Below are 144,179 nucleotides of genomic sequence, written 5' to 3'. Positions count from 1 at the left end.
GAAGAAGAAAGCACCTTTGAGAACATATAGTAGAAGAGATACAAATTCCCATGAGGAGATGGCAGCAGCAGTCGATGTGTGAGCTGTGCCTCTCCCTCGTTGAGCTCAGTGTTTGTTGCTGGATTCAAGAACGTCAGAATTTTTCCTTTTTCACCAACTATCTGGACCCATCTGGGTGCATTTCAAATAGCTGGAGTCTAGGAGCCCGTCTTTGTTAGCTCTGCTTAAAGAACAAATTGCTTTTGAGTAGGCTTATGTTGAAAATGGGCTACAAGCTTAACTTGATCGTGAGGATCAATGTGCTATTGCACCTTAACCTTGGTCCTCCCAGCAAGCCTGACCCATGGCAGCTCTGTGTTTGTCATACCTGGTCAAGACCCAGCTGCTTTGAGAAGAAATAAACAACTTCTGCAGTGATCCCTGTTGAAGAGGGATTTTCAGCATTAATGATGGGAGGAGCGGTCCGAAGGAGGAAATAGGAGACTGGTTCTGTCCTGTTCTTTTTCTGTGCATATATATAAATTGGAAAATACTCGATGAACTCACTGAATTGCCCATTGCATTCCAGTGCCCAAGCAATGTCCAGCTGAGATGTAGGCCATTGTTCAGGCTTTCTTTTAGCATCCTTTTTCAGGGGGTGTTTAGGCTGGATATTAGGAAAAGGTTCAACCAGAGGGTGGTTGGGCACTGGAACAGGCTCCCCAGGGAAGTGGTCATAGCACCAAGCTCGACCAGTTCAAGAAGTATTTGGACAACATTCTCAGACACATGGTGTGGTTCTTGGGGCTGTCCTGAGCAGGACCAGGAGGTGGACTTGGATGATCCTTGTGGGTTCCTTCCACCTCAGGAGATTCTATGATTCCTTCATTTTGAAGCCACTGCTGGGCACAGTCTCTTCTGGATCTGGGATGATTCATCTGTAAGTAGCAAACTACTCGGGCAGCTGGGGTGGCAGGCCTGGGCAGAAGACACATGCCTCAAAATTGCTTTTCACTTTCTGTGTGCAACGTGTAATTTTTATGGGGTTTATGTTTTCCATGCTTTGCTTTCACTGGGGAGATACTTAATGCAGGAGGTGGGTAGGTGCCATTTGCCTGTTCAAACAGTATTGGAGCCCTTGGCATCTCATTTGTGCTAGATGGGCTTCCCCAAAAGAAAGGAGCAAGTTCCTCTGTATTTCTTTGCTGAGGGTCAGCAGCAACCCTAGTCCCAAGCATCTTGTCAGCTACTGTGTCCATGGCAGCAGTGCACAGAGCTTTCTCAGCAGCATGGAGCAACATATTTCTGACACTGATCGTTAGAATGTTACCATTTCTGATCATTAGGATGTTATTGTATGGGAAGTGGTGTCAACTCGCCAATTGAAACCAGTGGAGTGTGAGCAAAGCATGCAAGAGTTGGCCATGTCATGTGAAATGGCCTTAAGTTTGGTCAAAAAGGATCTTGGAATCTGTTTCTGTTGTTTTCACCTTGTTGTAGGTCTCTTGCCCATTCAGACCCCAGCAGAGGTGGCAGTTAGTGAGATCAAGGGTTGGAGTCAGTGGCAAGTGAAGGTTTTAGAAGAAATTACTTACGTCCATCAGCTTCTTCCTGAAATTGCTCTTCAAACAATAAGCTGCTCCTGCGGTACCTCCTTCAAACCCATCCTGCCTTCACTAGAAGGCAAGCCATGATCTGCCTTTCATATGTGGTGGCTGTTGATGATTCTCTGGGCGTGGTTAGGCAGTTTGGCTGCCACCAAGTGGGGTAATGAAGCCTGCAGGATCTCATAGTACTTACTGTTTATGAGGAAGGAAAGAAATAGATTATTTCTTGGAGCCCATGGTGAAGTTGCAGACCTGCCATTTTGGAGTAAATATTGTTGCTGTTGTTAAGATGATTCTCATTTCTGCAGAAGGAATGAGTAATGTGGTGCTCCCTACACCCTGTTTTAGTTCCTCCTCTGAACAGAGCAGCCTTTTTTTGTTGGGTAGTGCAGCTGTCTCGGCATCCTTCTGTAAGCTGAGTGGTGACAGTGCTTCAGGCTGCCAGTTCTGAGACAGTTTAATAGCCAGCGTCCCTTGAGATCAAGGTAGATGAGCTTAATTTGGTGTAATTTGCTTGTCACAGCTATGGATAAAGAACACTGTGAAATAATTTGTCAGACATCTGAGTGATGGGATGTACAAACTGTGCTACAGTAGTAGGAGAGATTGAGAAAAAGGTGCTTACCCTTTGAAAGCAAAACAGAAACAAAGCTGCTGCTGCTTCCATCAGGGCTCTTGTGATAAGTTACCCTCCTCGAGGATTTCAAGCAGCTTTTGTGTTGGTGCCTGGCTTCAGTGATGGCAGGAGCCGTCTCCAGTGGACTGTACTTACAGGGATCCTGTGCTGTAGGGCTGGGCACGAGCACTGACATTAATGAAGCCATTGCTCTGGGGTGATGCATACCAGTTCCAGCCCACGATGGGAATCTGGACAAGTTCCATCACTCCTCTGAAAGCTCCCATGTCACAAAATTTTGAAAGACACTTTTCAGCCTACCAGGATTAGGGTGTCTTTCCTTGGCTCTCACACTGAGTTTAACTATTCCTTTGCTTTTCTGGTCCTACTTAGGTGGACTGGGTATGCCAGCTGAGCCAAGGGGAGATGGTTAAAGGGCTAGTGCAGGAATGCTTACTATTTAAACCACCCAGCACATCTTGGCACGTAACCCTGTGCCCACAGAAACACCAAGGAATAGCCTTTACAGCATGTGCTTTTGGGAAATGTTCACGTTTGCTCAGCCTGGGATGTGGGAAAGCTGCCACATCCTTGGAGCAAACCTTCGTTTAATATTTGTGGAAGCTTAGCATTTGTACAATGCTTTGCCAACAGTGTTTGAAGAGCAGCAGCTTCTCTGTCACCCCACTAGCTACATCAGAAATGTAGCTGGCTGACAGGGAGGGAGGGAGATAGATGAAGTAGGGATTTATATAAGGACAGTGCTTACAGGAGTGCTGAGACAGAGCTGAAAAGTACTTGAGCTTTTGGAGGGCTTGCATTTATGCCTGTTTCAAAGGCACTCTATGAGAAGGCAAACAGGTATTGTCTTGCCCTGAGGTATAAATATCGCTCCAGTCTTTCATGTTCCTTCTCTGACCCACTGTGCCAAAATCTGACCATGTCATACATTTGTGTTTCCAGCTTATGCAGAGTTGCCTTTAGTATCCACTGGCTGGTCTTCCCATGAGATGCTGGCCAGGTGTGCATAGACCTGCTCTTATTGATCAACTTTTTAAATTGAAATTCTGTTTCTGTTTATAGTGTTTCTCACTATATACATAGGACCTGTGAAGCTTTCTACACCAGCTCTACTTTAGCGAGTTCTTCCTATTAACTGGGTAGGGAAGACAAGGGAATAAATAGTTCAGCATTCTTCACACCTGCTTGAGCCATGTGTTCCTGTAGATCAGAATAGGGACATACCCAGCGAGCTGTGGAGAAGGATTCTTTGGGGATAAATCCTTGTTTGGATGCCAGGAATGATCACTGTGGTGGGTGTGTGCTTTGAGGTGTGCTCACCTCAGTGCAGACAGCCCATACACAGCTCGGGCACTCCTGATGTCCTCTATGCGCAGGCTTCAAGCTTTGCCCTGGCTTTCTGCTCCACCTTACTTTCAGAAGATCAGGAAAAGTGGAAAGGAGTATGACGTCCCAACTCAGGAACTTGAAAATCCCTGTATTAATCCCTGTATCCTAATATATGTTCCACTACTTCCAGCCATGCAGGTATTTAAGATAGCCACGCAATTTACTCGCACACCAGACAAAACCAGCTGGTTTGAAAATCCCCTCAGTTTCCTTGGAGGCCCTGCTGGGAGAGCCCCACGGGGACTTGTGACGCAGAGCAGGATGTGCCTCCTGAGTGATGGGCAGTTGGTGCCTGGGGCTGATGAGCAGCTGCTTGATGAGATCTCATCCAGCCCTTGCTCAGTGGGTGAAGAGGTGAAGCTGTCATTTGCAATCACACACTTCTCTGGCTCCCCAGGAGGCACAGGCATTGCTGGTTGGGTCTGAGAGGAGGAGGAAAGGTGGTGTCTGCAGGCAGCAAGGTGCTAGTCAGTCGTGCTGGCTGATCTGCACCTCGAGGCTCAGCAGGATGGTGATGGCTCGAGGTGCTGTGGGGACCTGCTGTCAGAAGGGGCAGTCTGCTGGAAAACCACCTTTTCTCCAACTGAAAAGTTGCAGAGTGTGTGGCTGCTCCAAGGCAGATCTAATGGCCCGAAGTGGGACTGGAGGAGAAGACCAGCTGATGGCCTCCAGCTGCCTCACACAGCACCTGGTTCCTCATGGTGCTGAACTTTAAGTGTTTGCTGAGAGCTGCAATCCTGTTCTCAGCAGGATTTATTGTGCGCCCTCACCTGCCAAATTCTGCTGAATGCAGCACCCCAAATGTGTGTACAGTGAGGTGAAGTATGGGAGGAAGCTGGTGACACAGGTGCTAAACTGCTGCTCTGATAAACCATGTGCTGCGTTGTGTTTATAGATGGATCATTTTGGTGAAGATGCTATAGAGTGGCAAATGGCTCAGAGAGTGATTTTAGCTTCCACCAGGAAAGAAGAGAGAGAAAATGGATCACCATAAAATGTTACCGTGAAAGCTTGTCTGTCATGTTTGTCTGTTTGGGTTCTTTTTAGCAGAAAATAAAAAGTGTGACATCCAATTCACTGGCAATGAGAAGAAACAGTATCGCGGAGTTTTATGTCTTAATGGAGGGAGTAACCTATGCTGCACCATGCAGTGACTGTAAACCAGGGACGTGCACATACCTTGAAAGAATGGGGAAAATCCAAGCTGGAATCTGGGTTTGGAAGACGAAGGGGGTATAATGTGTCACAAACCTGCAGTTTGAATAAAAGGTCATAAAAGGGGAGTTCCCCCCCAGTTTGATTTCACCACATTGTACACCCACACCCATAGGCAGTGGCCGAGGGTGTTGTGCATGGCCGAGGGGTGCTGCAGCCAGAAGTGCTGCTCGTGGGGTCCCATGTTTTTGAGAGGGGTCCTGAAGAGTGCAGGGCCACAGGCAGGAAAAGGGGTGGTGCATCTTTTGTTTCCACCACAGTGGAAACAGAAAATTGCAAAATGGGGAAGGAAAGCCCCTTCCACAGACAGAAGACTCTAGAATGTGTAGATGTCATCCCTGTTACTGAATTTGCAGTTTATTCCTTAATTAAAGGTATTTCCAGAGAAAAGAGTTAAACATCTACACTGAAAATTAGGTTTAACTGTCTGGAAACCTAATTAATTCATTGTAAAACTTATTTTCCTTGAATACTACACCTTAAATAGCAGTACCTAAGCAGGATAGTTTATACTTCTTGAGGTTACAAATACACCTGTGTCGATCCTTAGCAATCCTTGTGTAATCCTTAACAATGCCAGGATTTAAAATATTGATTATGCTAATTATTTATAAAATGTTAATTAATATCCAAGAGTTATTCAGAAAAAAATCCTGTGCATAAGGAGCAAGGATCCAGCAACGCTCCAGGGCATGTGCGTGTCCTAAGTGGTTACTGATCATGGTGATGTATCAGGAAGATTATTGTAGGTATGTATATATCTTTTTTTCTTCTTGATATTTCAGTGAATCTTTTTATCTGAAAATTCTTATGGCATCAGTGACTTGGAGCAGATACAGTTTGGGATCTGGATCCTGCAAATAAGCCATCACCAAAGCCTTTGAGGCTTCCAAGTGAGATAGGGTGATGCAAGAGGGGAAAAAATCCACCAAAAATCTGAGACCTGTCAAACTACAAGGCAGGGATGGAAATATGTGGATATGACACTGGCTGTAAAAATACCAAAGGTGAGACCATGGTGAGAGAAGTTAAAAGGAGTGTCAGAATGAAAACTACCTAGAGAAAAAGGCAAACCAGTGGTCTGGAGATATTTTGGAGGGGTGTGAATTCGAGTGTGCTGCAGGACATGCAAGGAGGTGGTGTGGTTTGGTACTGGGCAGTACAGGACCCACTGCTCCCCCCATGCCAGGGGCTGAGCACCCCAAAATGGCATGAACATTTCCTATTGCTGCCTCTGCCCAAATCAAGCTCAACTATCTCTCAAAGACAAAACATCTCTCTCAAACTGGTGATTTGTGGGGGCAAAGCTGGTGCCTGGCATGGGCACATTGGTGAGTGACCTCAGGAAGGGCACTGTCCCTCCTGTGCCAGAGACTGGGCAGAGGCAGATGTCAGGGATGGGTGGTGGTGCACCACATGGAAGAGAAACTGATATGAGCAAATGTAGCTCAGACTCCATCTCGAGCTCTTACCCTTCAAGCCTCACACAGAAGGTGTTATTTCTAATAAATATTTTAGGCAGTAAAGCTTCCTTCAGAGAGGGCTGCTGCATTCCTGTTGTGTGCCTTCTTGCTGGGAGAAGCCTGCCTTAACTGCTTCAAATATTCAAACGCTTGATATATGGTATCTGTTTTATGGAAAAATGCCTCGGGGTGAGATGTGTTTAATAGAGAGAGGCTAATATGTGAGTGATTTATCTCATTTTGTTAAGTTCATGCCTGTAATTCAATAACCCCATGAGCTACACTTAACTGTATTCAATAAAGATGATCTAGAGGAGATGTTTGTGCAGGTGAAGGATTCAAGAACTGAAGGAAAGGGTGTTATAAATAAGTGGGTTTGAAGTAAACAGGGAGCTCAGGCAGAACTCTTCCCCAAGATAAATGTCTCGAGCATCATTAAACCAGTACAAATGGCTCTGTGATCTGTGGAGATTTCTTCCTCTGAAAGGAAAAAGCTGTGAGAGAGACTTTCATTAGGGAGAAAATGCCACCTTACGCTCCGGCCGTGACCCAAATCCCGCAGCAATCCTTCGCGAGCTGTCATCTTGGGGAGCGTCCCCAGCAGAGCGTGCAGGATCATCTGGCAATAAGGTGGTGTCACAAAGGGCACAGGAAGGTGGTTTTACAAGCAGATAGAGGAAAGAGGTGTGACAGCCCAGGGCTTTATTCTCCACCTGCTTTAGAAAACCTTCAGACATGTACCTGGATGCACAAAGTGCTTTACAGACAATGCTGCGTGCAAACTCTGACAACATGACAAGGAAATATGGTCTCTAAATAGCTGCTCAGGGCTGTAATTGCCCAGTTTGAATGTAAAACTAAAGTAAATAACACTGGCAGCTGAGTCACCCAATTGCAGACCTGAAGCACTTCTAAGTTAGGTCTAAAAATATCTTGTGTGCTTCTAAATTACTAGCTGTGTGAAAAAGAAAAGGACACTGAAAAAATAAAGACATCGCAGCATTGACAGTGACTGTAGAAAGGGCGCCAAGTGGGGCGCCTGCCCCATACAACCAGAAAGCTTTTCTAGTTGAAGTTGTCGAGCAGTTGCAGTATCAGGAAAAGGTAGTGTTCTTCAATTGAAGAGGTGATAGAAGAGGCCTGGGGACAGCAAATAGGCCATGACTGTTCATTGCCTTTTCCCAACCAACACCTTGAAGGCATGGAGCAAAAGCAGGAGGCAGCAGCTTTAAAATGGAGAGGTGGTTTCACACCACGTGTTGTTACACAGTGGGGCTCTGCCATGGCTCTACCATGTCAAGTGCCAGTCACAGCTTCAAAACATGGCAGGAAAAATCATGAAAAGAAAATAATTTAAAGTCTATTGCCTACAGAGAGGCCTCTGGCCCAGGAGGTCCCTTGGATCCCCAGGGGTGAGGAGGAGAGGTTAGGAAGGTGCTGCAATGGGTTCACTGTGTCCTCACCCTCCTCCCATGGCATCTGCTCCTGTAGGGACAAGCTGTGGGGTCAGATGGGCATTTGGTTTGACCAAGGGTGACTGCTCTTCTACAACATGCTGTCTCACATAGTGTGAGGCAGCTGTCCCTGGGCCACCATGTGCAGGTCACTGTGGCTGCAGCCTGGCAAACATGCTGCACTCGTCCCCCTCAGTCCAGCTGTGTGGCAGCTCGCCCAGCATAGCTGGAGCCTTTTGCTGTGAAATCATGTGCCCGTTCATTGCCCTGATGGTCAAAGCCCAAGATCTTCAAAAATTAAAAATCAGCACTGGGGTAAAGTGAGAGGAGATACTGGGCTGGCAGCATCAGAAGAGGGGATAAGAGAGGCAGTGGTGCCAGAACTCCTGGGGCACTCGCTGCTGGTACCACCAAGAGCTTGGGTGTCACTGGAGGGAGTGGGAAGGGGCTGGGGAGCTGTAGCATAACTGGCAGAGACAGAAAGGAGAGCAGATGGAGAAGAGGACAAACAGGAACAGTGGGAGCACCCCAATCTGTGCAACCCACTGTGGTACACATGCTATTACCTCCTGGGTTTGACTTCTCTTCCCAGTAATTATTTCACTGGAATAAACAAAACAGCTCTTAGTCCCTGCGGAGGCTCTGGTGTTTCTGTGCCCACAGCCCTCTGAAAGACCCAGCAGCCAGTGCAAGAAGGGAGCTATATAGATCTGGTTTCTATCCTGATGCATGATCACCACAGATGGGGCTGGCATCAGCAGCCTGGGCTGAGGCACAGCCAGCTGCTTAGCTTGCGTGGGATGGAACTTGTGATGACTAGAGCACTGGAAGGGATTTTCCAAATCATGGGGCACAAAGCTGACAGTTTTTAGTTTTCCTGCTACTTTCAGAGGGGACTTTCCTTGGCATGAACTCATCTGTTTGTAAGATTTGGCAGGGGCAGCCAAATCACTCACCCTTTGTGGGCTGTACACAGCCTCACAGCATCTCTCCAGGGCTGAAGGAGGAGATGCCTGGCTCTGGCATCCCACACCTCCCATTCCAGCTAGTCCAATGGGCCAAGCAGCTCAGCAAGAAGCCCAAATATACTGAAGTCAGTGGGGTAAGAGTTTGGAAGGACGCATTAAAGCACTGCAGTTAAATCTGAGGGAAGAACAAATCTGTCTGAGCTCTGAGTCCAGGACAACCTCCAAGAGGTTTCTTTAGGTCATTTTTGTGTTTTTCCAAATGTTTTGGAAAGGTCATTTTTTCCAGCTGATTCAAACACAGACTAGTGTTGATGTTTTTCCAAAAGCTCTCCAAATAGGTTTTTGAGCAAGGCTGTACAAGCCAGGAGGGAGAATAACAGGGGTGTGCAAAGGCCCTCAAGGGCAGAAAAACTTCTCTTCTGGGTTGCATTTGTTCCCCAGTATTTCCATAAAGTAGCTCATTGAGCTTTCCCTTTTCTCCTTCAATTGTCATTCTTTTCTGTTGTTGAAATGTTTATAGCTGCCATTTATGTAAAACACTCTGATAAAATTTGTCCCAGCAGCCTTTTCACTGAAAATCCATGGAAATATTATGTATTATGTTAGACACTGATCTAACACCTCTGTGAACTCTCTCCTTCACACACTTCACAGCTCTCTCTATAGCATCTCTGGTTGCTACGTTGCTTGCACATGCTGTGACTATTTTGCATCCCATCTGCCCTCAGCAGTGGTACCTCAGTCACCTGCACCCTGCATCCATGTAGGGAAAAACCTGGGGTAATCTGAAAGTAAAACCAGCAAATCTCCCTGTTCCACTCTCTCTCTCTCTCTCTCTGGATCTGAATAAACCAATCCTTATAAATATGCAGAGTAATAAAACCCTTAATGCAGTGTGATTAAAAAGTTATGGTTCCCCCAGCAACCTGAACCCGGCTGCATCGCGCGTGCTGAGGGTCTGAGATGGCTGACTTTGCTGTGAAATTAATGCCTTCATCTGCCTCGGTGAGATGCAGCTGGGTTAGGGTTGCCATGGGAATGAGAAGTCAGGCTCTGCCTGGTGTGAAGGTGGAGAAACTAGCCAGTTCCCTGCCCTCTGGGTGCTCTCTGGTGCCTTGCTGGCTGGCAGCTCCTCCTTAGCCTGCCTGCTCCCAGCACGGTGGCTGAGAGCAGCTTCCTGGACTTCAGTTCAGCCCCACACCTGGCACAGCTGTCCCCCCACCTATAGGTGTCACCTATTGGCACCTCTATTTCAAACCTCTTTTCCTTATCTTTCATGCAACACTCATGCTTCCCAAAATGTGCCTTTTTTTTCTTTTTTTTTGTCTTTTTGTCCTCAGTCCCCAGTGAGGCTTGTCACACTGTCATCAGTCTTCTCCTTAGCATCTCTGGGTCAGTCTTCTCACTCATTTCACCCTCTCCTTCTTGTTTTTCCCTGTGCACCCTTAGTGGGGGCACAAGTGCCCCCTGACATGTTTTAGATGAGAGCTAAGTGAATCATTTGTATGAAATACATTTGATAAAGGTCCTGAATATTTTGGTATTTCCAAAACCTGTGGTTAATTCTATGCCCCTACTTGTTTGCTCAGGGTAATTTGTGAATCTAGTTCATAAACATTGGTCCTCGGGGCTGTCAAACACCAGTGGGTACAACAAAATGCGCAGTTTGGTTTTTGGAGGGGAGCTTTGAGAATAATGCCGGTAAGGAACCCTGCGGGGAGGAGCAAACCCAAACTGAGAATAAGGTATGAATTCTGTGAGAGTAATTAGCCTTTAGAAGATCTCAGGATTTATGCGCTCTCTGTCACATCAGGATTTTAATGAAGACAGAGTGTCTTTCTCACAGATTCACTCCTGCTCAGGCATAAATTGCTGGGCTGGATGCAGGAGTTCCCAGCTGCCATTTTATGGCCAGTGTTAAACAGGAGGTTGAGCGGCTGACGGCAGTGGCCCCCCGGCCTTCCCATTTATGACTCTGTGAATTCCAAACTGTTCATTTACTTCTAGTATTCGTAATTTATACTGAATGAAATGTCAGCCAGTCAGTGGCCAGAAGCAATGCCATGTGGCTGCTGCCACAGCCCAGAGCAGCCGGTGCTGGGAGACACAGTTTGCCACTTACAGCCCCCAGTGTGCTGCACGCAGCTGCCATCACTGCACCCCATTAAGAGCCCGCTTTGGAGGGGGCTTATAATAACCTTAATATAATCCAGGTGGGACAGAGACCTCCTGTACATCTGTGGACTGGGAGCATGGAGAGGACATTGAGTGTGAACAAAATACTTGGTGATTTTCACAAATCTTTTTACAGGTGTTTTTCTTCCCTCTCCATCACCACCTCCCCCAGCAGTAGGTATCCTTCTTGCTCTTCTGTTAAGCCTTTTTTCTCTGTACTTTCCATGTTAAATTACAACTTCAGTAGAACATGTCTACCTCTGCTTGCTGTACCACCACTATCCATTCAATTCCATAATCTCTGTTTTATTTTCAACCATTTTTATTGGTAGGTAGCATCACTCAGGGGCTCTTACTTCAGAACTGAGAATAAAATCTCAGATTTTTTTTCCCATTTTCCCTATAATTTGAGTGTAATTAGAGAGGTACCTTGTTAAACCAAATAGATGAGAGACTAAGTGAGAGTCCCTGTTTAAACCCAACATGAAGGGCATGCAGGGAATGGTAGGCAGCAAGGGGTCTTTCTCCTATGGGGGACATGCTGTGGTGAATGCTGGTGTTTTACTGAACAGGAGTGGGAGTCTGGAGTAATCCTTGAAAATGAGAAGCCAGGATTTAGAGACACCTATCTCCTGCTTTCTGCCTTGGTTTTGTGGGGATTAACAAGTCTCTAGATCTGGGAATTTCACCTAGAGATCAGCACAGCTGGTGCAGCAGCATGTGCAGTGTCTCCTGGCAGGTCTAGAAGGAAGATATCTGAGCAGTCTGGAAGACAGTTATTCCTGACCCACTCTCTCTGTTAGTGGAAAGTTGGAAACTAGGCTACTATTCCTAGCTTGTAAATTCACACATGAAAACTGTGCCTTTCATTTTTGCAAAGAGGGAAATATTTAGGGGAAACCTGTAAATAGAAGACCTCATGTGCATTGGGATATCTTTTGGAACTCATTAACTTTATTGCTGATTTGTTGAGCAAGGTCAGGAGCCTTCTCACTGTTAAGGATGTAACCCAACAAAATGAGTAGCACTGGAACACTGGGCCACTCTTCAGGTTGGGATTCTGAAGGGATGAGCAAAGCCAAAGTATAAACCAAGCTTCAACTGTATTTGGTTTTTCCCTTTAACTCCTGCTGTAGTGCATAAAATTATTTAATCCAGGGGCAGACACAGACAAGGACTGGGCACTGACCGTGAAGTCCAGTCCCAGCCAGCAGCACTGCTTGGAAGAAGAAGCAACCCCTGGATACCTCCCATATCCATCTCAAAGGATAAACACCTGGCTATTAGAGTGTTTAATTAGTGTCACATTAGTGTCTGAGCTGCCAGAGATGTAGTTAGGAGGTGCAAAGAGGAGAGGAGCTCTGTGGAGGGGCAGTGCCTCTGCCATGAGCTGTGATGGGGATGCACCCCACGTGTGTGAGGCCCTGGCACCTGCACGTGGCACTTGCCCCCAGACTGCTGCTGAGCACTGCACTTGCACCACATTTTTGAGTGCTACTTGTGTCCAATGGACACAAATAGTCTGGCCTAAAAGTAATCAGTCAGGCCCTGGAGAGGTCTATAAAAATCACAGAGTGTGAAGAGCAAACAGGAGACAGTCTGGTTGTTTAAATTAATGTCACCAATTTCACTACGAATTCTTGTTAATCCAGGTTGGCTTTTCTCTTTGAATATTCATCATGAAGTGAGGCCTCCTCAGTTGCCCTGAACTCTGCAGGACAGTCACCTCAACACAGGAAAGCTCCTGCATTCTTCTTTGAAGACTGATGAACGGACATAGCAGAAATTACTCCATGAAGGTTTCCCATGTATCAGATTAATGATGAAAACCATCTGCACCTCTGCACGAGACTGGTATGGGACTGTCGTGCTGGAGGCTCTGGGCACGCACCATCAGAACACACAGGCAGCCCTTTTGGGCAAGGGGCCCTAAGCAGAGCCTGGGCACACACCAGCTTCCCTCCAGGTGCTGCAGAAGGACAGCTGCTTTCCCGGAGGAAAGCAGCCAGGAGGGAGCTGCCATGCTTCCTGGACAGGCAATTGTGTCTCCCTGGGGCAACATGGGCATTGCACCAACAGGCCACCGCTGACCCAGCCTTCCCTACATTCCCTGCAGCTAAAAGGATTGTTTTGGCAAGCTTAGTCAACTTCTTCCCTGAGCAGACATCAGGTGGAGATCTACAAGGTCTGCCTTAGTGATCATGACTGGGTAGAGCAGGGCTGCAAGCTGGGACAGTGGGCACAGCAGCCTGCCTGGCCCTTGCCCTCCCTGGTCCCAGCTGCAGCCCCCCTTGCCAGGCAGAGCCTTGCAAGTTCTGTCAGACAGAGCAACTTTGCCGAGAAGAGGTATATAGAATTTGTGAGAGTTTAGACTAAGTGGTGATGGCAACACCTCCAGCCTTAGCACTGAGTCCTGCCAGGTTAGTGCTCACCTGTCTGGTGGGCAAACAGGCCTGTGCCACTCACCCTTACCCGTGAGGAGGGATCACATGCCCCAGCACAGCGACAGCCAGCACGGCTTCAGGGTGAAGGAATATATTTAGATTTGGTGTGGAAAAGATGGTCTAGGAGCTCTGCTTTGCTGGTTCCAGTCCTCAGCAGCTACAGGCGATTGCCTCCTCCCATTTCAGTCATAAACCGAACAACCTCATCATCACCTTCCTGCCCTCATTTTCCTCTGCTCTTTCAGCTTCCAGCCCATCCCCATGTTAGATCATCTTGCTATGGTTTTGTTGCCATGTCTCTTGCCCACCCCCCCCTCGCTCCAGCAAACACTGGGGAGCTGGGAGAGGAGCACCCAAGTGTAGTACGGGATCACACCATAAGAGGGAGATAATTCCCCGTGGATTTTCTGGGGGACCTATAGCCTGTCCTGAGTAGTGGGTGTCGGTTGAAAAGGTGGGCCATGGTGGACACAGAGCTCTGACAGAGAGAACAAGAAGGGAACATCTCAGTATCTTGGAGAGTGTGATGTTCTTTCCATGGGTTTATCCTAGGATGTTTTCAGTAGATCTTGGAAAGGCTGCTACACCCTAAGAAGAATTTCAGGTATTCCAGTGTGTTGCAATACAAAAAGGGCTGCAATCTCTTCTACGCAAACTATTTTAAATAATATTCTCTGTAAAGTCAGTTCCTAATAGACACACAGAAGAAAAAATTAATTTTGTCACAAAAACAGCCTTCCTCCTCCAGGGAAAGGAACATTTTCCCAAAGGTCTGAAGTGCAAAAGGTCTAAGTATGACCTTTTGAACCGTGCTTCTTGAACTTTGATGAAAGAAGGGAAAAAACAGATTAACCAAAAAAAATGTACCAGTGCGTGTATCTTGCATTATCACCTCGTCTGTCTTGAACAACAACACCATGCCCCTTGGTGTTCATTTCTGGAGATTTGAATTCAGAGACTAGGTGTGAGACATTTTGAAAAGTGTTCATTAGAGTGCTGAACTATTTCCCACTTCCTCCTCCTCTTCCCCTCACACCTTTTTTTTTTAACTTCCTTCTCTGTAAGCCTTGTCATAGGAGGTTAAGGAGCAGAATTACATTAACTACCTTTTTCTTCCAGTCCACATCACTCTCCCAAGGGCAGACATTGTTTTTGCCAAGACTGAAGCAGGAAAGGGCCTGAACTTTGCCAAGTTCAGAAGTTTCTGTGACGGCCTGAGAACAGACTGAAGTGTCCAACAGAAGTCCTGGAGCTTCCAGCAAATACTTTCATCCAAAAAAAGTCTTGCTTGAGGTTGCTGTTGGCTGCTTGGCTTTGCAGAGTGTGTGTGGCTTCCCAAGGCATTAGGGAGAAGGCAGAGGGAAGAAGAGCAGCCTGTTATGAGAGGCTACAGTGGAATCCCCTCAGAATCTTTGCTGATGGGGACAAGCCGAGGGTTTGGGGCTGCCAGGCCTTTGCAGGGAGGCAGAAAGGCAACAGGGACTCAAGAGGTGCCAGAGAAAGTCAATGGGCAGGCACCAAGCAAGAAAGTCTCTTGCCAGGGTAAGGTGTGTGGGCTGGTCTCCAGCAAGAGAGATGGGAGCAGGAAAGCACTGGAGGGTGAGACTGTGAAGAGAGAGTGGAGCAGGTCTCTGGTAAGCTTGGTTTCCCCCACATTCCTGTCCCAAGTGTTAATAGCACGAGCAGTAACCTGGACAGAGAGGGATGAGGCAGTGATAATGTTGCAGCCCTCCAGTTTAACATAGAGCATTGGCAGGAGAGGGAAGGATCCCCTCACTCCCAGATCTCAGAGGGCATCATGTTGAAGCACCAAGTGGAGATTGCTGCACCACAACTGGTAGCAAATTTGCTCGGGGATGAAAACAAACTCATAGATTTCTTTCAGGGGTTTCATGCAACCCTGCAGGTCCTACATGATGTAGTGGAAGTGGCAGCAGTCCAGAGACACCAGGACATCACCCACAGCATTCCACAGCTCAGCTGTTACACCTTAAAAAAGAACAATGAAGGAAAGCAGCAAACGAGGCTGACTGGAGCAGCTGGACAGATGGAAATAACCATCAGTGACAGTGTGGCCCCAACTTTCTCCTTCCCTGAGGTAAGAGTGAGAGCTATCAGCTACAAGTATTCCCTAAGCTCTTTGGCTGTCAGACATGGTGACCCCTGTCAGAAGTGGGAAGAGTCAGTAGTTCAGTTCTCTTGTCAGTCAAGAGAGATGTTTACACCAGTTCCCCAGTGCTTCTCCTTCTCCCTTGCTTCTGCAAGATCAGGAACAGAATAGTTCCAGGATGGGCCCAGGAACAACTGCTCTCCAGGCAGTACATCAGATGGGATATCTGAAACAGCAGGAGAGAGACTGGCAGTTTCCCCTGGCTCTATCTCCGAGCAGGACAAGGGAACAGGAACATTAGCTTTATTTTGCCAAAAAGTGGGATTCTAGGGGGGATCTTTCATAGACTCTCAAAGAGAAGAAGCTCACCAGAACACTCTCATGTCCTTCGCACAACGTTCTGTTAATCACTTCCATTCCTCAAATTGCTCTCCAAACGGTTTTCATCTCCCTGCAGAAGTCTCACTAGGCCATAAGTTCCTACATCATCATGCTGGGAAAAAAACAAGAAAGAAAAGGCCTGGACTTTACTTCCCTTTATGGCCAGGAAGTCAGAGTTCACCCTGTTCCTCTAGTGAGAACCTACCTAGGTCAGATCTCCTTTATGTTACACACTTTACCAGAGCACAATTCTGTTTCCCAAAGCAAGCCGCCCTAAACTTCATTGTGTTAAATGCCATTTGATATCATTTGAATGCCATGATATCATTTGATATCATTTGATATCAAATGAAGAGTTGCTCCCTTTTGCTTAGGTGCTTGTAGTCAGTGTATGTGAAAGCAATGACACACGGATGTGTTTGAGGGCCTCACTGAAAAGCCAGGAGAATGTGGACCATGGCTAGAGCTGTCTGGGAGCTGTCAGCAATGTCACATCTCTCTCCCAGAAACCCATGGTTTTCCAAGGCACGTGGCAAAGATAGAATTCCTAATCCAAACCCCAGAAAGGATGAGCCCAGAGCAGCACACTTCAGTGAGAGGCAGTAGAGCCTGCTTTGAGCAAGCCCTGCTTTGCCTTTTTGCAGAAAGTTGAATCATATTGATGGAGGACAAGAGAGTGATCGATCCTTTGGTGCAGATAGGTGGAGCACTCACACAGAGTTCCAGCACCACCTCCCTCTGCCAAAGAAGAAGGGGGATTTGCCTGGAGCCCACACAGATTTTAAAAAAATTCTAAAATTCAGCGTTCATTACCTTTTGACATTGAAGTTATTATTCAGTGTAGATTAATTTCCAGTGATGTTTTGAGCCCAAAGAAATTTTCTTTTTATGAAAATATTTTCCTTTTTACTTCCAGAGGATTATCTGTTGAAATACCTCTTTTCCAACAAAAAAAATAAGGCTGGGTGACAAATGTCTACCCAGAAATAAAAGGGAATGAGAAATCAATACTTCCTCACCAGTCTGTAGTGTCCAAATCGAATTCTCCTTCCCAGCTCTGCCCTTGGCCCAGTTAAGGAATGATGGGAGCTGCTCAATAGTCTGTCAGCTGAACTGGGGCTTTGGTGACCCTGGGCTTTATCACATCTCCAGAGTCAGCTCTGCACCTGCTCAAAAGCCATGAAGTGCACAAGGGCCTAAATCCATCCTCACCTCACCTGCCACTGCCACCCTGATTCAGATTCTCCTTTATTATCATGGTCAGACTTCATCAGTTAGGCTTCAGGGCTGTTCCTCAGGAAGAATACAGTGTATTACCTTCTGGGAGGCAAACAGCTGCTTTGTCAAGCTTTGAAATTTGACAATTGTTTAATTGCTTGAAACTCCCCCTAAAATACAGAGAAGGATGCTGGGAGGAATGTTTAGGGTGTTCTCAGGATCCATGGAAAGCTCCATGTAGCCAATCAGGAGAATCACTTTTTCTAAAGCTCACCTGTGGTCCAAACCAGAGAATTAGTGTAGACACATCCTTTGCAACTGCCAAGCATCCAACGTAGCTAAGGTAATGTCTAATTTAAGAGATGTATAATCATCCTCAAAAGCCAGGGATTGCCTTGACTATAGAATCAGAGCAGGCACCTCGCTTCCAGGTGGATCCTTGCAGGGCAACACCCAGATGCCATGCTCCTCCACCATTCTGTGCACCCCCCCACACTCTATGTTCCTGCACACACCTGGGCCCAGATGTGCTTTCAGCTCCTTCTTTTGTGCACCCACAGCTTTCACAGAAAATACACCAAAGCTGTGTGCCTGGAGGGATGCAAGATTAGAACCAAACACACTCTTCAACCCTCTGAAGACACCACACTGTGCCTGTGCAAGGCCACTGGAGTCCTTCCCGATGAGCTGAGCTCTCCAGGATGGTTTTTCTCTCTTCCATTCTCCTCATTTCTCATGGCAGAGGACATGATTTTAAACAAAGCTGTTTGAACCTTTCACAGTCCCAAAGTGTAGCTGTGATCAGACAATAGCTAGGTCCTTATCTCCCATGGACTGTGTCAGCTTCTCTTGATGTCTCTTTGGAGAGATTCAGAAAGATACAAATGGTCTGTGTCCCCAGAGAAACATCATGAGGTGCTGCTCACGCTCTATGATGGCCACATAGCCCAGTGAGCAGGGTAGCCCCACGTTGTGGAGCAGGTCACAGGCTTTTGTAGGAACTGAACAATGGCTGTGTCTGGAGGAGCCATAATCTGCCTGGAGCTTGTGTTTGCCTCTTTAGCTGTAGCATAAGCTGTCTAACAACCAAGTGAGCATTACCATCATTGTCTGAGCTTTAGCTTTGCTTTGTGCAGATGTGTGCAACACCTAGTGCTGTCTGACATGTGATACACTGCCATGGATAACAAACAGGAACAATGAGTAGATCTGTGCTGAAAGAATTCCCTATGACCCTACTTTTCTCTCCGGCTATTTTATTCTGTGTATGTGCTGGGTGTTCATCTCCATAGCAAATGCAATGCAGAATTGGTCTCTAAAAGAGAGTCCAGGCCAGAGATAGAAAAGTTTTTATTTAAATCTGCTTGTAGACAAAGACAAATGAAGGAGACTCTCTGGAGTCCATTAATTAACAGCATTATGTCATCTAAAGACTGCAGTAGATAAGTACTGTCCAAGTGTTCTCAGCATTTCAGTCTCAGCGCTGTAGTTTTGCTTTGGTTAAGAGAAAGCCTCTTTCCAGGGCTGCTGTCTGTTAACAAGGCTTCTGCTACTGCACAAATTTGGGCAATCTAATTATGCATGCCTTTTGTTTGAAAGTTTATGTAACTAGCAAGTCAGAGCTTCTTTTCAGAGTGTTTGAATGGTATCTCTTGAAGAGGTCAAGGGAGGAAATGTGAGATAATAGAACAAAAACCAAATCAGAATTAGCTGCTTTCAAGTGCATCCAGGGGTTACAGTGGTTTGAGCCTGATTTGGGAACCAAGGAATTTCTCAGTAGCCTGAAACTGATGTAGTAAAAGAGACAAAGATACGGGAGGGAGCTTTTGAATAGAAACAATAGGTGCTGCAGTGGCTGCTGATAGTATCTTTGCAGAATTAGGACTTTATTCTTCCTGATACTCAAAGCTGCTTTTTGGCTGGAGAAGCTATTCTACGTATTTATTCACTTAAGGTTACAGCCTTGCCAATGTAGTGAACTTTCTGGTATCCCTCTAGCATCATCAAGGTGTAAAACATACCATACAGCCCATGTAGCCTCTTTTTTTCACTAACATGGAGCTAAACATCTGAGTGCTGTTAAATTGTGGATACAGTGCTCAAACTAAGAGCTGGGAGGGAATTTCACAGCCATTAGCCAGCCTACTGAAACCAAAGCAATAAAACTTACCCAGGCACTCACAGCCTGTAATTCTCGGAGTGGCACATCCGAGGGAATTTATACACGTTTACTAGGGAGGTGTCAGTCAGGAAATTTATTGTGTCTTTTAAAACCAGCCTTTTCAAAACACAATTATTCCTCTCTGCCAATGTGCAGAGAACTGGGGCGCAGTCGCATGGTGCTGCAGTAACTCGTTGCTGCAACGACACTCTGCTCCCTTTCTGCCTCCTCTCTGTCCTCCCCGAGGATGGACTGTCTCTATCCTTCCTTCCTTGGGCTCCATCACTCTCCCGTTCCCTCCCAGAGCCCATTAACCCCAGTGGATCAGCAGGAAAACATTCCCTGCTTGTTTTGCCTGTGAAGACTAACTGAGCCTGGCAAATGGGGAGCCAAGGCCTGGGTGTCTAACCCATTTCATACCCGTCATTTTCAGCCAAAGTGACCTAGAGATTTCACCCTGAGGCGATAGCCAAAGCTGACCCATGTTTATTCAGCTGGGTTAATTTTCCTCCCCAGTAAATCTTTCTGGCCTCAGCCCATTGATATTATTTGGGTTGCTTCATGTTATCAGGAAGGAAAACAAGTCCTTCAGCCGCTCTGCTGCGCTGACTGTGACATTTGCTGGTGGTAGAAGGACAGAAATAAGGCAATATTTAAATGGGCATCTGGGCTGCAAGTAGGTAGAGTTTATGAGTTTCATATTTATTTTTTTTTCTGTGATCAACTACAGGAAAAGTATATCACAACAATGTATTACATTATCTTGTCCAGAGACCAAGGAAAATACTGTCTGTAGATATTTAAGGGGTCCTAATTTCCAGTCTGACTCCTAAATACTTTCCTCAGCATTTGCTTTTTTATCTCTGAACTCCAGTCCTAAGGTCTATAAACCAGCTCCACAATGGGGAAGAGGTCTCTGTTTCTGGACTGCAGAGGTTGACACCATGATGGTGGGATGGTGCCTTCATCCCTTTCTTCTGAGAGCAGAGATATATGTCTTAGGTAAGAGAGCTTAAGCAAACAGACATATTGTGTTGCAGGGCTGAGATTAAAACTGTATTAATGCTTTGCTGGCAATTTAGTTTGCAATGTTCTAACAGAAACCTGAACTTATCTCTTGGTGAGTAAATGGGGCTTTGTCTTAAAAGCAATGTCTGTGTTTACTTTTGAAGTGGGCTCAGAGGAGCCTGGTAACATGAGGGTGAGATGGCAATGTGCACGTATCACAAACACTGAACTAAGAGAGGAGAGATTTGAGTGAGCCTTCACCCTGAGATGCAATCAGGTCCCTAAGGACTCACAAAATATCTGAAAAAGGCGATGCTATCTCTTAATGCTGAGTTCTAGTGGTAGTCTGTCCTCAGCAAGCAACCTCTTCTCTAGGGACTAGTAGCTGAAATGTCTCCCATTGTTAACAGCAAACCTGAAGTATCACCCCGTCTAATCATGTCACTGACTCCACATTCTCAGTCGTGTTCCCACAAGCCAGCAGCCCTACGAAGCAAGGTCTTCCAAAAACTCTCCTACATGCAGCCCAATTTCAGAAATGTGCCCAGTGCCATTCTGGGGGCAGTCTGTGTTCCACTGAGTGCTCGTGTCTCATGTTAGAGCTGCAATCTGAATTCACATGGGAAATGGAAGTCATGGCTTGCTGGTCAGACTGCATGTGGCCAATCACGCGAAGATGAAAGTAAAGACAGTAATTATTCTGCAACTGGTGTTTAATGTATTGTTCACAGGAGTTCCATGATGTCTTCTGGGGCTCCCTGCTGCTGTGGAGCTCTTTGCTAACTGAGGAAAGCTGGGCAGTACCTAGAATATAAGGGCTGCCAAAACAGACCTTGCTGCCCAAAGATGCCTCATACCTACACGGCTGCATGTGCCACAAATCCCTAAAAATCACAGATACCATTTCCTGAAGAAATCAAAGTAAAAATTCTATTTTAAATATTCTAGAGGTACAATAAAGTACATTATTCTTAAGAAATCACTTTAGTTTGTAAATACTAATACTAGAAAAGGAAAAAAAATCACACAGAGGACCACTTCTTACTTCTGTTACATTGCAATGAGATAGGGCCTGGGTAAGACCTCTGCTACATTTACTCCTGACAAATCACACAAAAATTACCAATTGCAAAATATTTTGAAAAAAAAAATCATCCAAAGAATTGCTCTGAAATTATGACTTTTTTCAACCAATCTTACTTGTATTTTTATTTAAAATCATATATGATGATCAATCTACCAAAGCATTTGGAGAATTTTATAGTATTGATTAACTATGAACTACCTTCTAATTATATCACCTTTCTATTTAACACCATGAGGGTCACATTAGCTTTACAAAACTTTGCAAAAATTGCTCTTGAAAAATATATCCAAACTCACAAATACCATATCAGCTTGACTCCCCAAGTTCATTCCACTTTAAACAAATTATCAGATCACCAGCCTTTATTGACCTGGTGTTCAATTAAATATAGTTAATGATTGGTATGAAGATGATGGATCATTCATATTCCTGTTTCTGTTTTCTTTTGATATATATTACCGGAGTTAGAAAAACTTTTCTCAGCTGAAGAGAGGTCATGTTTTGGGTAAGTTCTTCATGAAGTAGATGAGGATCTAGCCTGCAAGGCTCCCTCTATCTCATCATACTAAGATGAGAAGAAAGACATGGGATATAAGGTTTGGGCTATAGTATAAAGAGCATTTATAAACTGCACAGAGACTCTTCAAAAGGCACTCCACCCAGCTGGAGAAAAGAAACAATCGTACTGGAACACAGAAGAGGAAAAGCTTAACCACTTAACTGTAGCACTAAAGAGGATGCACTGGGTACTGATAAAATGCAGAAATGCAAGAACAATCTGTGAGCCAAGTGCAGTGCCACAGATCCTGCGCAATTGCATGTGGTCTGTGAATAAAAGCTCTGCTGCAGAGTTGAGCGCTCCCCCTTCCTCAGAAGGCCCTTGGTGACACTAACTAATGTTTCTGGAGGGAGTCACTGATGGGAAAACTCAACAAGACCAATATCACAAATCAAAGTAAATTTGGGTTTCACAAATCTAAATCCTCTGTGGATTTGACCACTATCATAATTAAAAGCAGGTCTCAACCTTTACACTAAAGAAACTGCAAATCTGTTTGCTTTGAATCCTGCCTGCATGATTCTGCACAGTGACTCTCAGTGCACCCCCTCATCTCCCTCCTTAGAGGTAAGAGATGATGTGTATCTTGCCTGGCAAAGCAGTAAAGTGCAAATTCTTTACCAGAGAAATGACCAATGGACTTGGGCAAGTGTGCACCTCCCAAGTCCATTCAGGGCTAACACAGATTATACACTCCTAGCTGAGCCTCAGACTGCTTTGGGTAAAGCCCATCCATTTAATCCAAATCATCTTCAGTTTTATCAGGAAAAAGATCAGATATGTGGAATGAAAAAGTGCATTTTGAAGCAATAAATTGCAGGTCTCTTTTTTGCTTGCTCAAGCTATTTATATTGTTTCTTGAAAGATGGCATACAACAGGTTTGAGTCATTGCTGAACAGCTGAATTATAAAAATTACTAATCTGAGGGCTAATTGCACTGGTGGTTTATTATGTCAAGTGGTATTAGACATGTGGGGTTTATTTGTTGCCTGATGCAAACAAGAATGATTTTTCCTAGCACCACCCACTCATACCTTGTACTTACTGCTACTAGGGACTTAAAACAAAAGCTGCAGTAAGAAAATTTTAAATATTCTTACTGTAATCTATTGCTTGAGGGGCTAATGCTGCTGAACACAGAAAGCTTTGTAAAGCACTGTGTGTAATGAAGGATGAGCTACAAGAACAAAACTGAAGGAACAATACCATTATCACAAATTGCAAACTTCTTCAGAGTGATGCTTGGCAGTAGATTACAGGCTGTCTGTGACTTCCTTTCTGCAGCTGTGAGACGTTTGCCATCAGAATATGCAACCTTAAATTAAAGGGCAGAAAGAAAGTTGAGAAACACAAGGAAATGTATATCATAAAGGCATGTACACTGTGCATAGGAGATTGGTTTCCTGTCCCCAGTGTTGTACTTTCCCCACTCAAATTCCTCTTTAATTCACTTCTTCTGCAAAGGATTTAGGTGCTAATCTGTCAATGAAAACTTTTTTTTAATATATTCATAAATAACTTTTTTTTTTTTCAAAAGCAACATAAAAATCTATGCAGCAGTCAGATAGGATGGCCTTTTCTCCAGGGAATACCACATCTCTCAGAGAGTTATTCTTCCATTTCTTTCACCAATACCCTCTCCTGTTTGTCTGTAGCCTGAGGTTTTGGTCTTTGTTGGACTTTCAGAGGTGTTGAATTCCCACTAGAGCTGCTGATACTGAGTGAGATTTTCAGGAAGGAGCTTTGAAAGTTCAGTGGATTATCTCAGTGATAATAGAAGGAAATGCTGGCATTTCATCTCCTAAATTCATCGATTTCAGCAGAGATCTGGAAATTTCTGAGCAAATGTTGGAAGTGCTGAAATAACCAGGGGAAAAACTGCTCCAAGTATTCAGTAGTAGAGGAAAGAGTATCCCAAAGAGTGTGGGGTAGTTTCAGCCAGGCTGTACTTCTATCTAGATGCTCAAATCCCTTTGACACTCCAGGTCACTGGCCTCATTTCTCCATGATGCTGCACCTGCTTTAAATTGCTCTCCTCAGGCAAAATGATCATAAAACCAGAATAGTTAAGAGCTGACTCTGCCTCTGTGGGCGAGAAACAGGCATAATGGATCCTACATGTCCCATATCAGCTGGGGCTTTCTTCTGCTCTGTGATGCTTGGCTAAAGACCATCTTAATACAGTGCTACAGCCTCTTTTCTACAGTGCAAAAATAAAGGTGCTGGGGATGACCTCACGGTTTCCGGGACCTCATTCTGTCCTACTCAGAAAAGCACATTAAAACACATAGCACAGAGCTGCTAGGAGTTGGTGGGAATTATCTGCATGCACTGCAGAGTCATGGGAAAAAGCAAGGTTTCTTACAGGAATGAGAAATCCTTTATACTAGGGTGGTTATGGAGGGCCTCAGAGAAGCTGCTACGCTGGCTGAATAACTGTAATGGGTGCTCTGCAACTGCTGAGCACTTCTTTCCCACTCTTACTCACATTGCTTGGGGAAAATGGTGAGAATGTTAGTGCCCTCAGGTGCCTGGTGTGTGTAGCTGTTAACAGAGAGAGAAATCAGCCCTTAGTCCCCAAAGTATTTGGGATTTATTGAACATGTTAAGCTCAAAATCTTGTTATGGACAAAAAGGAAACACACCGTGTAGAGCTAAGAATCTACTGTTAGCATAATTGAAATCTAAATGATCTAAATCAAAGAATTCTTATTAATCCAGATCTAATTATTACAGAAAAGGAAGGAAAAAAAAGCAAAGAATACTACTACAGAAAAATTTTCAATAACAACAATACAGCTAAAATTGTTATATTCACTCCTAGTTTATGGCCCTTCTTCCAGTGTTTTCCAACCCCTTCCACTGCCGTTCTGGGTGCTTAAATTGATGGCTACAGACCACGGGGATGGGGGGGCAACAGCACCCCTGAGTACCTTGTCAGGTTGATGGCTTCTTCTTTCCCCCATAGAAGCCAATTGGGATAATTTGTATAAGTTTGCCAGTTTGGTTCACACCTTAATTTGCCACTCTGCATGGCAACTAAATCTACATATACAGTAACTTTTACTTTTATTAGATACTTGTTCTTTGCTCTGTTTGCTACCCCTGAAATGTGCTTTGTGCAGCTCTCAGATCCTCATCTTTTTAACTGACCATGGATGAGTCATTTCCAGCCCTGAGCTCTGCCCTTTTTCTTATCATCCTGTGCCTGTACGCTATGTGCTGTGCCTCGACATTCAAGGCCTCTGCTATCATGCCCACCCTGCCTTCCTCTGTACCACCTCATTGTGTAGAAATGAAGGCTTCATTCTGCATGGAAGAGCTCTTTGTTGCTACTGGCAATGTAAACATCACAGTTATAGCCAGCAAAAACAAGCAAAAGGAAAACTAATCAAGCATAGCTGCCTGATCATTAGGATAAAAAAAGGCAGATACAGCTATCCATGCTTAAAACAAAGCTCTAGGCAGGTAAAGAAAAGTTCAGACAAGAAAAAGCTTGATGAACTTCAGCCCTGAGACCTTGTAACGCAGCACTTTATATAAGGGCCCATTATGAACAGTGGCAGTGCCCTGGTTATAGGGCCATGGGTGCTGGTACTTGAAATGTTTAAGCCTCTCAGGAAAGCTTAACACTTGTGACTCATTCCTTCTCCTCGGCTGGATGGTGCTTTGTGACAAATGGGCAAGCTCTTTAGCATGTGGACACTCGTTTTCTGCCATGATCTGCTGCCTCCAGCCTTACTGGAAAGACAATTATTCTTGTGGTTAATACCAGACTCACTTCCTTGGCTGTTTCCCTTTTCACCTGGCTGGTTCCATGACACTGGCTCACCTATCTCTCCTTGCTAATGTCAGCCTCTGCTCCCTGTGGTGGCATCTGGGACCCCAAAGCATGTGCTGTGATCACTGTAGGCATTTCCATGTGAACTACACCCACAGCCATCCCATCCCCAACTGAGGCTCCTTGGAGGCCAAGCACACTAAAGAGAGCTCAGATCACACATGGAGTGGAAAGACCCCCCTATTCCTTGCAGACAAATGGAGTGGGGACTGGAAGAGGGGGCTACAACTTCAGAGTAGAAAGGCCCTTGCAAACTGTGGCTAGGAAAAGTTAGAGAAGGAAATAAAAAATAACAAAAATGGGAGCTGAGCTACTTTGACACCATCACTCTGTGTTGGCCTTTTCCCAGCAAAAGCTGACCATCAGGACCAGTCAGCTGCACAAACAGCTGTATCCCACACATATATATAGTAACAGCCAGCTAACAATAATATATTAAGAATCTTATGGTTATACACTGAAGAACCCAGGAAATCTTTTCAGGATGAAAATGTGTTAGCAGTATAAAAAAAAAATCCAAAGAGGAAGGAATAAGAAGTAGACTAATCATTAAAGTGCTGAAGGTGTAGAAAAGACAAGAAAAAAAGCAGATTTTTTACTAGCAGAAAATGTAGTTAAGGAACACAAATGAGAAAAGGTTATTATCTTCTCATCCATTGATTTGCATTTTTAAAGCATCTAGCTCAAAATTTTCTCAGTGCTTGAATGCAGGAGTGAGGACAGCACCACTGGAGATCTTGAGGTGGAAATACAAGTGCCCAGGAGGTCTAGACAACAGCAGAAGAGATAATAAAGAAGTAAAGGCCTCTAGGACAGTCTCAGCTCAGGTCAGACTAACTCTTCTGGAATGCGTACCGAAATGGCAGCAAAGGAGGTTAAAAAAATTCTGATCCAAATATTGCATTTAAAAATTCATGGGACCTTCATCACTAGCTGAGGTCAGACATTATGCAGGTGAAAAAAAGGCTTCTGGGAACCTCTGGCAATGTGTGTTAGAGCTTAGAATATGATCTTTTATTCACGTTACTTGCAGAAACCTGTCTCAGTAAAACCCAACACTCAGAGGGGCTGGCTGAAACACAAATATTTCCCCTTCTCAGCTGGTCATGTAATTCTGGGTGACAGAATTTGCAAGTGTTGTGTTGGCAAAGCAGAAATTGCCGAATTCTATGGGATCACTCCAGGTCTCAGGAGTTGGCAGTCAGCTGTGCTGTGCCTGAGAGCTGGACTTTCTAATACTTCATGCTGGGAATGTTGGAAGTATTTTTGGGCACAACCGGTTAAGTGCACCTTGTGCTTCTGTCCATGGCTACCTGTGGAACAGCCAGGTCACGTTTGTGGGGTGGGAAGAGAAGCTCTATTCAGCCCTTTCTGAGGGATGCTGGCAGTGAGAAGGGACTTGAACAGCAGGGAGGGAAGCACTCTGCTGAAGACAAAAATAAGTATTGAAAGAGAAGGTAATTATGAAGCTAAACTAGTAGGAGTGATCTGGGCCTGTGCTGTGCTGTCTTGGAAAACTTTCAAAGCCTTTTTTAAGCAATTGGCATGAAGCTTTCTGCTGGCTATAAAAATGTCTTCTGAGAATCATCTCCCATTTGTACTTTTACAATTCATGCTTTTAATGTTGAAAGTGCAGGCTTGCTTGACAGCCTGAGATAATGGACCAGGCAACATCTATTCTTACCCTGCAAGTGTCATCCCTTCCTCAGAGAGAAGTGTCTTGGGGTGAAAAAGCAGGTCTGTTCCTAGGGCTGTTCCCACCCTTTGCATTGCTGCTGACAGGTATGAAATGAATCTCTGAATGTGATATCTGTTGAGATGGAGCTGCCCGTGGCCAACAAGCGAATTTCACACTGATGCAGTAAGGTTAGATAACTATCCTTCGTGGCTGGGTTGAAGCCACAGCCATGACCATAAGGGGACAAATATTTTCACTGGGAAAGCATTGTGTGTATGGTACCCTTTACACAAGTTTCTGTTCCACTGAAGCAGATGGGAGTTCAGCATGCTAACGAGAGCTCCTCTGAATAAAGATGGATTTCAGTGCCTAGTTCAGTACATCTGAAATTGGAAATCTAGCTATAGAAGACTAGAGACTTCATCTTCTATTTATTTCTTGATGCTTTGCATCACTTAGAATTTGGAAAGTTGTCTTCCTGAGTCACCACTAGAACTATCTTCATCCCAGAGCTGAGGAAGAGAGTCATGCTCTAGCGCCCTCCACGCTGGCACTGCAGCATGAGCACAGGGCTTCCCTGTACTGCAGCAGTCCCAGGGTATTGAGTTGACACCTGAGACAGCTGAAAATATATTGGAGCAGGCCTGAGGCTCTGCTCAACTTCAGTGATCTTTTTAGGTAGCTAGGCTCCTTCTGTGCTCAGTGGAGAAGGAGCAGGACAGTAAGTCAGACCTGTGCTCTGGCTCAGTCACAGGGGGTGCTGGTGTTTCTCCATTCCCGATAGCAGGGCTCTAATCAGACATGCTGACTGACTGAGTCGCCTAAAACTGTGGTGTCAGCATCCTTCCTGTGCACCCAGGTGTGCTCTTGTGCCAAGCCCAGCTTGAGTAATCCAGACCTCTATATTCCATTAGCAGTCCTTTTAAGCTCTCCAATCTTCTCTTTTGAATGTACTGTATTTTTAATACTGCAAACATGAGTGTGTAATTCAGTGCATATGTTTTGGGAGTGGGGAGTCTATGAGAATGCCAAGCAAATCAATAAAGGTTTAGCACATCATTATTCATTGTTGCGATGCCATGAGGCATTTATGTACACCCTTTAGTGGGGAGAGAAAAAAAAGAGGAAAGCTGTTATATGTGTAGTAGAATTTGATTTGAGAGGAAGAGTTTACATCTGAATTGCATGAAGTCTATTAAAATTTTGGTCTTCTTCAGACTAATAGGATTATGCCATTCCCAAACTGATTGTTTCCAAGCAACGATGCAGATCCTAGTATGTGTTTGCTTATCTCTTTAGTTTGCTGCTAAACCAGAGAAGCTTCCAAAGATAGCTGCAAAACTGATGATATCAGGTGTTATACATAATTTCAAGACATTGTTTTGAAAAGGTGGTCCATTTATCTTCTCTTTGGAAGCTGAAAGAGTACATAGGGACTTACATACAGCAACGGGCAAGTGATTTATATTTAATTTTTTTAATAAAGGAAATGACCTGCACTGTCACCAGCACAGCATGCTCCAGTATGTAATTTTCATTTGTACACAAACACTTTACTGTGTTCAGGGGGAACTGCTTTTTCTGAGAAACAAATCCTAAGTGATAACTACGAACAGCACCACAAGCCTTCAGAAATTGAGATTCCGCAAGGCTTCTCAAATGCCCTCAAGCGTGGCCATCTAAAAGGACCAAATCTTCCCTGCTTTACTAATTAAAAGCTGCCTTCATGTATTATAAAGGAATGCACAGCTATATAGCCTGTATACTAAATAATAAATAGCCAGTTGCAAATGACGTTGACATTTTATATTAAGAACTGTCCAAATTGTGTGGAGACTTTGAAAGGTGCATTAAGAGGAGATTAGACTATTTTCTCTCTTTTCTGGATGGTTTTATATTTGATGACATCATGGGATAAATATGATTTGGGAATCCATGTTTACTCTTCTGGCATTCAAAAAGGCTTTTTAAGGAACTCTGTTGCTAAATGTCATTAATGCTTTTTCTTTATTGTAAGAAAATTGTGCATTTATACATCATTTAATGTGAAGAAATGGCTTTATAGAGTTCTCTGACAGCTGCATAAAGAATATAGTGCAGCTCTGTGGATATCTGAATTTCCACAGAAGGCAATTGATCATCTCAGAAGAGAAACACACAAGCTATTTATTGGTGTAAAGCAAGAAAGCACAGAGTGTAGGACTGGAAGTGAAAAATAGTATTATTGGTAGAAATTTTAGAAGGAATTTATTGTGGCAGAATGTAATTACCCAACTGGATGGAGTGCTGTGATTTATGTTTGTGCCCATGTAAAGCTCTTTGAGATGATTAATAACCGGCTCAATCCTTTATACTCATAACAACACTTCTGGCACAATAGCACTGTAATGATCTGTCACTCCAGCTGTTGTGTTATTGGCTATATAGGACCCCTGCATTAGGCAAGCATGGAGTCTTGTAGCTGGTGAACAGGCAGATGCAGCTCCCTTAGTATTTGCATTGCAGTATTACCAGAGATCTCATAAGGGCTCAGAGCCTGGTAGGCTAGACACTGAGCAGTACTTGAAATGAAAGATGGCTTTCTCTTTCGGAGTTCACAATTTAATTATGTGATAGGAATCAATAGGCAGATAGAGCAGAAAAGGAGGACTGCATCATAGCAGTTGTTGCACTTCATATAATAAACACCAGCCAGACTCCATCATCTGTCTGCATCTCTTCCAAGACACACTATTTGATGGAAAATGAAATTATCTTGTGTACAAGTTGAAGGCAGATAATTTCTTCTCATTTGTACATCAGCAGCAGCCAAAAATCAACTGAGATTGTACTGTTCAGAGTTTGTCTGCCCAATAAGTTGCAATCAAGATAAGTAAAATATAAGAGAGAGCCCCTGAAAACATCATGTATGATGTGATGGTATGCCCCTTAGTCTGGCTCCCTGGCTTTTTGAAGGAAGTAGGGCAGTGAGGAAAAGGCAGCGAGGCTGGAACATTTTCTGTTTAATGGTGCACAATGACTAAAGAAAAAACAAAGTGAGAGAGATGATGTACAGAAGTGATGTTATGATGAAGGAGAGGGAAGCAGAGATTGATATAAGGAGAGTGAGACTTTGCAGGGGATTGTGAGAAGCCTATGAGCAGAGATTGACTGTCCGAAGGGAAATTAACAGAGTGTCTGATAGCCTTTGAAGACTGTTTCTTGCACTTGTTTAAGCCAATCCAGCTGCCTTGGCCCTGGAGCTGGCACTTCCCATGCTGAACAATGGGACTTGACATTTACAAGCAAAATTACATGGTTTTTGAAAGAAGTGATAATGTGTTCAGTATTTCCACCATGGCAGTGAAAGAAAATAATACTTGTCACATAAAGGAAATATATAGAAGAAGAAGAAGCAGGAAAAATTTTACTGTAAAATTAATATTTTTGTATAAAATCTCCACGGTCAAATTTGACCTCTCTGACAATGAAAAGAGAAAACAGTTATATTGAAAGCACCTGGATTTACACCAGCGTCACTGAGGAAAATTTGACTGATGTTCGTTCCCTCGGGAAGGCTGTAGTTTTGAGCAACTGTGTGGTTAGAACAGTCCAGAACCAGTTTTATTTTGTCCATGACTTTGGCCACTGCTTCCTCTCTTGGCTGAAGTCCACACTGCTCTATCTCTCTACCTTATTTTTGGGTTCCACCTGTGCTGAGATCTCCTCCCTCCTCCTCCTCCTCCTTTGCGAAAATGCCAGGCTCTGAGATATGCAGTAAAAAAAACCCAAAAAACCCAAAAGAAACCCCAAAAAACAACCAAACCAAAACGGAAAGAAAACTGACAACCAATTTCACATTGCCCTTTTCAAAAGGGCATGACAAGTTATGGAAAACACAGTGGAGTACTGGCGATAAACATGCAGCAGCAAGGAAAGACATGTCTCGCCAAGCCTGCTGCCCCTCCCGGACGGCTGCCAGGCGAGCTCCGCGGGGACAGGGGAGGCAATCTCGGGGGTCCGCCGGGCGGGCAGCCCCGCTCCCGGCCTGCCAGTCCCTTTCCCGGCCTGCCTGTCCCGCTCCCGGCCTGCCAATCCCTTTCCCGGCCTGCCTGTCCCGTTCCCGGCCTGCCTGTCCCTTTCCCGGCCTGCCTGTCCCGCTCCCGGCCTGCCCTCCCAGCGCGCCCTGTCCATGGTGCTGAGCGGCGGCGGCCTTCGCTCCTCGCCCCTTGCCCGCGCAGTCGACAGGGGAAGCATTTTCCCTTCAGATTCCCTAGACTTCTGCCTTGAGTTGCTGCTGCCCCCGCGGTCCAACAGATGTTTGCCAGCCTGGATTTTCCTTTTTTAGCCACCCTAAGAAGGCAGGGAGATTAATTAATTAAAGCCAGGGTCCCCGTAAGTGAATTGGCTCCCCAGCGCGCTCAGGGGGCTCTCTCACTTTCCCTAGTTGTGTCTTCAGGTCCTTGCATAGGAAAGAGCATTAGAACAAGACTGAAAACACCTTCTGCTTTGATTTGTTTATGTGTTTACTTTTAATTTTTAGGATAACTACAGAAATAATGAGAAACAGCAGGGAATGGGAAACTGATTGAGATTGATTGTTTCATGTATTTGGCTTGTGATGACCTTTGGGGAAAGTGGGTATTTAATTTTTACTGATGTTGTAAAGGCACAGACAAAGTCCTGACCTTTCTGATCCGGGGTGACCACTACGAGCATCCTACTGAGAATTAATTACAATTGCCTGGAGTGGCTCCAAGCAGTATTTATCAGAGCACTGTAAATGTGGTAAAAGTGATTGGTATGCCTAGGAGAAGCCATTCCATTTTGCTTGCTGTGATATCTAAGAGAAGCTCAAACTTGTCCATTTGTTGTTTTGTTTTGCTGTTCATTAACTAGACTGAAATAGGAACTCCAGGGCAAGCATTTCCCATCATTCTGCTCTCCACACAGATACTTTTGTATTAGATTAGGGCACAACAGATAGAACCAGACAGAACAAAAATCAAACATCTCCCCAAGAGACAGGACATGGTGCAATTCTGTGACTGTACAAAGCACAATACAACAGCTTCTTCTAGTAGCCTCCTATAAATGTAAAGTGGAAGTGAACAGAAGACTCAACACAAGAGCTCTGTACAAGGAAGTACTGAAAACTCAAGGTGTGCTATGATGCATTGTACTTCAGCATTCAGCACAAAACTGGAACTATTAGTCACACAGAAGCTTGAAGTCCTTTTCCCCAAAGATCAGCCTAAAAATGGAAGATCAATTATATGTTAAAAGTTTAAGCAGAAATATTTTCTATGAGATAGGATGATTTTGTCAGATGTTCTTCCAAAAGAACTGGAATTTAATAAGAATGTTTAAATACAAATTGTAAAACCATCGATTTTATTTTTTGAGAATGATTTAATTAGGAATGAGAATGAAAAAGCCAGAAATGTGGATTAACCTAAAATGGAAAGGGCAGCCAAGTTACAGCAGATGGCTTTTTCTTGTTCTTTAAGTGCCTTCTAATGAGGAAAATATGCTATGTAATGACAGTTGCTTCTAAACTGACTTTTTTTTTTCTTTTCTGGGTGGGGGAGTGTGTGTGAGATGTGGTTTCCCATGCAGCATTGTTTGAATAAGGAGAATAAAAAAGACATAGCTGCAGACAGTCTGTATTGAACTGTTTTTGTCCCGGAGCTCTGGAGCTCAGTTTGATGTATGATAGGAAAGACAGCCATCTCCCATTCCAGCTAAAACCAAATGAGTAAATAGCCTTTATTTCTCCTTTCTGCCTTGCCTCTCTGAGCATCCACATTTTATGGAGGCTCTGCCACTCTCTTTCTCCCATAGAGCCTCCCAATAGCCCTTTCTATGGGTTGACCAAAATTTCTTAATTCTGACAGGTTTTTGTTTTTTCTTAGTGTGATTGTTGCTATTTCCCTCCAGCATCAATTAAGAATTTCTCTTCTAATGCTGTTATTCAAACAACAGATTTTCCTACAACTGAAAAGCTACTGCTAAGATTTACTTAAAATCTCCCCCTCGTTCTGTTTTTTGATTCCTTCCCACCCGAAATGGCGTTGAGGTGGGGGGAGGGAGCGGAAGAAAACAGAGAGTGAGCCTATTCTATATGACATATGCTTGATTTCCCAGCAAGCTTTAATTACCACTGGGAGTTAGCACTCCTGTTCCTTTTGACACAGCGAGCACTCAGAGTGCAGTGCAACGCCTCTTGCCTATTCCAGTTTGCATGCACACGGCTAAGATTTGATTGCGCATTGGGGCACATGTATATGAATTGTATATGAGAATGCAGACTGCAGGCATCTCCCCTGAAGACTGTAGGCATCCATGCAGCTTTCAGGCAGACTTAAGACACACAAAAAATGATACTTTTCATGCTCTTTTCATGTAAGGTTTCATCCTGCAAAGAAATGAGCGTGCTGATCCAGAAAGTAGAGGTGGAACTTTTAAACCCCCATGTAGCTCAGCAAAAAGGTCCTTCAATAAAGCAAGGGCAAGGGAGCTTTGCAGGACTGAGCTCATGACTGATATTGGAAGGGACTTGTGCTTCATGCTTCATGGGTACAAAAGTCTAATTGGAGACAACAGGAAGCTTAGGATACAGTGTACAAGATGGAAACCTCTCACGGTGATTGCTCTTCAACTTTGCATAATGACATGAGCATTGTGCTTTGAGGAAGAGCATGATTTCTCTTGTTTTTGAATCTAAAACATAGCTAAACTGTATTAGCTCTAGCCAAAAAGAATAAAAGCTAGAGAATTTGCATGTTGAAGCTATGTTGTTAAGGACAATAAAGAGTAAGCATCAAAAAAGTAATCCAATAGATACAGCACTCTCAAACTTCATTACAAAGGAAGATTGTAATTTTCAAGATCAATCAAAGTGATGTTGACCCTCAGTCATGTAAGCAAACACTCAAATTCAAATTTTTTACTGATGCTCAAAATCTGAGGATGTTCTATGAGTGAAAATCCAAATTTTGCCTACCTGATATCCAAAATGCCCAGCTTTCACTGTCAATTCTGAAATATAATTTTGTGTCCCTTGTGCAAATATAAGTGTTCCATACTTGATACAAGAGATAAGTAATCAAATTTAATATAAACATGAATTTTAAGGAAATGTTTAACTTTAGCTGCCTCGGTATAGATAGAGGTTTTTAACATTGCTATGATGGTCTTTTAAGAAGGAGGAGAAGATTGCTTGGAAAGCAGTAATCAGATAATAGTTATCAAAGGTTCACTGCTACAATGAAAAACGGTTGGCTGAGGCTCTCCAGGGATGTGTCTTGAGTTTGGCAATGTTTTGTATTCACTTCAGTGACCTGGATGATGAAGTAGAAAGTATGTTTAGACCATTTGCAGATGTCTCAAACCTGGTGGAGTAGCAATCAAAGTGATCCTGACAAATGGGACAGCTGGCCAAAAAAAATAGGATGAACTTACTTCAAAGAGGAGAATGCAAGGTCTGCACTTAATCTGTAAAAATCAAGTGCATTAACAGAGAATGGGAAACAGCTGACTAGGCAGAAGTTTTGCTGAAAAAGATGTTGAGGTTACAGTGACTCACAAGTGGGATATGTATCAACAATGTCATACTATTACAGTAAAAGCAAACATGCAGCTTTCCTATTGAGTGCTGTGTGTCTAGTTCTGTGCAGTGAAGTTCAGCAAATATGGAGGCAATCGAAAAGAAGAAAAGGAAAATGATCAGAGAATTAGAAAACATGTCTAATGAGGCAAGAATGAAAAAGGTAGGGGTTTAATTTATTGAATGAATGACTGGAGAGACATGAGAAGCTTTCAAATAATCACAGGTTGTAATCTGTTCTCCACATCTATTGTGGATATCAAGAGAAAAGAATGTGCTAAATTTACCTAATGGAAGAGTTACATTAGACATTAGTAAAGAGTTTGTGACAACAGACACTAGGCAAGAATGTAGGAGGAAATTGTGAAATTCTCTGCTTTAGATTAAATACCTTAAAATAATCAAGCAGATATCAGCCCATAACCATATATCTCTCATTTATGCAGACTTCACACAGAAGGGTGGATTAAGATATCTCTTGGTGTCATTTTGCTCCCATTTTCCATGTCTCTATCATTACTATCCCAATTTAATTTTAGTGTGAACTTTTCTATTTGCAGTCAGTTTACATATATTTTTGAAAGCTGGTTTCAATAAAAATCCATCTCACCTCTGAGATTCATGCATTTAATTTTCTTCTGGTGCTTTACAACCTTTATCTCCAGACCTTAATCTCAGCTTCTTCCACTCTGGGACATCAGATGCCAAGTCCATTGGGTAAGCCTAACTGGTGATCCAGCGGTGTTTAGCAGCCGGGATCAGGGAGTTGGAGAGGGGCATCTCAGCTGGAAAATAGGCTTCTTTGTCCAGCTACTGAAAGATGGTCTCACTGGCCTTGTGCCACTCTCCAGCCATATAACAGGATATAACAGTGCACTTGTCACAGGACTCCTAAGGGGAAGCCCTGTACAATAGGCCAGGGAAAGTTCAGAAGCACTTTGTGCTCATTGTTGTGCAAACCTGTACACACATTTGGTCCCTGCCATCTAAATGGCTGTGCAGAGAAACTGATTTCAGTGAGGCAGACACTAAAGTCAGTAATCAAGATGTTCCCATGACAGCTTTATTCTGATGAGTTATGCATACCTGCATGGTTGGAAGAGTAGGATACTTTCATATTTTTTATATTTTTCTTAATTTTTTACTGTATGCCCCATGGTTTTTTGCTATGTGATATGCCTCCTTACAATTCCAGAAGCATATTTTTTATTGGCACCCACTATGACTTTTATAACTGAATAAAAAGAAGAAAAATAATTTAATGTAACTAACCCTTTCATCAGAGCCATCTCCTTCCCTTACCCTACATTACATCCCGCACTGCAGCTAATGTCTGTTCAAAGAGGTGGGATGCTGCTGGGATATTCCAAGATCTTCAGCAAGGTTGGGTTTGAAGTTTTTGGATGTGTCATTCAAAGTACCTTCATATCTAAGGCAAATCACAGAGGTTCAAATATAAGCCAAAGTCATGTCGGTCAGATAGCTTACCTTCAAGCTCTGGTTGTGTCTAACTGTTCCCCTGCCTTTCCCAAAGCAGGAGATGTTAATCGAGTATAACACCGAGGCACTCTCTCTTTTCTATTGATGAGAAGAGAGATTTCTAAAGGGACATAAGGGAGCTAGATGATAGCCTCTTGCTGAAAGTCAGTGGGAAATGGATGGTTGCAATCTGTGTTGGTAAACTTTACACCTGATACTACAAGAGAGACAGACAATTCAGGTGGAGTGAGGCTACCAATAACTACTGGACATCAGGCTGGGAGCAGTGCAACATAGTTATCATGAATCTTTCAATATCTATGTCTGTTTATGGGCTCAGTAGAGTGGGACAGCAGCTAGGGACTTCCGAGAACTCAGCTGCATAAATCCTCAGGCACTGAACAACATGTTGCTATTCCTTACCCTTTTATTTTTATCCAGGAAAGCCTGTTTTTACCTATATAAGAGATTTTTTTTCCCCTTGACGTTATACCTCTGTTATGATTGATGGTCATAATACAACGAGGCACAGAAGTTTAGGAAAGGACTGCTGGGTCTGTAGAAAGCATATGGCTACAGTCAATCCAGACAGGAGAAATAAAATTCAGCTCATTCTTAGCTGACGGAAAAGCGTTTGGTATGGTATGCTTTGAAACATTTCATACAGTCTGGTTTGCAGAAACTCAACTATTCTCCCCTCCCCTGCCCTCGCCTCTGGCTCTTGATTCTTACCTTGATCCCATCAGTCTTAGTTGTGCCCTGCACTGCACTAAATCAACAGTGTATAACTAACTACAGCTTTCTGTACATAATTTTTTAATCTCTCCTGGAACTTGAAATCATGTCTTTCCTGTGTTTATTTTTTATAAAGGGAGCTTGTTCAACTGGCAATGCTGTAAAATCATTAAGCAACTATGTCCACTCCTGCTATAGATCATCAGTCCTTGCTTCATAGGATGTCCTGCTACAGTGCCCTCCCAAAATGTCAGAGCCAGCAAGCAAAAACAAGCACTTTGCATAGCAAATAGCTTTTATGACTTACAGTTAATGGACCTTACTATTAATTGGCAGAATTACAACTCCTGTTTAGTTGATGAAAGTAGCTGTCTTGAAAAGTTATTAGGCTTCCTTTTGTTTTTGGTTCCCTGCATTTTTTTTTTCTTGAGATTGATTACACAGTGACACGGAACTTATATTGAATGCTTCCTTTGAGGATCTACTTGCATCTTGGTTTCATATTTTTCGCTAGTCTTTCAGTATTCCAGCAATCCAGGTATATTAGAGGAAAACAATAAAAAACCCACAAAATAGTTAGTAGTCTCAGGAAAATATTCCTGAAAAATATGAGTAGCATGGTAATATCAATATTGAAAATATTGAAAATATCAGGATTGAAAATATGAATAGTATGAGAAGCACGTACACAGCCTTATCAAGGCTAAATAGTTTTGTGATTATGGAAAATAAATAAACTCTATTAACAGAGATGTAGAAATGCATAAAGCATCTGAGGTTGTGCAATGCCTGTATCTGCTAGCTGTCCTAAACCAGTCACCTCAGCCAAAACATGGTTCCCCTTTCTGTGGGGTGTGGCTGTGACTGGAGGGAAAGCAATTTATTTCAAAAGCTGATTCAGCAAGAAACTCTGCAGGGGCCCATCAATGTACCATTAATAATCAGAGATGCTGTAATGATTATTGCTTGCATTGTAAATCATTTGTGTAACACTATTTATTTTAGCATTATTCAGCAATTTTGTGTTTCCTGAAAGATAAAAAGGTTTCCTTATCATGAAATATGCTCCTCAGCAGGAGCCAACAAGCTGTATAACAGCCTTTCAAAAATATTATTTCTTCTTATGCTGTACCTTTTTTTTGGTGAAATTAACTATTCAAGAAAAGGAGGCTCTTATAAATTTGATCTAAACCAGTGATATTATAAGCAGAGACTAAGAAAATATCATGCTCACTTCTAGTAACTCATCTTGGCTTCGGTCTCCAATGACCCTCCCTTTTCATTACTCTCTGAAGTCTGATTCTTCCTCCAAGTGAAACTAATAGAAGATCAATCCTGGACATCTCTTGGTATGCCAGTCCAAACCTGTATCTGCTGCCTTTAGAGGGCTTTTCTGAAGCATGATTTAACTAAAAAATAATATTGGTTCAGAAAAAAAGCTGATTCCATTATTCCTTGCATTTAATTTAACCACCTTTTTTTTTCTTTTAATGAAAACTCAATACGGATTCAATGCAAATTGTTTGGCAGATTTGCTTTATTTGCAAATTCAAAGGCAAGGTCAAAACAGCAGTAATAAAGCTGTGCCTGAGTTCCATTTTTTACGAGATGTACATATTATTAAAAATAGCATTTAAAATGTCATGAATACAGAGGAGAAAAACGAAAGCTAAAAATGAATCCAGGAGCCTGGGAAGCAGCTGGAATTAAATAAATGTTAATTAATACCTTGCATCACACAGGCTACTTACTTGTATAGATGGAGCGGAAAAAAAAGTACTGGTAGAGATAGGTCTGTTTGAAACTAATATTTTTCAAGCTCAAGATCCCATTTTCAGCATAAAAAGAGCACCACTGAATGAGTATGAATGCAGCTGTATTTTAACAATACCAGGTCCTTTCCCCTCTCTTTTATTTTACAGTCTCTGAAGAGACTCTCTTGCTGCATATGTGTTTTAGAGAAAATACTCTCAATTTGAATAGAGAACAACTTTTTCTCAAAACCTAGAGACTATTTTCCTCTTAGGATTTTTGTCACACTGAGCCCGTATGCTGAGTAAAAAGCCTGTTGCTTCCTTCTTTTAGGGTTATGTTGCTTAATGACTTCTTTTCTGTTTGCTTTGCTAGTGATCATAAAACTGTCACCATCTGCACTTCAAAGCTGGCTTGCTGCTTTTCGCCACGAACCTTGAGTGATTACAGCCGTGGTTCTCAGCTGTTCCTTCTTACCACGACTGATATTAGTATCTTAAATACAAATAATTTTTCTGAAAATTACAGCAATACTGCATATTATTTCTGTGAAAAGGAGGTGCTCCTGAACCCGCAACTTTGCTGTGAGGCAAAATGTGGATAACTGGGTAGTGATAGTGGTAAAACCGAGTTCAGTAAATGTTTGGTTGCCAAAGATGATTGACTTGAGATGGCGTTCAATAACCTCTACTTTCAGCTGTGATTATCTATTGACTAAATGATATTCATTCAATATTATTTCACAGCTCCAGACACCACTGCCCCACCACCCGTGAGAGTCCAAGTGTCTTGAGTGGAGCAGCCTGAGCCTCCGAGGATATGGACAAGCTGCTGAGCTGGTTAGATTGGCTGCTCATCATCACAGTGGGCTCTACTACCTAGTGCTCTTCTCTAGAGCATCATTCCAAGCCATGATCACTGTGGAGCTCCTGAGCTGTCTGTTCCAAACAAAGGCCAAGCAAGCCTCCATTGATCTGGACAGCCTGCTGACCTGGGCAGGGCAGCTGGTCATGATCTCTGTGAACTTGCTGGATTTGGGTGTACTGCGTTCGTTATCATTATTTATTGGAGAACCCCGAGCCATTAAAGTTGGCTTGGCAATTGTTCTACCAACCCTAGCCCTCCAAAATCTCATTCATATGATAAAGTCTCACTTACTTTTTTTTCTAAAGGCTTTGCAGAAAATAACAAAAGCCCCCGCCATGGGGATAACCGCAAAGGATGCGAACCCGCGCCAAGCAGGAAAGGGCACATTGTTGGGGCTGGGTCAGCAGCTGCATCCCTCGCCAAGCACCTGCCCTGCGGTAGGGCGCCTGTCGGTATAAACGTGAGTCTCTCGGGGGCCTGGATGACCGGGAGTTGGATTCAGCAGGAATTGGGTCGCAAGGGCAAGCAAAGGGCAGCGGGGGTGGATGCCTGGGGAATGAGGGCAGAGGTGCCTCTTCTTGCGAGCAGAAAAGGGGTCGGGAGGCGGCTGGGTGAGAGCACAGACCCCACGAGCAACGTGGGGGAGAGGCCAGATGGCCCTGGGGGCTGCGCGGGACTGGGGACCGCTGTCCTGCCGCCGGGGCCGGGCGGGGAAGGGGAAAGAGGCGGCTGGTCACTAGAGGAACGTGGGTCTCGGAGCCCGAGGACAGCCCCCGCACACCGGCGTCTCGGGCCACCGAGCGGCGACAGCCAGGCCAGAGCTGGGCTGGGCTGGAGGGGAGGGAACGACGGGCACGGCCGAGCCGGGCAGCGGGAGGGAGGAATGAGGGCAGGAGCGAACTGCCCTCCCCCGCGCTCGGCCACTCGCGAGCCCCAGGTAGGGGTCACTGATTGACAGATGTCCCCGCCCTCCCGGCGTTCCCATTGGACACTCTTCACGTCAATCAGCGAGCGGCGCGGCCAAATCCTGGTTCCCATTGGCGGATCTCGCCCCGCCCCCCGCGGCACGGGCCATAAGGGCTGTGAGGGGGCGGGGCCCGCGGCCGGGGGGGGCGGAGCGGCGGCGGCTTAGCCCGCGAAGGCGGTGGCGGCCGGAGCGGCGGAACGGCAGCGGCTGGAGCGGGATCGGGATGGGACGGAGCGCGGCGCCAGGTGGGTGCGGGGCTTTCCTCCCGCGGCCGCCGCGGAGGGAGGGAGGGAGGAAGGAAGGGCAGCCGGCGGCTTTCGGAGGGTCTTTCCCCGCCCGTGAGGGGCGCGGACGGGGAGCAGCCGCTTTTTAGCGGTCTCCCGCCGGCGGGGATAATCCCGACGCTGCCCTGCGGGAAGCCCCTTTCTCCTGCCGGCCGCGGCGGGGGCGGCGGTGGGTCACTCCGGGGCTGCCGGCTGTGCTCCGCTGGCCGGGCTGGGCTGCCCGTCCTGGGGCCCTCCCGCCTCAGCTTTGTTCGAGCCCTCCCGCCGGCCTCGGCCCCTCGCCGGAGCCGCGGGCGCGTCCCTCTTCCCCCGCCGGTCGGGGTGGAGGCTGTGGAACCCCTGTGCGTGGGGCCGGGGACAGGCCCCCGGACTGTGCCCCGCAGCCTCGGGGCGCTCCGGCCGGGCTGGAGCGGGAACGCGGTGCCCATTCCCGGGAGCCGCCAACCGGGGGCTCATTCCCCGCTCGTGTTCGCCCCCCACGAGTGACCCCGTGACATCGGCAGGGCTTTCTGATGTCCGGCGGTCTTCAAGTGCTTAAAAATAATCGTCTTTGGCTTTGAAGGGCACTGGGAGTCCTTGACAGCTCGGGAACTTTTAAACCCTTCCCCTCCCACCCCCGGTGGTTTTTTGTGGGTTAATTGTTTTTTCGACTTGCTTCTGAAGTAAATGTGTCGCTGAGAAGAAGCTAGGAGTCTGAGTGAGTGCAGGCGTGTGAAGACAGGGATTTATCTCGGCTGAATGTCTAACACTGACCTAAAAGCAGTTAAGAAATGCTTTATTTATTCTTTTTCTTCTCGTTTCTGATTCAGTTCAGTAATCGCTGCAGATAACAGGAGAAGGGCTGATAGTTTTAGGTTGAGCAGCAGTCTGTGAAGTGGGGCCAGTAGTTGAGTGATGGGTTATTGGATGCAGTTGTGAGGTTCCTTGATAGAAAACACTTCAAAGCACAAATGGTTTAGTTTGTGTGCTGCTTGTGCAGGAATGGGAAAATGCTGTCTAGCTGTGGTTCTTTTGCCTCTTTTGTAAACTGCAGGGAATAAGGGGAACATATTCCTATTAGAAAAAGATGGGGGCAAATTGTGAAAGCAGCCAGGAACTTGAAGAGACTTTAAATCTGGGGACGAGGAGGTTTGTTTTGTCTTGCTTATTGTGCAAGACTGGCCCATTTTTTTTTTTTTGGTCCTTCTTTTTAAAACTTTACATAAGGAATCAAAAAATGTTACATTTATAGCAGACAGATCGTTGTTTTGACTTTGCCTGATACAATATTTTCCATAAGCTAATGAGTGTACTTGAAGAAAGGAATGAAGTAATGCAATAAGACTGCAGTTCTTATCCTCCAGCATGCTGTACCACACCACAGTGATCTGTAGTTCAGGTGGTAAATTATTGGCCTCCAATATATGGAGGCTGATGTGATATGGAATAATTATATTAGACTAGTGCTCAATCTGGAAACATGTTAGATTGAAGTTACAGCTTAGAGTACTTGCAAACTTAAAGGATTCAAGATTCAACCCTGTATTTGAGCCATGGAATTGAGCTTTGTTGTTATGTTACAGCTTTTTGCCTTTAAGTTCTCATCAGAAGAAAATATGCTAAGATGGAAGGACAGTTATCTGCTCACAAGCCCTAAGTCATTCTTACTCAGTAAGAATGCGGCTTTCACTAAGTCCTTCCGAAAGAATTAGGATGTTTTATCTGCAGCTCTTCAATTGAGACCAGGACCAGACTATGTTCCCTTGAATGATGTGGGAACTGGATTTGTTTCCAGCTGAATTTTGGGGATGAGTTGTGCGAAGCAAACTTTTTCGGTCCCTTGCTGGAAGATTGCTTTTGTGTTTATATAGCTAGCAGCAGGATGAATGGAGTTATTAGGCAGTGAACACAGAGGTTTTGTTGTACATGAAATAATATATAATTGAGCCAGTGCTCTTCTCATTTTCCATGGCTATTTTCTTCAAATAAAGAGAAAATATAAAACATTTTTTTAATCAGATACTGAAACAATAGTCTTGATTATACACAATAGTTACTGAAATTGAATGGTCTTTGTTAATCTTCCCATTTGTCCGTGCAAGTATTAAAAAATGAGTTTACATGTCAGAAATAGAATCAGTCGTGCTTAAAAAAGGTATTTTCATAGCAGGAATAAGTTATTGAGGCTTCTTGTTTGATTTAGATGGTACAACACATGACATTTGGTAGTTAATAACAGCATAAACCTGCTTTGTTTTTCAGTGTATGCCTTGTCTGTACAAAATGCCTCAAAGGATTATGATTTTAGGAGTAGCAATATAAACTCCTTAAGGATCAGCTGCTCTTTGGTATCCCTACTTCAGCTTAGGTTTATTTACATTATTCTTCAGTGAGAAGGTACATGCCATATATTTTTCTGAAATAAGAATAATAGTGTCTGTGGGCAATATTCCTGTATGGAGGAAAGAGGAAGAAAAGCCATAGTGTGACAGATGATAGGAATACTATTTTGGAGTTTCTCATACAGCGATTAGAAGGACAGGGTTTCTGAGAACCTAACCAAACTAGAGCAGATACTTTGGTGAAGAATTCTTGAAGAGCTAATGGTAGCTGAGTGTTTCAGTCACTGTATCAGTCTCACCTGGACAGCTTTCATGCCTTTGCAAGTCTTGCTTTTTTGATTAAACTTCCTGCATGGATAGTCACATCTTAGTGGACTCTTTGTTCTTTTCAACAGCCTTCTAGAGCTCTCTTGACTGCTTTTCCTGAGGAAGGAGCAAGAAATATTGTTGCGGTTAATTGCAGTCTGCTCTTGCAGGCCTGTCTTTAGTTGGTGTGTATTTAATGTTTCTTGTAACTGAGCTTGAATCTGATACAGGTTGTATAATGCAGACCTTTTTGGACTTTTTAATTCAAATGTGGTGTGTTATCTTCCTGATTCATGTGTGGCTCCAATTAAAATTTTTGGACTTGTAGTCATTACTGTGACTTATTTTTTTTTTATTTTATTTGTGCTTGCATTGGATGCTGAGCTACAGGCTGTGTATCATGAATTACACTACTGAACAGGCTATGTGTGTCCAGTGGGTTATGATATGAAGATTTGTTAATTACTTCAGTAATGGAAAGATAGTAGCATACAGTACTGATGGGGAGCAATTGGTTTTATCAAGCTCATTTCGTAGTTCTCTAACATTAATGCCCTTCAGTATATGGAGTATATGGAGTATATGGAGATCATTGGAGATCATTGATAGGATCAGATTACAAATGTCTTCCACTGTTGTATATAACTGTACTTTGCCTTCAGAAACTCCCCTGCACAAGGAATATGATGGGTCGCAGGCTGACTGCTTATTCTCTTAAAAGAAAAGATAAAAAGGTACAGGGTGAATGATAACTTCCACGTGTGGAGTACTCGCATCCAGAATACCTGTAATCTAAGAAAAATCAGTGTCTCGACTAAGAGTTAAATTGAGGCATCTTGAGCCTTAGTACTTACATTCTCTTCTTAGTCTGCCTTTAGAGGTAATAATGAAAATAACCTGAAGCTATGCCAGGTTTATTTGTTCAAGTTCAACCAAGTGCTTTCCTTCACATTTAACTGTTATTTAGATCTAAGTGTTCAGAAGCCAACCCGTGGTAAAGGCTGTTGAAATGTTGCACTGGGGTGTGGGTTTTTTTACCTGGAAAAGTGCTGTTGTTTTTCACCCCTCTTTTGAAAACTTGAGTAACTGAAATATTTTCAGCTACTGATAGATGTAATTTCTTTGTCTGCCAAAAGGGGACACAAAATATTTGGGAAGAAATTAAGAAATTTGTTTGTAGAAACAGCTGGAGCTCAAAATGGAAGTATTTGTTCTGATTTAGGCTGTAAACTTGGAATTCATCTTGTTTGATTTCTTTATTTTTGGCAGGTGAGATAGTTGAAGGCTTGTTAGTATGGTGAGCATTTGTTGGCTTTGCTTGGTTGTTCTTTTTTGAAAAAATCTGACGTTGTGTTGAGGATTTATAGGTGTCTTGAATTTCAACACATTGTGAATTAGTTTTTTCTTTCACATACTGAAGAATTCTGCCATTAAGATGATGTTAATTTCTGGGTTTAGAATTGATCCAGAATGTTTGGTTTTGGTGTTTTTTTTGGTGGACCTCTCTGTTTAGCAGTATTTTAGTTACTCCTTTTGGAGATTCTTGGAGCTCCTTCCTACCTGTTAGTGACGAATATAATGTCTTTATTCTAATGGAGTGTCAGTATCTGTTCAGAATTCATGTTTTACAGTCATCATAATTGATATAAATAGAAGTAGCCTATGCTAAGGCAGTTGTACCTTGCATTATTTTAGGTTGACTTAAATGTATTTTTCTTCAGGAGAAGAAAACACCTGAAATTTTAAAATGTTGTGCACAGAATTACAGGCTGGCTTTTTTTTCTCTCTAGTTCCATAGATCAAAAATCTATTTTACTCTTTCTTTGTCATGACCTTTTATTCTACATCCCTGTTGTGGAAATATGCCTGTTGCAGAAACTATAGAAAAATTTCTTGAGCTAAAACTCTATTGAGCAATATTCATTTACCCAGCAGCATGCACAAATAAATTTACTTAAAGTAAAAATATTTATTACCTTGAAGTTCAAAGGAGACAGACTTTTTGGAGGCTTACGCAGGGGTTATGTTTCCTCTTACGCTGGTATAAAAGCAGAGGAAGTTCAGGTTGGGCGTTAGGAAAAAAGTTCTTCACCAAGAGTGGTGGTAAAACACAGGGAAGGGTTTCTGACCCCAAACCTGTCATGGTTTGAGAAGCATTCAGACTAGTTTCTTAGGTACCTGGCTTAACCTTTAGGTTGCCTTATGTGGAGTCGGGAGTTGAACTTGATGATAGTCGTGGGTCTCTTCCAACTCAGGATAATCTATAATTCTATAATAGATAAAAGGTATAATATAATAGTATTTTAGAGGGCTTGAGTTTTCACTGACTGTTTAGAAGATAGCGTGTGAAAAAATATTTCCTTTTGCTCTTGATACACTCATAGAAACTAAAAGTGAAAAAACACCTCATGGGTGAGGACTGAAAAGCATGTATAATCTCATAAAAAGTGTTTTATTCAAGTGTGGTTGCCAGGGCCAAGAGAGCATAATGTTAAGGCTGCGTGTAAAGGACAGTGAGTATAAGTTGTGAATTACTGGAACTCTGCCCTATTTATAAATGGAGAACATTATACAAAATGTGACCATCAGGACTTTTTCCATGGATTGGTTAACTGGTTGTCTGCTTGTCACTTGCTGTGGAGTGAGATACAGTTGACAGAGCTTTTGGTAGGATATGGGGTTCAAATTAAATCTAGAGGTGAAGTTTGTTTCAGTGCTGAGGACTGTAATGGCCATCTTAGTCCGAGTATTCTCTTATTTGAGGGTTTTTAGTTAATATATGCAGTGATAGCTGATGTATGCAGCTGTTGCCCACTCCTCTCTCTCCAGCAGCTTTTTCTTACACCTGGCATTGCTGTTCTTGTTGCAGAGCCTTCCTCTTTGTCTTTTCTGTTGTGCTTCTGATGTCCTGTAAGGTAAGGACAGTGGTGTTTGGGTCACTGTTGTGTACCTGAGCGGAGAGGCTGGTTAGAGCAAGTGAGGAGTATATAACCCTTGGATCCGTGTATCACTTCGTAAAAAAAAGGTTGGTAAAGGTGTAAACAGATTCTCTTCTGCACACCAGTGACTTGAAAGATGAAATGGCATTAGGACATGGACTTTCCTCATAGCCAAAGACCTTAATACTTCAGCTGATGGATCCCAGGTTTCTTGTGCATCTTCACAGTGGCAATCACTTTGCTCATAATAAGTAATAGTTGGACAGCTTGTGTGTGTAATTGGTGATAGGCATAATACACCAAAACATGTTAATAGTATCCAGTGAACGTTGGAATTGATATCTTGATGTTTGTTTTGAAATCTCATAGTTGAAAAGGTCAGTATCCAGTGATGCTGAGGAAAACCATTCATCTGCTGTGGACTTGGTTTTGTCCTAACACAGCAACAGGCAGCTGTGGGGATAAAGTGCTAAAAGACAAGGCCTGCAAAGCTTGTTTTATTTTGAAACTTCAGGCAGCCTTTGGAAACACTTCTTTGAGAAGTTCTTCTGCCTCATTAAATGTGAATGCAGAAATAAGTTTGAACTTCTGAATTAGAAGGGGGGCTTTAGTGGAAATCTGGCTTTTTAGTCTGTTTTTCTGCAGTGGTTAGAACTTGCCAATGAATTTTCTATAGAATGTTGAAATTCTCTGGAACTTATATCAGCACAGGTTTACTGTAGAGTTATTTCCTGGGAAAGTAATGTTTTTCTTTTTAAAGCGTGACTGCTGCTTTGAATGCTTAAACAGCTGCAAACATGGACAAGAATACATCACTTCAAATGAAGCCTTTGATTTTTTGCTGAATTTGAAGACACTTTTGTATGTGTATCAATGTTTTTTGCACACAGTTGGAATATTGAAGTTTCCTCTAACCTCTGCATGCCAATTCAGGAGCTGGAGTGGGGCTGCAGTTTTATCTTGTGTTTAAAGAGGATGTCTTGCTACAGTTATACAAGTAGTTTGGTTGCAGTTTCAGGTTATCTAACTGAGTAGTATGAGAAGGCTGTTTACATTGCCAGACAAGCAGATGTGCAAGCCATGTACTTTCTATCCACCCTTCTTCTGGCAGAAAGAACCAGGAACTAGCATTTGAGTACCTTTTTTTTTTTTTTTTCTAGTTGGAGGAGATCCTGTCTTCTCCTGCTCAGTCAGCTTACTTCTCCTGAACCTTTCTGTTTTTCAAATCCTACAGGTCTTGTACATCTTCACTGTAGCAATCGCTGTGTATTTATAGCAAGTCAAGAGTTGTAGAGCTTGTGCATGGTAAGCATGAAATACCTGAATGTTGAACTGATGAGTTACAAATGCCTTCAAGAGCAGTGTCTGAGAATGCACTGAGTATAGTCTTCCAGCCCTCAAAGGAAATGTTGCTATTGTAGCATTTCCCTCTGTCATCAAACACTGCTCATACTCTTGTAGACTATTTTGAAATTTCAAATATCCTTTGATTAAGGTTGAGTAACTGTACACAATCATAGGGATAATGTGAGGAGCAACATCTAGTTGTAGCTCAAGATAATAATGCTGTAAAAACAGACCTTGATGTCTAGCTACTGAATTTTTGTGCTGGATTTGCACTGCTAATGACAGGAAAAACTTCCATGTTCCTGGACTAATAAGTTGTTGAGTTTTTAACCTTAAGGACTTTTATTATCCTGAATTAGCTGCATCTGAAATACTCATCATCATGGCTAGGCTTCGCGAACGAAGATTTGGGATCTGAAATACTACTGTAACATCACTGGGATTCTGATCCTACTTTTCTAAAATACTTGCTATTCTACTGGAGAAGGTACATGCTTTGTGAAAGGTTTTTCTGGTTGCCATACTAACAAGTCTGAGGCCCTTGAAGTTTGTATGGATCTGCAGCTTGCGGTCATGCTTGGTCACTCAGCTGGCTTGATGCTGGAGCAGGTTTAGCAGTCTTCAGTAATTTCTGTATCTTGGAGGGTGATGGAAAGATTCTGTGCAATGGGATTTATAACTCTACATGCAAAAGCTGGGAAATGGCAGGTAAAACTCCACAACTGAGGAAAATTTCAGAACTTCTGTTGTTGTAGATGTTTTAAGTGGACTAAACATTTTACATTATTCAGTAAATTGGTCCAGTTACTATTTCTGTGAGTTATTAATGAAGGACAAAGTCAAATATTGTAGCATATTGGACCTTTGTCTTAAAATTGTGGCTTTCTGAAATGTACAGAAATAAGTCTTATGAAGTATATAGTCCAATTTATATGTTTCTGTTAACTGTCTTGTCCTTTAATCTGAAACTATTGAGGCAGCAGTGAAATAACTTTATTGGGCAGGTAGTATTGCTGCCTGTGACAACAGCAGCTGAAACCCCAAATCCATTGCTTTCTGTCTCTGTCCCATGTTTTGAGATGAAGCTGTTAATGTTCTTTGTGTGCTACTTCCTCATTTGCATTTTCTGTTCCACTTCCTCCTGCTGCAAACTCTCTCTAGTGCATTTCTTCTGAAGTCTTCTTTTACTTCCCTTTGAAACTGTCTTCTATATCCTAGTATCCCCTGTAAAAAAGAAAAACATTGTGATGAATTTCTGCTTCATGTCATTTCTAGTAAAACCCACAGATGCCTTTTTTTTTGAGAGTGAAATACTTGGAGATGTAATAAAACCAAACCACAACAAAAACCCTTCCTACTGCCACATCCATCCTTGAAGAAATCTAAAATGGAGGGAAGTAGATGCAACACATGAAGTGTAAATCCTTGCCAAATGCAAATCCTTCCTCCCTTAACTGAGTGAACTGCTTACTATCAAATTTCTTGAAGCCACAGAATGTTATTTTTGGCAGGAACATCAGAAAGAGTATTCTTTCTTTTAAACAGTTGTTGTTTGGAAAATAAGCATATGTTTGGCATCATCATGGATTTCTAAAAGAGGAAAAAGTGGTTTTATTTTCAAATCTTGTAGTAGAACTGTATTTTCAGCCGAATCAAATGTTAAATGCTTCTGGAATCTTAAATACAGTAATGTGTCCGTACAGTTGGTTCTCAAGGTTGAAACAACAAGCACAGTTAGCCCTGAAGCTGCTAAATGCTTATCAAAGCTTGACAAAAGTTTCCCTCAGCCAAGTTAGCTGAGCAAGTTAGAGAAGCTCATAAGGAGCCTATAATAATTAAGTTTTGTAAAGCTAAATTAAATGTTGAGGTTCAGGTATATAAAAAATACGGATTCCTATTATACTTATGGTAAGGGTGATGTTCACTGGAAGATCTATGGCTGTAAATTGGTAGTTTGAGCCTCTTGTTCATCTTGGTGGAATTATGGCTGTTAATGCCTTTGAATATGAAGCATTAGAAAATATGTTAAATTATGTTTTGTTAACCTAAGGGATGCCAGTTTAAACAGTGAACAGCTTTGATTTGTTGGTGAAAGATAACTTTCTTTGTTGCCTGATCGCAGAACAATAAACATGGCATAGAACAGTCACAGTTACTCAAAGAAGTTGGTCTGGGTTCGTGCTTCAGGGATAGGCTAAAAAAGGAGAAAAATTATGTGCTTTAGCACTGAGTGGGAAACATTAGGGAGATTTAACTGTGAGGGTAGGAAGTATGGGTGTTGAATCTAGGAGAATAAAAACAGTGAATTTAATTAAGAGTTACTGAAAGTTGTTATATTCTCTTTCAGATGTTCAACCTGATATTTTAGAACTAAAATATGGAGGAAACCATCAAACAAAAGCCTGTCTGAAATACAAAGCTTGAAGGACAAGTGTTCTTTTGTCAGAAGTGTATTTTTGAGCTTTCTAAATCCATTTTGAACAAAATACTGAAATAAATGTAACTGTAGGAAGATAAGACTGTAGAAATAATTGAATTCCACTGTGGATTACTTAATTTGCATTATATTAGTAGTGTTCTATAAAATACGCCTTACATATTTTTTTTTTTTGCTTATTTTTGCAGGTGTATAATGAAGTGTTGATCCTCTTTTCTTTTTCAAAGCATACAGAGCTTGCTGATTTAAATCAGATTTCCTATTGGGTATTTAAAGAAGTATAAACTTGGCCAAAGTTTATACTTGAGCAGTATGTTTTTCTGCAGGCTTGAAACGGCTTTTGGTGATTCTGAGTATAAAAGAACATGACCTATGGAACAGCTGCCCATAAATAGTAGTTTTGGTGCAGAACATAGTTATTTACATGTTAACCTGGTAACAGGCCACTCCTAAATAAACGCCTCTCTCAAGGGCAAAGCATCTCTGTACTATTGTTATACTTGAAAATGAGGTAGTTGTGAAAATATAGGATCTTAAAAGGGTTGGGGGCAATAACCTCTAAAAAAAAGGGTGATTCCCATGGTAATCTGCAGCAAGAGTTTCTAAAATAAGAAAGCCAGTATGCGTCTATGCTGTGCTGAAAGAAAAATTATATTATTTGGGATCAGGCAGTAGTTTTAAGTGCTACCTCATAAAGGAGACTTTGAAAAGAAAACCCCAACCACCAACAAAAACAATCCCCAAAACAAACATGGTTCCATGCCATTTTGGATGATCTGTTTTAGTTCATTGTACTTGATGCAGAATTTGCCAGGGATTTCATAACCTGTAACAACCTGAGTGGTCAGCTCAGATTATTGTGGTGCTTCTACCACCTCACCACTTGTTGGTCTTAGAGGTCATGTCTGAAGAGTTACAGGAGGATTTCAAACCAAGGTCACGTGGTAGAAGAGTAAAGGCATCGAGTTCTTGATCTGGTGTGGCTTTGCTTGTAAGCCTCCACGCATCTGCAGTGCATGTGCTGGTGTACTGTGAGCAAAAGCTGAAGGCACTGAATATGAGAAGTTCTCAAACTTTTAACTGAACTTCTCTTTTTGGTTATATTTTATTCCTCTACTGCTCTTTTGCCATCCCCAAGCAGCTGTTAAGCAAAGAGGGAAGGAGGAAGCCGTGTGTCACACCTGTGCAGCCCTGCCCGCTGGGAGGTGGAGCTGGAGCCCCAAAGCATTGTCTGGCTTCTGCTTTTTTAATATGGAGGTGGGAAGAGGTGGATTTGAAGCTGTCCCAGGTTCCCTGCTGTCCCTTCTCTTTCTTCCCATCCTGGAGCAAAGTGGTCAGTAATAGCCAAAATACCTGGTTGCTTCCGTTTCCAAGTGTAAGCTGCACATTGCTTTGGAGCTGTCAGCTGCTGCCTGAGCAGGCATGGTGCCTTGGGACGTGGCACGCCTCCTTTCCTGTGGTACATTCTGTGCCTCCACTCCTGCCTACACAGGGTTAAAGAGAAGAGCTGTTGCTCTTCAAATGAAAAAAAAGCCCTGCAATTTTTTGGCAGCCCTTGCCTTTCAGCAATCAAATGCCACTATTTCAAAACATTTAATGTTTTTTTTTTTTCCGCCCCCAAAGTCAAGTTACTTTGCATCTTACATGATGTAAATCTTTAATTATTGGAAATCTAAATTATTTGTAGTTTTTGAAATGTAGAGGAAGGCAAAGGGAGCAGGACTTGACAATGTAGTTGAAATGGGTGTTTTCTGGTTGTCGGAAGACTGAAGAAGGGATGCAGGCAAGAAACCAGTACAGAGTAGGACCATATACCTGCAATCACTTTATTATGGACAGTTAGGAGAGATCTGAGATATATATAGTATGTATGTATTAAGTAATTTAGGTTTTCTTAGACTTTGTGGTCAGATCATGATCTTTGTTATTGTTTCAAAATCTCTTAATGGAAATTACTTTGTAAGATGCTACACTTGTGGCAGCTGACTGCCTCTTCTCCCTTCCCCCAATAGAAAGTACTGAACATGGCTGTGAAAGTCATAGTGAAATAATGTGAAAAATAGGATTTGTCGAATTTGAGAATATTTAGTGGGAATAGGCAAATCAATTCTCTTCAGTTAATATCAACTGCTTGGTGTTGAATCTGATGGTAAAGAAGTAGGTAACCTGGACGGGTTACATGATTAGGATAATGATGTTGATACTTCTCATTACCCATATTAAATAGTGTTTTAAAATTCCCTTTTATGAAAACAGGTCTTAATTAAAACCATAAAAATCTAATGGTAACAGCAGACATGATGATTTTAAGCCATTTCAACCTCTTTTCAAAAGAAAGAGCGGACTTTATTTCACATACTTTTGGATTTCTGTGATTTGTTTGATGTTCCTAAACTGCTAAGCTCCTCTACATTGAGCGAGATTTGAGATCACAGATCCATACAAAACTGCTTTAGTTTAAGTGGCTTATAAGTAAAAATGTTAATAACAAAAAAGACCCAGAAGAAACAAACAAAACTGCCTGTCTCATCTGGCCTTTTAAAAATAGGAGGAGAGGGAGAAAAAAATAACCTTGAGAAAGTGGGATAAACTTGAACCATGTAGTTAATACTAAAGTATGCCAGTCTCTTTCAAGAGCAGCTTTCCAACTGGGTTGTAAAATGGGATAATTAAATACATAAGTTTCACCTGTTAAAATGCTGTAATTTCTCTCCCTCCCTTCTTATCCTCCTTATTTCTTTATCTGCTAGTGTCCTTAATTGAACCCTGTAGGTCATCTCTAAGGAGTCACTAACTATTTAACTCCCTTGGGTTTTAATTTTACAAATGATGGCTCTTTAATCTTTATGATACTTACATCTGTCTAAAAGCAATTGATATACTTTCTGAGACTTTCAAATTGAAGGAAACCCCACACTTTTCACAAGTATCTTCCAGTCTGTGTCCTACTGGTAAAATATACTGGTTTAATGTATATGGAGATATCTGTATCTATAGATACACAAGGCTTTATAAATAGTGAGAGCTAAACTGCAGTATTAATTACCTAAGTATGTATATATGAGAGAGAGCTGTTTATAAGAATAGAATTTTAGTTGAAAGGGATCTATGGTGTTTGCCTAGTCCAACTTCCTGACCACTTCAGGGCTGACCAAAAGTTAAAGCAGGTTATTAAGAGCCTTGGTCAGACTGCCTCTCAAACGCTGATGGGCTTAGGGAATTGACCACCTCACCAGGAAGCCTGTTCCAATGTTTGATCATCCCCTCAGTAAAGAAATACTTTCTACTATCCAGTCAGAACCTCCCCTGGTGCAGCTTTAAGTCATTCCCAGGTATCCATCCTGTGACTAGATCCCCGGGAGAAGAGCTCAGCACCTCCCTCTCCACATCCCCTCCTCAGGAAGCTGTGGAGAGCAATGAGGTTTCCCCTCAGGCTCTGTTTCTTCAAACTAGACAAACCCCAAATCCTCACAGGACTTTCCTACCAGCCCTTTCTCCAGCTTTGTTGCCCTCCTTTGGACACATTCAAGGACCTTCACAACCTTCTTAAATTGTGGGGCCCAGAACTGCACACAGTGGTCAAAGTGAGCCCATACCAACATTGAATACAGCAGGACAGTCCCCTCTTTTTCCTGGCTGGTGATGCTGTTTGATGCATCCTGGGGTAGGATTTTCCCTCCTGGCTGCCAGAGCTCACTGCCTGCTGACTTGCACTGAGCTGCTGCCCACCAGCACCCCCTGATCCCCTCTCTCTGCAGGGCTGCTCTCCAGCCACTCCTTTCCCGGTGTCTGGCATTACTCTGTCCTGGGTGCAGAATCCAGTATTTGGACTTGTAAATTTTATCCCATTTATTATAGCCCAATGTTCCAATATATGTAGATCTCTCTTCAAAGCTCCCTGTTCCTCAAGAAAGCCAGAAGCACCTCCCAGTTTGGTATCACCAGCAAACTCACTAATGGTACACTTAACTCGTGCATCCAGATTGTTGATAAGTTTATTGAACAGGACTGGTCCTAAAATTGAACCCTGAGAAGCAACACTGGGGACCAGTTGCCAGACGGATGTAGCCCTATTCACTGTAACCCTTTGAGCTTTGCCTTTCAGCCAGTTCGTCACCCAGTGCATCATGAACCCGTTCATCCTGCAGTTGGACAACTTGTCCAGAAGGATGCTGCAAGGATACTAACTTAGTATCTTACTAAAAATCCAGAAAAAGTCCATCCACTGCCTTCCCTTCATCCACTAGGTGTGTGACTTTATCAGAAGAGGTTGTCAAATTATTAGTGTAGTGGAAGTGGAAGGTGTCCCTGCCCATGGCAAGGGGGTTGGAACTAGATTATCACTGAAGTTCCTTCCAACCTAAGACATTATATAGTTCTATGAAAAAAAGCACTGAATGCCATTGTTTTTAATTCACCCCTTTTAGTCACATGACTGTCTTCAACAGATATTTGTCCAATGTTTTCTTTAGACCTCCTCCTTCATGTACTTTAAAAAGCCTTTTAAGGGATCATATTGCAATCGGACGTGTCTATCTCGTATTGGCCTTATTAGCCACCAGCGTGCTTGTAACAAATGTGGATAGAGCCTTTCCCAAATCTTCGTTTGCGAAGCCTAGCCATGATGATGATGATGATGATAAGGGATCATAAAGCATTTCACAAAGGAAGCAAGCTTCATATCTCAGATGGGGTTTTGAACAAAGGACGTGGCCTCCCTGGAGGACATAATTACAGGGAAGGTGAAATTTTTTCCATGTGCTCAGCTCTATGCCACAAAGCATCGTTCTGTCTGCTAGGGTGAAGGATGTGCCTACTATTCTCAAACATTAAATCTGAATGCTCTTACACTTTTTTATTTCTCTTTCAAAACCAAGCTATAGGGGAATTAGCCATGGAGTGATGTGAGTGGTTGCTTTCAGCTAGATCCAGATGTAAAAATATACCTTGCCCCTAAATGGGGTGTGGTAGAGAGAGCAGCTGCTTACTTGATCCAGCCTGTGACTATCTGCATAATTCTGATTCCATGGAATTGAAGCTGACTGTCAGCTATTGCAGTGCTGAGTTTAGTATGACCTTGTTGCTGCCTCCTTCTCTCTTGCATTTTATAGATGTGATATTTTTTTCCCCTTTTTAAATATTATGTCAATTCTGTTTAATTTGCCTTTTGTTCTTAGACGTTCTGAAGCCTACTAGGTTTCATTTATCTCTCTTAATAGGTGTTTCATTTTAGTGGTTTGTATGTGTACATGTGATATTTTTGACTAACACTTTTCAGTAGGGTTCTGTGTCCTGTACTTCCCTAATTCTGCCACTTCTCTCTAATGTCATGACACAGTAGAGTACAAACTGGGTGACCCTCTACTATTTATGGAGAAGTATTAGCTAAAGAAAATCTTTAGTTTTGTTCAGGACAAGGTGAAGTCTGCTTTTCGCTTTGAATGTTGACTGTTAACTATCTGACAATATTCTTCTGTTGCTCATATCACCATATTCAGTCTCAGTAAAGCATTTAACTTGAACACCTTTACCTCTGTCTTCTCTGTCTTTCCCATCATCTAGCCTTGGACTAATCCCTTTAATGAGCCCTCACAGGTTATCTGTCTGAGGTACTTATACAAAGCATGTCTAGGTGTTCGTGCTTTTTAGCATTGTCTGCTAACCACAATAAATGAGGTTGAATGAAAATAGAATTTAAGGGACTTTTTTTTAAGAAACATATTCTTAAATCCTTGTAACTGAAAAACTGTGCTTATATAATGCTGGGTGGGTAACAAAATTACAGCGCCTCAGTCTGCTGAGGATGACCCATTTTTAGTGTTGTTACATCAAAATGGGGATCCACTTGAGTAAGGGCTTCATTATTGCTTTATGTAAAGCATTAGGGAGATATCTCTGGACACTGGGAGTGGAGCTGGGAGGGAGCTCTTTGCCATTCTGTAAAGATGTAGACCCCAAACAAAAGTGCAGGACTATACTGGGAGAAGGAGCAAGCTGGTAGTACAGAAGACTTGTGCAGTAAGATTAGGTTTGTTACCTGTGAAGATTTAAACTTGGTAAATGGTGCCAACAAACCTTTTCAAGTGTTTGAAAGCATTTTAATACTGACATCCCATCTAAAATTTGTTCCTTCTCAAAACTATTGGACATTTTTCTTTGCTGGTAATGGGAGAACCCTTTCTTTTTTGGATCAAAGATGAGAGAGCTACTTCCTGTCTTTTGTGGTTGGTACTAGTAATTTGTGGTGCAATCTTTGGCTTAACTTGCAGTAAAGAGTCACTGTTGATCATTAAGAAGAGAGTGTAGTTCTGGGCAAGCCTCTTGCTGTTGAGGTACCAAAGAGGAGACAGGTGTGGGGGCTGGTCAATGCTTCTTATTAGCCAAGAATGTGTGATAAACCTAGTGCTGTTGCCAGCTGGCTCATAGGCTTGACAGGCTGTATTTTGTAGATTATAAAATCTCTGAAGATCAGGTGTTTAACTTCAGATAAATTCCACAAGATATTTAGGATTTTTCGAGCCTGCAGTTTAGATGGATCTCCTCTGCCCAGTACTGAAGGACTGCTATCCTCAGTCAAGCAGTGAATATTTGTACCATAATCCAGTGAGTGAAAAGGAATAAAAGATACCAGGTACTCCACACAGGTCAGATATTTTTAGTTTATCTGCCTGTACTTGAAAGAAAAACTTCAAAAGCTTTGAATATATTTGGAAGGAATCAGTGGTAAAGGACACATTGGGTACTGTGACCAAGTCTAACCATCAAAGTGCTTCTCAAAAAGATGCTAAGTATGAAACCATCCCTTGAAGTCTTGTCAGGGGGCAGATTGCTCTCCACACTCCAAGTACAGTGTATGTCCCAACTAATTCTACATTTCTGGATGTTTGTGGAGACTCAGAGTTCAGGCTAGACAACAGCAAGTGAATCTTAAATTAAAGACCACTGGAAAACATAAGCTGCTGTGTCTTTATGCTGCCCCTGTTCTGTGCCCAAATTTAAGATTGGGATCTGGATGAAACCTAGTTTAAAAATAAGAAATGTTTGAGTTGTCTGGATCAATCTCATGAAAAATGCTTACCATGGGCCACTGAGAGGCCCTTAGTTCTAAGTAATGGATTGTATGGCTCTTTACAGAAAAGCTCCCCATCCCACTGTAGAAGCACTTAAGACCAAGTGGAATGGCACCTAACTGCTAATTGATACATGGTTTTACTCTTTGAAGACTTCAGAACCTGTCAGGGTTTTCCAAATGTCTGTTACAGAGTTACAGTAGTTTCCAAGATTGCTTCATGCTTTTAAGATTGAATTCACACAGGAAGTTAACAAGGCAAACCAGTACTGAAGATTTAAATTGCTTCCTTTTTTGTGTGTATACCTTGGTAAAGCAGTTACTTAAATTCAAACTGCAGTAGTAAGCTTTGGATCTCCATATATGACAGCATGTTTTAAAACCTTCCCCCACTCCAGAAAGCAGACTTTAAAATAAAATCCTTTTTTCACCATTTTGATGATGACCTGCCATTTGGATACTTTTAATCCTCAATCTGTGTAAAAGTTATGTCTTGCATTAAATCCTTTCTGTTTTTTTTTTCCCTGTGGATTTTTGAAGTAATCCTCTGTGTACCATATAGCTTGTTCTTCAAATTGCTTATCTACAATCTCTTCATTTCTAGGAGTCCTGTTTAGAAAGCTTTAAAATGTTCATTGGTTTTAAACAAAATTCAGCTGGATATAAATTTCTGACCAGAATTTTGTGTTACACATTTGGCATCTATATATTCTTATGCCATTGAAACTTTCTGTTTAGTACTTTCTGTAATTTAGTCAGTGAATGAGTCAAATGGGGCACTTGGCAGAGGAGTCAGTGATGTACTCGGTAATGAGTAAGACTCTTTTTATAATGGCTTTCATTGGCTTTTTTTTTCCCTCTTGAGGATTTTGTGGGAAGAAGGAGTCCGTTCAAAAGGAAGTGTGTGTATTTTTGTAATTGTGGCAGTGGATAGATATTGCTGGACTGTTAGTGGTGTACCAAAATATGTTTTACTTTCTGTATCTCATGTTGCAAACATTTGACACATTTTTTTTGTCATAACTATGTGCCTTAAATGTAGAACACAGAGTGAGAGAGTCCAGCATTTCTTCTGTGGCTTACCCTGGGTCTTTTTCAATGTTCCACTTGAAAATTAAAAAAAAAAACCAAAAATCTGATTTAAAAAAAAAATCTAAACCTGTGTAACATAGGCTATGCCTTGATGTCTTTATTTAACCATGTAAGGATTTGTACCAACCCCTGGAATATATGTCAGAATAGTTGATTTGCTTTCATTTCACTGTGAAAGCTGAGTCTCATCCTCACTTTTGGGTGGTAATTCTCAGCTTCCTTCTTATCCCTGCATAGGTCACACATATTGTTGACTTGAGTGAGGAGTTCTTTTATCACAGGATGGATTCAGTGATCCTGTTTGTGTAGTGCAGCACTGCAAATGGTGTGTTGATGTAACTGGTGGCAGTGGTAAACTGCAATGTGCACACAGGGTTGTGTAGCTGATGTGTGCAACTGAGAACTTTGTAAGGTGCTTTTGCTGCTGAGGCTAATGCAGTGTTTAAGTACATTCTCGGTCACCCTGATAGTACTAGAGGGTTTAAGTTCTATATAAAGTTTCGGTCACCTTGTCCTACAAGTGCTCTATGATGTCTGTTCTGCAGTGTTTTTAATCTAGTGCTAATAGCTCTAAAGCAGATTTCCTGTTTTCTGAACCACAGGTATATCACTGTTGGTTGAGGTCACAGAATCATAGAACGGACTGGGCTGGATGAGACCTTTAAAGAACATCTAGACCCTTAAAGAACATCTAGTTCCAATCAGATGCCATGGGCAGGAACACTTTGCACTAGGCCAGGCTGCTCAAAACCCCATCCAACCTGGCCTTGAACACTTCCATAACTTCTCTGGGCAACCTGTTCCAGTGTCTCACCATTCTCACAGTGGAGAATTATCTCATATGTAATCTGAATTTACCCTCTTTCAGTTTAAAGCCATTCCCCCTTGTCCTATCACTACGTGCCCTTGCAAAAACTCCTACTCTAGCTTCCTTGTTGACCTCCTTTAGTGACTAGAAGGTGCTATGATGTCTCCCCAGAGCCTTCTCTTCTCCAGGCTCCCATCTTCATAGGGGAGGTTCTCCAACCCCTCTTATAATCATTGTGGCCCTTCTGGAACCCCTTTCAGTAGGTCCAAGTATGTTAACTTAGGTTAATAGGATCCTGTCTGACGTAAATGTAGTTGGGATTGTGAAGCTGTGTTTGGAAGCACTTTTCCCCCTTAGAGTACACCTATCCTGGTAATGAGAATGAGAATTACTTACGTGTACATGAGTCTTTTATAATGTGTAACTTCAGAACAGTTCTTTCTCTAAGCACATAAATGTTTAAGTGAGGATCAAGATCTTACCCAAGTGGTAGATTTTGTTAGCAAGTTAACTAGAGGGCAATATTATATCTGGAATAGGTGGTTATTGCATCAGTGCTTACTAGAATTGAGTTTTTGGGTACCATGATGCTAAAGCTCTAATATTTTGCTTTTTTATATGCTTTGACTTTCTTATAAATCCTGTTTTATAATTGTATTTTTCAAAATTTTTTTCTCTTGTAAATTTTAATTGTCTAAAATATTTAAGCAAGTTCATCAAGAAATGCATAGCAGAAGCCTTTAAAAATCTGGCTGTAGTATTAGTCTCCTATGAACAAGTGATCTAGTTTAAAGATTGCTTTTGTGCAGTTCTTTTAGAAAGGGCATTTATATGTTAACCACAAAAAACTTATTCATACACTAGATTTTTATAAGTTAATCTATAATTCAGAATATTCTCTTGATACTAGGAACTGTAATAGTTTTATGGAAACCTCTCAATACTTAATTTTTGCAGGAGATTCTCATTGCTTTTTTTAGTCTGTTTATGTTAGTGGATTTGTGTTTAGTTATATTTAATTTGCTGTGAAATATCTCAGAGGGACTCAAACCTGCTGTTTTATTGTGCTTTACTATAGACCATTATCTCATTTTTCCATCCCCACAGTCTTCAAGTGAGTAAATGTTACCTCCGCTGCAGATATATCCAGTTAAATAAATGGCATTGATTATAAAATAACACAGGCTATTTTCTTACCTTTAAAAAAATTAAGCTGTAACAGGAAATGTTTAGCACAAAACAGTTAAAATTTTCTATGTTATACTCATGCATGTTTTACTAAGTTTTTTTATCTGATCACTGAACTGAAATCCATTTTTAATGCATACCTTTTATTATTGTATTACTGAAAGACTAAGTTCAAATTTGTCTTTGTTTGCAGAGAAAGCCACCTGAGTGGGCTAGCAAGTTACAGAACACTGTCTCCTAAAACGTGTAAATAGTGAAGATATTCTGTGTATTCCTTTTTAAATGGTAAGTTGTTCAAGAGAGCTCTTACTGAACATTCCTTGTCACTTCCTTTGCATTTGTGTGAATCTGTTACAAATAGCTTTGAAGACTGTGGTAAGTCCCTTGAACTGAAGACCATGATGAATTTTGGAAACGGTTCAGAAGGTTTTGAGTTAGCCTTGGGAAGGAGGTCTATATTTTTGTGATGTTGAACATGTGCTGTATTAGGCCCTGAAACAAATGTCAAAAGCATTGCTAGGTCAGGAGACTAGTAGCAGTTAAATACTAATCTTATTGTGTAGAAAACAGAAATAAATTTACTTTATTCATGGTTGTTCATGAGATACTGGATTTACAAATTTGAATCTGTTAATTACTTTTACCCTGTATAATCTGTACTTTGTTGATGTATTGTCTAAGAGATTTAAACTAAATCTGCTGAGGTTAAATATTTGTTTGCCTCAAAGTGCAACGGATAATAAAAGATTTATATTTATTGATATTAAACTAGCTTTGTGGGGAAATATCCCCCTCCCTCAATCTGTCTCAGCTGCCACACTCAACACTGTAGACTTTTAGGTGAGGAATATCTGTTGTGTTGGTCACTGTGTGACATAAGATGTGGGACACGCTGGGAGGTGCTAATGAAGGACTGCTGCCAAAGTGCAGACAATTTTGTTAGAATAAGTAAAGCTGATAAGCATATATATATATATATGTATATATATATATATATATATATATATATGTATATATAAAATATACACACACATATATATGTGTGTGTGTGTATTTATTCTGGGGGCTGCAGCGTGTTGGCTTCTGCAGTGGGAAAGAGAAACCTTTTAAGCAGTGGAAGAAGCTGGAGACCAGGTTTGTTGTTCTTGCTTCTGTGAGGGTGAGGTTAAAAGTACTTGTAGGAGAGACTCTTTTTTTCCTGCATTGCACACCACAGTGCTGCCTTTGGCAGAAACCACTGCCAGCCTTGCTTCAAGGTCTGTGAATAACAGCAAAGTGTGCAACAGTGCTTTAGGATACTGTTGGCTTTGCCTGGAGAGCTGAGTCTGTCTGTAACCCTGGCTATGATCCTTTGCCACACTTTACCCCCTGAGCTGAAGTTAGCTTATTTTAATTTTGAGTTCTGATTATATACTTGATGATATTCAAGTGCTTATCAGCATATATGTTCTGAAAGACATTGCATTTCAAGTTGCGAAAAAGAATTCTGGAAAATGCATGCATTCACAGTGTCAAGTAGTAAACTTTCCTTGGAGGAATGAAGGGATCAGTAAGCAATATAGTTGGTGCACATAGAAATGTGAAAGTTATGGCAACAGCCTTTGAAGAAAAAGAATGTAAAAACCTCCATTCTTTCCCCCTTTACCCCTCTCACATTCCCCATTAAACGGTAAGGTAACTTGGTGGTTATATGTTGGAATGTTTGGAAAAAAGATCACTCGCTGTAAATTTCAAAAGTGGAGAAAGTGTATCAGGGGAAGTAGTCTGAAAAAAAATTGGTAAACCAGATATGAAGACCAAAAATATGCCTCACTACTAGGTTATTAGATTAACATATTGCTTATTATTTAATAAAGCAGTGAATGTTTCAGCACTGTCATATTTCAGTTGCATTTCATGATGCATGGAAGCATCATTGCTTTTATTCGTGGGAATCTGTAGAAATTAGTTATTACAGGAATAAGAACCTAGGTTTTGCAATATTTTACCTAGGTTATATTTATTAAAAAAACTTCAAAAATTGTTTTGAGATATTTTCTGTTTATACACAGTGTAGTATTATCAAATATTTTCTGTTTCTTTGTGCAGGTTAAGCACAACTTTCATGTGGAGTTTAATTGAAGTGTCTAGTGTTTAACAGTCTGAAGTTTAATGTAACTGAAGGGTATTTAAAGACAATGTTGAACATACTTGAAAATAATCAGCCTTTGATTTTTTTTTAAAGAAATATTGAAACCTAATTTTAGTAAACAAATTCTAATTTTTGGTTGAACATTGATCGTTCATGTATCACAGACATTTTAATTGGACATACAATATGGAAACTCTACCTGGTCAATAAAATGGGAAACTTATACTTAAAATAACAGTTGATTTGTACAGAAATGTAGTATTTTTTCTTTTTAAATTTCTGCTTCAAAGAATTTCACTTACAAGTCATAATTAAAAATTTAAATGGCTTAATTCACCTGTTCAGTATGCATAGTAAGGCATTTTAATTTTAAATTAAGTTACTAATTTTGTCACTTGGATTGTAATTGTGCCTTATCTTTTCTCGCTTTTCTGAATTTCCTACTGTGTTTTGCTAATGTAAATGGTCCCCAAAATATTAAAGTTACTAAAAATACTATATTAAGTGTTCATGAAAGCTTCTGATTGCTTAACATGCCATCCTGCATGAGTAACATGCACTGGCTTTTCTAAACTTCCATTATAAACCTACAATACTACTGTACAAAAGTGTCTTTCACAAAGAAAGAGTGTGTAGTCAGGTTTTCAAGTAGGGCTTGAAAACAGACCCTGATGCTTATCAGCCCTAATAATCAATTCACTGGACTGCTGGAAGAATTCTTTTGTCATCACATGCAAGCAATTGTAAGAATACACCTTTATAGTTAGTTTGTCAAATAAAAATGTTACACATTCAGTTATGTGTTTTGTAGAAAATGTTAAAATTGTTTGTGATTACTGTGTGGATAAGACTGTTCCAGTCTTTAGAAATACTTTTATTGGAAAAGCAACTTAAATATTTTTAGTCAGGGTTAAACAAAATTTATCTGCAAAGACTTCTGCCTGTGCTATCTGACTCTTCAGTTATGTAATCTGTATCCTGTAACCTTTGTGGCTGGTAAATCAGAGAATGATTTAGAAACTTAAATTCTTGATTTAAAACAAGCTATTAGGAAAAGTTTCTTAGGAATTTTCTTCAGAAGACTATAGTCTCCATTTCTGTGAAGGAAAGAAGCTTTCTGGAGTATGGGAGAGTGAGTGTGAAAAGTAGGTTGGGCAGGAGGGAGAAATAGTCTCTGGAGAATGGTGGAAGGTTTTTGGACTACTTGGCCAACCAAAAGCTGAAGATCACTAATCACATAACAGTGGATGGGGGGGTGTAGTAGGACAATTTTCCATATGGTCTCCTGGGGAGAAAAAAAAGGCTATGAGAAGAGAAAATATTCCAGAATTCTTGCATTACAAATGGTAAAGCCAAATAACTGGTTTGGGGAGAAACTGACTGAAAACATGTCAGAGATGTGATCACAGATTGAGATCTTGAGGTGCAAGCATTTTCTATGTGCTTGTTTTCTGATTGATTCTGATACTACATGAGGCTGAATGTTTGAGCTTAACTTTTGCCTGTCTTAGGTGAAATCCTATTCAGTAGGCACTTACTCTAGGTTTTGGACTGGACTGCATGGAGTTGAGGGGCTTTATATTTTGAATTGCAGTCTGGCAAAATAGGTTTGATGTTACTAAGCTTCTTCTTTTGTGTATTAAAACTGGCATGTGTTCTGTGAGAGCCTTAGCACACTCATCATGTTTTCAAGAGACTGTTATGAGCACATATATAGATATTCTTTGTTATCCCTGTCTGAGACTGGGAAATTCAGTACTACTTCATTACTGCAAATAAATGCAGTCATTGGCCTGTTGTCTGAACTTTTTCTATGATTGGCATCATAATAATTTCCTTTCGGAATTATGCAGCTAGTGTGTAGGGATCTGTGTTAAGATGAGGCTTAAATCTTGGTTGCCCGTGCAATGATTAACTAAATCAGTTTCTAAATTTAACTGATGTAGTTAAATTTCTTCTTGAACTCTGTGTAGATTAGTCTCTAATGGCTTGATTTTTTTTTTTTTTAATACATGCAGCTTGTAGTCTCTGTAGATTACACTGACTATTTTGAAGTGTAGTTAAGAGCAATATAGGTATTGATAGGTTTGTTACATAAGTTAGTGAGGTGTGTAGAAGATCCATGAAATCATAGATGACTTTAAATGACAGGCTTTGAGAGCTGTAGTCAATGCATTTGTGCCTATTGTTACCCTGTCAGATCACAGAAGCTCTGGTCTCCGAAGCAGTCCTACAGGTCTTGCTCGCTTTGATGCGGTTCTCAAATAGTCTCAGGAAAGGTGCCAACAACCACAGTATTGCCCCCTGGAGCCTCACCACAGACTTGGCAGTAGCAGCCATCTTTTTGCTCAACAGCCAGCTGGTTACAGCTGTAGTTAAGAAATCCGTTCCTCTTGGATTGCGGGACCTCATCAGCTCAATGGGTTTTAAACTAATAATTGCATTTTGCAGGAAAAGATTTTTATTGCTGGTATAACAGCAACAACAGTGCTGGGAGGGAGGCAAGTTTATAGTAGGTTCACTTCAGAATTCTGCATCTTTCTTTGTTTAAAGAAAAACAAAAGCATCATGGACATTCCAGGATTGTCCCCATTGTTTTCACTTCAACATGTTCAGGTTCAAAACCTACTTACTAATTAATGTTAAGAAAGAACATCTAGGAAATTGTTTTGTTCAAAGCAATTTAATGATAGGGAAAGTATGGAAAGTATTTTGGTCCAGTGTGCTAAATATATAGAAGCAATATCAGGGCAAAGTTAAGTCCAGTGTGGAATTGGACTGGGAAAAATAATTGGTCATGTTTTTTAATTTGTAAATAGATGCTGTGATTAATTTCAAGCTGCTCTCTTTAAGTTCATAAGAGTGATCATCAGGATCTAGATGGTGAGGCCACACCTGGAGCACTGTGTTCAGTTCTGGGCCCCTCAGTTCAGGAAGGATATTGAGGTGCTGGAGCAGGTTCAGAGAAGAGCAACAAGGCTGGTGAAGGGACTTGAGCACAAGTCCTATGAGGAGAGGCTGAGGGAGCTGGGGTTGTTTAGCCTGGAGAAGAGGAGGCTCAGGGGAGACCTCATCACTCTCTACAACTACCTGAAAGGAGGTTGTAGCCAGGTGGGGGTTGGTCTCTTCTCCTAGGCAACTATCAGCAAGACAAGAGGGCATGGTCTTAAGCTGTGCCAGGGGAGGTTTAGGTTGGATATTAGGAAGAAATTCTTTACAGAAAGGGTAATCAGGCATTGGAATAGGCTGCCCAGGGAAGTGGTGGATTCTCTGTCCCTGGAGGTTTTTAAGATAAGATTGAATGTGACACTTACATGGTCTAGCAACCACGGCGGTAGTGGATCAAGGGTTGGACTCGATCTCAGGGGTCCCTTCCAACCCAGCTGATTCTATGATTCTTTAAATTCAGGAACAAAATTAAAGCATATTTTATCAATAGTCATTGCAGTCATATACCTTTACTTGTAAATAAAACACCAGCTTTTAAAGCTTCCTCATTTTTTATGCACAGTTTGTATATTTCACAGGAGGGGTCAGGTAGGAAGGACCACAGTGGGTCATCTTGTCCAACCTCTTTGCTCAAGGAGGGCCATCCTAGAGCACATGGCACAGGATTGTGTCTGGATGGTTCTTGAATATCTCCAGTGTGGGGGACTCCACAACCTCTCTGGGAAATCTGTTCCAGTGCCCGGTCACTCAGACAGTAAAGAAGTTCTTCCTTGTATTTAGGTGGAACTTCTGTGTGTGACTTTCTCTTTGTTGACTCTTGTCCTGTTACTTGGCATGACCAGGAAGAGCCTTTAGGATTAAACATTAAATTATCTAGTTGCAGCTACAACACAGCCTCAGCTATGCATTAAAACAGTTTAACAAGAGTTATTAATGACTCCTTATACTTAAAAATAAAGCAATGAGTCTTTACAGATGGCTTCCTCATCTGTAGCATCAGCATTTAGGCAACCAGGTGCATTTTCCCTATTGTTTGGGGAGAAGCTGCAGTTAGTTTTGAGGGCTTGTAAAAAGAGTTGATGTGTTATGGGGCCTATTGGAGGAGTTCTCATATTCAAATAAGAACACAGCCTTTGAACAAGATATATTACCCTGACAGTGGGAGGGGAGTTTGGAACATCTCTGAGGAGTGGATAGGGAAAGGGGGAGAAGCAACTACCCTGTCCCATTCTTTTAGTTACTGGACTCTTTCTTCTGAGAGTAAGAAAGTCTTTAGAATCTGTCTATGACTAATAAACATTTCTAATAATAAAAAAAAAAAGAAAGAAATGTTTTGTATCCTGTCGGGGTTGACAGAGAACCACCCCTGCTCTCAAGCTTCACTGGGCTCCGTTCCCCCTGTGCCTCATCCCACAGGTCCCCTCTCTCTCTCTAGGAGAGAAAATCTCTGCTCTTTCCCCCTCTAGGAGGGAAGTCACAGCAGCTCCTCTCTCTCGGAGAGGAATCCCTCCAAACTTTTTCTCAGAGTTGGAGATAAATCTTTCTTCAACGCTGCAATCACGTCGGGGTCACCAGATGTTGTTGGTAAAGTCAGAACGACCAAAGTGACACAGATATCAGACGTAGTCCAGGTGTAAGGTGATCAGGAAGCTGTTTATTGCTCTCAAGTGTTTCCTTTATACTCTTTGTACATTATTGTGCCACAACACAATTGGTCAAAAGTCTCAAGCATAAAACACAGTACATATTTTCATTGGAGACACAGAAGACACTGTGCTTATTGTCATTGGTGACCTGAGGACACTGTGCACACTGTCATTGGTGATATTATGCACATTTTGATTGGCGACCTTTGGTCTGGGCTGCATTATGTTTGTTACGTGGGCATTACAGTAAATATTTCCTTAGAGTTGTTTACATTCCTCGTCACTAAATGCCAGGCTGCTGGCAGGTTCTTTGTCAACCCCGACAGTACCCAATAGGGCTTTTGGGCTAACATTTCAATGTAAAACTGCAGTGGAGAAAGGGTAGTTGGAAGCATTAGTTTATTGCTATCCTCTTAGTTACCAATGCCTCTAACTCTTGTTGGACCAGCTGGCTACTTTTAAAGTAACAGACATTGCCAGAACTGAAGTGTGGAGAGCAGAGTCTGAGTTAGTAGAGGAAAGCAGCTGTAGGATGTGGGAAGGAGGCAACTCTTCCTTGCTGAATTGGCAACTGGAGTAGAGAGTGGTGTGCTAGAGGTGAAAGAGCAGATGAAGCACTGTCAGTAGGTCTCTTGTAAAGGAAGAAAATGACCTGTGTCTCTAAAATGTGGACAGGGCATCTTCTCAATATAAAACTGAGCAACTTCTCTTCAGGTGTTTGGCTAGTTTTGATAGTTGGGTGTTTCTCTCTGCAATTAAGAAATATGAATTTGATCAGTTTAACATGTAATCTACCTGCATACTATTTTATGATTGCTGATTAAAGTAATGGTAAACAAGTAATGTTCTGTTCTCTATGAATAGTCAGAATTAAGATTTTTTAGATTCAAAAAATATAGAGAATGGTTCCTTAAATTTTTTTAATGGTTTGTCCTTGATTCCATCTTACTCTCCTGCAAAAGAAGAAAGGGATCTTTGCAATTTATGAGGAGGAAAGGGCCTGCTTTTCTTGATGGCACTTTTCATCAGATTGGTGACTTGTTGTTCCTGAGATGAGAATACCAATTTTTGTCTTTGTCTTCTGTCCACCCTCCTATTTCAGAGTACTGTATATTTATAGAACATATATATATTTAATATTTCATGCTTTTAAAATAAATTTGGCCTTAAATATTTATGGGTATATGCTGCTTTTTTCTTTTTGTAAACAAACCACAGAAATCAATGTATACCAGGTTAGCATTTGCTAAAAGCATATTTTTCAGGAAGAGATGGAAATGATGGAACCATAAACTACTTATGTGTCTAACAAGGTAAGCAGAATCTGTAATGCATTCATGGGATGTTGTAGTAAAGTCCTTGGGACATGACAGATGCCTCTCTGAGTCTGAGGAATAAATATATAAGAAATATCTGTTTTCTTCTACTCAGTGAATTTTTTGTTGATCTTCTCAGAGTTTGCTGGGATTTCTACATGATTTTGGGAAATGTGGCAGCAGAAGGTGACAGAAAACTGCAAGAGCTCTGAGCTCTTTGGTGTCATAGGTTTGTGTTCCTACCAATAAGATGGACTAGGACTGGAAGGCATGACTTTATGAGGAGCAGCTGGACATACTAGGTTTAAGCTTGGAGGAGGTACTGAGGGGTGACGTTACTGCTGTCTACAACTTCCTTGTGAGGGAGGTGCTGATCTTGTCTGTGTCTGGTGTCCAGTGACAGGATGCAAGGAAATGATGTAAAGCTACATCAGGGAAAATTCAGAATGGATATTTGGAAAAAGTTCTTCACTGAGAGTGGTGGTCAAGCACTTGGAACAAGTTCCACAGGGAAGTGGTTGTGACCCCAAGCATTTAAAAGTTCAAGAAGCATTTGGACAACTCTTAAGTATCTGGTTTAATTTTTGGTTCGCCCTGTGTGGAGTTAGGAGTTGGATATGGCTATCCTCATGGGTCGCTTCCAACTCAGGATATTATGTGACTAGACTAAAATTGTTTTAATATGACAATATTGATGCCATTTCTTGTAGGATGCAGTTTAATTACACTTTTAGGTCTTGTTACCTAGTCACTTGCGCTTAGCTTGCTGTTCACCTACACAACTAAACATTGTAATTGGTGTTTTGCATGCCTCTGTCATGTTTCGGTATGAAGTGGGAGTTTAACTTGAATTGCTTTGTTGTTTTTTTCTTTGTGCTGAAGCAGATTGAGTGCTCTCACTATCACTTGTGTGCTCTCAGATATAACAGCAGTAATTCCATAAACTGCTTTGACTTCTTTCCTCCAGATTAAGTTTCTGCTGACTTCCAGTCTGATTCCAGCACTAGAACCAGCTCAGGCAGGAGCAGCAGCAATAATAGCACAAATGTTGAAACAGGGAATGGGGGAAGGAATCCATTTAATTAAATTAAGGAGTGTTTGGCTTACAGCTGTCTTAAAAAGCACAACTTCAGGTGGAGCGGATCCTAAGGCAATGACTGGGGTTTTGTGTCTGAGACGGAAACATAACTCATCTTGTGGTTGAGGCATTTGTTGCTAAGTACTGATATGATCTAGGTCCAACTTCTGATCCTTCTACAGGCCTTGTGTACTGGTCACCATCATCAAGTGACTTTGTGCCTCTCAACCCTATTATTGAGAATGCTATTTCTTGCCTTTCTCAAGTTTGGAGAGTAAATTTAATGTCTAGGTGTACATATATTGTAGGAACAATAGTGTTAGGTAACCTTACTGTAATAAACTTTCTGATGCTACTTGGCAGTTACAGCCTTGCTGGGTTTAGGCAGTCTGTTCCTCTTTCAGAGGGCGTTAGCTGGCTGTATTGCCAGGAATTTGGTATGTGTTTGACTGCCAGCTAGTGAGGAAGATGAAATCTTTCCACAAGTGTTGGGTGGCTGAGTGCATTATGGGGAGGGAGAGGACCAGTGAAACTGAGACTCTTACACACAGTGTTGTTTTATTCCCTCCTTTCCCATGGAGCCATCACTGGTAAATATTGGAGGGAGCCATAATTAAAAAATACTGTGTGACAGGTTTTCAGCCTTAGATGATTGGGGTTTTTTTAAGCAGTATTTGCCTCTTTCCTTCCACCTTGTCCTCATAAAATTAAAACCAATATAAAACTGTTCTTTTTCAGTCTTTACGTAGTGAATTCAAACATGCTATAACAACAGGCATTTTAGGTTGCATTGTGCTATAGGTTTGGCTTGGATCCGGGATTATATGATGCAGATTCTCCGGATGTGGAATATATGAACTCTTTTCCTTTCTGAGGAGTCTAAAACCGAAAGGTTCTCTCTAGGAGCATATATGATGGTGTTCAGCATCTGATGGGCTATGAGACTGGGAGAACGCTAGTTTGGAACAAATATTCCTGCTTCCCTATGAAAAAAATGTATGCAAGATGGACACAGGATCATCATCATGAGCTATTCTGCTCTGCAGGTGTCTGCTCCTGTTGTACCACACAACTTGCTAATGCAGTCTTAGTTACTGTTTTCCTGACTCATTTTGAAGTCTTTGAACATCTCCAGGGGTTCACAAGTGAAAAACCTCTGATGGATGGTGCTGCTCTTTCTTGTGGACTCCATATGTTTTGATCAATTGTGCTTTTATTATATGTAATACTGTTTTCCTCCCAACTCACACTTGGCATTCGCCCTCACTTGGCATTGACTAAAAGAGGAGAGTTATAGACATAGGTATAAATCAATATGATGCTTTCAAACTTTCAGTGTTAGGTTCTGAAATTTCATAGACTTGAAAAGCTAAGTTTACATTTTCAAGATGTATATACATGTCTGTCTTGAAGAAAAACAGAAAGTCTTGGTTTACAAAAGGTTCCACAGAGGATATTTAAATGCACAGATTTAAAATGCTGGAATGAAGCAGACTTTAAAAATTATTTAGTATTGTCATTGGTAACCTCTGCATCCCCAAGTAATCTCAGCTAAGATTTGATGATTTTAGCTAGGAGAAGAAGTTGCTTAAGCCTCTTTTTAGTGATTTTTTTTTTTTTTTTTTATGCATGGTGAGAATGCTTTTTTCCTTGAAGCTGGTTTCTGGAGCACTTCTGCCTGGCCAGCTCCATGGAGATGTGTTGATACAATGCCAAATTTCATGGAACACAACTTTCCAGCCTTCAAGTCTTGAAAGGGGATTTTTACAGAAGACTAACTGCTGAATTCTGTCTGAGACTCGCTATGGTTTTATAGTAGCTTATTTGTCTCACAATGGGAGTTACTGTATGTGTAACAAGGAAATCTCTTTAATGCTGCAAATAAGGTTTTGTAAGCCAATGTTACTGTATCAAAGCATGTTACTTGTACTACTACTGGACGTTGATTTTAGCTTTATTTAACACCCCCACTCCCCCCAAAAAATGCCCAATGAAACAACAAAAAACCCTGAACCCAACCAAAACCAAGCCAAACAAAAATACAAACAAGCAAAAAAACCGAGAAAGCTCAGCCCAAAACAATACCAAAACTCTAAAACAAAACAATGGCAAAAAGACCAATCTAAGACCAGGCTTGTATGTTGAATTATTAGGAAGTTAATGGTAGGCAGAATTTTGATATCTGAATTTCTGTTGCTAGTAAGAAAGAGGATCTGTCACAAAAGAGACAGAAACACCAAGAGAAGGTTATGTTTTTTATTTGGGGAGATATAGCTGCTTACAGTCTGATTGTGCTCATTTATTAGTAACATGTATATCAAGTATGTTCAGATTTATTTGATTTATTCTTTTACTGCAGTTTCATTTCTATTGGATTCTGTTCTTGGTGAAAGGTATTAAATGGATAACTGCCCATGTAAGTTAATTTTAAAAAAATGTCTTCAGTATTGATAAGACCAGGAAAAGGAGTGTGATCCATCTTGATTTGTGCTGGACCCTACTTGTTATGTGCTCGTGATTCAGTTGTTGGGATATAGGGAGCTCCTATACTTCTGGTAACTGAATATTCTGCTGTGCCATCTGTAACTGCTGCTGTTTTATTTTATGAACTCAGAAATAACACACTGCTAATTTCTCATGCATCAAACAGGAATGGTTTCTGTGATTTACTTGAAGATCTTAACTATGTGGAATACAGCGAGGAAGATTACCTGGAAGAGGGAAATAGCATCTTAGTGCTCAGCTTACCATGTGCAGGCAGATACATGTAGGAAAGCTATGAAATGCATCCCCCACCCTGGGAAAACCTCTGACCAGAGCTTGTCCCTCCTTAGGCCCCAGAGCAAAATAACCACAACACGAAAAATTGCATTAATGGGGGGGGAAAGGGGGAGGCTTAATAGGGCTGTTTGTGCTTTCTGATGACTTTTTGTGTGGTGGTTTGGTTTTATGTGTTGTTTTTCTTTTACTTTTTAAATTTTTACTGCTCTCTTGAGTGTTACTCTCTGTCACTCGTAGTATCTTTCTTGATTTGTACATCAATCCTTGATTGCATGGCACTTAGTTCTGTAGCTGTGGTAGCTACCAAAAGATGGACTTTGTGGGAACAGATGGTGCACTTGGCTCACGATGAAAATAGTTGGGAATTTTTAATGTTGATTCACAAAATATTTAGTTCCATTTTTCCATAAAATCACCCAAAATAAATCTGTTTTTTTCCCCCCTATAGACAAGTTACCATTTCCAGATTTCTGATATATAAGGGGAGCAAACTGTTGGTGGTAGTGTCATAACTAGGAAAATTTGGGAAATCCTGTTTTCTGCTGAAATTTCGTGGTGTGGGTGTGAAGCTTTACCTTGAGGAAATCTAGGGATGTTGCTTTATTTTGTAATAATTTAAGTCTTTATGGGCTGTCCATGTGTTTCCTGACACATGCCAGGAAATTTCTGCTGTTGCTGTGTGGTTGTTTAGGTGGACATTGAAGTTGCTCGACTGCAAGGTATTTTAAGGATTGTGATACAGTGTGATAGCCTGATAAAGCATCATTGCAGTTGTTTCCCAGTGGGAAGGTCTCTCCTGCCTGGTGAGAACTAGGAGTGGAGGAGGCATGTTAGGAGTTAAGGTGGGGAAAGATTGATGTTGAATTGTCATGATACAAAGTCCTTTTCCTTTGCTGTTTGACCTACGTTATTGCTCTCTATAAAACGTGTATTAATTGTGTGTGTATGTGCATACGTAAAATATATGTACATGAACTGTACTTGTGTGTATATACATGTATGATATCTAGAGGATTTCTTGTGTGGAAAAGAAGCATAAGAAAACCTGACAGTACCTGAAGACGTTTTAGATTTTGGATTAACTGAACTATGTGAAATCCTAACACTTCCCTGTGGCATTTTAGATTACCTGCTATGGAGTAAAAGAGTTTTAAGAACAGATTAATTTTTCTATCTGAAAAATGCTGTTCTAAAAGGATTTTAATGGTAAATATGAGATATGGGAAATAGGGAACACTGTGTTGCCATAAAATGGATATTATTGGACACAAAGGGGATCCTTTATCCCTTTTGTACTTTCCCCTCCAATTTAGGGTTAATTGAAGTTCTGAGAAACAAATTACTGAATTTCCTTCTGGTTTAACTTGAGGTCGTTTGAGGATCTGAATGGCATGTTCTCCCTGCAGGAGGGCTCCTGAGGCCTTACCAGGTGGCCTTTGTCACATGGACTGTGACCCAGACAGTTATTTCGAGCACTTTAAATCCAGTAAGGCTCTGTTAAATGGGATCAATGTAAGTCAGCAAGCCTAGCTGCAACTTAGGTTTTCTTTACATAATCAAGGCATTTGCTTCTGGTAATACTTACTGTTTGTGAAGGAGGAAGGCTTGGACAAATACAGTTTAAATGGTCTTCAGAAGTTCTTGTGCCTTACTGTAGTTTAAAATGTTAAGAAAAAGCTTGTTTATAGTTGCAGACTTTCAGTATTGTGTTGCGAGTTGTTCCAGCATTGTCTAAAGTAGTGTAAAAAATTATATGGTAATGATTCTTGTGTTACAGATTTTTTCCATTTCTGTAGTGTAGGTAAAATGTGACTTTCCATAAAATGTAACTTTCCATAACCAAACTAAACTCTTAGAAAACTGTGCATCAAATAGCCCAAACGTATTTAAAACAAGCACTGCAAGATATTTAATGCCATCATTCAAGAGACTGTATTGAAAGAGTCACACTTAAAATAGTTTCTCAGTGGTTTATTGTAAATTGGGAAGTGAAAAGCCACTTTTTGCCTTCTTATTTTAACTGTCAAATGGATGAAGAAGGGATTTGTGTTTGTGATGTTGCATTTTGGACTGCAGTCCAAAAATCCTGGAATGGGTGGGTGGAGAACAAAAAAGAAATTTCCTTCAGGTGGGAAATGTCCTGGTATGGTTGATTGTTAATTAAGTAACAGTGCTTATTAAATAGCAGTTCTCTTTTTTTTTATTATTATTATTTTATTTATTGCCCTGTGGTCTGAATATGTTAGAATACTTCTGGGTTTTGACATAGTGGCTTGTGGACATTTTCTCAACTCTCTAGGCTGCTGAGTTTTGCTGTGGAGAGTGAGAACTGTGTGGCTCTGTCTACATAAGAAACTGCTCACATCTGATTAAGATCCAAGCCTGTTTCCAGATGACATCTGGAAACATTTTGACCTGCTAGTGGAGGGCTGTTCCTGACCTAATTAGCTTGGTGTTTTAGCTAGCTCTCTGCTGCTTGGTGATTTTGTTCCTTTTGACTTCATCTGGTTTATACTCCTCACTGAATGTTACCATTTAGGGTACTAAAGTTTAAAACAAAATTAGATTTTACAATCTGCTACTTTTCCAGTCAATGTTTCAGTACTTCTAAAATTTCATATATGTAATCATTGGTTATTCAAAGTACAAAGAGTTGAATAATTCAACAGCTGTATGGTTTGCACATGTCAAGATGATACAAAGGAGGGGGATGATCAATCTAAGTCTTTTTTCCTGTGCTGTAGGACAAAGCACTGCTTCTTCCTCTGCTTCTTCCTCTTAACTACGTGACGAGTTTCTTCTAGTTCTGGCTGAGTGCTTCTTTTCAAGAGGTGGCATTTCTAAAGGGTAAATGTTACTTGTGAGGTAGACTGTATGCTGTATTAAGGTATTTATATTTTCATTTCTTTCAACTCTGCTTAAAAAACAAAGGCTGCCACTATTTCTTCATATGCACAAGGAAAATATTTTTGAGTTGCTGTGCAAAACTGGTCAAATAAAATTTAAACAAGCTCCAGCAAATGCATACTGTGTATCTTTTCAGTACAGACAAATAAAACTGAAGGGAAACAAGTGGTGACTCAGTTAATTTCTGTTTGCTTGAACAGAAGGGACGATAATAAATTCTTGGAGTATAATACAGATTTCAAGAAAGTTCATATGAAAGAAAACTGTTTTCAGTGCAGCAGAAGTACTTCCTGGTTGAAACAAGTCCATTCTTAAGATAGTAAAAACTAAACAAATGCTCTTATATGGCTTGAAAAGACATTTTTTTCCTTTCCAATGTGCATGCATATCATTTACACTGTATTTGGTGTTAACATTGTAATATTGGGTTGAAATAGTAAAATTGGTAGGGGCAGTAAGGTTTTTCTTGGTTTTTTTCAAACGTATGAACGCAGTGGAACAGATGTTCAGAACAGCATGGAATATTCCTTCTTCCCCGTCCCACCATCCCTTTCACACCGAGCCATCTGGAAGGGACTATGAGCAGGATGAGCAGCCATCACGCTAAGAACAAGATTAACGTGTCGGCATCTTTTGTTGATACTTTAAACTGGGCACTGTTTGTTCAGCAGAAAGAAACAATGTGAGGTCTCATTATTGTGTGTGCTTAGATTATTCGTGTGGATATGGAAAGAAGGCAGAAGAGAAAATAAATTCAGATATACGTATTTGTGAAAACACTTCTGTATGTATTTTTCCAGAGTTCTTCAGTCCACGCTCTTCATGTACTTTGTTTTTTTACCTTGATTTTTTTTTTTTTTTTACAGCAACAAGTACACCACGTGTGGATGTCTTTCAGGTTACTCAGTTGGATTTCTTTAGTACCCTTTAGCCTTATATGTTTTGAGAGAAAGTGTAAATTAGTGTTTTGGCTTAATGAACAAAATTTTGGTTAGAGAAAGGACAGCTTATGGACTAGAAATGAGAGACTCTAGTCATGTGTGAAGGTGCCCTGGATCATCTGTATTCTGATACAGAATGAGAAGAAAAGGGTGGGTGGATCCAATGCTGGCAAAGTGATTGGATTCAGTACAGCGAGCTATTGTATTGTGCAATTTGTGAAATTCCAGTAGATTTCAGGTCAGCAACTCGCTTTTTAAATAGGTATCTTAGTAACATTAAGTGTATCAAGGAAGACTAAAATGTGTTTCTGAAGAAGAAATTGTATTTAAAAGCTTAACACACAGGTTCAGTGGGACCACAGTGTTTTTCTTCCATTGTTTTGTGTTTCTTTCAATGAAGAGAGTTTTAAGAAATGGAAATCTGAAATTAGATTCAGGAAGGCTATTTGAAAATGAGATACTTAAAGCCTGAAACTACTACTACTGTAGTGCTTTAAGTTATTCTAAGTGAGAAAGTAATCAGAAGAAAGTGACAAAACTCAAGATCTCCAGCTTTCAGATCTCAGTTTTCAGAGAAAGATAAGCATGAGAAAAAGAAGAGACTTTAAAACTAGGTGAGGGATATTTATAGATGTTCTGAGGAAAGCTTATCCTGTGAAGAAATAGAGCAGTGAAATAAAGTAAATACTAGTGTTTTAAAAAAAAGTACATCAACATGAAAAACATACTGTGTATATGTTTTCTTGTATTTTTATAAAACCATAAAGCATCTTTTAAAAGTATGAAGATTTAAATGACAGGTAAAAAGATCCAATGTAATTTACTGGCAAAGATTTTTGCATATTGGGCAGTGGAAGAAATTCTGTGAGTATAAATTGCAGAATCCATTAATTTGGACAGTGAGAAAACTTAATACAGGAAATTCATTCTGTATTCCCTAGGTATGTTGTAGTTGGGCCTGAAAAGTTGTATACCTGGAAATGGAGATAAACCAGTGCAGTAACTTCAGTTACTGTCTTCACTAGCAGAGAGTGAGAAATACCTTTATTTCTCCCTTTAACAATGATGAAGCCATTTATTGGATGATATGTATATAATCCCTTATTTGGAGCAGGAGATGAAACTTCATAATCTGTGTGCACTTCATAATGATAAGATTTTTATTTCCTTAGAAGCTGCTGGGAAAAATACTGTGAAGGGGAAAAGTTACTCTTGGGATTGTAGCTTTGTAATATTTAATTTCTGTTGAGATGAAAAAGTTAGTGCAGTAACTTTGAAGTGGTCCCTCAGTCTTGTTCACTGAGGCACTCTTGCTTGGCAGTGAACTGTAGATACAAGTACTTAAGTAGAACTTAATGAGACTTTTGACACTAGTACAGAATGGCAGGTGCACAGAGATAATTTTGAACTACAGGCAACGCGAAGATGGGGTTGTAAAACAAAGGTAAAAAGCCCCCCAAAATACCCATCCTGGAAGTTTTGGAGAAAACAAGCCATATTTCTGACTTCATAGTTTTTGATAGTATTTGAAAACCTCTTATATTACAGTCTGCACTCTCAGGGAAAGAATAGCTACTTAATTTCAGGTTAAATCAGTCTCAGGGCCTCCTTTTTCCTGTATTAGTGAATGTTCTCTCTTCTATGCTTGTTTAGAGTTAATGTGAAATATTGATGAGAGCTAAATTTGAGGTACTTGTAAATGTTCAATACTGTGAAGATCAATTTGCTTTTTTCTCTCCCAGCCTTTTAATTTGTGCAATTTCTGAATTAATGCCTTCACCTTTTAATGGGTCTACAAACTTTTGTGATGCAGGCCCACTGTGTTAAGAGGTCTGCCTTCTACATTTTTTTGAAGGTGTAGAAGGTTGACTAGGAAAATATATATCCATGAAGTTTATTTAGGTTGTAAATAAATAAAACTAAACAATGTCTCCCTTCTCCTGTTGTCCTTTCTCTTGTCATCGCTTAATGTCTTGATTTCCTTCATAACATCATTGGACCATAAAATCTGCCCTGAAGATCTCAGCACAGACAAAACCTCCGCCAAATAAAGAAAAACAACCGCCCAAGTTGGTGAACCTTCAGAAATAGCTCATTGCAACAGACATTAAAAAGCTCTATTAAAGAAACAAAATAGCTTTAGGGATTTCTGTGCTTATTTCATCATTGCTAATACTTAAGTTGGTATGATGAGAGGGAAGATCAGAAGTGGTGGTCTGATGCAAAAAAGAAAAAACTGTGGTTTTATGAGGTGAAATGCAGTTCTAGATTCACACACTGAAATTAAGGTGTGTGCATAGCAGAGCTTACACATGAGGTGTTTGAGCTCACTGTGTCATTCTTGTATCTATCAAGAGATGCAGTGATTTAGTTGCTCTCTGGGCTTTTGCTTAAGTTTGAATGGAATCCCGTCTGGTACATTACTTATAACAAGCTGCATATTCAATCCATCTCTTGTTGTTCTTCTCCGTAGAAGGAGAATTGTGGTATGTTCTCTTTCTGTAGAGGTCTGTGAGATTCAAAAATGAAAAGCTTTAAAGCTCTCTGAAATAATAGAATGTATTCATGTATTTTTTTCATGTAAAGAAAGCTCTTTTTCATGGTAAAATGTTTAGCTTTGTTGTATTTTACTGGAGGATATAAGAAATCTCTGAAGGGCTTAAAAAATGGATTGAACAGTGTCTTTGAGAAAATGTAATAAGTAAACATTAACAAGTAAAGGGTCTGTTTAATGAATTGGCAGTTGTTTTGTGGTATTAGTGAATATATAAAGAACCATGAAATTCAGCTGCACATTTTTAGCACTAGTGTAAATTGCAGTACCTTTTTGGGGATGTGAAAGGACAAAAGGCAGGTTTCGGGGACAGCTGGTGCTTTGAGTTTTTTGCCAGTTGCTCAAATACTTGAAAAACCCAGCTTGTCTCTTACAATAGGCATGCTCTGCTGTTGTTTGGAAAGATTGTACATTGTGTTTGTCATCTTTCGTGTTTGTTACTGTACAGCTGCTTTCTATATGATTTTTTAAAAATCTGACTTGCCAAGGCAATGTCAGATTTCTTGCATGCTGTTTAACAGCTGTTGTCCAGAGGAAGGTGGTCTGACTTGACCCTGTGAGTATTCCTATGACTGCAGGGAAAGAAAAGCAAAAATGCTTTGATTAAGTCTTTCTGTACCACACTTGCCTCTACAGCAATAACTACTGGGATAAGTGCCTTCTAATTTTAAGACAAAAGGCAGTTGTGCAAGTAGTTGTTGGGAGGGAGGGGGAGAAAGAAGAAAAAGGGAGGTGAGGATACTGAGAGACTGTGTAAAATCTGAATTTTAATGGGTTGATCTAAGCTAGTTGAAGGTTCCGATGCCCTTTCCTTTCAGAATGTGTGTGGAAGTAGAGTTGCTGATGCCTGTAGGGTTTGGAGAGTGGTGTCCATTTGTACTCAAGTCAGAGTTCAGTCCAGCTAGATGTCTCATCCAATCTATGTCCAATGAGGCACGCGTGGATTTAGTGAGATGTTAAGCGACATTTCACCCTCTTAGTTTTCTTCTTTCTCCTTTTGACTCCTCCCATTTTTATGGTCTGATGTTAATGTCTCATACATTTCAACTGCAGCCAGGTGTACGTATGCAATATAGCATCTTTCTAGGTCCTTCATCTCTTGTGCCAGATGCAGCTGCTGGTTTAAAGCCAGCTGTCAAACATGGGTGGCTCTGCACAGGGAGTGGAGTTGGACCTATTTATCCCAGTTGTAAGTCTCTGGCTTCATTGTGTACTTAGCTGGGCAACAATGTGTAAAAGAAAATAATTATAAACTTATGATTGGGACCAATCTTCTGAACTGACACAATTTTTGAAAATAATAACTTTTTTGCCTTAGATTTTTCATTTATTTGTGGATGGAAGGTGTGCTGGTTTTGGTTGGGGTTAATTTTCTTCATGGTGGCTAGTAGGGACTCTGTTTTAGATTTGTGCCGAACAGAGGGTTGATAATATATAGCTGAGCAGGGCTTACACAGATCCAAGGCCTTTTCTACTTTTTGTTACAGCCATCCTGGTGAGGAAGTTGGGGGTGTATGGGGAGGTTGGGAGGAGACACACCTGGGACAGGTGACCCCAGCTGACCAAAGGGGTATTCTGTCGGAGGCATGTTTTAGGGATTCTGGATGAGGCATCCTGGGAAATGAAGTCCCGAGTGTACTCCCACGCACGTGGGCAGTGAGATACCCCATGGCGATTGGTCAGGGGAGTCACGTGTTGCTTTGAAGTGCTTATAAAAGGCGTTGTTTGCTTCCAATAAATGGGTTTGGTTGATGGACCCCCAACCAGCCGGGTCTGTGTGGGTTTATTATTTATTATATTAAAAAAGCCATAGTATTCCAGACCAGATGACCTCATGCTTAGTATATAAAGCTAAGGGAAGGAGGAGGAAAGGGGGATGTTTGCAGCGATGGTGTTTGTCTTCCTAAGTCACCATTATGCATGATGAGACCCTGCTGTCCTGGAGATGGCTGAATACCTGCCTGACCGTGGGAAGCAGTGAATTAATTCCTTGTTTTGCTTTGCTTGTGTGTGTGGCTTTTGCTTTCCCTTCATTCCAACCCATGAGTTTTCTATCTTTTTGATTCTCTCCCTGATCCAGCTGGTGGGGGAGTGAGTGAGCGGCTGTGTGGGCCTTGGTTGGTGGCTGGGGTTAAACCATGACAGGAGGGAAGTTACTAACCTCTGTGTTGTAAAATTGAATATAATTTGCTGAATCCCAGTGTGTTTAGTACAGTGACATCACAATGCATATCTTGCCTAGTAATAAACTGTGACTGAATGTGACTCGAAATAGGTGGAAGATGAATGTGGAAGGCAGTGGAACTGCCATTGCAAATTCTTGTTTTCTGCACCTAGTAACACAGTCTCCTCTGCCTGGCTGAGCCTCATGAAGACCCTGTAATTCAGTGTCTTATTTTGTCTTGATTTCTTTTTTTAAACTCTTGTTACATAGGTTTTGAAATAAATTTAGCCTCATTTCTCATGAATTTTTCTTTACAAAAGATTAAGTTCATCGGTTGTATGTGGTGAAGAAAAGGGTGGTAGTGCTTTTTAGCGCAAGGGCACAAGCTTTTTACTTACTGATGGGTTAGTATCTGAATAGGTCTGTAAGTGCTTGATTCAGATAGGTAAAGATTTTAAATTAGAAGAAACTTATTGCAATTGCAGAGTTTTTTTATTTTTCCTCTGATCAGGAACGGGTAATGGATTGCTTAATTTGTTGCATATATTTACTCATCAGTGTTCAGTTTACTTTGTGGAATTAAACCTCATACTGAAATGAGGTAGCTACATAGTAATTTAAATCATGCATTCAAATATGAAAGTTGTTTATTTCCCGCTACTGTCAGCCCAGCTGTGTGGTTTAGCCTACTTTGTAAAGAAATGTCTTGGGTTGGTCTTTCACCTCCCTTGGTAGCTCTTGAACCTACTGGACCATTTTGTAAAGAATTGATGAGAAAACGAAAAGCTCAAATAGTGGTTGTATGTTTTCTTCAAATTAGCTTTTATAGGCAAGGAAGAACATTATGTGGAGAAGGGACTTAAATTAGAGCTCCTGGTGAAAGGCATTCTGGTTGTGCTCAGTGTGGTACATGTTTTGAGAGGTAGCAAGCAATTAGCTGGGCACTGTGCAGCCAGCTTCCGACTGGGCCCAGGGTGTTGTGTGGGTTAGTGAGAAAAGGTGGGTGAACTGCAAAAGGTAGGAGTGGGGCCAGCTCTGAGAATGCTAGACAGAAAGCCATGGGGGAAACTAGGCTTTAGTCTGGTGGCCTTGTATAAAAATTTAAGTAAAATGGGTTAAAAAATGAGAGTATGAAAAATGTAGTAAAACATATTCCCAGTAATTCTCTTACAAAACTAAACCCCCGCGAACCCCAAACTTAGTAGAATGGTTGCCCTGTTCTCCAGAGAGTTTTACTGATGAATTGCACGTCAATATTAGTTCAAAGAAAGATAATTTTTTGAGATGTCAAATCACCCTTCAGTATTTCAGGAATTCTATCGTCCTACTTGTAGGGAGTCTTTTACACCTTTAATTTATATGACGGTGTTGTTCATGTTACAGAGAAAGCAAAAATTTGTAGCTTGTGAGTTGAAATAATCCTGAGATTTGGAATTGGCTGCTTTAGTGCTAATTTATGCTCCTATTAATGTATTTCTTACTAATTATGCTTTATGTGAAATGTAAGAATGAGAGAATTCCTCCTAGTGATTTTTATTTAGTTGCTACAGTGCACTAGCCTGTTTGCAGTGTGATGCTGCTAGATGTTGCTCTTTGGTAATAGTGACTTTCCAGTTTTGATCTGTTTTTGTTCAAGTTCTGAAATGTGTTTATGTTGGATATTAAGTAGTATTTTGAAATGCATCTGTTTGTAGAGGAATACAAAATCACAAAAGAGGAAGATTTTTTTTTTTTGTCAAATATAAAGTTGTTCCTCCCTTACCTCTGATGTATTGTTTAATATTTAGCAAACTCAACTGGCCTTAAAATTCTGATGTACTCAAATAAACTGTCTCATATCAAGAGATGTAAAATATAATTCAACACTACTGCTTAGAAGTCATGACCTTTTTCCTTCCTGATCTGTTATGAAATAGTTTTACGCTTAAATAATTTGCTTTTTGTTCATTGAAGTTATTAAGCTTTTAGAAATGTTTTTGAGAATAAGATATTTTAAACCTTTGAGGTGAAGTCATTACAAAAATTACTATGCAACATTTGAAAAGCAAGAAGATCTTTTTAATTTAGTAATGTGATTTTAATTAGAGAAATTGAAGCGCTACTTTAGTTGCTTTAGTTCAGTAAAAAAGAAATTTTCAATTGAGTCTTTTCCAAATGACCTTATGTCCTTGGTAACACTGTAACTTCTCATTCCATAAGATTTTGGTGCCATGTGGTCTTTAAACAGAATATTATTCATAGGAAGTACATGGGACATTGAGTTGTTGGTGTAAAAAAACAAAAGAAGTCAAATTGACTCATAATTGTGTTAATGTCATTTTAAAGAAAACTGGTTTAGACATTTTTGTAGCATGTGCTTCCCTTTTTGGGGAATTCTGTCCCGCTTGGGCATCCTTGCTCTCAAAGCTGCTCTCTGCAGGATAATGTTTTCTGTGCCACTGTGCCCTTTTGTGATGCTTTCATATCTCTTTTTGTACTTGTCTTCCCCTTCCTAGTCTTTTTTTTTCCAAGAAAGTTCTGACAACCTTAGTTATCTAGCATATATGTCTTTCTGCATCTGGCATGTTCCCAAAAGCTGTTCAGTGTGCCCATGCCCCATTCAGAGTGTCATTCAGCACCACCTGTGGAAAAGCAGCTTCTTCTTTGTGTTGCAGTTTCTTCCTTGTTCTCACTCAACCTAATTTTGAGAGGCACTTGCCTTAATGTGTCAGATGAATTAATCATTTTTACTGAACACTGTCAGAGCGGGAATGGGTCAGGGTCTGATGTAGTCAGGGGGCTGTAATGCACAGTCAGTCTGTTGGTGGCCAGCTTGCCCAGGCAGCAGGCCAGCTTGCTCCAGACAGCGATCTTTCCTGCCACTCCTGTGGGGACTGCCAGTTTTTTATAAATGCAAATGTGCCCTGAAGTCCAGTAATTCTTGTACTGCAGCACAAGTCTGTGGGTACAGTAAATATTACACCAGGTCTAAGGCAAAAAACATAGATTATCCATATGGCCTGTATCCTCTGCTGATCTGCAGCGCTCTTGTCATGTTCTGGCTTGAGTGCACAACTCCAGTGCCTTGGTAGGAATTCCATAGGAAGGCTGAGGCAAGTGCATTAGAAGAAGAAAGGTGAGTATTTTTTGTAGAAAAAGCCTGAATGTGTGCTACACTGATTCATAGCTCTTAATTTCATTTTTGTAAATATCATACATATTTGTTTGTAAATTCCAGGTTGTGAGCCATGCCTTTGGTGAAAAGGAACATTGAACCGCGGCATCTCTGCCGAGGAGCTCTGCCAGAGGGAATTACAAGTGAACTGGAATGCGTAACAAATAGTACCCTTGCTGCTATCATACGCCAGCTAAGCAGCTTAAGTAAGTATCTGTAACTTCCTGCAAGTATTTGATTCCTGATGAAAAACTGAAGAGATGAAAGGCTTTAAGATGGCTTGTTTTAAATAGAAAAATTGCAATACAGGATATTACCACTAATGTATTGTAATAATATTCTATTTCATTGCTTTTATGTTATTATATATTTTGAAGTTTATTAAAGAAGAGAAAAACCCAACCCTCTCCTCCAGAAAAGCGTTCCAAAAACCAAACAAGCGAAAAAACACCATGGGGGAGGAGGTAACCAAAACAAACCCAAACCAACAAAATCCTACAGCATAGAAAATCAGAAAATTTTTCTAAGCCGAGAGAAATTAGTGCGAAAAACAAGACTAGCACTTGAGTTCTTCTTGCCTCTTGATTCTGAAAGATGAAACCAGCAAATGCTTCTGCTTCTTGGCATTAAATGACACATTTGACTGAAATTTTAGTTTTTCTAAATGTGCTTATATTTCTTAAGCCTTCTCTTTTATATATGTGTCCGGTGAATTCATATGAATGAAATTAAACACATTGAAAAAATGGCATTTGCTGAACAAGCCTGTAGGCTCCTGTTGAGGCAAGCTAGCATCAGCTCCATACAGAGGAGCCTACACACTACACCTGTCAGGTGACACCAGCACTAGCAATTCTAGAAGCATGACTGGAGTGTTTGCAGGATGAACAATATTTTTGATGAAAGAGAGAAGAGATTTTTTTTTTTTTTTGGAGTGTGTTTAACAATCAGCAGCTGTTGTTTGTGCTAATAACTCTGGTTCTTGAAAAGAAATTACTGCTTCATCAGTTGCTTCAGTTTGTAAATGGAAGTGGTTTAAGAATATAAGAGTCTGCATGGAGCTTAGACTATGGGTGCCACTAAGTCTGGTGTTCAGTTTATGAGGATAGGAAAAAGCCTATGCTTAGGGAAAGAGAACAAGAAACACAGCATTTCCTGTTTCCAGTAGTCAGTGATTTAGGGATTTTTCTGAGCTGGAGGTCCATCTGAATCATCCTATGTAACAAGGATTTGTAAAAGTATCGTCTGTGGCATTACTTAGAGTTGTTGAAATAGGGATTGTGCTTTTTTCTTGTCTGATGACCTGTGACAGAATGTCCAACAGTAGAAGTTGATCTCTTTCTTTCTTTTGATACCTTCTTACTCTGGTAAAATGAAAAATAATGAAAGGTGATTTCATCTTGTGTATTTCCATAAAAAGTTGTGATTTTATTAATTCTTTATCGTGTTCTACTAGTGATAGCCTTTCCAGGTTGGAGTGTCCTGATCTGTTAGTACTCTTTTTGAATAGAAACTATTTTATATTGCTGATCATTGTTATTTCTGCTTTGGATATGTAAGTTAGGGTATGTTGTGGGTTTTTTAAGGTGGAGTGTTGAGGACTTCATATTCAAAACAGACTTTTTCTGTTTTATCATGATTTCCCTAAGAATTTGATTGTTGCTAAACATTGTTATTTTCAGAGGAGTTTCCAAGTGATTCTCTGATCTTTCTTGAGCAGTAGTTGCCAATTTAGTGGCTAATGTTATTTATGCTTAATTTGTGTTTGCATTGTCATTGTTTCATTTACTGTTTTCTTAGGCAGTTTCTTGGTGTTGACATCCGTATGTTTCAGAAAAGTGAGAAGAATGGCTACTGCTCTTAATTACATTAAAGGATACCTGATAAGACCTCATTTTGGTACTGCACAATGATTGCCCAAGTGTGGATAATACACTTGTCTCACTTGCTAGGAATGTCCAGCTTTCATTTATCCAGATTTGATTTTGGGGCTCATGTGTCTGTTACATTGTGTGTTCAGATCCTCTTATGATTGTTGCTGAGGAACTGGCTACTTATATCCATATTCTGAAATTTTCCCTTACTGGATCTTTTGGGTCATCAGAAGTGTTTGTAGATAGCCCCTAAAGTTCTATTAGTGTTAAGTTAAAGATCTATGCATATAAATTATATCTTCTTTGTTTTAATAGATGAATACATGGTATTTAATGAGTGAAAAGTACCACCAGCCTCATCCACAGTCATGTTTGCAGTTTTTTCTGCAGGCAGTGTTTGTTTTGCCTGTGTTTCAGGCCAAGTGGGAGCAAGGAAATGATCATAGAAAAAAGCTGTGCTGGAGCTGAAGCAGTATGTCCTGCTGACAGCATCAGAGCTTGTTGGTGTTCCCACAGCTTGAGGCATAGAGAGAGCAAGTACAGGTCTATCTCACAGTCACACTGTTTTTTTTAATGTTGCACTGTGAGTTCAGTGTGGATTTTAAAAACTGGCAGGTCTGTGCTGTTGCATACAAATTTGGCTTACTTCTGCCTTTGCTCTTTTCAGGAGACATGAACAAGTTCCTATCCAATGGGAATGTGCTCTCAGGAGAGCTTTTTTTCTCTTACGTTTTCAGATTAGGGTTCATTTCCAGCCAGCTGGCTTGGAGCACAGACAGAGTGAGCTGCATTCTGTATGAAACTGTGCACTTTCGTATAAGGCAAAATGTTGTCTGGCGACTCACCTCCACTTGGGAGGAGAGAATCTACTGCTATAGGGAGGACTGGGAGCATTTGCAGCCTGTACCTGTAAGTACTGTGATGCTTTACCTACTAAACATAATCGCGGAGCAAAGACTTGAACGCTTCCACAAAATACTCCCATGCTTTTGGCAGTGGAGTTTGGGCTGATGACTGCAAGACTTCAGCCAGTGAAAAGGCTGCTTTCTGCAACAGGATCTCTTGCAGGATGATTTTGTTCCCGAGTTTTATGTATGTGTATATATGGGGAAAAATAATAAATAGCATCTGATTGTTGTTGAGGATTAAATATTAAAAACTGTATGTCCTCCTTCATTGAACTTATCTTAATTAGAGTGCAGTCTGTACATTAACAATACTCACTGTGTTTCAAGTTGCATTACCACTTGAAATAATTCCTTTCTGTGAGTCTTGAAATATTTTGTATTTTTCATGTTTCTGACTTCTCTGGTCATTCAGATGGTACCTGTCAGGTTGAAATCTTACCTACATGGATATAAAGCATCTGAACATAGGTACAGAGCTACTTTCTTTGACCCATGTGCAAGTGATACCAAACGGTTTTTGCTGTACAACATAAAATGGAGGAAGTGTCATCTGCAGAGACTTGGAAGACTTTTTCTTTCACTCAGAGAACAATATCCACCAACTTGCCTCCTAGTATTTTCTTGGGTAGATTGGCCATTGGCTCAGAGTTTCATTGGTTTTCTTGCAGACCTGAACACACTGCATCCAGCTTTGTGTCACTCTGCTCTTTACTACTGCTGAATCAGGCTGGATTGGAAAGTTAGCTTTTTTGCCATTTAGTGTCATGCTTAGAGGTACTGTGAGAAAGCAAATGAGAATCAAGACCTAGTCAGTAACAACCTACCACTTTTGCTTGTTTAAAAAAAGGAGAGGGGGAAAGCATGAGTCTGATGTTTCTGATTAATCCAGTTACAAATGGGTGGGTGGAATCACTGTCTTCTGCTGCATATTGTGATAAAATGAGCATATCCTGGATGAATTCCAGTTTGTGGAACAACACACAGTTCTATGGGACATTTCAGTCCTTACCTAGGACCCTGAGGAGAGCAGTAGTGCAGTGCTGGCTCCTTTTCGAGCAGCCTTAGTGTCATCTTTATTCCAGTGTCTGACAGAATCAGTTAGACTGGAAAAAACCTTTGAGATCGAGTCCAACCTGTGACCAAACACTGCCGTGTCAACTAGACCATGGCACTAAGTGCCACATCCAGTCTTTCCTTAAATGCCTCCAGACACCAGAATGCCAAGTGAAATTACCTTCTTGCTTTCATAATGCATGTTCATGGCATGAAAAATGGTAACCTTTCTAATGCACTCAAAGTCTTTCTCTTGAGTGTGTTGTCCCCAGTAATTGTGTTGTGGAGCAAGGAATGCAAAGGAAAACTGTACTTTTCAGACTCAAATTATGTGAATGGAAACTAGATAGAGTAATAAACACATTGGGTTTCCAGTTTTCAGACAAGCCAGCATCATTGTTGAATTCCTTTTGTGGTACAGCACTGAGCATTTTGACTGTTGACAAAAGATACCTTTGGGGCAATGTGTTCAATGTGTTACTGCACACTTTTTTAATGCAGTATTTGAAAATTAGTTGTAATTCAGGTGATGTTTAGTCTCTGCTAGAGATGTTATATACTGGTGTGGCAAGATGATATTTCATGTAATTACTGTACAACTTGAATAGAGAGTATTATTTAAATTATTTGTGAAATACTGATCTGCAGAAATATCTCATAAAGCTTGGAAATTTATTTTGTGAGCAATGAAATATACAACTCTATGAAGACAACCTGTGAAAGTGCTACAAAGAGGTACTTTGGTTAATTGACATTAAAAACTATGGAAAGCAGGGATTTGCTGAGGCAGAATCATGACTAAATTTTCCTGAAACTACTTCAGTGGCTGGAGGGAGTCTTAGAAAGAAAGACTGCATAATTTCTTTGGTGAATTTTTAAATTATTATATACTTAATGTTTTTAAACCACTGCTTGTAGTACAGAAATCAACTCTTAAGTTAAAAGATACATGATTCTATTTCAGATAGGTTGGAGTTTTTTCCTGCTTGTTTCTGTTTAATCTAATTTAAAAGATGGTAACATAAAGTAATACTTCTCAAGTGTTTTCTATTTCTAAAATTTACTGCATCATGATAATCAGGACAGCATGTCTAATATTGCTTTACCATGTCACTGTTTTCACAGGTTGACACGGTGTCTTTCACATGTTTTAGGGTAACAAGTGTCGAAAAAAATTAAATATTAACTGAAGTATGTTCCTACTTTGGTTTCTGAAAAAGAACTGATAAACACCCATCTCCTTGACTTCTCTAGAGGTGATGTGTTTAATCCTAGAATGCAGCAGTCCTCCCTCAGCAGGCTGATTTCAATATATTAACATAAACTAACATCCATTAAAATTGATTGAGCTCTGAATACTGGTGGCTGGAGAATGTAATAACTGCTTTATTTAGCTGAAGAGTTGAAAAGCTTATTTGTTCCGTAGCTTGGAATAACATCTTCATTTGGAGCAACTAAATCAAATGGGAATTATAATTGAATCTCAACTGGCTGCTGGGAAGCACTTAGAGAACACTTTTAGTGTGCAGGTGGTTGAGCACTGGCTTAGGTAGTCCAGAGGAGTTGTGGAGCCTCTGTTCTTAGAAGTGTTCCAAACCCTGCTGGTCAGAGTCCTGGGCAACCTGCCCTGTCCAGTCGTGCTTTGAGCAGGGAAATGGGCTGGAAGATTTTCAACTTCAACTATGCTGTGGTTGTGTGACCTCTGTTTTTGGAGGGGGAGGAGGTTAGGAACGCGTAGACAGCACACCTTGTCTATCCACCTTCCACTGGCACAGGAAGCAGAGTTTGGATACACCAGAATACCTAATGTTTTGGCTTAGTTATTGGCTGATTTTACGTTTAGTGAAGAAATCTATTCCTGGTGAAGCCCTTCATTTGAAGGCAATCACATTAATTTTTTTTTTCTGTAATTCACAAACAACATTTTTGAACTTGTTTTAGTGTAGTTGTCATTCCCTTCCCCCCAAGGGGGAGAATGATCCAAGAAAGGGGCAGATCCTCTCATATTCCTAAGTGTGACTATATTTTTTTTTCCAATGATGTTCACAGGATGGGATCTTAATTGAAATTTTCATTATATTTGTACTTTTCTTTATGGAGTATTAAAGTTGGTTATAGGACCCAACTTAAAATGTCAATAATTGCTGTTCTTTTGGAAGCCACTGTCATTTAGCTGGTTAATACATATTCCATGTTGTTCCAAATATTAGACAAGGTTTCACTTTCCCCCTCCCTTCCATTTCTGCTCTTTGGACTCTTCTTGATGCAGGTCATAATTAATTCAGATGTAGGGTTTTAAAATGTATTTTTATTTAAAAAGTATGGTTAAATGCAAGAGGCAGGATTTTCCTTTCTGCAAGGAGAACTGATGGAGTGGAGATCTCTTGAGGGCTTTTGGCTACAGAAATTGTAGAGGGAGGATCTTAAAGGGAAGCAGCAGTATCTTGTAGGAGGGACTGTAGTTCAGTGAGGGCAATAAATTTAGGTGAAATAAATTTAGGTGAAAACTGAAATTTTTAGGGTAAGTTCTGGGGCAGGAGGTATTGGGGATCCGGAACCACTGATCCAGAATGGTGGAGAACTTTGGGTTGGGGCATGAAGACAATCAAACTGTAGATGAGGATACCTAGTACTTTGGGAGGTCTAGGAAAGGAATGGGGCATGCACAACGATCTGTGGACCAAGGAGCATTGGGCTTGTCATAAGGCACCTCCTGTCCACTGTAGCACTTTTAGGTTAGGGCCTGAAGCTGCAGATCTGGACTGGACTATCCACTCTCATAGTGATGAAGAACATACAGCACCTGAAAGGGAGGACAAAAAGGTTGTAAACTCCACTTTTGTGGTGCATAAATTCCATTGTGGCCGTAGGTAAATGTCAGTGCCATCTTTCTATCTCAATTGACTCCCGGGACAGCAACATGTATGCAGTGAGCATTTGTAGAGGTAAGTGGGCTGCCCTGCAGGAGGATCCTGGTTTTTATCTGTTTTTGCTCAGCCTTCATTTTGATGTTGGCTTGTGCTTATAATTAAATCTTAATGACTATGGATTGCAAGATTTTAATTTCAAAATTTACTTCAGAAGCTTTTATGGACAGCAGTAAGTTTGGGCCTTTTCATCACAAAGGCAGGTTTTAATGATCAGTTTTCTGACAATTGGCAGAATCCTGCATAAGGATTAAAATTTGCAAGTTTCTCTGTTTTTTTTTTTTTAAGTAGAAGACTAACCAGGGTGTCCAGGAGAATAGACTTCAGGCAGCATTTATAGTGTATTTTGAAATTTTTGTACAAATCTGTTGGCCAAAATTTTACTGTATGACAAACTGTGCTGTTATAGTCCTATAGCTACTTTCTATTATAACTTCATGATATTGAAGCCTTTTGTCTTGTGTTTTGTAAGCCACTAGCAAAGGGATTTCCCTGTCTGTTTTCTTATGCAGGCAAACATGCTGAAGACATATTTGGTGAATTGTTTAATGAGGCCAACAGCTTTTACATCAGAGCAAATTCCCTTCAAGACAGAATTGATCGCCTTGCTGTCAAAGTTACCCAGCTGGATTCAACGGTAGAAGAGGGTAGGTAATTGCATGAAAGCATTGAGCCAGAAGTGATGTTGACAAGACCACAGTATTAATTACACAACTATCTCTGTCTTTTTAAAGTAATCCTGTACCAATATTTTGTCTTGTTGTCTCAGTAAAGCAGGCTGGGAAAAATCATGTTAGCAGAGCAAGAGAAAGTATTCTTGAGTCTTGTAACTGCTGTCATCAGTGTTACTTCAATAAGCCCCTGTAGTAATAGAGCCACTAAGTTGCCTTTTTCACAGGGAAAACTTTTAGTTTGTAAGTATAGTAAATCCAAAATGAGTAAATCTAGTCCTTACTTGGAAATAAGTCAGAATATTGGAAAAAGTTTGAGACAGTAGATCTGTTTATTTCAGGGTGGGCTAGTCACAAACTTTATTAATAGTATCTGTTCTGTGGTCATCTAAGATCTCATAATACTCTTTATCTAAATAAGGCACTGTGTTTGCATCAACTAGGTGAAATTCTCCAATGGGTTCTAGTCACTAGAAATAGTATTTCCTTTAAAAAATTGTAATAGCTGCACTCACATGTTTTGTCATTCACTTCATAAATACACAGTGAAAACAAAGGATTTAAGTAACATTATATTGTTTGAAATCACTTATTTGGGCAGGTAAAACATGTTTCTCTGTCTGTCTCTAAAAGCTGGAATGTACATCTTTGCTTTCATGCTTCATGTCTGAGCCAGTCAGACATGTCATGTGCTCCCTGTTAGAAGATTCCTGACGTTTAGTAAAAATGTACAAGCTTGTTACATCAGGATGATAGTGCAATATTTACTCAGTAGCAGTTAATGCCACTTGTGATATATTTAATGGTACTATTTATATGGTTTATATATGGTCCTTGCCATTTATATTTGTGTAGTTTATACATTTAATACTACTGTTAGTGATAATAATAAATGTTATAGTTGGTATTTACTAATGTAATATTTAGTCTTCCATTTTAGCTTGTTACTGTCTGAAAATTATTACATGTCTGAGCGTTTTATCTGATTTTGGAACATATTAACTGTTAGAGTATCACAGCTGATCCCAGATGCCCAGAGATGTTATGGATTCCCAGTCCCTGAAAATGTTCAAGGGCAGGTTGGATGGAGCTTTGAGCAGCCTGGTCCAGTGAAAGGTGTGCCTGCCCATGGCAGTGGGGTTGGAACTAGATCATCTTTAATGTCCCTTCCAACCCAAACCACTCTGTGATTCTTTGATACAAGCACCTTTATTTTAGGTGTCAACAGCTAGAGAGGAACATTAAGTTATTATGGAATCACTATTCAGCTTAGTTTTAAAGGCATGTTGTGATGGCAATATGAGCAAACTAGATGATATTTATATACTGTAATTGTTCTGTGCTGAGGTGGATGGTGTCAGTCTTCATGACTTTTAAGTCTACCATTTTTTGGAAACTCAGTCCTCATCAGGGGTTGTTTTTGCTCTTATTTCTTTTTTTTAATGTCTCATTTGTGTTATGCAATACCTTCTGGCTAGTTTCCAGAGTTTGGAGAATAATTAAAAGCAATCTATTGGAAGGGGAGACTAGTGTATGGACTACAAGTTTAATCAGTGTTTATTTTAAATTGACAGCAGTTATTACTCTTGCATTGCTAATCATGTTTCAGATTAATAAGCTACATATACAAACTGCTGTCACTTTAATGTCAGTAGTAAATTTTATTAGCTATTTTGTAGAAGTTGAAGTCTATAACAATTCATTGCACTGTCACTAATACTCAATATATTTCTGGATAGCTTAGGCATTTAAGTAAAATGTCAATTGCTAGATTTAGGTGCATCAGTGATTTCTTACATTCTTAGCTATAACTAACAGGTCATATATAAAAATAGAATATATATAATACTACAGTTGAAAAAAATTAAAGTAATTGAGGTTACGTTTTCAAAAGCATATGAATAACTTAGGCTAAAAAGCCCCAGAAGAAGGGGATTTTTACTCTCTTGAATGTCTTCCTCTAAACAAGAATATACCAATTCAGATACATACATCTTAATTTTTTGCTATTGTAAAAGTTATGAAACAATCTAAGTGGTCTCAGAGTGAGAAGCAAGACCTCAGCACAGACATAAAAAATAGTTGAGTAGAGAAGTCTGAGTGGGACTTGGTTTCCATCATGGCAAAGGATAAAAGTGTCAGACTTCATGCCTCTCTGGTTTTTCAAGTCATCAGTATACTAAATTTTTGACCAATACTGTTCAATTACCATGTGAAATTTCTCACAGTTTATTCTTGAGACGCGATAAATTAGATGAATGGGCAAGAACTATCAGATGAAATGACAATGATAATAAAAACAGAAGAAGCCAGTGCATTTTGTTTGCACTACTGCTACAGCTTACACTCTTAGAAAACAGTTGCCTCAATTCAAGAAGTGGTTAATGCTGTTGTAGACAACTCAGTGAAGACTTCAGCATTCTGTTCAACTGCAGTCAAAAACCTGTATTTCAGGTTGCTTAAAAGTGGAGGATGATGTGGAGAGCTTACTGCCACTCTTAAATTGTGATTAGCATTAACTGGATCTTTTTAGCAATGGTCGCTTTATCTCATGGAAACTTGTATTCAGAGTGAAAGAAAACCTTGCTAAAAATGACAGGAACAGTTAAAAGCAACTGAAATCTTTCACTTGAAAAGAAAGGATGAAAAGGCTAATATTGTTTTCCCCAGAACTGTGTATGTGAAAAGCTTAAATGGAAGTATGTAACTGGACTGTACAAAGAACATAATAGTTCTCTCCACAGAGACGTGACAAAAACTTACAGTCAAGGAGTGTTCAATTATATGGAAAAACTTTGGAGCTGAAGGATGGTTAGAGAGGTGGAACTCTTTCTCACAGGAAGTTGTTCCACTCATAATTTAATCATATGTAGAATGGGGTTGAATGTTTATGGATACCATGTGTAATTATAAAACATGCTGTGTCGGAGGAATACCAGACCTTGCATTTCAGTCTTGAAGCCAGGATAAAGCTTTAAAAAGGAAAAATCATTGGACGTCTGCATGTGACAGCATTCTTGCATCATATTCCAAGACACAGTCCATGGTCCCATTATTTTAAGTGTGGTTCTGGACCAAGTGGGACTTAAATCTGTTTTATTATGGCAGTTCTTACATGCCTTTGAGCTTAAATATCATGATTATCCACTAAAGAAAAATATTCTATATTTTGCAGAAAATATTTTATGTAGCTGCTGAGAAATGGATTTTTTTTTAATCCACTTTTGTTCATTTCAGACCTGTGGTAAATGTAATTTTTTTTCTAACAGTATCCTTACAGGATATCAACATGAAAAAAGCATTCAAGAGCTCAACAATTCAAGATCAGCAGGTAGTTTCAAAGAACAGCATTCCAAACCCAGTGGCTGATATTTATAATCAGAGTGACAAACCACCACCTCTGAATATTCTTTCACCTTATAGGTAAGGAAATAGTCATTGATTATGTTCTTGTACTTTGCCCTTCATCTCCTACTTGTCTGCAGAGAATAATTACAGCAGAAGGGAGATACTGTATTGATTATGGAGATCTGATTTTTTGGGGACTTTCCTGTTTATGGAAACAAAAATTGCTATTGCCACACTTAAAATCATAAGTTGTACCTAACAAAAATCATCATATTTCAACATAAATCTTACATGGCAGCACAGGATCAGAGAGCAAGGGCCATTGATTATACAGAAAGTGAAAATAAAATAAATAATATACTGAACTGATATCTTTGGCGGCTTTATCCAGAAAGCTGGACTTGTTGCTTTTGCCTTCCCGCTGTTGTACACACACAGTCTGTACCTTTTCCTGGTTACTTACTGGTGAGTAGAAGAGCAACAAGTAGGACTACATTTGCTTTTTTCTTTTCCTGTTTCCTTATTGTTGTTCATGAAATGAGTGCAGTTTGTCTGCCTGAAGGGTTGTGGACAATGGGGTTTTACTGTGTTCTTCAGTTTTTGAGAGGTACTATGTTGTGAGGTGTCTGTATAAAACAGGCACTCAATCTGCTGTAAATTATTTGAATTTTTTTTAAGACTGATATATCAGAGCATTTGCAGTGTGTTTCATTTTTAAGAGCTTTTAATTGGAAGGTAAATTTGTTGGATCTATAATTGAAGGATGTTGTTTCTGCCACTCTTACAGATGATGGTGGTATTTGTTTATAGGCATCCAGTTAGTAAGAGTTGTTATTGATCAGCTTGAAGCTTGGATGACTGTCAAAGTAAAGTTTTGTGGGTTTAAAACATACTAATTCATGTATTCTTAGTTTTTCTTCTGCTGTGTTTCCAGGGATGATAAGAAAGATGGATTGAAGTTTTATACTGATCCTTCCTATTTTTTTGATCTTTGGAAAGAAAAAATGTTACAGGATACTGAAGATAAGCGAAAAGAAAAGAGGAGACAAAAGGTAAAAGCAGGAACATATAATAGCACATGTATGCATTGCAATTTTTTGTATGGCTGTCCAGGCATAAAAATTTCCAGGTCATACTTAGTTTCTGTGTATGGAAAGACTATTCTTCTTTATGTGTGGCTGTAGATTCACTTGGTTCCATTTTTATAGCTTATACTGTTTATTTTAAGAAGGCAGCAAATTGAATTTTAGGAGTACTGTGGTTAGTGAGCCTTTTTCCAGTATCTGCTTATTAGTACTAAGCAAAATGGCCTTGTTGTGCTTCAGAAAAAGACACTATGATGGGAGGGAGAAGGAATTTGAATTATAGTTTCCTTTATTTTCACAGTTCCTTATCTTAGCAGCATCAACTCCGGTAGCAAAACAAGAACTTATCCAGAAATAAATAATTTTGTTGTTAGTAAGATGATAATATGCAACAAAATTATTCTGTGGTTCAGCAGCAAGAGAAGATTAATTTTAGGAGTAGTATTCTTTTTTTCCTCTAAGTTTGAAAACCAGCAAAAAAAGAAGCTTTTTCATAGAAAAGATTCTGATGCAATCAAGATTTTCTTAATAGATTTTAGTTGTGAATGGAGAAATGAGTTGCTATTCCTGCAGCTTCTTTGTGGTCAATATTTCTATCAAATTGGAGGGCTTTAAGGTTTTTGAAGATAATTCTGGGGGGGGAAAAAGTGAAAAAGGAAAGTTTGAAGCAATGACTATTGCTAACATTACCTGGCAGAAGGTGCTTTTATAAATAGGTTCAATGAGAGATGAGGGATTTAAAATAAAAGGAATCTGAACAAGATATGCTGAGTGCTCAGAGGAAACAGAAGGAAGCCACTAAGTTTTCAGTACATGTGTGCATATATCCACATACATGTGTATGTGTGCATATGCATCATCCATCTTAGCATACCTATCTATACATGTCTGTATGTAAGCAGGTATCATTATATGTGTATAATCATGTATAATACATGTGTGTACAGAATGTCTAGTACATTAATATGCATGCTAATGTATATTTGTATATATACATCACACATGTAATACAACTGTGTATATATATGCCAGTATATATGGTACCTGCTTGTAGGGCATGACTGGGAAGCTTTGCTATTTCATTAGAATAAATTCTATTAATTCCTTCTTCCTTTTGCTGGACAAAACTTTCTGACTACAGAATTTTTAAACAAAACCTGAAGACTTGGTTTAACTAAAAGATTTAGTGAATTCATGGCTTTAAAAATCCTGGAGGAAATAAATAAAGTCTCCCTGTTATGATTATGAGTCAAAACATTTTATGTTTTGGCAGGTGTCTCAGTATTGAAATATTGCATAGAATTGAAAAAGCTGGGTAGGCATCTTCAATAGTTATATATAGCAAAGTATTAGAAAATATTCAGTTGGTTATTTGTGTGGTTGTATAGAAATGCAATTTCTATACAATGCAAGATTATATTCCCACTATATTCTCAGTATGATTAGTCATAGAGCTGATTGAAAGACTGGAATTAATTAAAGCAGCTCTCATTCTGTAGTTTAGTTGGTGGTTTTTTTTAGATTTCATTCAGTATTTCTTTATGAAAAATATATAGAGATAATAGCAGCCTTTCCTCCTACCTTTTTCCCTCAAGTTTAGATATTTTCACTAGGGAGGGGAAGAAAAAGAAACTATCAACTGCTAGCTTTTTCATTCTGATTTACTGTTAAAAAGGAAAAATACAAATGCTTCTGTAAAAAATTATAGTATTGCTTGATTTTTTTTTTTTATTCCTTTAGAAAGATTTCTACAAAACTATATTTATAAATTTGCTCTTAGACTTTATCTAAGGCAACACATCCCACTTATCTCTATCCATGGTATATCTTTTTTTGTAGATTTTAATTGTCCTATTACAATCTACAAACCAAATGTAAATGTGCTCAATTCCAATTGTGTAGGATTATAACCATACATCACAGAAATACGCCTTGATAAATTCTAGCTGAAGTGTGTTTGATTTGATTAAATATATAACAAATCCGACAAAGAAGAAAGCAGCATAGATTTGAGTTTGCATGGATGGCATTTACTTCCTGATAGGCAGAAATCTCAGTTCTGGCTTTCCAGAAGCTGCTGTGCAAAGGAGCATTTCATCATCTGCACTCTGTAGAGAGCTAGAGGGTTTTGGTGAGATGTCTCACAGGCACACTTTGTTCCACAGGTCGCTGAATCAGCTGTCCTTTTTCTTTTGTTCTTGTTCTTATGATAGCAGTGACCAGCAATGAATCCAGAGGATTTATTAATAATCTGGTGGCTGAACTTGTATTTTGAATCTGTTAGGTGAGAATTCTTTACTCAATTCACGCTCCACAGAAGCACAAAATTTGAAAGTTGTTGAGAAACTGTGCAGGTGAAATAAATATATATTGTTTAGCAAATTACAAGCTAGACATCCAAATGCCATCCTACTCAGCTGACCAAATGTAGCCGGTTTTTAGCCTCAATTTTTCAGGTGCTCGGTGAAGTCTGAGAGTAGTCCTTGCACCCGAGAATCAGTTTTCCAGTATTATTTTGGTAATTTGCTTTGATTACTTGAGCTGTTGCAGCCAGAGGTTTGTGAAGAGTTTAATTTTCCTGCCTTCAAATATCATGTTATTGTTTCTGTACTCAGTTTAATTGAAAAAATCTAAGAGGCTTCCTCAGATTTGGCTCCTTCAGGTGAAATTTTTTCTCTGAAAAAAACTGTAATTTAAGTTCTTTAAGTTTAAAATATGTCTAGGCTGGTCTTTTATGTTTGGTAGGTCTGTGGCTAAGACTTCAATGTAGTTTTGACTTTTGTATGTATCAATAATGTTCTGAGTTGAATGACTGTATTAGGGGCCAGTTGTTTACTCTTGATTTACCAAAGGAAAGTTGTATTAATTTGCTTTTTATTGTTCCACATTTTTTTTCTGAGACTAATTAGCTATTTAAACAAGTAAAAACCTTTAAATTTTGAAGGCTTGTATTTCAGAAATTGTTCTTGGTTACTTGTGTTTTGATAGGATCTTATAAATTTGCGGTCAGGAAAATACTCTGTGCTTGTGCTTCCAGTTTTTTGAAAGTATTGCAAATACTTGCTGAAGGTGCTTTCTGTTACTAGCTCCAGTTCTTTATTAAGACGCTTGAAATATCACTTGCTAATTCTTGATGCAAATATCAAACTTTAAAATTAACTCAACAGTGTTTGAAGGCTCTAATATACTTGTGTTTGCTGAAATAATTTCCTGCCATCAGCTGAATGATGTACCTCTTTTCTGGCTTAACCTACAGCACCCACTTGTCTGCCACTGCTTCTATTTAAAGGAAATAACTCTTCTTAATATAACTTAACTTTCCTAATAAATATTTCTGACTGTAGTTATGTTGAAAGGCTTCAACTCCCCTAGAACTCTGTTGTCATTGCCCTGGGTACTAAAACTAGAGCTGTCCCCATTGTTTGTCACGGTAATGAAACTGCTACTGGAACAACTTAATACTACTGTTAGAGGTATATGTAGCTTTGTCAGCTGCTAGGAATAGGCCTGCCCTACTGTTTTGTAAGAAGTTAAAATGTTTGAGATGTATTTATATAATATTTAATCCAAAAATCAATACCAGTAGCGTTTAGTACTGCTTTAGAAAAAAAGTATTCCAACATATTTATTCATTTGCACACTTACAGATGCTGGTCTGGAACAACCTATCCAACTCAAATTTGATCCAATAAAAACAAACTAAGCTTTGTGTTTATTTTATGTTGTTTACACATGCATATATACTTACCTTTTCATAAAAAAACCCCAGTGATCTCTTTAAAACCAAACTTTTAAATAGGCAATTATGTGTAAGCAGTCATGCAAGCATTCCTGATGGTACAGTAATTGTGTCAAAATTGTCTTCTGAGTAGCATCATAGATTGGTCAAAAGGTGGATATATACTTTGCAAGAAATACGCAACTGTCACCCTTAGGTGAAGTTATTGTTCTGTAAGAAGAGAAAAACTAAGTGTTTTTGGTGAACCAAAAGACTTACTTGTACTTTCCTCTCAAATCTGGTGTGATTTAGTAAAAAATCTTAATAAATTTATCAGGATGAAACTCACAAATTAAAAAAAAAATTGCAGCAAATAATTGAAAAAGACAGGTGTAAACCCTTTAACAAATATATGTTCAACCACAGCAATAAGCAAAACTTTGTATATTTAAATTAAAGTATGAATGAATCTGTCTCCTTTCTGCTCCAAATCCTGTACTAGGAGAATTTGATGTGAAAAAGTGGTACTAAACGTAACCTGGATAAAATAAGTGTGTGATTCTAAAAAGTTTGTGGAGGAAAAAGATTTTAGGGGAATTAATTAAAAACCAAGATGATGATCTTTACTTAACATGAATCAGACCAAAAATCTGCCTACTGCAGGGGATGTTGTAACTTTTAGATGTTGAACTTTAAAAAGACTTTTCTCCATCATTATTAATGTTGGCAGGATCAGCAGGACCCTCATGCAGACATGCATGAATGAAGAAGAGATCCAAATCAAGGGCAATTAATCTATTTGATAGTTTTTTGTTACTTATGTAATGTTAAATACGTTATTTCAGAATTATTTCCTCAGTGCTGTTTGACAGTTGGAGTAAAACCTGTGTGCATCTGCGGTGTACTTTTTGTTGAGCTAGCTTTCTGACTATCACCCCTTACTTGGGAAGTGTCGATTCCACAATAAAGGCTTACATTTATTGTTTGGTCAATGTTTGACCAAACTCTTCTGTCAATACAATTGATTATGACTGCATTCTCAGGATAGCAATATAATTATTTCCTGAGAAACTATTTTTCTAGCAGCCAAAACCGTAATACCAACTTACTAATAGATAAAACATGTTTAAACTTTTTATGAATTAGTATTCTACGATGTGGGATCTAGAGCTGATTAAAAAAACATCTAGGGCCTTCATAAATACTGAAAAAAGGAGTAGCACATAAGCACCTTCTCAGTTTGGATTGAACAAACTTGTTCCTTTTTTTATTGAAGCACCAATTTGGTTTTTATATTCATATTGATTAGTCAGAAGTAAGTGAGGACAACATTTTGGAGGTCTCAAAGCATTGAGTCCCGATATTAGGAGATCTTATTATCAGTAAGATAAAGATGAATAAATAAGATAAATACTGACATTGGTTGAGCCTGATATAATGCTGAAAGATTTCAATAACTAAGCTGAGTGATCTGTCATGAAGCTATCATGCTGTAATATATTGCTGGCCTGAATAGCAGAGAGAATTAGTGTAATTCATTTTTATATAAGATAGTGGGAGACAATGATGAGGAAACACTAGGAAGAATTATGGTAGTTAATCAGATCTAAGAAGGGAGAGGAAGTTTAAACAAAGAAAAATCCTTTCACATAGACTACGGAATAGGAGAAGGTGTCCAGTTTCTCCATACTTCCCCAGGCCCTGGTGACTGTGACTGTAACAAAGAGCCAGAGTAACCCTTAGCATATTTAACATATTCTCAGAAGTCTGATATGCAGGAGGTGAAAATAAGAAGTGCTTCAGGATTTATAGAAATAAAAGACATGATGTCAGAAGAAGTTAAACTTTCTCGCTTTTAAAATCAGTCACATTTCTGTATTGGGAAACAAGTAGGTTGGTGTCGCTGTAGCACGTGCATCCTACAGAAGAAGGACAAATCAGCAGTCTTGCTACTAATGAGGTTCATAGCATAAGGAGATATTCTCATTTTCAGTGCAGGGAAATTTTACGAAGACTTGGCTTCGTCTGTAAATCTGGTCTTGTTTTCATGCAATCTAACTGCATTTTAACCAGCTTTTTTCCTTTCCTTTTTTTCTCTCTTTGCATGCTTTATTTCTTTTGTTTGAATATTAGGAGCAAAAACGTATAGATGGCACCACCCGTGAGGTGAAAAAGGTTAGAAAAGCCAGGAACAGACGCCAGGAGTGGAATATGATGGCATATGACAAAGAGCTTAGACCTGACAACAGGTTGTCTCAAAGTGTGTACCATGGAGCATCTTCCGAGGGATCACTGTCCCCAGATACTAGGTCTGTTTACAGCAAAGCTGTTTGTTATACCACAGTTGTATGTTCAGAAATACTGAGTGGAGTCAGGTGTTTGTACAGGATGGGAATAGTTAGACAAAACATACAATGCATGTTTTTAAAAGTTCTTTTCAAAATTATCTTAAAGCATAAATAACGTAACAAATTCTGTAATGATTTTTTTTCTTCCTCAGCTTCACAGGAGTGTTTTGCCAGCATAATGTTATGCACTGCAGTGAAAGAAGTGTTTGCCACATGCTTTATATTTGGTCTTGAGTAGCTGTAGTTAAAAAAGCATTTAAGTCTGCCTCTAGTAGATAATGTCAGTACCTCTTTCTTAGTGTCTAGTTTGTTTTGTGCACTGCTGATAGCTTAATAAATATTTTTTCTGGGATCTATTCAGTTCAGCATACTTTTGCCTCCAACAGAATGCTTTAATGGGAGAAGAGTTCAGCTTTATTGATGTTACATTAGTCTAAAGAGCAAGCTACAAAACCAGATGCAGTGTTACTGCTTGAAATACAGAAATCTCTGCTTAGAGACACCCAGCAGAATTCATCTTCATTGACTGAGATTCCCTTTGAGCTCAGTGGGAGGTACCTTTTCTAGGTGTGCATGGAAATCTGAGTTTTTTCACTAAAAAAACTCAGGACTCTCACCAGAGTATTTTCCCGCTTATTTTGTTTCCTCTGTCTGTTGTGATTAAGTGCTAACAGTAAAGTTAGGAAGAAATAGAGTCCACTGGAAAAAGCCTGTAACAATTTAATGTTTAAATTGTTGAATGTCTAGGTTGAGGAAGCAGCTACCACTACAAAAGTGTGGGCTGATACCTTTAGTCCACTGTCCAGTGGAGACTAATTAAAACAAAATCTGCTTAGGACTTGGCAGATATAGTGTTGTGGTCTTTGTGAAGAGTAATCAACTTGTAATTGAAATATGAAATTTAAAATAACATTGGTATTGCTGTTTTAATAATGGATTCAGAATCCCTCTCTGTCTAAAAGCCTTTGTCTTTTTTTTTTTTTTTTTACAGTTTCTAATGCAAAAACATTGTTGTCTCCTGTTAGTCTTAATGAAACATTGCAGACTGACAATACTTTCCATAGGTTGATCTAGTAAAAGATGTGAATTTTTTTCATCAGGAGTTCTGTTTCACACATTTTATATGTTTTTTTTTTAGCCTTAACACCTTGCTTCCAGGATTCCCAAGTTTAAATCAGGATCGTATTGAAGTGATTTGTTTTTTATTTTCCAGCAGTGTCAATATGTATTTGACTGTTTGCAAATATCTATAGTACTTGCCATGTGTAGGATATTTTTAAGCAGAAATTGTAGGATGCATCTCTATGTTGCATTTAGATGTTGTGGTATGACAGATATCTTGTACTTATATAAGCATTTCAGATTTTTTCAATTTATGGAGTTCTTTACATTTCAGTGAATCTAGTATCAGACATGGAATCCTGAAATCTGTTTTTTATGCATGAAGGGTTCATTTGGGGAATGGTAGTGAGGTGGAGAGAAGGTTTTCTGTTTTTTCATCTCGGAGTAGTCTTAAGCTATAAAAAACCCCATACATGTAGAAATAAGTACTGATGCCAGAGACATTCTTATGCTGACAGCAACTGCATGAGCAGTGTTGTGTAAGTAAGGTCCCGAAGAAGTGTATTTGGTTATTTTGTCGTTCTGTTTCTAAAACCAAACTGAAAAAAAATCTCTCGTGTCTTCTCATTTGCTAACTGTAAGACTTACACATTGAATGTTGACATCCAAATGTTTCCACTGTGGCCATTTACCATGTATTTGTTATACTTATTGTACTTTAGAGAGAGAAACACAAGCTGAATCCAAACAGAAACCAGCAAATTAATGTGAGAAAAGTAAGAACAAGAAAAGAAGAGTGGGAGAGAAGGAAAATGGGCATTGAGTTCATGAGTGACGCAAAGAAAATGGAACAGGCAGGAAGCATGAAAGAGGACAAAATGCCCAAAGGGTTTGTTATTTCATTTTACTCAAAGCCCTGGCTTTTTGTTGCTTACCTTGCTTCCAGTCTTATAGATAAGTGCATCAGTTTACTGTGCTCACTAAAAGCCAGGCTGCACCATTGTTCATTACTAAACCAACTATTTACAGTAATGGGACGAAGAGATCCTTTTGCTCCCTCTCTTGGGCTTATTTGACAGAACATCCTAGACTTTGTATCTTTATGAACTCTCTGCTCAACTAATATTTACATTTCCCAGTTTCTCTAAACCTTTCCAACAAAATTAATTGTGCAAACAAGAGAAAAAACATCTTCTAACTTTTGAAATTTGGGTTTCTCTGCACTGGTAAAATATATTTTTCTGCATAATTGCAAATGCTTGTAGTCTTGCTTTCCTTTTTCTGCTGCCATTGTTAACTTGAGGCAGGTCTGGTAAGTATAATCACTTCAAACAACAGACTGTCAGAATCATTGACAAAAACAATACGCTTCCTTCTGGCTACTAAAGTTCTTGTGCTTTCTATGGACTTAAAATGGAGTGGTGTTTGATAATCAGAGTCCTGTTCCAGCAAGAAAAATAATGCTGATTGCATTCCTTTTAGTTTTTTTTCTCAGTTATTTAGATAATGCCCTGTTACTCTCACATAATCTGTTTTTCTGCATCCATTTACTTTAATTTTAGGTCCCATGCATCTGATGTTACAGATTATTCTTATCCTGCTACTCCGAATCATTCCCTCCATCAGCAGATAGCAATGCCTTCATATGGAGCAGGAGATGGTCCACAGTACATGGCAGCATCCCAAAGCCATGAGCATGAATACAGACCACCTTCCACCACTGTACGACATGCTACTTTAAACAGACCTCAGCAACCACCCCCACCTCCACCCCAGCCTTCAGATGGCCAGCATAGCTCAGTACCTGTGGTACCAGCAGAATATGGGTAAATCTCCTGATTTATTCTAGTGGATTCTGGACAAAACTAGAGGGATGCATGTTTTGCATAACCATCATAATGTGTAACGTATCACACAAAAAGATCCCAAATACATTAGCTACCTCCTTGGGCAGGACAGAAAAAATCGGTATAATTTCTATGTGTGAACTGAATTTAAATGAAATAGTGAAAGCAAAAATAATGAACTGCGTATTGAATGTGGTGAAATCAATATGCTTGTAAAATATTAAGGGTTCCTAATACAGTATTAAAAAGGGGATAATTTTTCTTTAAAGTGGAAAATAGTTACAACATAATTTGATTAATACTTTAAACTTCAGGAAATGCATAGAAAAAGTATTGCTCACTGTGATTAATGTGGAGTCTGTTGCATCCCTGAAATGACTTTTTAAAGGAGCTTGGGCTAGAACAGGAAGGGCTCTCCTCAGACATAGTCGAATTCCCTACTGCTGCAGGACAAATGCCACTCCATAATTCAAGACAGGAATTTATCAAACTCCTGTGTAGGTATTTTGCCTGAATGCATTCTGAAGGAAGGCTTACTCCAGAGTACTGGCTCTCCAATAGCAAGAAAACATCTGTTTTCTAACCAGTCTGTGTCTCTTCTTTAGTGTAATTACCTTAAACTTTCAAGCTGTAACCCCAAGGAAGTTGTAGTCATTCTTGCCTTTGTCGTTCTAAACTGGGCAAGCCAAGGATGGTCAGCCTTGCTTGATGCATCCTGGGATAGCATTTGCCTGATTCATGACAGTATCATGTTGCAGATGACTCAGTTATGAGTGACTGCTTCAACCTGCCCTTTCTCTGTTATTTCCAGTGTATAACACATTATTGTGCTTAGTCCTCAGGTCCATGACCGTTGTCAGAGTATTGTCAGCAATTGTCATGAACATTGACATGTCACTGAATGTCATCAGTCACTTTCCTTCCACTCCTGTCTCCTATATCTAGTTCTTTGCCTACTTCATAGCTCTTATAGCCGCATTTTTTTTTCTGCTTAAGATTACTTTTCATGACATGTTAACAAGAAAAGTAGCTCTTCCCTGTACCTCCTGTTTAAAGTATCAATCAATTGTATCAATTTAATTAAATGGTATTTAAATTGATAAACCTGACTGAAGAAGCACATGAGACACATGATATACCTTTGGGTAAATCTTTCCATTCATATTTTCCATAGCTCTCTATGTCTGAGTTCTTTATTATCTCTTAATATTTGTATAACATTTGGTCTTCTATTGGATTGATACATGTAGTTTGCAGTTTTCTTGGTCCCTTCATCATAGACCTTGTACTTAATAGTCCCACAAAGTAGCTGTTTAGTAACAAACACTTTATACTGAACTAGGCAGGAGAATAAAGATAAAAAACTCCCTTTGTAGAATGCTGAAAGGATGCTGTCTTTAAAGACATCTGTCTTAAATCTTAATATATTACCAGTACTTGACAGTTCATATGTTTATAATCACTTGCATATTTAATTCACCAGTTTAAATTCTTTTTGATTTTTGTTTTGGCTGAGGTTGGATGAGAGCAGGTTAAGAGGTGATGATTCTCCAAGTCCTAACTTTCAATGCATTAAATGTTTTTGTTCTGTTTTATATAGGATGCTTCCAGCTCAGATGGTGGATTATTACAACCCTACAGGTCCTCCCCCTCCTCCTCCTCCCCCTATGATTCCTTCAGCACAAACTGCATTTGTTAGTCCCCTTCAGCTTCCTGTGCCACCTTCCCACTCCGGACTGGTGACTGGCTCTACATATGCAGCTGCTCATCCTCCTCCTTCTAGTGGGCTTGTTGTCACTGCTCCTCCTCCTCCTGGCCCACCTCCTCCCCCTCCAGGCCCTCCTGCTGCAGGTGCATCCCTCTCTTCCTCCCCAATGCACGTTCCTCCGGCGTCGGAGGCAAAGCGCCATGAACCCGCCCAGGCACCGATCAGCGATGCACGGAGCGATCTCCTTGCTGCCATTAGAATGGGTAAGTGGACACTCAGCTCTAGGTATTACTTTTTTCCAACGAAAGCGCTGTGTTTTCCATGGATAGGAGTTCATGGCTTCTTCTGCCAGCTGAGCAGAGTGTCATGAGCCACAGGTACCACACACCTGTTCTGACATTTGTCAACCATGACTTTGAATCTTCTTCTAATGCCTGAAGATGTTCAGCTTTGTCAAGCATGCTCTACTGTTTGTGTGGATGTAAAAAAAACAGCACTTGTGTTCCTTATGTAAAGTGCCAGTAGATGTACCTGACTTTTGCTTCTGTTTAGAAGAACTGAGTTACCCAACACCAGGCTTCAGCCCACTGATTTTTAACCAGTGATTCTTCCTGACTTTGCTTAACAATATGGAGCTGTAGGTCTAATGGTATTTCCACATACAATGATGAAAACTTTCATCTTCAGATCAAAAGGATCTGTATAGTCTTGAATATTTATCCTTAACATATTTATGGCAGTTTTAGAAGTCCAGAAGCATTCAGTCTCTGAGAATGGATTCCGATCTCTCTCTTTTCTCTTGGAATTCCTGCTCAGGGAGTCTCTCCTTAATCAACTGTTTCTGTTTTTTCCCCTCCTTCTTCCAGAGTGTATTGTTATAATACAACAAACTCACCAATAACGATATGAAACCTAAAATCTCTTGCATTGGAAACTTTGTCTTAGAGTAATTGTCTCTACAGGAATTCAACTGAAGAAGGTGCAGGAGCAACGTGAGCAAGAAGCCAAGCGCGAGCCTGTTGGCAATGACGTGGCGACCATCCTCTCGAGGCGCATTGCGGTGGAATACAGCGATTCCGATGATGATTCAGAGTTTGATGAGAACGACTGGTCAGACTGAATATGGTCCAAGCCCAGTGGCAACTACGTTAAATACTTGGCTTCAGTGGTTGCTCTCTTAGCAAGATGTAAAGCAGGATGTTGACATGTATTAAGGCTAGTGATGGAAGTGCTAAAATTGAATTGGTATTATTCAGAATGCTGTAGCTTAGCAACTCTGGTAATAATGATGTGATTATGCTTATGCAGATCAGAAACTTGTCTTACTTTCAGTATTTACTGCATAATACTTAAGTGCCACTAAATGTAGCAACTCATGTGCTGCGTGCAAAATATGCTGCAGTTGTTGCACTGTTACAGAACCAGCATTTTATTTTACTTTCCTGATCTTGAAGGGATAAAATATATTTTTTTGACTTTACATCTTATTCTTTTAATTATGTAAGAAACTTAGGTACTTGTGAATTGGTCTGGTTGTTAGTCTTTGAGGGCAGTTAACTATATGACTGAGTGAAGTGTTAGGTTCCATAAATGTGACTTTTAGCTTTTTTATTAGGTACTAATTATGCCCACCTTAGTCTATTTTTAACCACTTCTGGGCTTAAGTTTTTATGCATAAAGAATTGATTTTATATTATCTTCCTTTTTGTCTTAAACATGTAGCAGATGATGAAATGTATACTTGTAAAAATGAATCCACATGGTCCAAGAAGAACATTTGGCGAGCAGACTGGATATGTCTGTAACAGCACCAGCTTTAGGTTGCTGGCTGCTTGTTGAGAAGAGTGTTGGGGAGGGGTATCTCTGCTTGGTAGCAGATGCATGTCCGTGTTACAAATAAAAGTTAAAATACTTGTAGAGCTTTTTCAGTTTTATGGTAGAGATGACGTGGATGCAGGATAGACCTGATTGGAACAACATGGTTATTGGAGTGTAGAAATGCTACTGTTCTTACGAAGATTGGAACAGTCTGGATCTAGCAATCAGATACATTTCACAAGTATTAAACTTGGTCTTTATGCCTGTAGGTATAAATGTGTGTAAATAAGTTCTGTTGTTGTTGATTTGTACATGTGTAGTCATGTAGCACATTTACTCAGAACTCTTACGTTGAATGTATTTCTTAGTACATCCCATGGATAAAACATTGACAGTTAAAGCAGTTTTAATGGCTTTTGGGGTACTATGCCACATACATACACTTTTTTTGCTCCTTCCCTAGGGATAGTTGCTGCCATAAAGTCTGCTTTGGCTGTCTTTGTTTTCTTTAAAAATAATTCCTTTTTTTTTTTTCCCCACAGTACAGTATTAAAATTTTTTTTGTTTGTTTTGTTTTTGCTCTCTTCTGGACAGAGAATCAGGCTGCTGCTTTGCCTAATGAGGCTTTCAAAAAATTATTCATAGCAGGGGAATAGCTCTTTCCTTACCAGATTACAGTTTTAATCTTTGTAACGGAAGTCTGTGTAATTCCAGGTTTAAAATTTGGTAAAGCTCCTTTGTTCTGTGAGGCCCTATCTGTTCTTAAAAAAAAAGTATGTAAAATAAAGAGAAATGGAAGGTGATTATCTAACCTGTGTTTACACCATTAACAGTTTTAGTCCTGAGAATGTAACAGTCTAACACAATGTTTGCATGCAAACTGTTGGCTACTGCATTGCTGTTTAATCTATGTGTGACTTTACAATCCGTGGCAGCTGCCTTTATGGTAGGGGGTTAAGATGCTGCCTCAGTTTGGTGTTTAAATTTATCACTAAGTACAACCAATCTCTGCATAGTGGTGAGCAACCACAGCTCTTGGTAGTCAGGGGCAGCTGAGGGTATTCATCTCCATCCCAGTTTGAGCTGGTTTTGTCTTTGCCTTAAAATGCCGAGCTAAATTCTGCTTTATTTTGTGTCCTGGAGTCTGAACCTGTGTGTCCACCAGAGAGGGCAAAATTTAGGTAATAGCCTGATGGTGGTTTTCATCACTGTATGAGAGATGGCTTGTCCTTACCATAGTGGTGTGCTTGCAAAATAATTCTTTGGATGGGTAGTGCAACTGGGACCTCAGTGTTACATCACTATGTAGGTTGTGACAGTACTCTCTATTCTTTTGATACATGCTGAAATGAAACATCTCAGCAGAAAATTCTTACCAATCTCCTGAAATTTGATACAACAGAAGATATATTTTATGAGCACAAAAGTTGAGTGTGTCTGAAATTTTGTAATTTGTGCTTATTTTAAATAATAAGCATTTAACAAGCAATCAGTTGTGACCAGTTAAGATAGTGTAGATTTTTCAGTCATAGTAGCCAACCTGTTTTTCTGAACCTGCAATGTTGTCATTTCCCTTTTGGTATTTTATGAACAAAACGTGAATTGAATTTAGTGATGTAAACATGATTCTAGGCTGTTTTTATCAGTTTTATCATACTTCGGGTTGTGGATAAGTAACAAATATTAATAAAATCTCACTTTTGAGCCTGTCTTTCCTTAGATTAGTAAGAGTTTGCTGTTAACTTATTGATAAGTAACAGAAATGAAAATGTAAGGCTTCCAAATGCTGTCTGTGATCCCAGGGAACCATGATGTTCCTGGGATGAAGGCTGGAGTCCACAAAACCAGGTTCCCTTGATGTTCTGCTGCTTCTTCAAACATGCGTACGTTTTGCTTTTGCAACCTTGATTCAAGCTCCAAGTTCAAGTTCTTGGTTGGTCTAAATAGGCATTAATTTCCCTACAGGTAGCTTTAGGGGTTTTTTTTCAGTGAAATGCATTAAACATCAGCTTTGCTTCCTGAAAGAACAAGGCAGAAAATGTAAGTTTTATTAGCAAGTCTCTTTCCCCACTTTCCCAGTAAGAAGGGTCTTTGTAGGTTAATGATGCCAAGCACAATACTGTAAAATGCAAACCCATGTCTGCCTACTAGAAAAAATATTTTTAATTTAATCTTTTAATTGTAATCGGATTAAAGCCAGAAGAGGCTTTTCATCCTCCTGGAAAGAACTTATATAAACCAATTGTGTAATACAGTAGCCTAATTGTAAATGAAGCAGATTTGTTTATGCATCTTAGGCTCAGTTGTTTCCTGGGAAAATAAATTAATCTTTACTCCATTCAACCAAAACCTCCTGACCCTCTGGCATCAGTTCTTCTCTCCAATTTTCCATTTTATGATTTGAACTTAATTCAAGTAACTTAGAGCGAAGACACTGATTCTATGTAGAAACTGAATATACAAGCTTGCTATTTTTTTGTTTCAAAGGTCCTCTTGGTGTAAAGGATTTCTGACTGCTCATTGATCAATTGGAGTTAGGACTGATGGTCACTCAGTGTGCTGCTTCTACAGCTCTTGTGGTTGCGTTTGAACATTAAACAATTTACATGGGACTGAACTGAACTGGATTTTTAGGTATTTGAGATTTCTTTTTACCGAGATTAATTGAATAGAGGAGGAAAAAAAAATCTTTATTGTAAGAGGGATGCGTGTTGTTGAGAACAAGCTCCAAACTGAGCTCACTTGCAATACGCAGATGGAGTTGAGAGGAAGGGAAATGATTCCTTGGAAAATTGGTTCTTGATGTATTTTTCAGGTATGTTCTCTCTCATGCTGGGCGCTGTTTTAATAATGAAGAGATGTTCTCTTCCCCTTGAAAAAAGACACCTAAGGGTACAGCAAATATGTAATTTCTAAAATTGTTTAAAATCTCACTATAAACTAAACTGAGTATAAACCTGATAATAATGAAGACTTCATTAGAATCTTATGTCTGGAAGCTGAAGTTGCACAAATTAAATTCTGAGCTGAGGTATTAGTTCCTAGCACAGGAGTAAAATAAATATTAGACCAGCTTATCCAGAGATGGTTTTGATAGTGAATTTTTTTTTTTGGTGACATGACATGTTTTTTTTCTTCTGAAAAACCAAATAAACAGAAATTCAGCCTGATGTATTCTGCTTTGGGAAAAGGTTTTTGCCCTGTGGGAGCCTGAATTTTTAATTCTGAGTCTGAGGCATTCCTGACAAGAATGAGTACATATATACATGGACACACTCACACACAGAAGTGCAAGGATTTTCAGCATGTTGAGGCAGATCTGCATTCAGGTACTCTAAGCATTGTCAGTGATATACAGGGAATTAAAATAAATTAGGATCCCTCCTAGAATCCCTCAGGCCCTTGTGTCAGTCACAGAATAGTCAGGAGAGACTTGAGCTTGTCACTCAACACCCTTCCCAGTTCCCTTGTACTTCAAAGGACATGGGGGTACTCCAGACTGTGGGTTCCCCATTGACCATCATCTTTCATTAAAGAGATGAAGAGAAAAAAAACAAGTAGACTGAAAAAAATGTCCTTTAGGTACAAAACTGGAAGAAGAAATTTCATATTTTGCTTTCTCTACTAACATTAGAGGCAAAGAATGTTTTTTCATGTGCTGTCAAGTATCTGTAGGTTTCTCTGGAGAAACATGTTCTCATCTGTGGGTAGCATAGATGTGCACTTTGAATGGAAAGCAGTCTCAGGTTTGGGCTAGGCTTTTCAGCTACATAAGAAAACAACTAGCCCCTAAGATTCTTAGCTAAATATAGTAGTCTCTTTGAGATTAATTCTTACTGCTGCAGATAAATAGAGAACTTCTTATCTGATTAGCCAGAGCAGGGAGGAGTACCATGCCTTCCTCTTGGCAAGGGCTCACATGCAGACTGATTTGGAGATTAGGGCTGACGGCAACTGTTTTGAGATATCTCAGCAGCTTGTCCTAAATGTGTTGCCTTTCCAAGTCATTTGACATTTTCAATTGCGTCCTGTTGTACCACGTGAATACTGTCTGCCCTGTTCAGCAGTCACTTCTGTTGCCAGTGAAGTGTAGGTTAGAGGAAAGGAGGCCTGAAAATCTGACCGAGTTACCCTAGTGCCAGTTAATACTGAGCAGTCTGTCCCCTTTGTCTTTGACAGCAACTCTAAATGCGAGTCCTACCAGCTACACCAAGGGGCATGGCAGAACTCATCTGTTTTCTGTGCTCTTGAAAATCAGGTTCTCTCGATAGCTGCTAGTGCTGATGAATTCCTTAGTTAGTTTTCTGAGTCATCCTACTATTAATATTTTATTTATTTTATTATTAATTTCCTAGTCCCCAGTTACCTTTCTCTGACTTGCTGAATGGCCTGTGCCTACTGCTTGTCACCCTTCACAAACTGGATGCAGTCACCAGCGACTGTAGAAGTGCCCTTGCTCTCCTGAACTCCTTAGCCCAGTCCTGGCTTTCACCTGAAACCTGTTCCTCTCTGGAGGGACAAGGTTGCATCCTTCTCTCTTGACTCTTATGCTCCTGGTTTTCAATAGATAGTTTGTATGTTGCCAGCCAAGCATCTTCCCATTCCCTCCTTCATCAGGATTTATGGTTTGGTTGGTTGGCCAGCCGTGGTTTCTTTCCCTTGGACAGATTCTTGTTCTGTGACTGAAGTGGTAATGGTGTTAAAAGGGGTGCTGCTTCAGGACACAGGGCTTTAATCCTCCACTGGGGAGGATGATGGTTGTACCAGGATTTTTTTATCATAAGGCTTATCTTAGTGATGAACTCTGAATCTTCCTGAAGTTACTGGTCATTCCAACCGTGTGAGGCCTCACCTTAACTTTGCTTGGTTCACTCTTCTGGATTTATTTGTATTTGTTTTCTTCTGTCTGGGCGTCCTTCCAAATTTAGCATGCTTCCTAAAACTCTTCTTAGGGTGCCTTAACACAACTGGCTAAAGTGCTTCTGATTGCCATTATGTTGTAAACATTATTTCTGTCTTTGAGGAAGAAGGACTCATGTGTTTCATATTCTCAGAATGATAATCAAAGTAACACTTTCTAGGCTGACTGTGAAAGTTTCCCCATAAATTTATTTCTACCTGATTTCTATTTATGGCATATTTTGCTCTAACAAAGGCTTAGAAGTTTTGCTTACAAGCAGTTTGGTGGAGTTTTTGGATTGCTGTGAAGAACCTTTGTCTAAGTTCATCAAAATATTTAATCTGACTGTGATAAGAAAATGTTAAGGTGTGTATTGTGTGCAGGGCCAGTTGCAGTGTGTATATCAAAACAACTGGTGTTCCTCAACAGTTCTTTGGGGCATTAGGGGTTTACTTTAAAATACACAGATCCTGTTGGCTCATTGCTTCTCTCAGTAACCACTCACAGATTTGCTGTAACTGATGCAAACCACTATTGTTACATTTCACAAGTGTTTTAAGAAAGATAAGCAAGATTGCTGCCTTGTACCCAAATGACTGCCACCAGACAAATGCTTATCTGAAAAAAGTATCCTATTTTTGATCATCCTCTGCACTCTCTTCAAAACCCTCAGTGACTATCAAGTCAACCCTTGCTTTTTAAATTTTTTAAGAACCATCTTCATTCTTTAAGTTGACATGGTCTGCCTAGGAAACTGAATTTAGATATACCACATTTTAAGTAAAGGATGCTCCATTCCTCTCCTGTGGTGCCCCTCCTGACCTATATTCCTTGCTATGTTTCTAGAACTTATATGAATTATTTATATGGCTTGATAGATTGACTTCCTACTTTGCTGAAAGAGATAAGAAATCCTTACTTTAGGGATTTTCAAACCTAAAATATACCAAATAGTGAGGCAGCTGCCAACAGTTAGAATTATTTGATATAGGAGATGTGGGAGTTGTCTAGCTATAACATGGCTTCTTACTTACTGCATTAGCAGAATAAAAGCATTTAAGTATGGATGCCTCACTTAAATGGGGAAAATAACACCACAGGTCTGTGGCATTCTTTTGTCTCCTAAATGGGAGATAGGAAAATAAAGATTTTTAGAACAGAGATGAGGAAGAAGAGAAAGGTCAAGACACTTTCTGTTCTAAACAATAGGAGAAAATGTTTCGGTGAATAATTGATGATACTTCTCTTTGTTTTATCTCCATACAGAAGCCTCCAAATGGTGAGGCTAAGCTTTAGCCTTCTCCCTGAAGATCACCGTCCCTATTTTATTCTCCTCATCTTATCAGCTGCAGTATGCCATGACCTTTCTCTTCCATTCAGCCATCTGCCTGCTTCAGCCTTTATTTCCTTCATCAGATGAGACATGAGGGTACAAATGACACTGGTGGCACTCTTGGCCTCAATACCTGATAAATAGACTTAAGCTGACATTTTAAATAGTAAACAGGTCTTTTTTAAAATTCGTGAATGTAAGAATTACTAAAGGAGTCTGGTGAACTGGTAATGTTTTCTGCTCAGAAGGCAAACCATGAAATACTCAGGGTGGTAGGATATATAAGGAATATGTGGGTAAGGCACACTTCTAAAGTGCAGCTCTATTTTAAGGCTTCCAGATGTGAGCTTTGCACAATTGCTGTAATTACCAGCCTGCTGCAGGTATGGCTTCTCTCTGGGTTTTGGGCAGCAACCATTTATTCTCACCCAACTGTCTGAATGCTAACAGGGGTATCAGTGCTGTAGAAAGGATGTAGAAAAGTTTGTTGACTATGATAAGAAATATGTGTGAAATGAGATGGAGAGGTAGTGGGATAGAAAGAGCAAAATTTCCCTCTGAGAACATCAGTGGTCTTAGCAGGACAGAATTGAAGATACAGGAGGCACCACTAATTTCCTAGCACAGAAGTTAAAGGAAATATAGTAGGACTTAAAAGTTCCAGGTCTTGAGATACATGACATGGGAACTGTCTCATCTCATCAGTTTTAATGCCTCATTTTTTTCCATTTGAGGCTCAAACTAGGGGCATACAGGCAAGTAGAGTCTCTGGTAGCGTTACCTTCCTTTCACTGGAACTACCTTGAGATTCATGGATGATGAGGTATCTACTGTAAATAGGCAAAACTGCAGCATAAACATCCATGACATCAGCTAGCTGGTCAGACCGTGCCTGTGCTACTCAGATGTGGGACTCAAAGGGAGTGAGTCTGGAGAGCAGGGCACAGTGGGTGCTGGTAAGCACTAGTGGGGCTTCAGGAATTCTGCTTCATGCAAACTAAATGCTGCTGCAGTGAGAACAGGTCTCCTGCCGAGCTGCACTTGGGAGGAACCAAATTCCTGTGCTACTCCATGATGGGAGTTACAGTGTGGTGAGAGGGAGTGAGCAGATTTGCTTCCAAAGAAGAGACTGGCTGATATCCACTGATAGAGATGCCAGTGCCTGAGCAATGTCTATGCTCTATGCATGACTGCCAGACAACCCTGTTCTCATGGCTGTTTATCCTTCCTTGCCACACTTGCTCGCTCTTGGCCGCTCCTGTTGTCATCCTTCAGCATCATATGTTGCTCAGCTTGGGAGATGCAAACACCCATATCTTTGTGCTGAATGTCTGGTAAAGTGTTGGTAATAGCTGAGGAAGGCTTGCTAATGAGGGGGTGTTTCTGAAAGCAGCGTGGTGCAGCACCTCTCCTACGCAGCCTGTGCAGCAGCCTAAACAGCCGCGTTCACTGGAGCTCATCCCTGCAAATGAGCCAAGTAGAATTAACTAGATAATAAAAATCTATTGGCTGGTAATGAAACTTTAGTATTTGATTTAAATACAAGGCCAGATAATGCAGAAAGCACGAAAATGTTTCAAGGTGCTCAGTCATCACTTAGGAAGCTCCTGCCCCGTGAGATGCTCCCGGGAGGGGAGCTTGACACGCCTCCTGCAATGCTGCAGTGGTGGCAGGAGAGCTGCAGGAGGGCAGCAGCAGCTTTTAGATTGAGCCTTCTTTTAGTATCTGGGAAAACACTACATTTGAGGTTCCTGCAATTCTTTGTGTCACTCTGACTGGGACAGGACATGCAAGGAACGGGCTTCCTTTGGCAGTGATGGACCCACATTAGGCTTCTGTCTTCATCATGTACCTGAAGGCCTAAAATCCTGTAACAGGAAAATGCAGTGCTGCTCTAAGATTTCCATCACCTGCAAACCCACCAGGTAAGAGGGACAGTCTTTCTGTAGAGAGACACTGACCTCCAGTGGACAAATGGGGCAGTCATAAGAACTTGTTCTAATTAAAATATAAGTGTATGAGGACAGAGAGGGGCGATGAAGAAGTTCAAGTTAATGGAGAAAGAGATGCATTCCTCTTTGAGTAGCTGAGTGGTGCTGTGGTAAAAGTGGGTGTACAGCAAAATCTTAGTGCATATGCAACTGTGCTGACTACTGGAGGTTCAGAGTCTTGGGGTCCTTGACCAAATTGGAACAAGGTGCTCTGAAATGTAAAACTGCCGTGAAGCTAAAACCACTGGAGCAACAAGGTATGACAGCCAAGGTGCACCTTGGCTGAGCTCCCACCTGTAAATGTCCTCACAAGTCTGAGCCTGCTGTGGTTGTGAGGTGATGCGACTTTGCACAAATGAAGAGAAGGCCTACAAGGAAGTTGGTAGATGGGGGTGAATTGCAGCAGCTTCTTATTGGATGTTTTAAATTTTTCATTCACAGAATCACAGAGGGGTTGAGATGGGAAGGAACCTCTGGAGGCCATCCGATCCAGCCCCCCTGCTCAAGCAGGATGACCTGTATCTGGTTGCCCAGGACTATGTCCAGATGACTTTTGAGTATCTCTGAGGAGTGAGACTCCACAGACTCTCTGGGCAACCTGTGCCAGTGTCCAGTCAGACTCACAGTGAGTGTTTCCTGATGTTCAGAGGGAACCTCCTGTCTGTCAGTTTGTGTCCATTGCCTTCAGTTGTGAGCTCGAGCTTTAGGGATGCTGAGCATCAGTGCTTATCAACTGTGTTGCTTTAAATGCAATGCTTGAGTTAGAAATCTTGTGAGTCCCTCTTTATACAGCAAAGACAATGTATGGCTGGCAATGGATGTGCTGTTCAGCTTCTGAGTGTCATGGTAATAAAAATCACTAAATAAAAAAAGAAGTTAGTTGCACAGCAGGTTACATCATCGGACTTTGATGGCTGTAGCTGAGCCTAAGATGAAACTAGAAAACCTTGGTTATTCTTCTCCAGTCTTACTTGTGTGATGTACTTTGAATTTAGCCACTGGTGAGAGGTTTTCTAATGCTTATCAGCAGCCTAATGAGAAATAATCTGAGAACCTTGTTGGCGTTGATAAGGCTAATTTTTAAGGACGAGAGAGTTTTGTGGCTGCCCTTTACAAAAGGACTGGAGGATCAGAGTGAGGTTTTGGCAGACATAAGTTTTCCCGCATTCTTTTGTGAACAAGCACATGTTTGGATGAGGAGATAATGTGCAATTCATCCCCTAGCTAGGAAGGGAAGTACATTTGGCAACAAGAGCTAATGCTGTTTCCTTAGACTCCAGTGCCCCTCTGTGTGGTGGAAATGAGCCCTAGTTAGCAGATATGCTTTCCTCTGCTCTTTCATAGGATCATAGGTTAAATCAGGCAGGAGGGGGCCTCAGGAGTTCTCTGGTCCAATGTCTTTCTTGCAGTAGGGTTAGACCAAGCTGCTCAAGGCTTGATGTAGCCCCTGATGCCTCCCATATCTGATGCCTCCCAGGATGTTTGGTTTTTTTCCCCCAGTGTGTGACAAGGACCTTCCTGATGGTAAGCTTTCCCTTCCCAAAGTCCAGTGACTGAGATGTGGGTCCCACCACTGTCTTCATTGCTCTGAAGAGGAGGAAGTAAATGCTTCCTGGTCACTAAGGGAAGTGCATAGAGGAAACACCCTCACTGTGGTATGGGGGGAGCTGTTGGCAGCGCCAGCATTCCCTAGTCCCCAGATATATGTTAGGGGAGAAGCCAGCTAGGGTGCTATGTGGAAGACCTTAGCATGTTTATGCTGCTGCTTTGCTTTCTCTTTTCTGGCACTTCTCCAAATATTTGAAGGATTTAAATAGTTGGTAGAGGGAAAACATTGCTCTCTTGCCCTGTCCTCCTCAGGTGAAAAGAAAGGGGGTAATCATTCCTGTGGGATGATGACAGTGAGTGATGCTTTTTGCAGCACTGCTGTGTATACCACTCCTTCTCTCATAATACATCCCAAAATTTCCTTATGATGTTTGAAGAATGTCTATAGATGTGGGCGTTAACGGGCAAAGGCCTAACCAGATTTTGTTAGGTGTGTTACTGCCTGGAACTTGCAGATAAGTTGCTGGAATGACAAGACTTGAATGACAACTAATTTATATTGTGAAATATATTACAGAATCTTTAATTTACATAGAGATCAAGCCTGCTTATAGGGAGTGGAAATCAACAGTGGCTTTTATATCATCCTCTGGGTAAAATATTAAGTCTGAAATTCCATAATATCTAAACTGCATCAAGAGATTACAATCCAATAGTACTAATAGCATAAGAAGGATCATGTTATCCTTTATTAATAAACTTGATATAACTGCAGTTTCCAGATGGGTTTTTCATTCTTTCAGAACAAGAAATGTGTTGCAGGCATTGTCAGTTTATTAGTGTTTGTGGTTATAGCCAGAAGCTTGCAACTGCACACGGTCTATAAACATAGAAAGAAAAAATGGTCCCAGCAGTCTAACCTGAATCTGAGGGGTAGTTGGTGGGCAGCTACATTATCTGAACAGGAGCCTGGGCTTTTTCCTGATTCAAAGCCCACCCCTGAGCAGAGAGATTTGCCATGGACCAAACTGTACTCAATTTAATGCTGTAATGATATCAAGCAGGGAGTGGATTCAGTTCAAACCCAGCCATCTCAGCAAAGACCCTGTAACCAGTGTGTTCCCACAGCATATGGTGTGATTCCCAGTCCAGCTTGCTTCTGGTCTGCATCTGCCCATAGCAAAACCACAGCATCCGTCTCTGCTGTGTCTTGGAAAGGCATTTCCACCACTTGATTTTTTTTTTTCATTGTTCTTTCCTTTGATCTGACTGGAGCCATATAACAGTCTGTTTCAGCTGTTCTGTTCTTCAGATTCTATTTTTCTGCAATTTGCTTTGATTCTGAACAGAGGGGACAGGTGACAATGAAAGAAAACCTTTCAATCAGAAACAACCAGAAACCCTTCAATCAGAACACTGTTTCTTTCCAAAGCCATGTCACAATTAAAATTGACTGAATGCCCATGGCTGGTACATAAAATCTTCTGCTGTGCAGTTTATCGTAATTCACAGTAGCAGTGAACGTGATGTGCCAGAGTATTGATGCTCCCTGGCTGTTTCTCTGTAGCTTCTTAAAGTTGTGGTGCTATTTCTTTTCCAACTCCCCACCCCACCAGGCTCTCTCTTCTTCTGTATGATGAATACAGCCACTGGTCCACGATTAACTTCATTCAGATTCTTTACATCACCTCTTCTCCTCTGGTTTTAAATCAGCTTTGCACAACCAAGTTAAGTCTGTCTTAAATCTGCTGTGCTTACAAAGATGCAAAAAGAGCCAGCAGGTGCAAGAGGACTGAAGTAGGGGGAGGAGGATGATAAAATCATGGGACTGGGAGGAGAATAGGTGGCTTTTCAGGTGGGCTGTTTTAATAGCTTAAAAAATTAGCTTTTTCAGAGAACACATAGTGGCTTTCAAGTAAATTACTCAAAACTGACTTCTTTAGACTAAGGTTTTCTCAGAATTTCTTAGGGAATAGAAACTAAAGTGTTGAAACAGTTTGGTTAATAATCTGTAATGCAGCTGCTTTTGTGTGTACAGCAAAACCATGTACAGACAGGCTATTTTTTCTGTAAAACTGCATCTCTACTGCAGCATTTAAAGCCTGTATCTACTATGCATTCCTTATTTCCTGCTGTCATGGGGAATTAATTTTATTTTTTTGGTTGTGGCCTATTTAGGCAAATAAAATATGGAAGAAAGCTTTAGATACTGCAAATTCCTTTAAATATATTGATTTTTTTATAGAAAAGAGAATAGATCCTGAAACATTTTTTTTTAAGACACAGCTCATTTGGTTATTTTAATGAATTATTTCTTTCAAGGTAATTAACTTCCTTTACAGTTAATTCTATTGAAATGCCTAGAGTTTTTGAGTGGTACAATTATAATATCTTTCTATCTCTGTAGATGTCTAACCAAAACAAAAAACCAGGGCTGTTATTTTGATTTGTGTTTTCATTTCAGCTCTGCCAGATGACTGCAGTTTCTTTAAGTGAACTAGACTCAAAAAGCCTCGTGTGAGCAGGTGGCAAGAAATACAGCAGACTGGCTTCTTTTCATCATTCTGTTCCTAGATTGCCTCCTCAGCAATGAATCTTTTTTAGGATTTGATGTGTACATGCTTTGCTGCATTTTCATTTGCATCTAGTGAAGATCTGTTGTCTCTGGTGAGAGGCTGCCCCTGGTGGACCACCAGGTGAGCACATGTATGTGTGCCATGAAGGGTGTATTTGACACATTCATAGCAACATACTTATTCTTCCTGGCCCGCTAGCATTTCTAAGAGTGGATCTGAAGAAAAGCTTACGTACATCGGAAGTTGCAAACTTCACTTATAGCTGCTGAAGGCTGGAAGTTTCAGCCATGGAAGCATGGCTTAAGAAGAGGCATAAACAAAAGCCAAGTCAAGAGCAATCTGAAATGGTACAGTGTAATCCATACTATTATAGCAGAGATCTGAAAAGCTCTTAGCATTCAATATCCACTGAGAAGGTAACTAGTCCTGGAAAATCTGATTTATTTCATACATTATGGAAGTGTTTGTGACTATCTTAATCTGAGCACTTGTGACAGTTGCTGTATTACCAACCTATACACATTTTGCCCTCCTTGTCATTACATTTAATTAGAAGACGCTCTCATTACTCTATTACTAACTTATGGGGCAGAGAGTTTTAAAGTATCTGGTCTCTGAAAGACGATTTGTTATGATACTGCTGATGCAAATATGCAACAAAGCCAAAAAAGTGACGTGGCACTGGATCTGATAAGAGTTATTGCTCTGGGTAGTGGCACTGGCAAAGCCTGATGCCAAAGGAACACAGAAAGTGAACTGCTGCCTCGCTGCTGCGCCGTTTGAAGAGGAGGTGGGAACTCCAGTACTATGTTTGCTGTCAAGGTATTTCAGGCACACATGTAACTGTGGACAAAGGGTGTAGATGGTACAACTATGAATTTCTTATTTCTCTATGCTGTTCAGGGCTCTGGTTTGTTCTCTGTGTGCCACCTAGTTGCGATGCTCTCTGTGTCTGCACTGACCTTTGACATCCCAGACCTACTGCATGTTCAGCATTTTTCCTTTTTCATTGGTTTTTAACCATCCTGTAGACTTTCCAGGTGTTCTTTCAGCTGTCAACATTGGCTCTGCCACAGCTGCTGCTGCTAAGCCATTCAGTGTGACTCTTTATGCTGCTTACTTCAGGTGGAAAAAGATCAACAGGACCAAAGAATTGCCTGTGAAATGCAAACTATTCTACCAGGTAGAAGAGCAAAATGAAAGCAAATGAAGGTATCTTCTAATTAAATGTAATGACAAAGAGGCCAAATTAGGCCTCCTAATTCCTGAATCACTTTGGCAGAGAGGAAGTAGAAAGGGAGGACACCTGCCACAATGGGGAAGGAAGAGAAAACTAGTACAAAAAGAGAGGTGGTGCTGCAGCTTGTCCTCTGCATGCCCCCCTGGGCTTTGGGAAGGGTCCCTCTGCCCCATTGCTCACACCAGGACTCCCTCACAGTAGCTTTGGGGTCCTTGAGCTCCTGGTGCTTGGCTTCTCCTCAAGAGTGTTACACAAGCAGTCTCCCATTGGTAGGCAAATCTTTTGGATGAGACAGCGCTGTTAGTAGCTGCTCTGGTTTTAATCTTTTCCTAATCCTTGCTATAATATGCATGCATATTATAAGATAATTTTAGTAATGTGGTTCCTGTAATTCCTTTTTATCAGTTATATAGAGCTGAGGAAAAGCCCTGATGTCCTGGGAGCTGTACTCATAAAGCCAAAAATTCTTCCTTCATTTTATTTCAGTTTCTTTGTCTTTCAAGTGACAATGTGCTCTGGTGCACCCTCAGATCTGCTTCTTGGCAGGGTGAATTAGCTCATGCAAACTTTCGTTCTATACCAGAGGTATGTGGCAGGTGCCCTACACCCAGCTGGTGTGCACACAGCTCTGTTGGGCGATAAAGCCATAATTCACTTTGTTGCACAGACCCCACGTGGAAAACACCAGGCTCCCCCAGGAACTCCCCTCAGCTGCTTTTCTTCCTGTCAGGGAGCAGAGTGGTGATGGATAGGCTCCACCTTCTGCATGAGTGTAAATGTGTGTGTGCTACCATTATTTTTGTTACATCCGAATCTTTATGTTTTCTCTGTTGTTAGTCTCCACTGTGGAATACACTCCATGTGGTAGGGATTCTCCACAAACCTTCATTTCCAGAAGTATTCAGGGAATGATGTGAGCATAAGCCCCCCAAGTCGCACTTTCTACATCTTCCCAGTGACTTCCCTCCTACACAAAGCAAAGAGGTTTGGTGGCCCTAAAGTAACCCAGGTCAGAGGGATCAGGTTTCAATGGCAGGGACAGTTTTTTATCGTTTTGTGTGTGTGGTGAGTTTTGTTCTATGAAAATTCAGGAAAGAATGTTTTTCTTTTAAGGTGAAACCTGGCAGAGTTTATAACCCATATTCTCCTAAAGACAAGCCTCCCCCCATCCTCCCTCATCCCCAGGCTGAGTGATGATGCTCACTGGCAGCTCCACACCCCTCCAAGGCCAAGTTGCTGAGGGTTTGTAGGGCAGCTTCTGTCATGTTTCAGGGTGGGCTAACATGTCACTCAGGGGTTAGTACTTGGGGTTTCCAGTGACCAACTGCAAATGAACTGGGGAAATGTTTACCTCACTGGCTGGGGGAGATAGAAGTAGCTGGGTGAGCAGGTTCTGGCTGGGCAGAATGGTGGTGGGCCCATTTTAATCGTTCCAGGTGGCTGACATGGCGATTTCCATCAGGTATTTTTGAGTGTGAAGGTTTTTTAAAAATGTATGCAATGTAAGTCAGGAACAAGTTCTTGTTGCAGATTCAAGACTTTCAATGAAACTTTTCAACAGGACAAAAGCCTAAAAGCAGTTTGAACAGGATTCCTAGCAAGGGGGTTATACAAGTGGGTGGGACAGTGACAAACGAGCTGTTACTTCACTAACTCAGGTGGCTTGATCCATTGTCAAGATAAAGCAGGGAACAGCAATTTCTATAAACTGTGGATGTGTAGTGTTTTATTCTCTTATAGCAGCAAAATTGTATTACATTTACAGAAATAATGCCAGACATAATAATATGGAAAACAGTATTAAGAAATATATATTAGCTTAGCAAAGCACTAGCTGCCATAGAAAACGTTCATGTTATAAACATTAGTACTTGATTAGTAATGCTGGCAGTGGCAGGATTTTAATTCCTCACTTCCCCCCCCATGCCGTGACATCAGCATTGGTAGTCCTGGCGACTGGAAGGCTCAGTCCATCCAGAAATTGTGCAAGCTTTTCCTTGTGCCTCAGTCGTAGGGAGGGCAGGACGTCTTAAAGTTACTTATTGTGTAGCTTTTCCTTGTGCCTCAATCCTACAGAGGACAGGATGTCTTTAAGTTACTTACATGCTCTTGGTTCTTTTCCGGTCAAATGTCAAAGGAATAATGGATCGGTCACCACCAGCTAGACAGATATTTTGAGAAATAGATCACGGTGAATTCATAACTGTGACTGATCATTCTGTTTCTCTGTTTGTATTAAGCACAGGTTGTCTACAATCCTAAGGTGAGGACCAGGGTATGTTGTGACAGGTACCCTGCAGACACAAGGCCCTGCCTTAACTCTTTCAGATGATCTTGCCCTGCGGACTTGAAACATGTCTACATCTTGGGCTGGAGCTGAGTGACTGTGAGCTGTTTGGTTTGATAAAGGATATGCTTTTAATGGTCTTGGGAAATTTTTTCCACTCCGAATCCAAATGCTAATGCTGCCTCATTCTGCAACTCTGATCTTTCTGCTGTTCTGGTTTACCTGTTGAGGAGACCTAAGTGTTAACACTTTCTTTTAAACACTGTTTCTGCCTCTGATATGACATAAACACACTTTGGGCCACTGAAGACCTTTACGTAACTTTAATTAATTTTATTTCCAAAACTCATGCCCCAAGGCAGATCTTTCTCTATTGTTTAAAATTTTAAAATGTTTGTGTTACTTTTTGTGAGCGCCCAATGTTATGAATAGCAGGGAAAATACTTAAAATTATGAAGGGCATCATGCAAAAAGTGAAAAATATGGCTAGAGGCCCATCCTTTCTCTGCCCTTCCCCTAAATGTAGGCACCAAGGTTGGTTGTTACTATTTAAGGCAGCAGATACCAAGAGGTAGAGGAGGATCCAATAATTTACATGTAGAGGTTGTGCCCATGGCTGTGCTGTTACTACAGTCATTAATTCCTATTGTTTAACACCAGAAATGTCCACTAGATCACTGAGCCATACCACCAATATTTTATAGGCTCTTTTGACAGTTGTTTATTCCTCTACTAAGTTCAGCAGTTTGTGCTTGGTTCAAGCCGTCCCATCAGCAGACCTAGATGTCAGGAAATGGGGATCCCCCATTTCCTAGAGAGTGTTTTCCAATGCTTGATCTCTGCCTCCTTGTTATGAACTAATGCTCTGCCAAGGTCTAAGCCTTCCAGACCATGGTATGGACACCCACAGGTGTGTCTCATTCTCCATGAGGACCACGGGACAATTCAGTTTGGAAACCTCAAAGCAGGGTCAGACCAGACTCCTCAGGGTTTTATCCAGTGGAGTCCTGAAAACCCTCAAGAGAGACTGCACAACCTCTCTGGCCAACCTGTGCCACTATCTGGCAGTCCTCATATGCAGTTTCAACCTCACTTGTTTCACTTATCTGTAGTCTCCCATCATGTACCACTGCGAAGATCCTGGATCCGTTGTCTTGATAACCTCCCCACAGGCACTGCTGGGTCCTTGTGAAGCTACTTCTTCTCCAGGCCGAACGAGCCAAGCTCCCCCTGCATCTCCTCACAAGCTGTTGCACTTACCTGTATGGGTGTGTGTTTATAAAACAAACTCCTTAACATCAAAATGCAGTACAAGGTGATGTTAATTTGTTGAGCAGTCTGATCTCTGTTATCTTGATGACAATTTGGGTATTATAAAGCCTTTGTAGGTTAAAGCACAGGTGCCTGCATGTTTTATATAAATGTCAAAGCTTCCCATTAGTTCCTCTTTAGTCATCTTATCTGCTAAACTGGATTTCATATGAAACCCTTTCTTCTAAGATGGGTTCCTCTCAACTGCCCTGCTGGCTTCCCAGCTTCTTCTGTCTCACAGTGATCTCTAATACCATCTCCATACCTCATCAGCTACCCAGACCTCTGTTTGTCCTGATGGCAAATGAGAGGGAAAGCAGAGCTATCAAGAGGTTTTTGTGTTGCTTCCTGAATTACTTTACAATGGTCACTGTAGAGAAGATAATCTCTCACATAATACAGGCACCAGTTCATTACCTCACCTATTTCTGAAACACCATATCCTATCCATGATACTGTGCACACAAAAGCACAGTCCTGCTCTTCTACTTCACATTTGCTCTGGTTTTATCATCAGCAACAAACCTGTAATCTCTCCTGGGCAGGATTTTGTTTCTAGTTCTGGTTCTCATAGTCAGCTGCTCCAACCCAAGGGCAATTACAGTGCTTGACAACTGCTTCCAGGTGTTTTTTAGATGGAGTTTTAAGGACTGTTTTTGACTCAGAAAACTGCAAATGGCCTGTGACCCTTCTGCAGGAAACTACCTCTGCTGCAGTTTTTTTGCAACCAATGGATGCTGTTTGCAAAATACCCCTTGGGCTCTACCTTCACCAGGAAAAAGCATCTGGTAAAACTCTGCAGGAGGTGAGGCTTTTTGCACTTTTAATGGGTCAAATAAATGTTAGGCCTCATAGCTTTTAACCCAATCCACTGACCAGAAACTCCCAGTTGCTGCATCTCCCCTTGGATTTTCACTGGTTCAGACTAGTAACACATCTACAGTGTGCAAGGGGAGGAGGTGCACAGTGCTCATAGCTTCATAGAATCTGTGAAGTATCCATACCTTTCACCTACCCTGTTACTGGAGGCCTTTCAAATTACCATCTCTCTTTTACACTGCTATTTGCTTCTGCATCAGCAGAAGGCTGAGGCCAGCCTGTTTTACACTGTAAACCTGACAACAGGGCAATGTGATGTTAAGCTTTACAACTGCTATGTGGTGATACACTCCTACGGGTAATACAAGCTTCTGTTAGGGAGACATGCAGGTACTGTGATGGAACCTAGTTGTTTTTTGTTTTTTTTTTCAGTAGCAGACATTGTTCAAAACTTTCAAGTAAATGTTAAATATGCTTTAGTAATTTCTTTTAGGCATTAATCCCACAAATGCACAATGACAGAGAGCACTAATCTGCCACATTCTTACAGCAAACATTTAGGGAAGCAAGAAGGAGGAGCAGCAGATATTTGTGCTTGCCACACGCTTGATAGGACCTCTTTCTGCTCATATTGCTATCTGCTGTGAAGCACTTTACATGTGTTTTTCAAGGCTTCTCTATCTTTGAAAACTATACTGTTACTTTATCATAAATGGCCTGAATTATTCTATATATGGCCCCATCTTTCCATGTATACTGACGTCTTTACAGGTACTTAGCTGCTGCTCAGGATTTTTGCTACTGATTTCCATTGTGGGGGTTGGAGCCCTGCTGACTTCTGTCTCAGAACAGCTTTCCAAAAGGAAGTGCTCTCTACAGTGATATAGTATCACTCAAGCTATTCACAGGGGAAACTTCACCTATGGCTGCCACGCAGCTGTGTCTGATGTTAAATATGGAATCCACTGATATTTTGACACAAGGGGAAGACCTGTGCTCGGGGAAGTCCTTTATCATATGATTAAGCTGTCACTTAAATGGTGTAAAAAATAACTCCTAAGCAGAGGAAAAAGGAACAGACTTTTTTGCAAATGACTGCTGAAGGTGAGATGATTGAAAGGGACACAGAGCAGTGTTTTGTTCTGTTTTTAACTTGACTCTACGAAGCACTGTATCATTTTGTGAAGCAGCGGAAATTATGGAGATTCTGCTGTTTAGATCTCTGGAGACAGATGCGTGTGTTTAATGACTGCTCATTAAAACAGCCTCTAATAGAATCAAGTAGAAGCAGAAAAACACAAGAGAATAGTGAAAACTACCAGGCTCTGATTAATGGTTTATCTCGTCTCTGAAGAAGAATGCAAAATTGCACGGTAAGACAAATTAAGGGTAGATGTGAAGAAAAAACACTGAATTGACACGAGCTGGAAACCAACAAGCTGTTGTGGGTCTGCTGTGTGCACACCCCTACCAGCACAGCCTAGCTGCATGCCCACAGGACAAGTCTGGCTTATGACACATACCCAGCTGCCAAGGTAAATCTTCTCTCTGGGAGACACAAAAAGGAACTCCAAGGCATCTCCTGGACAGAAAAATGTCTATTCCTGAACCTGATTGCAACGTGGTATCACAAGGGAAGGAAAACCAGCCTCTCCGACTGGTGCCTGGTGCTGTCTGTCCCTCACACCCCACTCTTCACAGGCCCCAGGGATGACCACAGCAGCAGCAAACAGCACCCCAAGGAATACCCTCTTGGCCTCCCCTTCTGCTAAAAGGAGCAGCCAATTTTAGCAAATGCTCTGTGGGGTGCAAAGGCAGGTCACTGCTGCCATCAGCAAGGGCTGCTGCTGTTGCTCTGGCGGAGAGGGCTGCTTGTGGGTGTGGTTATGGAGCTGACATGAAGCTGCTGAATTTGAGCCACCCTGAACTACCCTGTGATGGCAGACACGGAGGTCTGCAGGTCTAAGACCATACACATCTACTGGCAAAGCCGACTGTGTTTCTGTAAAGGCTGTGTGCAAGCTGTGGCTGGACAGATGGCAAACAAACACTGTCCAGACAGAGTGTGATGAATGAAATGGATGAAACATTAAGAAGCTATGACGTTTTTCTGTGACATCTTCCAAGAAGAGGGGGAAAAACAAACCAAAACCAACCTCAGCCCAGAAAACTCCAGGGACACTAATACAGGTTGTTTAATTAAATAACAAAATCCAGATCTGTTTCATTAGTTCCTGCAGAAAGCTGTGAAGGGGGACTGGGAATCCAGGATTGACAATAAATCATGGAGCCCATTTCAGCAAGAAACTGCAGAAAGAGCCAAAGCATCAGGGGAGAGATGAGCTGCTGCTGTGTGGCCCTGGCTCTGTGTAGCATATGCTACCTTGCCAGGCAGTGAACTCAACCACTGAGTTGCAGCCTCTCCACTGCAACAGCCCCCTGCCTCTAGGTCAGTGGGAGCAAAATGGAAGCTTGCCCTACCTTCTCTCTGAACAGCAGTGGAGCTGTCTGATCTGCTTGGATATCAGGGAGTATTTTTTTGTTGGGCTAAAGTGGCAAATTGCAAATGCTTCCTTCTCCTGTCTGATGCCCTTGCACGTGTGGTTTGCATAACAGTAATTTCCACATATGCCCTTGCACTGCACCACCAGTGGCGCCACTGGGAGAGGCCAGGTCTTGGAAAAAGCTAAACAGGAGCTGAAGGCTGCAGCAAAGAATGCCATGTGAGAGAGAAGGGGGGAACACGAAGGCACCTCTTTGGTCACCCCTTTTGCAAAGGGTAAAGAGCTAGGAATAGCCAGGGGAGCAAAGGAAATCCTGAGGTTAGTTTGAGATTTTGGAATATTCTGCTCCCACTGAGACCTGCCTAATGCCTGAAACTGGAGTAGTAAGGGCTCTAGCTCACTTTAGTTTGCCATATCCTCTGTATTCCCCTTGTAAGCTGAATGATTTGGAGTGTGTTGATCCTTGTTCTGGAAATTGTAAGAATGTGTTTTTGAGCTTGACAGCTCAAAGTGATGATGATGGCAAACTCGATGTATCTTAGGAAATGTGTTTATATAGGCTTTCTGTCAAGCACCATTTAAACGCCATACATCATGATAAAAATGAAGGTGAAAGCAGTTCTGCTAGGCCACTAGTGGGAAGATTGTGTCCTGGTTACATTAAAATATCTTTTGTTGTCAGATAAAGAATGGCTGCATGGAAAGGCCACCAGCTTTATAATAAGAACAAAATAAGGGGATGAAACACTTTGGTAGACAGGAAAAAAAGAAAATCACAATAAAATCCGCAAGCAGAAAATGCTCAAGAGCTGATTTGCACGTAGTAACTAACTGTTGGTCGTAACATGCTGTACAGCAGTGGGGTTTGCTCAGCTCACATCCAAATCAGAGGAAGGCAAATAGTAACAATGCCATGAAGCATTATTGTTATAAGGATATTTCAATTAAAAAAAATTTTAAAAATAGGTTTAAGCTGCTAATCTTGAAAGGAATTCTAGAGAAAAAAGTACTTAGAGCCACATAATTATAGGTTATTTCAAAATAACTTTAAAGGTATGTGTGTTTTTTTTTTAAAGTCTGAATATCTGCAAATGGAATTGTCTTTGTCATACATGCCAGATTGATATCTCCTGTAACGTTTTCAGCAATGAGTGTAAAATAGCCACTAACTGCACAGGGCTCACACTTTGCATAGGACAGTGGTGAGGTTGCAGATGTTCTTTGATATCCTGCTAGAAATAAGATGATTCGTAGGAATTTAATAAGAAGGTAAGATGTGCTGCACTGTGTCCAAAAGTCCATCCAACTCAATTCTTCTCTGATATGACTTACAAACCCTTAAGTGAACCTAAGAACAGGTATGTGCATCTGGAACAACACAGTCAAGCCTCCTTGAACTAAAAACCACCAAACTACACTTTTTAATTTCCAATTGTGTGCCTCATATAAAGAATCTTTCTTTTGCTTACGGTAGCATGGAAACTATTTCATGTCCTGACAGCTTTCAAGTACTTTATCCTTGTAAGTAGACTGGCCATTTATTATTGGCCACAGAAGCTTTCTGTTGTATTTCCATTATTAATAATTCTGTTACTCTCTGCATAGTTCCAGACTTAGCTGGCATACCTGATATTCAACCATACTGCATAAAGCACCACACAATCGGCAGGAGGCACAAAGTACTTGTTACTGGTTGGTCTAAGCACTGCCAATACCTAAGGTTCAAGACACTGTTTAAATTAGAGTGCTGTTTCCTGAGCTTGTGATACTGTGGATTGCTTCATAAGCAGGATGTTACCTGCACTAAACAAAAACGCAGCCAGGATATCTACCAGTTCTGTAACGTCATTAATATTTCCACCATTTTAAGAACAATATCTTTACATTCTGGCTGATTACCATTAAGTTTTGGCAGGTTTTTACTATTTTATTTATTAATTTGGGCAGCCATTTTGCCCTCCTAAGGGTAATTTCATCCATCAGGCAGATGCCAATGCTGGGAGATGTTGAAGGGGCACCAACACAGCAACACCAAGATGCTTGGTGGTTGGAACCATCCAACCCTGCTGTTCCTGGCTTGTTCCTGCTTGTCCTGACTTTAAAAGCAGGTTAAAAATGCATTGCACATTAGTTTATTGTCCTACTTTGGGCTCCAGCCTAAAGTCCAAACTAAAGTCCTAATCAAGCCCAAACTGATCCCCAAACAGCCATGGCCACATGATTTCAATACTGGCTTCTCCATTAGGTGAAACATTTATTTCCCTTCCCTCTCTATTGTTTTTTTTCCAAACTAATTTTTATTTCTTTACCAGTTTAACAGAGTGGATGGCTGACTGTTCCTAAGGGTCTGTATTGTGTAGTTGTGGTTCATGTTGTAAGCAAAAAGCATTTATCAAATACATCCCCATCACCATTGTGCTGTAGTTCTTTCGGTGTAGTTTAACCACAGAAAAACAAACTAGGTTTCTACTCCTGCACCATGATACCAGCTTCTTCTCTAGATAAAACAGATGCTGCCTCAATGTCTGATGTGAGAGGTGGAGAGGACAGCTGTGTCTGGTAGAAGTATACATCACTAAGATCTCTTCCAGTATACATCTGAGCTGCAGGACTGTAGTCCTGCATCACGTAAAGGAAGCAGCCACGCTCTTGGTCACTTACCTGGGTATCTGCCAGTCACTGGCCAATTTTTTACAGAAGGCACACAACAGTCAGTCTTACGGTGAGAGATGTAACTCATCCCATCTATTTATATGCCTGGAAAATAAGCTGAGTATTCAAGAAAACCATTTAAAAGAATTAAGATATACATTTTATAAAAAATTTAATCGGGAAAATGAGATGGTCCAACATGTTCTTTTAGCCTGCCTGAAACAGTCAAATTGGAAATACAGAACTCTGATCATGCATCTGATTTTGCAGTTACTTAATTGGAGGATTAGGACCAAAGGTCTAAAAAAAAAAAAAATCTAGGTTTAACATAGTTTCTTACAACTGTTAGCTCTCCCAGTTAATGACTGCTAACTCAAATCTTAAATATTTACATCCATTTAGGATTTAGAATTTTTTTCCCCAAAAATCTGAGTGTATATAATGATAATAAATTGCAGTGTGTCAGAAGTGAGTGCAGTAGAGAAAAACCGAAAAAGAAAGGACTTGGAAGGGCACTCTGGCTTTCATTTGGAATTCTACATTCAAGAACTCCTCTTAGCTCTTCTTTCAGAGTTTTTGTACAAAATTGATACTTCCTTTGTACAAAATTGATACAGTGTTAGTAGATGCAGGGGACCTACAGAAATTCAACTGAAGTTTGGACATCTGAATTTAATTCCCCAGGTTTAGTCAGTGTTATCTGTCATCTCTTTGCACTGGAACATACTTACTTTTATATTTGTAGAAAGGATATTGTTTTGTTATTTGCAGCAGAATGTGAAATTCAATGAAATGAAATGAACAATTGTTTTTTTAGAAAGGAAAATTTATTTATGGTTACATACACCACATATAAAATTAACATTTAACTGAAACATGTAATTGTTTCCATCATTTATGACTAAACACAATGTTGACTACAAAACTGTACAGTTTATATTTAGTAACCAATTCTTACAGCATAGTGCAATTGTACCATTTTATAAAGAAAATAATTTGTGCCTTTTTTTAAATAAAGTGCATTAAATTACTATCTTGTATACAACAAGAAGCTCTGTAGTTGCAATTCAAAGCTTTAAGCTTAAGGGAAACTGAGGCCAAGATGTCTCACTTCCTTTTAAAATCACTTCATACACTGGCAAGGTATGGTTCAAACTTCAACCACGGTTAAATTAAACAAAAACCCCTAAATTAGTATAAGAAATAACTGCAGGCCTTTATGTATGAAACCAGTAATTGGTTTTCATATAAAAAGCACAACATGCAGAACTTCAATCCATCTGGCTCCTAGTGAGATGAGAACTATCCCCCATGCAGATGCTTTTGCTAAGGCTTTTAGAATTCAGCACGGAACTACACTGCAGTCAGTAGTACCAGGTGTTTACCTGAATAATACGATGTGTCCTCAGAAAAGTTCTCTCTGAAAATTTGATGAGATGAACATGGCAAACCATGGGTTATTTTTAATTGCATTTGGCAACAAAAAATGTGGGGGTCTAGTTAGTAAGTCTAGGAAATTACAAGTGGTTCTACTAGCCCAGGGTATTCCAAATTTCATGGCCCGAAGTTAAAGACAGAGTTTTACAGCTTCATTTCAGAGGTACATTTATAGCATCTTATCCTAACATAAAAATGAAATTTCATTTGTGAACACATTTACAACCAATTTTTGTAGATTTTGGCTGTGACAATAAAGCTGAGACCAAACAAAGGACGCCTAAAACCCAAAAGAGTAAAAAGATGTAGACATCAAAATGGATAGAGGTGTAATGTGACTCTTCCTAGAAACAAAGACAAAACCAAGAATGCCCATTTCCTTTGGTTGGCTCTGGCTGAGGCCTAACAGAAAAGTCAACATTCTTGTCCTCTTCTATACATACATGGGACTGCTATTATCTTCAACATAAAATATATTTGAGCACATGCAAGTAACCCTAGAGATTGCCTGAGTATTTTGCTGCATATGTAATCTAGGCAATTTACCTGCCTCTTCAGCTGCAATAGTTATTCCACACTTTTGGCACAAATCACACATACTGTTCCTACATTCTCGAAAAGTGCATTTTCTTCCTATAGGGACCGGCCGGCATTCAGAAGCAGACTACTGTACATTCAGCTGCTCAGCTCTGGGGTAGCTGCTGTGTAAAAAGCTCCCTGCTGGAGCATGTTAACTCCCAGCCACGACTTACCCTCCTCCTCCTCGACTAAGGAAAGTCTCTGCTTACACTGAAAGACCGATACAAAAGAAAGGAGCTCAAATTTGGCTGGTATGTGATCGAAGAAGGCTCGCTATTTTCTGTCATGTCTTCAGAAAGCTCTGTGCTGAGAGCAGAGCTCCCTTCCAAACCCAGCATGCTCTGACCTACAATCAACCCTACAGAAAAGCCTCACCTCCACGCTCTTTTCTCATGAGCTCTCTGGGGCAAGAGGCACCACAAAGCGAACTGAGTGGTGCTCATATATTGAGGGAGTACATCGTCAGAGGGCAACCAAAGAGTGGCAAAACAAAAACTCATGAATGGGGCACAACTCCCCATATTCCATGGGGACACAAAAGTATGTCCCTTTCAGGATGAGGGTACCTCAATTTTCAAAGGGCCAGGTCATGCTGCTTTCATTTGCATACTATAAAAATATTTCTTCCCTGAAAATGGGGAAGCCAAATTCCTGATTATTTTGATGGGTTTAATCTTAGTGAACACTGAAGTAAGAGGAAAATTCTATGGGGACCGTAAGTAATCAATGCGTTAAGAGCTCTATACGTTGGTCCTAAATCTTAGAGGTCCTAGACCTTTTTCCTAGAACATCATTGAAACATATATGTATTTTACATGCCCTTTAAAAATGAATGCATAAAATTTTTTAGATACTCTGGCATCAGCCAGTGCAAAATGTGCATCTCTGTCACATAACTGTGTGGAGTGCTGTTTAGACTCATGATCTGAGCAGCCCTGTTACCAAAGCACCTATGAAAGACAGAAAAAGAGCAGGAGAGAACAGGGAACATTGTATTCAGGAAGATATAGCTGCTACGTAGGCTCACGTTTGTGACAAATATCCTTCCTGCATTCTGTCCATATGTGGTGATAGAACACATTCCTGTAATCTCAAAGTGGGGTTTATTCAAATTCAAGACATGAGAATTTGCCTCCCTTCCCAAACCTCTAGCTGGTCTTTCTTTGTTGAAATATCAATTGCCACTGAATCTTTCAGTGTTTGCAAGACTCCTATAAGTTCGGCAATATTTTTCTTTAAACATGTGAAACTGCCTCAGCAGAGATGTTACACTTTGACCATGTCAACACTGAAGGTATAGAGCATGAGATATACCATACCGTGTACATAAAAAAATAAATTAAATAATCATAATAATTATGTGTATATATATATTATATTTAAGTATGTAATTATGCTACTTAAAAGTGATAGCTCATCATACGTAATTAAGCTAATGGCATACCAAAATACTCTAAGAAACTCTCTGTTCAGCATATAATATAATTACTACTTAAACTCTTTATGTTAAATCTGAACATAGGCATTTCCCTTTAAGAATGAGTTTATACTTAAAAGAAAAATCTATTTTATTGGTACCTCTTTGCGCCTCCATTTTCTAAGGTAAATCCTTGCAGGATGCAGTCTTCAGCTTGTGCAGTTTGTATTGGTTTGCTTTTTTCTTGAGGAACTGGGACTAGGCCTGTGCTCAGACCTCATGGTACATCATATGGTTGGGATCAAATGGTTTGAGGAAAAAAGAATATTAGAGTAAAAAAAATGGTAGCAGTACCCTTCCCTCCAGTTTTTCCTCTCCACAGGTGAATCAGACATTTCCAGTGTAAGGCAAATGCTCATTGAAGTTGTTAAATAAAAAAGTGCTGCTATTATATTTGAAAGGGTTATATCAAACTATTAAAAAACTTTGTAAATAAGCTTTTACCTAAAAATGCACCACTGTACTTATGAGAGGCAGGTACTTAGAATCACAGAATCATTTAAGTTGAAAAAGACCTCTAGGATCATCGAATCCAACTGTAAACCAATGTTTGTCTTTAAACAAAAAGGACTGTACCAGACATCTGGGGGTGCAGTGGTGGTGAGGTGAAGGATGGAAAAAAAACGTAAAAAACACCCAAGCCATAATCCTACAGCCCTCAGCTGAAATACTAATACTCTACACTAGTAATTTAAGGAAGCCCCCAAATATGCATTGAAAGCCCGTAACTACTCTATGCTTTTTAGAAAGGTCTATGTTACTTAGAGCTATCAGATAACTAAATCGGGTCATTAGTTCTGGGACATAAGACTCTTCCCTCTACCTGTGAGGGGGAAACCCATAATACTGTCTTGTTTAGTTAAATATCTAGCATGTCAGTGAGCATGTAAAAATTGCCTTGGCATACGTAGAGTGCAAAACGAAGGTTTGGGGAGGTGAGGACAATTTCCTTAAAAGCCAATTCAAGGAGTTTGTGATGGCAACTTTAACTGACTGCTGTTCTAAAGTGAGTTTTACTCTCTCAGCCTATTTGCAAAAAATCTCCACTGGAAAAATCTCCTCTTTTGGTGGCACTGAATTAATTTGCATCATAGCAGTGGTGCACTAGTTAACTGCAATAGGGTTTCACCTAACCTACAGTCAGGTTTCATTTTTTTCCTTCTCTTCTAGAAGATGTTTGTGTAAGAGTAAATGAAATGTGCAACTCTTTCTTTTTGTGTGGCTTACAGGATCACAATAATTTTGTGAATAAACCACAGCATGAACTTTTTTAGTGCAAAGGCATACTGTTTTCAGAGAAACGTTTACTGCAAAGTTAAAGGCTCAGCTGCTCCTCAAAAGAAACAGAAATACCTAATGAGTTATTGTAAAATAATCTGCTGGTAGTGCTACTTGTGCATTTTCAATATTTTTCCACAAAACCTCTCTTCTGATTTCAAGTGGAACCACACAAGACTATGCTAATAAGACAAGTAATAATCTGAATAAAACATGAGGTGACATTTTCAAGGAAGGGGGACCTCACTTCTGATCATATCCCTTCCTCTCTTTTTTCTGGACACCATTCAACAGGAGCAACAATATTGCCAGGCTCAAGGATATAGGACTGCTGCAATATACCCCAGAACAAGGGCAGTCCCAGGGCCCCTCTCAGGTGCTCCATGTGCATTGGGTCAGGTTCCAAATGGACAGCTCAAAATAACGTTCTCTCAGGGGATGCATTCATTCAAGCATCCTTCCTACCCAAGCTCAAGCACTGAGTATCTGGCTGTTTCACCAAGCCATAAAGACTTCCATCTCTCATCATTCACCTAATACAAAAGCAGATATCCTTCCAGTTCACCCAGATTTCTCATGCATTAAAAGGAACTGCGAATTCTTGGTCTGAAGAAGACAGCAGCACCCAGTTTTAAGGGATAATTTCCTTTTGCACCAAAAAAGTATTTCCAGACAGGAGACCTTTCAAGTTTATTGAGAGTCCCATCATTCTTATACTGACAAATGAGGGAGATACGCATGCCTAATTTATCTTCCCTGACCTATTGCTTATTCATTACATATAAATCACACCACTTCCTTTTAGTCCCTTCCTTTTAGTTCTCTATAAGCAGAGACTGAGAGATCTTAATTTTTCACCATTGAACATCTCTGGACTACCACTAAGCAGAACCAGAACCACTCAGTATCTCAGATAAAGTGACAGAATAGCTAGTGGTTTTTTACATAGTGACTACTCTAATTCTTATTTTTATTTCTTTATTTATTGCACATAGAAAAACCAGACCATGTATACTTTCTTTTCATAAAAGTTGGGGCCAACATTTTGAAAATCATGTTCTGAAAGTTACAGAACCACTTTCCTTTTTTTTTTTTTTTTTAAGTAATGAGTGTGTAGTTATGTTTCAGGGGCTTGATTTGTAGTGATGCTATTTTATCCCAACTTCAGTCACCAGCAGGTTGCTTATCACCTTGGGGAAATGAAGTCTCATGCATCTTACTTTTAAAGGCTAAACAATCCCTAAGAAAATGAGGTAACAAAATAACAGCTCTTTGGGGACAGCATGGCTGCTGGTTTAAGCCAAAGTTCACTGCTGTCCATGGAGGGGCTTTAGTGACTCCAAGATGCCTCAAGGTTGGCCGCTGAACACTAAAGGATGGACACAGCTGCTTATGTTACTGAGTGTCCATGGTAGGAAGATACAGTAGCAATAGCAGGCCTTTCATCTTGCCTCCAAATAGCTTGGGTATTGGTAGGAGTTTTCCTCACTGATACCGAAACTAAGCTGTCTTCAGAATGGGCTAGCACCATTTATCATGTCCATCCTGATAAGCATGGTAAATTCAGTATTTTCTGTTACAACTGGAAATCCTGAACACAATTTGTCTACAGAATGCTGTGCAACTAAATGCCAAATGATGAAAAGAATAAAAATCTTCACCATAGTACGTAATATTTTTCTTGCCAATAGCACAAATTTGGGACCCAAGAATTACAATAAAATATTATTGCTGTGTAATTCTATTCAGGAACTCAATAATTATAAGACAAATCAACCAGAAATGATGTCCCACATCGGTCTGATAGCATCTGCTTAACAAAGGAAGACTTATGCTAATTGAAAGTCCTTATGCAAGTTACTGTTTTTTGTTTAAAGTAATATTGCTTCCTCTCTATTGCTCTGAGTTTTCTCAGCAGTTTATAGTACCTGCAACATGGAGGATTTTATTGCTTTTGTGCTAAACACATATTTCCCCTTATTGCTGAAATCTTACTGTTAGGAGAAATGGTTAAAAAAAAAAGATGACAATCTAAAAAAATCCTCTCCCAAGCTTTGAGGATGAACATATGAAAAACCGACCACAAGTAAATTTTTCCCATCAAGATATAACCTGTTACTAACTTTGGGTCAAGTCTTTTAATAAATAAACGTGAACTTCAATTCTTTGAAGTAAATTACATATTAAGAAATAGAAGTCTTCTGTCATTACAATGGAGATGTGAAAGCTACTTCACTGTACACAGAATGGTGAATCTAACCTCCCTGGTCTTACACATGGGTGTTGTTTGATGGGACAACAAAACATCAGAATCCTGCAAGCTGGTGGGATTTCTGCCAGCTTTTCAGAGGGATCTTGGATGGATACCGGCACCTCACCATACCGAACTGGGGCCTATCCTGTAATTCTGAGCAGAGAATTGCTTAATTCCTCAGGGTCTGGAAAGTGGCTAGCTGTCAAGCAATCCTTCTGTGCAAGAGAGGTCGGCACCTTCATACACACAGCTCTGGCCCTACTCTAAAGAGTTCGTTCACAGGTGTGTTATATAGCACCTGTCAAGTACTGCAAACCATGTTAGAGTTTGGCCTGACAGCTGCGGGCAAACCTATGTCGTTGACTTCCAGTAGGATTTTCTGGCCTGTGCTGCACAGTCTTAATTTAAGAACATATTTCTGGAAGAGACAACATCCTCACTGGAGGTCACAGCAGAGGCTTGGGAGGCAGAATCATGTTTCTCATTTGTATGTGGTGAAAGGCAACCATGCACTACTCCTCAAAACAAGGGCAAATCCCATCCCTACGAGCTAGCTTTGTGGGACTGCTATAATTAATTCTTCTTTCCTCTTTGACTTGCAGTGTTCCTCAGGAGAGAAGCTTCCAATTACAAATCTCTCTGCTCTGGCACAAGGAAAAGGTCAGCTCCCCCAGCGCTCTGGAGAGCCTCTGTGGATTCGAGCAGCCTGTGGAGCAAGGAAGATGACAAGGACACTAGGTGAACCAGCATGAGAGGATGAGATTACCTCCCTCTGTGCTGTTTTTTTCTGGCTTCCCCATCACACAGGTGTTGTGTAGAGAAAAACGCTAATGCCTGTGAAGTTATCCAAGAGGATGAGAACAACAGTTGCCCTCTGGACTGAAATTTGGTCGCAGTTTTAGCTTTTATAACCATCATATGTTTTGCATTTTGACAAAGAAGAACAAATGCAGGGAAAAAAGAAGGGAGTAAACTTTGCGTGACTAACTTAAAGTGCCATTCTACATTATTGAGCCTCCCTACATTATTCATCTCATGACTTTTACTGCCATTAATTCCCAATACTTTGCATACTTGCAAAACTGCACACATACGTAGCACAGATTTCTACAAAGTGAGTATTTCTTACACAAAAATGCAACGACTGAAGTTTCATTAGCATTCAGAAGTAGATAAAGAACACCAATATCCTACACTGAGCAGAAGTCATAGTCTTAACTCTGCTGAGCACCTGTAAATCACAGGGAAGCCAGGGGAGCTTCAAATTCACAGCTCTACTAGATCATGCCATGCAATTAATAAATGAATCAGATTACAAAGTAAGAGCCAAATATCATGAAGGTTGAACCAAGTAAACGATGGAATTTAAACCCAGCATTGCAACTAAAATTAGTTATTGCTCATAAAAATGTCTACAGAGCCTCGTTTACAGACAACTCACTCACATTTGAGATTCAGCTTTGTGTATAGCATATGATTCTTAACGTCACAGAAACTTTGCCACAAAAAGCTACAGTCATCCGAATGTCCACATGAAAAGGACTGATTCCATTTGGAAAAATCCAGACCAGCAATGCAGTTGTCTCTACTATCTCTACTATACAGGTATATTTTTTCATTGAACTGTAAATATTGCTATTTTTACATTTGAGTTTGTTTTGGGTTTTTTTAATAGAAGGTACTGAAGCAACAATACAGTATGCTGACTTAGACATTCAAAGGAAAATAACCTCCTACTGATGCCAGGGCATGAACACATTTAGCTCCCATCAACACTAATGGAAGTGGTACTCTAAACTCCATGAACTGACATGAGGGCATACCGTAAATTTCACAAAGACATATGCCAGGAATATTTTCTCCCTGACAATCAAGTCTTCAAATTAGAAAACAATGCTTTATTTCTAGTGCATTCTAATGTGGCTCCAGTGAAAGGTTAGAAGCAGTTTGAAATTTAACCATTCATGAAAGGAAGCTCTGCTTTTTAGACCAGAACTATCATCTTACAATGGAGTGAACTGACATGGGTACAATGCAAAGAATCACGTTCTGTAGTGGATAAAACTGCCAGAAAATAAGAAAACGCTGTTTTCGTCTCCTCTTGCAGTTCTGGTTGCATACAATTATGAACCAGATATGCTCTGAGAATTTATAAACGTCAGTATTTAAAATTACATAGGAGAACAATGAAAACAAGCGGTAATAGTTTTGACTTGAAAACAAACTTAGGAAAACCATTTCACGTAGTGCTAAATACGTGCTGCGAGCAATTTGTTGGTTATTTTATTAAAGATTTTTTTAACTCTTCTGAAAAGACAAACTTGTCTGAGAAACTTAGTGTTTGATCTATTACAAACGCATAGCCGAAAGAGGCCACGTTGCTTCATCAGTTTCAGAGATTCTCCCCCCCACCAATCAGTTTTAAAATTAATAGCATAGTGATCTCTGATGTCCCATATCTAAGGGAAAACATACGGTTGACTTTTGAAAAGGAAAGCGATGCATATCTTTTGGTTTAACATCCAGCCAGAACTCATGAGAAAACAGGTAACCCTTAAAAACAATTATCAACCTAATTCATGCTGAGATGTAAAATAAAAAGCTGTACAAGTACTTCCTCATTTAAAGCAAATTTGTTGCACTGAGATTAAACACCAATAACTCAGTACAATTGGCCATTATTTTGAAGCGCATTCTGATGATATACATATGCAGTAACAGGACTTGGTTGGTTTTTCTTTCTGTTTAAAAAAAATTAAAGAGGAAAAAAACATCCTGACAACAGATTATAACATGCAGTATAACTAAATTCAATCACATAAACAATTTCAAAGGAGGTATGCTGTTTTAATCCAATTTTAATTAGAAAGGTGAAGGTAAAATCATGGCAAACATGGCAAAGTCTGGGTAATATGACAAAAAGACCCTGAGCAACATTATAAATCTGTAAGAACACTGATTAATTTGATTTTGGAAATCTCCCTTAAACCACGCAATTGATTTCGGTCACTGGGGTTTTCTGTTTACAAAAAGGTCAGTCCATCCTGTGGTTTTTATCTGAACCCATCAGACACCATTTAATGAATGCATCTAAACCAAAGACAGAATGTCTGGAAAGTAACATACTAAGGAGCGTCCTCCTGGCTGCCAATCAGACATCACTGGGTGATCTTGCTCTCTGAGACAGGTTAGAAGGAATGCAGCCACAACAGATGAGCCAAAGCGCTTTCTGTATCTCCTGGTTTCTAAAAGCATATATGACAGGATTGATAATGGAATTGTAGGTAGCTGGCAGGAGGGTGGCATAGGTGTATATAGAAGGATAGGTGTAATCTGCTATTAAAGAATAAAGTGTAAAAGGCATCCAGCAAGCAGCAAAAGTCCCCAAAATAATGGCCAAAGTAGACACTCCTTTTCGGGTGGTCACATAGTGGGAAGTGGCCAGGAAATGGTGTTGCAAGGCAATCTGATGGGCATGGCGCATCACAATTTTACAGATCTGAATGTAGAGCTGCAGCATGAGGGCAAACATAAGCAAGAAAGAGATCGAAAGGACAGCTGCATTATTTTTAGTGAGTGGTCTGATAACACTGCAGGTGGATTCATCTCTGAGGCAGTTCCAGCCCATTACAGGCAGCAGTCCAACACAGATAGATGCTCCCCAGAGCAATATAAGCATGACATAGGTAAAAGTGACAGTCCTCTCTGAATTGTAAGTCAGAGCGTAATACAGGGAGAGGTAACGATCAACAGTAATAGCCAGCAAGCTGCCAACAGATGCTGAGAAAGAGGCAACGATCAGTCCAATCGTAACCAGTTTTGTAGCTTCTGATTGCAGAAGGTAGGCAAAAACAAAATTGATGATCAATCCAATGCCCGCTAAGAGATCTGCCAGTGCCAGGCTGCCTATCAGGAGGAACATGGGGGCGCGAAGACTGGGATTATGGAAAATGATCAGAACCACAATGGCATTTTCGCAGGAGATAAGGGTCCCTGAAGTACATAAGACAATGTCCCAGGGGTTTACCAAAAGCTCTGGCTCAGGGTCTACGACAGGAACCAGGGAGGAGCCTGCAGCTGAGGCATTCTCTGTAGAGCTGGCTTGTACATGATCCTGAGGCAGCCAGCTCAAATTAACCTTCAGATCTTCATTCATTTTAACCCCTGTCTTCTTCAACAGAAAGACATTATTTTTAATGTTCAGGCACATCACTGGACACATCATCCCACCCGGAACATGCATTGCCCGAGTCAGCAACACCGACCTAATGTGCAGGCAGGCACTTGTTACATAAATGTGACAACAGAAAACAAAAACAAAAACAAAGCGGGAGGGGGGATATTTAAAACTGCCCGAGATTATCCACCAAGGGACAGACCGAGGCGCGGAGGCTGAGTGACCCGTAGGGCAGTTTCCTTCAGCTGAACAGGCACGAAGGCACGGCACGGGAGGCAGACCATAAAACAGCTGAAGCCTCCGTTAAGCGCCGCAATTTTGGGTGGGGGCCGCCTGCGGGGCGGCGTAAACCCCATTATCCAGCGGCCACGATTCCAAAGCGGGATTATTATTTTTGGTGGCGGAGGGAGCGGACACGATGGAGGGGGGTAGAGAAGGGAGAATATCCTTCACCGACCCCCAGTGAGGAAACCCCGCCCGGGCTGGGGGGGGTGGGGAGGGCGAGGGAGAAGGGGGGCTTTATCCTCTCTGAGAACTTACAAACTCGACGCGGACACCACACGCACACCACCACACACTCCACGCACCCGCGGCGGCGGTTCACCTGGGCTTATCCCCCGGCGGGTCGGAGGATGGAAGGAAGGAGGAGGCACAGAGGGGTCGACGCGGTCCCTCTCCAGGCGCCAGCGGGACCGGCGCCGCGCGGGGGGGGCCGAGGGCGCAGCGCAGGTGCGCGCGCCCCGCGCGCGCGCGCAGGGCGTGTGCCTGTGTGTGTGTGTGTGTGTGTGTGTGTGTGCGCGTGTGAAGGGGCGGGGGCGCGCCTCGTGCGCGCGCGCCTGCGCAGGTGCTCGCGGAGGAGGCGGGGGGGTGGGAAGAGGGCGGACACCCCCTCCTCGCTCCTCGCCGCACCCCCCGAGGTACCGCCGCGCCCACCCCTGAGGCGATCGCTCCCCTCCAACCGGCCTTACAGCGGGCAGCTGGCTTTTCCTTTGCAGCAAGAGCCTCCTGAAAATTGTTAAAATCGAAACCGTCCGTATGCTGTGAGGGTGGTCAATTGCTGCTGGCACGGGTTTGCCCAGAGTTTGTGGTGTCTCCGCCCCTGGGGATCCTCAAAAGCTGATGACGTCACCCTCCCTGGGAGTGTTCCAGGCCAGGGTGGATGGGGTCCTGAGTGACCTGATCTAGTGAGGGGCATCCATGCCCATAGCAGGGGATTTGGAACTACATGATCTTGAAAGTCCTTTCCAACCCAAACTATTCTTTGGTTCTATGAT

At 40.6% G+C, this 144,179-nt stretch overlaps 2 protein-coding genes across 5 annotated transcripts; one reads left to right on the top strand and one right to left on the bottom strand.

Annotated features, from left to right (window-relative positions):
* Nucleotides 1-40,915: 40,915 nt before the first annotated feature.
* WASF3 (WASP family member 3) lies at nt 40,916-111,616 on the top strand. Of its 3 annotated transcripts, none has more exons than XM_051779042.1 (10): nt 40,916-41,008; nt 60,748-60,839; nt 84,239-84,381; nt 91,450-91,584; nt 94,878-95,031; nt 95,891-96,008; nt 103,892-104,058; nt 104,732-104,995; nt 106,617-106,987; nt 107,687-111,616. In XM_051779042.1, exons 3-10 carry the CDS (start codon nt 84,249-84,251, stop codon nt 107,842-107,844), a joined length of 1,500 nt encoding a protein of 499 aa, XP_051635002.1. In that variant the 5' UTR covers nt 40,916-41,008; nt 60,748-60,839; nt 84,239-84,248; the 3' UTR covers nt 107,845-111,616. The 3 variants fall into 3 exon arrangements, with proteins under 3 accessions (XP_051635002.1, XP_051635001.1, XP_051635003.1); XM_051779041.1 differs by lacking the exon at nt 103,892-104,058 and adding an exon at nt 101,893-102,068; XM_051779043.1 differs by lacking the exons at nt 84,239-84,381; nt 103,892-104,058 and adding an exon at nt 101,893-102,068.
* Nucleotides 111,617-139,593: 27,977 nt separating this feature from the next.
* GPR12 (G protein-coupled receptor 12) lies at nt 139,594-143,607 on the bottom strand. 2 transcript variants are annotated; one of them, XM_051779060.1, is made up of 2 exons: nt 143,510-143,607; nt 139,594-142,896 (listed from the first exon to the last, which is right to left on the bottom strand). In XM_051779060.1, the coding sequence occupies exon 2, from the start codon at nt 142,882-142,884 to the stop codon at nt 141,880-141,882; it is 1,005 nt and encodes a 334-aa protein (XP_051635020.1). In that variant the 5' UTR covers nt 142,885-142,896; nt 143,510-143,607; the 3' UTR covers nt 139,594-141,879. The 2 variants fall into 2 exon arrangements, with proteins under 2 accessions (XP_051635020.1, XP_051635018.1); XM_051779058.1 differs by having other exon boundaries at nt 143,493-143,545.
* Nucleotides 143,608-144,179: the final 572 nt, after the last annotated feature.

This window comes from Manacus candei, unplaced genomic scaffold (genome assembly GCF_025592945.1).
Source record: "Manacus candei isolate 608988 ecotype Guabito, Panama unplaced genomic scaffold, ASM2559294v1 h1tg000014l, whole genome shotgun sequence".
Classification (NCBI taxonomy): Eukaryota; Metazoa; Chordata; class Aves; order Passeriformes; family Pipridae; genus Manacus; species Manacus candei.
The sequence above is the reverse complement of the archived record's forward strand: the minus strand, read 5'-3'. Positions and strand labels throughout refer to the sequence as shown.

Bases quoted from the DNA above. Each gene is read 5' to 3' on its own strand.
- WASF3 (XM_051779041.1), top strand. From the start codon at position 84,249: ATGCCTTTGGTGAAAAGGAACATTGAACCGCGGCATCTCTGCCGAGGA. The intron at 104,996-106,616 runs GTAAATCTCCTG...TGTTTTATATAG, and splicing joins GTGGTACCAGCAGAATATGG to GATGCTTCCAGCTCAGATGG. The intron at 106,988-107,686 runs GTAAGTGGACAC...TTGTCTCTACAG, and splicing joins CCTTGCTGCCATTAGAATGG to GAATTCAACTGAAGAAGGTG.
- GPR12 (XM_051779060.1), bottom strand. From the start codon at position 142,884: ATGAATGAAGATCTGAAGGTTAATTTGAGCTGGCTGCCTCAGGATCAT.